General features: G+C 47.3%; 1 pseudogene; it reads right to left on the bottom strand.

The window, feature by feature from the left end:
* Window positions 1–23,532: 23,532 nt before the first annotated feature.
* LOC138563346 (zinc finger protein 84-like) lies at window positions 23,533–142,634 on the bottom strand (annotated as a pseudogene).
* Window positions 142,635–144,179: the final 1,545 nt, after the last annotated feature.

Raw genomic sequence — 144,179 nt, 5'->3', positions numbered from 1 at the left:
GACACAGATCCACAGATGTCGACCAGCAGGCAATGTGTGTGAAGGTGCAGGCATCTGGTAGCAGGTTCAGAAGCAGAATGTTCATATAGGAGGATGGCCCAGGATAAATCAAGCGTAAGGTAGAAGTAAGGAGATGAGTAGCAAAGAATAGGGGGCAGAGGGACACGGAAGTGCTGTTTCCCACCCCTCTCGCAGTAAAAGTAAAGGGGCTTCGAATTTGTATTTACCTCTCTGATGTTCGTAAGACACCCCCAAATACCTCGCAGTACCCTAAATGAAAATACTAGTATACCTCAAAGTAACTACCTCCGAAGTAATACCATGACTACATGTTTCAGATAATAAACATGCATTGCTGCTAAAAGCATAAGCACTTTTAAATAAAAGAAAAACTCTCTCTCTCTCTACTATATCGCTATCTCTCCAAGCTCTCTCTCCCTCTCTGACTCTCTCTCTCTTCCCCACCCCTATTTTTGTTTCCTATACAGGTGTGCTCGAAATGGAACCTTCAACGTTACACAATTCATTGTATATTAATAAAGAACATAAATATACTGTTAATTCAAGATGGTTGTATTCCTACAAAGGTGGCCTACACTTTACTGTTCTCTTATTTACTATAGTCATGTTTATGCTAGGAATGTATTGGGTACATCTTTTATCTGGGCAAGTCATCTAAAAGAGGGGAGAGTGGGAACATAAAGGGAAGTGCACTGGCACTGCTAAACACAACTAGCAACCGTACTGTACATATGTATAATACTTCCCAGACAAGCAATAATAAGGTCAACACACACACGCAAACACACATGGCCGAATGAGTGAGAGCATGAGCAAAATGTTAGAAATCATATTTCCTACCATTTTTAGAAACATTTTTTGTAACACAAATATTAGTAGCAATGTTTGCAGTAGTACAGTAATGAAAAGATATATATCACAGCATGACAGGATAAGCAGGCAAGCGTGTAGGCCCACATTTGATGCATACCACGGCCAAGGCCTGGAGCCTATTGAAGATATTAAATATTCGGAGCACTCAAATAGCTGGTACACCCACATGACTGTGGTGGGCAGACAAACAGCAAACGGTAGCTGCTACATATTGTAAGGAACTCATGGTGGCTACCGGTCAGAGGCTGTATAAGGGATTTGACGTAACCCTTCTAGGACCACTCTGACGCCTCATGCCACCCCTTCCTAAGGTTTCTAATTCTTGTAGTTTCAAAGAATAGGTCCCTGTCAGAGTCTTTCGAATGAGCACCCACGTGGCACCGGAACCCTCTGCACCTGGACCTCAACTGTACTTTCTCTAAGGTTCAAACACATACACAAACTCTTTGTCTTTTGGATTACTTGCATTCAAAAATGGGGCATTTGCAACCTTGGGCTCAGTTCGGTTTACTATCAGCTTCCTCTGACTCACTAGCTTTGCTTTCTTTATTCTCTGGAGTCAAGAATAGTACTATGGTAGCCAGCTTGCCTCTTTGTCTGCGTTATCAAAGTGGGAGGCCCCCCATGTACCATTGACATCTGCTGCTTCGCACGCCAGCTGTAGCTCCCGGTCTTATGTTTTTCTGTTCAGAGGTTTTGCAGGTCTGAGTTGAAAACGACAAGGGAAATTCCCCCTTCATCATCCTTCCAGGTCTCACCACCTGCTAGGCAGAATTATATGCAGTACCCTTTGGGCACACCACACACAATTAAGACTACAAGTGACAGTACAATTTCACCTTTGGTACAAGCCTGTACTACACAGTTAAAGTGGTAGCAGTAGCACAGCAGCCAAACTTATCTCAAGAATAAGTGAGCAGTATCAAATAGTTACACTGTTAGTCCGAAAACAAATCCCTATCATGATCTTGCCCCTCTGGGCAACCATGCACCGGTCTTGGAATATCTTAGACAATCTCCTAGGGGGGTGTGGATCACTATACCCCCCTGCTTTCGTATATCAGGGCCTATGTGCACTGTGTTACTCCTATCTTACGCCTAACAACATACACCTATCTTACTCCTATGGACACAAAACACAAGACACAAAGACAACACATGAATCGATTCAATTATAACAATAGAATACATTTATTTATGCACAGCAAAGCAGGATGATGATGCAAGCATTCCATTAAACTATGCAAATCTCAACTTTTCACCTTTTATGCTTCTGGTGCAAATCTACCATGCAATAACTGTAAGTCTTACAGGCTTCTAATGCAAGCCTCTGATGCAAGCCTGTGATGCAAGCCTGTGATTCTAATGCAGTCTAATGCAAGCGTCACCATCCAGCAATCCTCTCCATCATGCAGGATCAATCCTCTCCAATCCACACCATACTTCACACACACTCTCTAAGACAATACCTGTCTGATCTCCCCTTCTCCCAAACCCAATGGTCTTTGTGTGAGTGTCTGTTCTAATCAATCAGTCAGTCTAGGCCATAAACCATACTTCCCATTTGCTTCCCTTGGTCTCCAGCTCTGTTTGCCAGGGCTAGGTCTCTCCTCTCCCGCTACTCTGCAACCAGTCAGTCAGTGGCAGGCCCCTCAAAATCTGATCACTCGAACTGCCTCTGCCAAGCTCTCCGATCTCTCCCGAAGCCTTCGGATTCTGCTGCACCAAGACACCTCTCCCTCATTCTCAGAACTGCATCCAAACGTCTCTCGAACTATCTCTCAGAGAGCATCTCCATCCAAAACTCCATCTATCACCATCTCCAGCAGCAACTAGCTCAAACGAACTCCATCAGTATCTAACTCCATCTCTAACAGCAACTCCCAAACTCCCTTCTCTTCACCTCTGTTTATACTATTTCATGACGCACTCAAATCCCTATGGTGACATTCGTTCTCTAAGCTAAGAATGTCTCTTTCTCTGTCAGCATTTAGCAATGCCTGAAAGTCTGTGTTTGCAATGTACTTTCACTTGCAATCACTCTATGTTCTGGTCGTGTTCTGTCAGCGTGACATTTCAAAGCATATCTACTAGTGTCATGATGCCTACCCCCGGGCAGCTGGACCAAGCCCATCTGCCCCGGAAGCAGGCATCCGAACATTTGTTTAAACCTCAGAAGCCCCGGCTAGGGGCTAACTGGGTTCAGTCCTGGCACCTTAGGCACCAGGCTCATAGTAGAAATCAGTCCTGGCGCCTAAGCCGCCAGGCTCATAGTCATCACTTACCTCTGGCAGACCATGCTGCACATGCATCCAGGCCAACGTGAGACCTGGAGGGACTATTTTTCCACAAGGACTACTTTTCACTCTGGTGTGACTTAAATCTGATTCCTCACCTGATTTCGGATCCTGCATCACTCCGAGCCTGAAGGGACATTCTTCCGGCACTCGTCACATCCCAGCTGCAGCGCCACTCCATTTTCACCAGCCCACAGCATCTCTGACTCGGCGATGCCTCCGTCACTTTTCCGGTGATTTTCAACACCTGGGGAAAAGACAAGAAAAAGCAAGGTGAGCCTAAAGAGACTAAAAAGATAATCACTTATATTACAAGACTTACCTGATTATCACCTGAGGCTTTATCCTTCAATATGCCGCAACTAGGAAAAAAGGAAAAGACAGTGAGCTAATCTCACGCACCTTTACAGGATAGTTTGGGTAATACAGACTCTTACCTGAACACCGCCAGCAACCTCCAGACAGAATTTGCCGCCGCAAATCAACAGGGAAGTGCAAGAGTGAACTTTGGACATTTTGAACTCTTTAAAAACTTGGCAAACTCCGGACTCAATAATCGTCCAGAACCCCAACACCTAAAACCAGTGAAGTAACTGGTATCTACACGCCCCTGCATGCCACGCAGGATGGAGAGCTCACCAATCAAAAACATAAGGTGAGGACCCTGACTGAGAATATCGGAGGTGGCAAGTGGGGAGAATGGGAGCAGGGAGGGTGGTCTGCATTCACACCCACGGGGCTAAATACCTTCTCCATCTACAGGAGAATATTTGTACGAGTCATGCTTACAAGTCTGAAGGGGTCCGTCCAGACAGGTCATCTTTGCCCTACGCTTCACGCTGGTGGAGGCCGCAGCTGTCCGGGATCGATCTACGCCCCTGTGGGAACCAGGAGAGCGTAACAACTAGTGTGCCGAGAGGAGAGTTATGAACTATGCTTCTACAGTGAAGGAACTGTCTTTATCAGCAACAACGAGCGATGCAACAGGACATTGTTGATTCCAGACTTGAAAAGGGGCACAGCGGCAGTGATGGACTTTTACTGGGCCTGTCGTCAACAAGAATACTCGCACCTGCCATCATCACGGAGGGGCTACTGTTTGCTGGCCACGCTGCACTCAGTGCTACTAGTAGTCACAGAAGAATATTTGAAAGAAGGGCCAATACCTGACACAATCCCAAGGGTTTCCCTGGCGTTTGAAGAACAGAACCCAATGCCGCTACCAGAATTTTGCATCCTACCCGGGAAGAGCTAATATGATAAACTACGAAGAAAGAAGAGAGCATCAAACTATCAATCAAAAGACTCAACCGCACTGCCAATAGTATGCTGGGAACTGGTCCAGTTGGCAAATTACATCGATCATGGGTTTAATGTCATAAAGGTCTAGCTGCGTGCCCTAAGGGTGATGACGATGCAGAGCCGCTATGTCCTCGATATGCTGATGGCAATGGAAGGCGGCGTGTGCCAAGAAATCTGGGATTCATGTTGACCATTTGTGCTCCCAGAAGACGCAGAGAATGGGTCACTAGCTCATATTATCGAAGCAGTACATGGCTTAGGAGTTAGCATGAAAAAAGAAGGAGGAATACAAGGGTGGACTGGTTCGACCTCGTCCTTCGACTGGGCCCTATCCTGGTTAGACGCAATCATGAAGATGCTGGTACCCGTTATAGTGTTCATTCTGGTCATCTTCTGCATCTTCTGCATGTGCCAAGTGGGACTTCAATGTTGTGATGTTGTGCCAAAGCAGTGTTGAATAGCGCAATGATGATGGTTTCAATTGGTGTTTCAAAAGTACCTCGTAATACAAGAGAAACTGAAGTACAAACTGATCATTCCATTCCCCAAATACTCCCTATCTACTATGGAGATGAAGTAGATCGCCTATACCATACCATTATTGTCCCACCCCAGAAAATTATAATGAAGATTGGGTAGATCTAGCTAGGGATGGGGGATGCATTTATATGACATGCACACCCAAAGAAAATGCACAGGCAGGAGAAAGTTTGCCCCCTATGCACTTTAGAGTAAGGCAAATCCCATAACTACACTTGCGATGTACCAGGAGAGAGGGGAGCATGCTAAGAAACTCTGCACAAACACAATATTACATCAAATACAAATGCATAGACTTTGTGCACACATATAAGGAAGCACCATTTTTGTAGTTTTGGTAGAAACATTCGGCCCTGCATGGCTGCGCAGTAAACACAGACCCAATGAAGAAACCTGAACAGGGCCAAGCATTGATGATAGAGAGACCCACGCTGTTAGCTCCCATAGAAACTTTCCTTTGTTCTATAACTGTTGCTAATACTTGTTATCCGAAGAAGGAATGTGCCCTGCAAGGCCATGAGACAGTACCAGGCGCCTCACAAAGCATGTTTAAGGCAGCATGGCTGAAAGCAGACCTCCAACCCCCACCCAGCTCACCATGAATGATGGCACCCACAACTGTCCCAGACCGAGATCCTTGAATTTGATTGTAGGTGACCACAGACCACCACAGTTCATGATCCGGCGACCACATTCAGTTATTACATTTCATGCTTCTAACTCATTGAGGTTTGTCTGTACAAAGCTTAGGATACGTACCAAGGACAGAATTTAGGCATTGCTACATCCCCACATACATAAGAGCCACATCTCCCGGGAAAGTAACGATGGAAATGACAAATTTGATCACAACATTAACATTCTCTGATTTTCAAAGAAATTGCAAAATTGAATCAAATGCTTTAATGTTTTTAGCTCAGCAGTACTATGGCAAAAACGACACAAGCCATCGACTGTGGTGCCCTTGTTATGTTTCCAGTGTTTTATACGTACGTTGGTGTGAAACAAATCTAATATGAATCTCACATATAGATTTCTAAATTTGTTGCATGGAAAGCAAGTGAAATAGGACATACGCGGATGTTGCTTATGTCTAAATTTGGCATATTCTACCTAGGATTGGTATGTCCCGATAAGATCAGAAATGAGAGACCAATCGTATACAGGTTTATCAAAGCAATTCAGCTTATTAAATGCCAACAAAAATCGTGGCATTAGATGGTCAAAACACTCATCTGTCACTCATCTGGATTATATAACTTCTAAAAAAAATCACTGCCTCCTATAAAACGGAGTTGAAAAAGATTCAATTAGAACGCCAAATGATTACAGCTCAACTGCAGGGTAGACAAGGGTTTAAACTCTTCTGGGAAGATAAACTTGGGAGGATGATAGAGTACTCCACCTGGTCTAGAATTTATGAGGCACTGTTCTCGGGCTCCCTCTACAATGCAGCTATGGAGCATAACTTTAAGACACTCCATGCTTGGCATCTTTCCCCAGATAGGCTGTCAAAGATGTTTTGGGGTCTCTCCCCCTTGTGCCCTAGGGATTGTGGCCAGCGGGGCACGTGGTTTCACCTGTGGTGGGAGTGCCCGTCTGCTCAAATTTACTGGTCGGAGCTTTTGAGTTGATCAAAGACATAGTGAGTTTTGCCGTGCCTAAAGGTCCCCTTGAAATACTTTTCGGTGTTTCAGTTTCGGAGGTAGACACGGGAGGCTTTCCGCAGGTAGTCAGGAGTATGTTGAGGGCGGGGAGGTTGGCTCTGGCGCAGAAGTGGAAAGGGACCATAACACCATCTAAATCAGATTGGTTGTCCAAATTGTGGGTAATTTTTACCTATGAGAAACTGTCTGCTCTGACACACGATAAAATGGAAGCCTTTCTGCGGGACTGGACTCCAGTACTCCTGCATGAAGATTGTGAGGCACTGCGACTTTGAGACTTTGCTGGAGGCATGGTTTTCCATCTGGTTTTATGTACTTTTTGCAAGCAGACCTTTGGCTATCTTATGTCCTTGTAGGTTGGTGGATTGGAACCGATTTGGGTTATCTATTGGTGGTGTCATGATCTCGTGCTTTAGTTCTTTTTTTTTGTTCCTCAGGTTTGCAGGTCCCAGTCAGTACTCGGCAACTATTTGGTAGGGGGGGAAGGGAGAAGGGGTGTTGGGATTTTCTAGATCTTCTTGAGTTTGCTTTTCTACTGTGTAAAAGTGTTTGGTTTCTTGGTTATCATAAAATGTTCAATAAAAGCTTAATGGAAAAAACAATTATTGCTCATATATGTAACAACAACACCAGGGATTTATGGGCAACACTGAAAAATCCAATCGGCATCACACCTCTGCCTTTAAATTCGTAATTCTAGGTGATACCTGGACACAATTCTATAAAGGCAAATACCGACTACCACAGGGATTCTTTCCTTTCGATGTTCATATCTTAAGTAGATCAATTCCTCTCGAATGCCCCTGGAAATTTGAAGACGATGGACCCAGAGATAGGCGAACACGCCTGCCTAGGTCCGCCATTACCCCTGGGGACATCATCGAGGTATCGGATATGGGCATAAGACACTCTTCATGGGATGTACACAATATGGAGTTATCATTAATAGGTATGTTTCCAGGTTTTTTACAGCAGGTGCAATTGTGCAATTGTGTCATTTGTATTTCTAGGCAAACATATTCTTTTCAACTGTGAGCGTGCACCTTTCATCTGGAGGGACTTTCGCTGATGTAAGATCAGGGAGAGAGGGTACTGGGAGACTAGTAGTCGTCTGAACTTTCCCATCATGGTGAACAATGGTGGTTGCAAGCAAAACCTCATTTGGTATATATTAGTCATGGGCAATGGGGGAAGGGGACAGCTCACTATTTTAGAAGTTGTGCCTTGGAGGCGTTTGCCGCTCCTGAGGCTTTTTCCCATTGTGGCTATAGGTGGACAAGAGGAGCTGTACAACTATTGATGTAAATGTCTTGAGATGCAAAAGAATAAGCCCCATGGGTAAAAGCATGCAGGACACTAGAGAATTTGCCTGGTGTCGTATCTTTAATCCTATGAAACACCCACTCGTACTTCACGATGCACACAAATGTCCCCATGTTTTTCAAGGTTCCCCCCAGAAAGACACTTACATTGCAAATACACTTTTTCTTTGGATAACAAAGCGGGTGACGCCAATGTAAGACTTACTCTACTGTGCTTTCTCATGAAAATAGTAGGGGCTGACAGACACTTGTTACTCCTTGCTGCCCAGTCTGGTGGAGCTGCCCCAACAATTTTCAGCACATTTCCTACTTGTCCAACCTGAGCTATGTCAAAAAAGTTAGAATTGCGAGCCGCGAGCCACCCAGGCTCTAACTAGGCTCTAACAAGCACTTTCTGGGCACTTCTGGGGCACGCACACAGGGGCACGTGCCTGTGCCCTTTGTAGAGAGTTTGCTGAACTCAAAAGGGGGCGTGACCACAAGATCACTAAAATAGCAAAGAAAAAAGTGTGAATACCAGATAACACAGTAACTAGAGTCCGAGTCCAAGATTTCAAAAACAGCAGCCTGGTGGCTTGTGGAGTGGACGCACCGTGCAGGGATGTCAATTTCGAATGAAACACGATGGGAGTGGAGCTCCTCCTCGGCAAGGCTTCAGCAAGGCTCCAGCAAGGCTCTTACAGGCACTTTCTGGCCACTTCCGGGGCGTGTGCACAGTGGTGTGTGCCTGTGCCCTTTGTAGAGGGTTTGCTGAGCCAAAAGGGGGTGTGGACACAAGCTCGTCAATTTCGAGTAAAATACAACAGGCACTTTCCTGGCACTTGCGGGACTTACCACAGTCATAATGGGATATTATCGCCCAAAACCAGTTCACCCACAACAATACATCTGCCCCCTTTACCCTGACAATTTTATTCCCCCTTAAACCTTAAGAAAAACTACAACTCCCCCTCCCCATTTTCGAACAAGACTATGAAGAAGAGGCAAAAGGAAGATATGAAGATTACCCATTGGAACCAATGCACTAGGGATTCCTATGGGCAGTTGCCATTTTGTTCCCATAATGAGGCCAGGCAAGGTCAGGCTTCCCTCTACAATCATTTCTATCTGAAACCTGTCAAGCCTCCCAGTCAATATAAAAGGCAGAGCACACAGGCACACTCTGAGCGAGCTGGGGATGGTGGAGGGTGTACAGAGGGAGGAAGGAACAGTATCTGGATAAACCCCAGAGAACCTGGAAGGAGAAAGACTGGCTCAACACTGAGCCTGTGAGTACAGGGGAGGCTAGAGTGTGGCGAGAGAGCTGCGACTCCAGGAAGCCAAATCAGGGGCTGGTGGGGCTACCTGGCAGCACCCAAGCCAGAGAACGTCCCCTGGGTCAGATAGAGGCTCAGGACTTTGAGGGGCAGCTGGTGAGACCTTGGGAGCTGGCAAAGTAGGAGCAAAAGAGGAGTGATGCATTGTGGGACATGGAGTCTGAAATATAAAAAGTAGTGACATTTTCTTTGAAAAGTTGAACAAGGTGGAACACGAGAAGGAGCAGATCTTCCAGGTCGAATGCGAACCCAGTGGAGCAGGAACACTGAACGACGGACTGGAGCAATGGGTAGGAAACCCCTGAAGATCCCTGCAGGAAGTCATTGTCTCCGGGAAACCATAAAGGATATGCAGAGAAGGTCAAATCCCAGACTAGAAGAAACGTTGTGTTTCAAGGATGCCAGCAACCCTCCCGGGTGAACGACAGAGGTAGGGAGTCGAGACCAAGCCTGTGGTATTGACCTTTATCCATGAATCAAAGCCGCAGAGACAAGAAAGTAATGCACCAGTGTATTTCATCAATTGAAGGTTGTGTGCGTGCTGACGAGACGCGAATGAAAGTGAACCAATAGTGAACTTTAAGTTATCAATAACTGTAAAGCCAGTGATACAGAGTAGCAGATTGGTCCGGCGAAAGTAAGTACCCCACTCAAAAGTCTCCACGAATTGTGTCATGTCTTGTTGTAAAGCAGCAAAGTGAATGAACTCTGAAATGTGTAATGGTCAAGATTAACCCTGGCGAAAGGGGAAGTGAAAAGGCAATTTCTTTAAGAGAAAGATTTCTTTGAATGCTTGTGGTATGGAACTACCAAGACTAAGACACATTGGGGTAAATAACACAAAGGGAGAGTGGAAGTGAAAGTGGAAGTGGTCCTGTGGAGGTCTATAATAAAAGCATTGCACATTCTAAAGTCTTAGACGTCAGAGAAAGGTCCGAGCCTGACTGAGGGAGATCTGGAATATTGTGAGGAAAAAGGGGCTTGTCAGAGCTCGGCAGGGCTGTTGGCGGGTCACGGGACTCATAGAAACTACATTACCCATGATCACATGGGGTTTGGAGTATACGCATGCGCACACGGGACTCATGTAATTACCGGCCCGTGCTGGTTGTTGGTGATTTTCGGCGTGCAAGCGGGGTCGGAGGAGAGCACGACAATGTATTTATGGACTAGGGCTGAGGCGGTGAAAAAAAGGGAGTAAGGAGGAGACACTTCCCACCCTTCACTTTTCCGGTGACTCAGCAGGCATTCCAGAGACTGCGGCTCATCCGCTCAACACTGGTGTTACATCACCTTTCATGGTGACATTCATCCACCCCAGGCCTCAGTTATGTACTTGCTGAGAGTGATTAGTCAGGGGTGGAGAACGGGGAAAGGATGGGCACGGTGCGAAAGCGCTGAGTGTGTGCAGATTGTCACAGCGATACTATGAATGCTAATTAGTTGAAGATGTGGGTAGTTTGTAATGTTTCCAGGAGCACCCTGGGCAGGAACATGCGCTCCGAGGGCACGGCATGTTGTCTGTTTCTGCTTGCTTGTGTGTGGGCCCTGGAGATGCATGCAGACTATTATTATTAACCCAAGAACATAACTGTGGTAGCAAGATCCGGGTGACGTCATTAAGGAGACCGGGGGAGGAGGGAGCACACTGTCAGAGAACACCGCAGCCAACGTCATGACTTGTGTTTTCTGTCTTATATGTGTACTATTACCATGTGCTTATGTTTGTCGCTTTTCTGGTGAATGAATGTCCAAGGGTGTAGGATCTAGGAGAATATCTTCTGAATTAAGAAGGAGGATGTTATGTTGATCAGGAGAAAGGTCTGGATACAGAAGAGTCCTATACAAGAAGGGCTATTGTCATTACTCATGTTTCATGCTGTATGAGTGTGTGTTTTTTACTTTGCATCCCCCGTTCCATCCATCTTCACGAGCCCTAACCCTCTTTACGGTTACCCTAAAACCCCTCCCTATGCACAACTTCTCCCTAACCCTCTTCGCCCAATTGGCTGCCTCGAGGTTACATCTGATACTGATCAGGTGCCCACACCAACCAAGGTGGGAGGGGTCAACTACATTTGGCTTCTGTGGTCAGGAAGGAGTTGCGTGATACCACATGGGTGTGACAATTCTGAAATAAGTTAGGGTAAGGGAACCCCTAAAGAATGTGAATAAAGCTTGTGGAAGGGAATCCCTGCAAGTGCTGTGATTGCAAGATCCGAGCCCGGCTGAGGGAGATCTATGTGAACTATTGATGCCTTGATAAATCCGAACCCGATAGAGGGAGACCTACCTGAACGTTTGTTGAACTGTGAAATGCGCAATGAAAAGCTGGAATAAGTGACTTTAATGTGGAAGGCCGAGTCGGCCTCGACCCACGTTTTGAGCTGCCTTTTTTTGATAACCTGAGCCAGAGTGTGTCATCCTGTTTACGGTGTCGCCTTACCGCGTGATGTCCAATGTGGGGAGGAGAGTCACAACACTGATTTTCCTATCCACACATATTCCCCCTTTACACACCTTTTGTACTTTCACTATATATGAACCTAACCCTATATCTACCAGTGTTAATGTAGCCACAGTAAAGCATTCCAAAAAATGTATTTTACAATAAATGCTCCACCATAGAATTCTTCACAATCTTATAAAGACAGCTAAAAAGTCACAATCTACCCTTAAAAAACGACTGCAGAATACTAATCTTCGAAGCAATTATTGACAGCGCATTTCTACTAAAGAGAAAGTTGTTTATATTGATTTTAAACAGAATGAAACCAGTAACTAAATTAATCAATAAATTACAAAAAGTACTTCTAAACATGCGCAATGTCAATATAGATACCTTTGCAAACTTCTGTGAAGGTGAATGAATTCACACAAGAAGCACAGAACCATATTTCAATGAAGAGGCTTATGAACAAGAATAACAAAAAAACAATTGCCATAGACAGTAATAGCCGAGGGTACTAAGTGGTAGGAGACACCAAAAAAACCCTTATAGAAAATACTTCCTCAACAAACTTTCAACCAAATATTCCTTTCAACCAAACAAACCGTCCAGTGTACAAACAGACATGCAGCCCAATATATAACACACAAAACAACCCTTTAAATCTTTAAGACAATTCCTCAATCGCTATGTGAAACTAAAAGACAAAATGAGAATGAAAACTGTACAAACCATAGACTCCTGCCCAGTGCGCCGCCACACTGGACTGCAAGGACATTCATTGGCTTGCATTTCAGGAACAGCTTGCAAAAACACCTTCCACCACATCAAAATGTTCGCAATACACCATTTCCGGTATACAAAATCTTGTGTATAGACTGTACTATGCAAAAAGTACTGCTCTAGAACTCCAACATTTAAATAACATTCTCCTACATGGAACAGCCAAAGAATTCCTTTGAGAAATAGAGCACATCCCATATGTTGGAACTGAAGTTGACTTACAAAATTCAGTAACTTAAGAAAACAGCAAAAGCCTCACAAACTCCAACCTCCTAACAAGCACATACAAAAAAGAAATAGCAGAGTTTCAAAATAAATCTGCTGAAATACCAGGCCAAGTATATGTCTGTTGTCGCTGAACATTTTTTCAAAAGAAAACAAAAATAGTAGATATGGCCTACAAAATAGAGGACAATGAGGAATCCCAATGGTTCCAATTAGCTTTATATCTAACAACAGAAAACGAATACAAAATAACTGACTCCCCAAATGTGTTTTCACGTACTGTATTACAAAGCTTGACAATAACTAAATGCCATCACATGCTATTACTAACAACTTAGAAACTTCCAAAAGCTCCTCAACAATTTAACGTGTATAAGGTCATTATAATCCAAACAGTACACCCATTTCATGCTATAATACACCTTCAACCGAAAACGACCAAACTGCCTCCATCTGAGTTACTAAAAGGCATTTGTGGCAAAATAGCATATTTGCCATTAGATCTAAAAGAAAACGTAGAAACTCTAGGAGTACAACGGACAATACATCAATCATTGATTGTACTAGTTAATGGTGTACCAACAAAAGACAAAATAATTTGGCAACAACTAGTCAACTTAAACAAAGTTAGACAAACCCTACAATATCTCAATGAAAACAATGAATACTGCAACGATACAAACTTAGAGGAAAACTGAAGAATCCCCCAAAATAGTTCATAATTCACCATCAACTGGCCAATTTGAATGTGTAGATCCTGTTACTGCAGCCAACATTTTAGATAAGTATACAATTCACCCACTACACTCCAAAGACACCATAGACACCTTAGAAACATATCAAATGCATCAAGCTAACGGGTCCCCAATGAGCACATGCGAGAAAAGTGTAGAAACACGTTCCTTTCCTCTACTCTTGTCCTACAGGAAAAGGAGGAAGATATGATGAAAGATCTCTACCAATAATCAGAATATCACTCTTTACAAATGTATTCTGAAGACCCCAGATTCACACAAAATGTAGAATACACGCTGATGTACATTGTATGCTAAGGAACTTAGGTCCACCCACATAGTTTGTTACTTTAAGTGGTGCAGAATATGCATGTGATAACTTGCATGATATTTTACACACTGAAAACCAAAATAAAGAGGGAATAGATATAAAACACCAGGAGAACTCTGTTCTTTTGACCCTGTCAATGTTTTAAGGTACTTTCACCATAGCTTCATTGCCATGCTGCACTTCAACTGCAATAAAACTACCCTGCCACTCTGGGAAGTGGAACACCTCTTTTGGAGAAAAGAATATCAATCTAGAGGAGCACCACACAACTACATGCTTTTGTGGATAAAAGATGCTCCCAAATGTGCCTATGACAGTGATGCAACAGTTTTACAGTTTACTGAAAAATACACTACCTGCGACATCTCTTCAGAAAAAACTCATAGCGACCTACGTACACAAATCTTACGCTTCCAAAAACATAAGTGTGGCAAATACTGCTGATGTAGATATAAAAATCAAAGGTAAATACTATACCAAGAGCTGGTTACGCTTCCCTACACCTTTTTTTAAAAAAAAAGGACAAGAAAATAGCTAGATGTCTTCTGTTAGATACTGTAAAAGGCGACTTCCCTAAAAACACGTACAACACTAAAAGGGACGAAGCATCCACATACATCAATGATTACAATGCAATCATTGCCCTCTTGTGAAATGCAAATATAGACATATAATAAATTGCAGCCAATTTCACTGCAGTTGCAAGACATGGCACACCAAAGCTGAGAAAACAGAGATAAAAGATCTCTGGGATGACATAGAAAACACTGTCCCAAAAATAGTACAGCTTTGGTATAAAAATGCTCTCCCATAGAGAATGCAGGTGCTACGAAGCTGCAGACCATTTAAAAGGTAAAGCCTTATATGGCAAACCTGTAAACATTGGGCCTCATCAGTAGTCTGGCGGTATCCCAGCGGTAATACCACCGGGATACTGCCAGTACAAACAGCGTTACTGCTACTCAGTCCGGCGCTATGAGCGCCGAATCACGAGTAGCGGTACAGTGGTAAATTCCCATTCCCCATTGAGTCCTTTGGACTCAATGGGGTTGGGGCACTATTACCGCTGGCAGTAATTGCGCCATCGGTGATAACACTGAAAATGGCTGTAAGGGGACATTTTTACCTCGAGCAAAAATCTGGAGGTAAAACTCCCACTTATTGCCCAACTCATGATTTGGCCAACCCTTAAATGCAGCAGTAATAGCATTACCGGCACATTTAAGGGCTAAGGCCCAACTCATGGTGAGGCCCTTTGTCTGGCTAAACCTTGGCCCAGCTTCATCCAGAAAAAGAGTACTAAAATCCTACCAAGAGAGAAAAACAATAGCCACAAATGATCCCAACAGCCAGGGCATTTAAAAAAAAGAATTTAATTGAAACATACTACGCAAACAGAAGTACTGATTTTGGAGAAAAAAAAAACAACTGGCAAATATTCAGTCTCAACTTGTGAAGGAAGCTTAGTGAAACTTACCAAACACGGCCTAATTAATCATATAACGTTATCATTTAAATCTCTGCAGCATAAAGAACTTTATTACATGGCCGTGCTGCAAATTTTTAAACCCTGGAGAAAAGAAGAACAATTATTAGGTGACCGTGAATCATTTGAAGCTGCATTCAAAGTAAATGAAAGCAGTACAACAAATGTCAATTTCAAACAATACAAAGAAATATTGGACAATGAGCACCAACAAGAGGAAGACATTGTAGCTCTATTAGATAAAGACACCCATGAGGGCAGTCAACCTTCCCTTACAGGAAGCCATGAATCACTTGGAGAACCACTCATTTTAAATGAAGCAGAAATAGCCATGACTGAGGTAGAAAATAGCATGTATCAATCTAAACAAGCTGAAGAAGACTTCTCAGTGCTCAAATCACAGCTAAATGATGAACAACCACCCATGTATCTAGAAGTCAGAACGTAAACATTATACACCTCTGCTCCTGTGTGTAAGTGGTTAAGCTTGTTCTGGTAAAATGTTCTTAATAAAAATAATCAGCAAATTTCTACAATACTTAACAACCTTTTATCTGTTGTAATAGCCCCCACAGGTTTAGCTGCCTATAACATAGGAGGTGTAACCTTACACCGACTACTACTTCTCCCAATAGAACACCAAACGAAATTAGAAAACTACAAATTATCAGCAGAAGCTGCTACCGAACGTGCTCCTGATAGATGAAGTAAGCATGGTTTGCAACCTCATGTTGGCCCTAATTCAACTCAGAATGCAATAAGTCCTAAAAATCGACTACAAAGAATTGTTTTGAGGAAAACATGTTATTGTTTTCGGAGACCTCCTTCAGTTAACACCAGTAAAAGGTCAAACTATTTTCAAAACATTAGGACACAAACAATTCCATAACACACTCAGCAGCATTGGAAATGTAAATCTCTGGCAACATGTTTGCTACATAGAACTAACTCAAAACACACATCAGTCTGCAGATCCCACATCTGCTAACATTTTAAAAGGCATTAGAACTGGTCTGCTTACTAAAGATGCAAAATCCATCTTAAATACTAGACTAATCCATGAGCTATATCGGCAAAACACATCTGCTCCTGATGTCATTGAACAATTAACTCAACAAAATAAATGCCAACCCTTGCAAGCTGTAGTCAATTCAACAAGACAATGTTAAAAACATAAATGCACCCCATACTGCTTATCAGCTCCACAGATAAACTAGAAGTGCACAACATGGCACTCCCTATGTGTCAACAAGCAACAGTACGACCAAATAGCTTAGAAAAATGTAGCTCCAACACAGCCGAATTAGAAAAAGTATTAACTTTGTGTCTAAACTGTGAGAAAATGAGAAAAACATTCAGTTTGTCAACATCCACTTTGACAAACTTGCAGAAGTTAAAGACATAGGCTGCACAATAGCACATTTTCTTCTTTTCAAAGACATGCACGTATGCAGTTAACAATTCTCTCTATCTCTTGCATATGCTGTCACTATTCACAGATCACAAGGTCTAACCCTAAATCACGTATTGATTGACATTGACAGCACAGTCTTTAATTAAGGTATGAGTTATGTATCACTTTCGCGTCTGGGTACTCTCAATGGTCTATTCCTAGTTACCTTTGATGCACACAAAGTCAACTCTAACATTCCTTGCATCCTAGAATACAACAGGTTATATGCACTGTATACCCCATTTAGATATGTACGCTGTACCTCAAAAAACAACACCTTTAAAAAGAAAACGAATACAAACAGAACCTATAACTGATCTCCCAACAATACCGCTAAAGATCCAACCAACTGCTTCTCCATCAAACAATACAACCAAAAAATGTCTACTACAAACTCAACTACACATCCATCAGATGACAATCAGACAAATATCTCTTGTCAAAAAATATCTGCAGGCCCAACAAACAATGGAAAGGCATGACTCTCTGGTCCATATAAATTCAGCAACACAACTGGAGTAAATTGCTATGCAAATGTAGCAATCAATGTTCTCTTCCAATTGCCACCAAATGTTCACAACATTTACTTAAACGGCTCAGACCAGTTGTGTTTTCAAATGCGTGTCATAAAAATGCCACAAATAATCCTGACAGCACTTAAACTGTCTCATGTATAAGGCAAGCATTGGAATACTGTACATGAATGGTAACATTCTCCATAAACACACAGGAAGATCCACATGAATTACAAATGTACTTACTACAAATACTGGAAACCAACAACATCCCTATAAATGAAATATTCCAGATTTCATACTTGTGGAAACATACATGCACTATCTGCAACCATGTTTCACAAGAGCACATCCCTAATGAACGATTTGTGTATGTACCATTCCATTTCAGTAGCTTCTGCAGAATGCAAATCATAGCATAGTATATGCCCTTTTCATAATTCAGACACTCATTCCAACATACAAATAAACTCACATGGCCTATATCTTTTATTAATGCTTCTATGGTCCAATGAAGATGGTACCAAAAACAATTGCAAGCTTAAGAGCTTCACACATGGCCAAGTATCTTTTGGCAAGAACACCTTCACAACAGTGGGCATAATTTACCACACTGGTGCTACAACAACTTCAGGCCACTATACTGCATATTTCAAAAATAGAAGTGGATGGTTTGAATGTAACAACACCTCTGTTAATTCATAACATAGCTTACCAGCAAATCTAACAAATACCCATGTAGTATTCCTTCAAACAAAATGTAGTCACTAAACTGTAGCACAATACACAGTTAGAATAGACGAACGGGTATCTAACTACATCCGTAATACTACTATAGTACTTTTAAAAGCCAAGATAGTTAGAAAACTCCAACAGGTATCTAACAACTTCAAAAACACCCTTCATTGCAATAAACTTCAAATATGCCATAACAATTCTTGTTACTGCAATACTTCTTGTAAAATACAATATAATTACAATACGGCAACATTACCACCAAATACTTACCTAATATTTCTTCACCCCAAATTTAGTCACTAAACTAAAGAACAATAAAAAGTTACAATAAGCCAATTGGTATCTAATGACTTCTAAAATACTACAATAGTACCTTTAAAACTCAAGGCAGTTAGAATACGTCAAAAGGTATCTAATTACTTCTAAAATACCCTTCATTGCAATAAACTTCAAATAGCCCATCACAGTTATTATTACTGTAAACCCTCTTGTAAATTCCAATATAGTTAGAATACACTCTTCAAACAAACACACTCGCACTCACATAATTATAATAGAGTTTTTATAATCCTCTATGGATTTATTTTGCTAAAGATAATTTCATGGCAATACAACAACAGTGTAGCACACTAATGTTGTACCAAACACAGTACATAGAATGTACTGTTTACGAGGGTCAAAAAAGTAGATGTATATGTAAAATTGTTTGCAATTAAAGCTTTTAAACTTTCCTGATTAACAAATTATACTGTTTCCCCCCCAAAACAAAAAAATAACCGGAGATTCCATCTCTATTACAATAGGCAACTAAGTAACTATACCAAGTATTATCCTATTTGTTATCTTCACAACAAAACAAACACATATTCCATAAGCACTACCCTCAATTGTACTACAATCATAAATACCATATACACTTCAATTATATAATTACACCATATTACAAATACTGTATACCCACCCTAGAGTACCTATACTTACTATATACATATTGCTATAGTATGTGTGGCTAGTGCCCAGATTCTTGGGGCACAAACACCACAATAGAATTCAATATTCTATTCCCCCCCTAGCGACGCCACTGACCCTGTCCAACTGCTCTTTCAGCCACCAAATATCCCCAAATGTGTTTTCCACTTTTTTTCTCAACGCGCTGTCCACGGATCCAACATGGCAACCGTTCCTCAAAATATGACGCAGCTCACATTTTTCACCATCCAATCAATGGGTGTGTAAGATGTCTGCGGACATCACGCTGATACCTGATTGGCCCAGGAGCATCCCCAGACTCCGAATTAGGAAATGAGTCCACGGACAGGACACAGATATCACACATTCAATTTCTTAAAAATCTTCTGGATGGATTCACCCAAATATATATGAAAGCACGCTTCCAGGACCAAGCCCCTGCTCCTAGCGCTTATTTGGTGAAAATCTGTCCAGAGGTTTGGGCTGTATACGCGAGCAAATTCTTTTTTCAATTGCTTCTATGAAGTTTTCCACACATTTTGGGATCCCCCGTATAACTTTACGCCCCCACCCCCAGGACGAAACCACACCAAAATTCAAAAAATCATTCTGAGGGGGCCATATACTTTTTGTGCAATGTTTGGTGTGGATTCGTCTAGGGGAGGCAAAGGTATAAGCTTCCCAAAAAGTGTTCTTTCTATGAGTTGAGCAACCTAACCATAACTACAGGGCCGCAGCCGCAGACAATGTAAAATATATATATGGGATGGTGGGAGGCCACATCATTGTCTGATTTGATTTCTGTTTTTTTTCCCACACAGATTATTTCTTGGTGGAGGTATATAGATGATGTTTTTGTTATTTGGAAGGGCACTGAAAAGGATTGGTTATCATTTGTTAAGGTTATCAACACCAGTCACGTGAATTTGATTTTTACAGAAGCACACAGTGTCACTGAGACTGTGTACCTGGATGTCAATGTTCACATTGGCATCTCGGATATACATACTTCTCTTTACAAAAAACCTTCAAACACTGGTCTACCTTTGTAGGCTAGCAGCAGCCATCCACCGAGCTGCAAAAAAAGTATTCCGTATGGGGAGTTCATTGGGTATCGTCGTAATTGCAGTGATGAAGCACAATTCAATTATTTTTGTGCCTTAGCAGCTACAGATTTTTTAAGACAAGGGTATGCCAAAATAGTTATTGAGACTGCCTATAACAAGGCACGTGCCCTATCAAGGGATGAATTGTTGCATGGTAACAGACTCATTAAGTCTGTCTCTAATGATGATTCACATCTTATTATCACTTATGACGGTTCCTCTGGTCAAGTAAGAAAAATTATCCAAAAACATTGGCACGTTTTAAGATTGGACAAGGATCTTCTTCCTTTATTGTCTGAGAGTCCTACTCTCACATACAAAAGAGTTTCATCTCTAAAGGACAAACTTGTATCCAGTTTCTTATCACCCTTACCGAGTACTTCTAAGACTCCTAGTTGGTTTGCTGCTCCCCTGATGGGGTTTACAAAATGTTCTAAATGCAAAGTTTGTGCGTATGCTACTATACAGAAATTCTTTATTCACCCAGTGACTTCCATTCCTCATGACATTAAGCCTCTTATGACCTGTGATACATCATTTGTGGTATATGTTCTATGCTGCCCCTGCCAGAAATGGTATGTGGGCAGCACCACCTGTAAATTAAAGCTGAGAGTATTGCAACATTTAAGGGCCATAAATAATTCAGATCCGGCCTTCCCAATGGCCAAGCACTTTAAAGAGAAACATGATAATGACTTTTGGCTGCTCACTTTCTTTGCAGTGACACTGTGGCCAAGAACCCCAGAGGTGGCGACCGTGTCTTAAAACTTGAAACTAAATATATACTGGATTTTGACTCCAAGAAACCAAATGGTCATAATGTTGACGAGGAGTTATATACCTTTTTGGGACTTTAAATTGGTTTTCATAGAGGATTTTTCTGTGTGTCAGGGCTTTTTTCCTTTTCAGCATTATTTTCTGTGTGGTATCACACATGTTTTTTTCGGAATTTACACACTGGTCACTGGCACTTGTATAAGATCCCTAATTGTCAGCATGAGGTTAATTTCTTCTCTTATTTATAATCTATAATCTTTGTCTTTATACATTGATTTGCTGTTTTGGTTTCTGTGTCAATGGGGAGTTTGAGGATGGTCCATGGTCATTACTTATAGGTTTCTTTTGGCACATGGAGTGTTTTTTCCTTTTGGTCTGAATATTTTGTTTATTTATCTTGTTTTGACCTAACATCTTTTTTGATGCTCAGTAACATCTGTAATCTTATGACAGTATTACATTTTTGCTTGCTGTTGAATAGTTATCCATTTTTTACCTTGGACACTCGCGTCAATTCATTTTGCATATTTTGTCCGGTTGCTGCAGTACATTTGCAATTTCGCTTGTCAAGGTCTTAAATTTTGTATTGACATTTGCAATTTTTGAGCCTAGTGATCTTTTTATCATCCATCAATGTTATTGATTACTGTTTTGTATTTAGGCACTTGCACTTTAACTGTTGTTTCATGCTTCTATCTTGACTGATGAATTCTTCTGTCACTCATATGCACTTGCACTTTATTGCTTTCTTTATGCTGCTATCAAAGCTTAGCACTTTGCTAAATATTATGCTGCTATTAAGCACTCGCACTTTGCTGACAACATGCGGCTATTAAGCACCTGCACTTTGCTTTTATCCTGTGCTGTTTATACTGTGATCGACACAATAGGTTTACAATTTTAGCTTATTCTAACATTTGTAATCATGTCATATTGAAGCTGTTGCATTCTGCCATTATTTCATTGCTATTCAGCATTCACACTGTTTGGTTTGATTCTGTACTGTATGTCTTCTAACCTATGCAACTGTATGAAAATGATGCCTCTTTTACAAATTTTAGCTCGGGTACATTTACTTATTTTGTTCCCCCTGTCTTTTGTGATCGGGTTGTGTTCTAATGTCATGTATTTGTTTTTAGTCACAAGCACTTTGCCATTACGTTACAAGATGTCTGCCATTGTTTTACATCTACATGCATCCACTTGTCGAGGTGTAGAAACCATGAAGGGACTTGCCCTGCTATTTATACAATGCTGAGCCTCTCCCCCCCATTGGCGAACAAGCGCTGTGTATAACACGAAACACGTCCATACAGGAGTGCTCTCTAGGTGTCCTGCCTCTGTTTTGGGGTCTATGGCGGTTTTTGTAAACATGATACACTTTTGTATCTTCAATAAACTTGAAAGTAAATTGTTTCAAGTTTCTAGCTCATTTTTTGCATGAACTGGACCTTGCGGTTTCTTTCCATGACTTGGAGTGTAGGTTAACTGTCCATCTTCATGGTGGTTCTTTTCTCTCTTTTTCTTTGTTATATATATGTATGTATTTATTTTAGAATGTTTAATTTGAGGCAAGCCACACATGCCACACTGTCACCATTACTGGATATTCACCTCCAGTTCAGAGCCACATCAGTAAGGCATTGGGGGGTGTGTAAATTAGCTCAGGTGTAAGTCTTTTGCTCCATAAAATTGCCTTTGTCTTACAGGTCAGTCCTACTTTAGCTTAAGCAAAATAATATTCATTTATTAAGTTAGAGGATGGTCACAAATAGGTTTAGTGTGCCACCCCATGTGCTAACTCCTTTATTGACCTCTTACAACAGATGTACCAGGCACTCGGAGAAGACGTATGCCACTTGTTAGCATTGTGGCTAATATAGTCTTTATGGCTGCAATTCTGGTGATTCTCAATAAACGGTTTGAAGCTTATAGAATGTATACATTGAACAAAGGTCTATTGTGTATATCAACAAGTTCAACATAAGTACTGTGTCTAAGAAGCATATTGAGATAAAGCTATTGGATGCAAATGATCAGAAGCCAGGCACATGCACAACAGTTTGTTACTGCAGTACGTGCCTAACATAACTATTTATTGTGAGGATCATATTAGCACTCACGCTTTGCAAAAATATCAACCAATAACTGATCAACTTACAGATGGAAATATGTAACGGGAATTCCGTTTCTAGTGGGACAATGTTACAATTTGGTCCTATGCAGACACAACCAAGATGCAAAGTGTCCAAAACTACATTGTCATGCAATTTTGGGAATCCCATATTCTGTAACAATATACAATATACACTTAAATTGGGGGATGCATTACTTAATGGATCCTGGGCCTCATTACGACCCAGGCGGTAAGTTACCGCCTGGGCCGTGACTTTACCACCATGGCGTAAACTACGTTTACGCCATGGTGGTTGGCGGACTTACCGCCCCATTCCGACCTTGGCGGGGCGGTAAGTCCCCAATCCCCATTTACCCTTCCCCATTCCCATTTTTGCCCCATAGGGCATAATGGGAGTGGGGAAGGCGTTAATTACGCCACCGTAAATTACGGTGGCGTAATTAACTCCATGGTCCCTTAGCGCCATGGATTTTAACATCTGCCAAAAGCAGGTGTTAAATCAGCCATGGCGCTAAGGGACCTTGTACTCAGGCGGTAAGGGTCGGCCCTGTTTACGCTGCCGGTAAACCCATTACCGCATGGGTCATAATGAGGTCCACTGTCTCTATGCAACTGCTCACATGTTGGGCTACTGTACGGAAAAATGCAGAAGCCAAACTTTTCAAGGCCACCATTAGAGATTTTTGTGACTGTGCATTTTCACACACGATTCTATGGCTACATTTTGTTGAACACAGTCTTAAATGAATCGGTCTAGAAGATTTATATAAGGAATCCAAAGAAGATTGCATAAGTCACCAAAGAATATATATATTTCTTTCAATACTGAAGAATATATATTTAACATGTCATCCCCATTGAACAAACCTAAAGAGAGGAGATATAAAACACAGCTACTGTTGATGCATATTTTCCGGGGTTCCTTTCCTCATCCCGGTGGAATTACTGATAAAGTTAATACGGTCACGCCACAGGCTTATGCTCTTCGGAATAGGCCTCCCACCGATTCACACTGGGTCTGCTTATTGGTGCTGCCACTAACTTGGTAACTGAAAGTTTCCTGACTTTTATCAACTGTCTCCTGATTTACATTGTGGCTTTTATTTCTTTATATATTCCTACTCCCTCCCCTTTTCCTCTTCCACTGCACATAACTGTTTCAAATATTCTCCCTGGCATGCGAATATCAGACACCTGTACCGTCACCCTTTGGCTTGAATGCACTATGAAGCCACTGTGTTTGCATATTGTGCCTTGTAAAACCCCACTACATTAATAAAATGCATTATTTTTTTATAGAGCCGGCCTTAAGGGGGCATTGGAGTATGTTGAAATATAATGAATGGTGACATAGCAGGCCATACATCGTTGCAAAAAGATATTATAATATTTGCAGAATTAAAACATTCACAGTATGATTTCTCAATTTGTACAGCACAACAAAATGTTGTAACATTAAAGATAAAAACATAACAGCAATATTTTACAGCAATGAAAGCAGATTGTAAAATGTACAAGTTTTGTTTCCTCTTAGTTTCCCAAAACAGTTGTTCTTACTGTTTACATACATCCTTTGCATGAGCCCACTGCATCAACGAGGGCCGGTTATGTCCCATCTTCCATGGGGCATGCTTCTTCTCTCTGGGTGATGCTTTATGTTATGGAGTGAAGCACAATTTACTTAGTCCACCTCTAGTACAAATAACACAAAGTGTGATTAATGCATTTGCTCAGTTCTTATCACCAGTGCAACGTTCACTGATCTGCACCCGGGACTTTTGTCACCGTAGACCTCGCCTTATTTCATACCAATTGTTTTCAACAAAACTTCTTGGGATAAGTGATGTGCAACAAAATATCCTACTACTTTTAAGAAGCAGTACATAATGATTTAAATTGCAAAGAAACAATGCATTCACTATTACAGACGTCCCTCCTGTAATACAAGATTATTTAGAACACAAACCAGGGCGAGCAACCTCAAGTTTGGCATGCTGTATAGTTTATGAACAGTAATATCGCCTATTTCATTGCATCTAAATGAATACCCTAGACACATAATTTACACTAGACAGAACCCACAGTTACAATATTTACACAGAGAACAATAGTACAAATTCATTCATCAATTAACACTAAAAAATACTGTTACATAATGGAAGATAATAACATCATCTATATTGATGTTTTCCCATCTTCCGTTCCATAAACTGCCAATCACATTGATGCGGAGCTCTGGTATATCGCCCAGTATTTAAGTCCTGGTTCCATTAGGTGCCTCTGCATCCATGTCATCATACCAGTTTTCCAGATTCATCCTGTGTTTGATTGGCGTGGAGCGATGTACATCATGCTCACTGTTCGTCTTGCAACTGAGGTGATGAACAAGGGCAAAGTCACTCGGTCTGGATGGATTTCCATGTGAATGTAGCAAGAGCCTCCAGTCAACCTTGACTTTGCTACTAAAGAATACATAATGAGAATCGGCACAATGCAGATTCAGCTTCAGAGATGAAAGAACTGAAAATAATGAGGATTACAAAGCCTGGAAGGGACCATCAGCCTTTTGAAAATACCACCCAATGACACTGGTAAATGTTTATGCTAAGCTGCAGACAATTATATTGGCCACCAAGCTGAACGCCATCATACATGTCTTTGCTGCCAGGTGGGATTTATCAGGGCAAAGCATGAACATAACACAAGAAGTATACCAAAGGAATGAGGAGGCGGTATTGGTGTTGGGTGAAACTGGAAACGGAATTGAGGCAAACACAGCAACCATTTCTTTGTGACTCTAGGCTAATGAAATGTTCAGTACATGTTTTCTCCCGTGATACACAGCACTATATAAATCCAACTGCATTGGAAGAGCAGTGAGGATGTGGTGTGTATAGTGTTCACTAGTGCTATTGGGAATAAACACGACTCCTAATTGTAGCTTGTAACGTGTTTAGTGAGAAGTTGTTGCACACTGGTATGCGCTCTCTGTTGGATACGAAGATGACCTTTCCGACTGAAGCATTTGCCACATTCAGTGCACCGATGTGGTTTACCCCGTATGTATTCTCTGATGGTGAATAAGATCTCCCTTCCAGCAAAAACATTTACCACATTCAGAACACTGATGTGCTTTCTCACCTGTGTGTGTTCTCTCATGAGAAATAAGGTTACACTTCTGACTAAAGCCTTTCCCGCATTCTGTGCACTGATGAGGTGGTCCACCTGTATGTTGTCTCTGATGAGAAATAAGTAGCCCCTTCCTACTGAAGCGTTTCCAGCATTCTGTGCACTGATGCGGTTTCTCACCTGTATGTGTTCTTTGGTGACTTATTAGGCTTTCCTTCCGACTGAAGCATTTCTCACATTCACTGCACTGATGAGGTTTAACACCTGTATGTGTTCTTTGGTGGTTAAAAAGACTACTCTGCCAACTGAAACATTTCTCGCATTCAGTGCACTGATGTTGTTTCTCACCTGTGTGCGTTTTCTGGTGGGAAATAAGTTGACCCTTTCGAATGAAACTTTTCTCACATTCTGTGCACTGATTAGGTTTCTCACCTGTATGGGTTCTCTGATGGTGAATAAAATCCCCCTTAAAACGATAACTTTTTCCGCATTCTGTGCACTGATGAGGTTTCTCACCTGTATGTATTCTCTGGTGAGTAATAAGTCGTTCTTTCCGACTGAAGCTTTTCCTGCATTCAGTGCACTGGTGAGGTCTCTCACCTGTATGTATTTTCTGGTGATGAAAAAGACTACCTTTCGAACTGAAACATTTCTCGCATTCAGTGCACTGATGCTTTTTCTCACCTGTGTGTGTTCTCTCATGAGAAATAAGAGTACCCTTCTGACTGAAGCTTTTCCCACATTCTGTGCACTGATGAGGTTTCTCACCTGTATGTCGCCTCTGGTGGTAAATAAATTGCGCCTTGTGACTGAAGTGTTTCCAGCATTCTGTGCACTGATGCGGTTTCTCACCTGTATGTGTTCTTTGGTGACTAATCAGACTTTCCTTCCGATTAAAGTTTTTCCCGCATTCTGTACACGGATGAGGTTTCTCACCTGTATGTATTCTCTGGTGTCGAATAAGATATACCTTCCGACTGAAGCTTTTCCCGCATTGAGAACACGGATGAGGTTTCTCCTCTGTATGTGTTCTTTCGTGGTGGATAAGACTGCTCTTCCAACTGAAACTTTTCCTGCATTCAGTGCACTGAAGAGGTTTCTCCCCTGTATGGGCCCTTTGGTGGTTAATAAGTTGACTCCTACAACCAAAGCTTTTCTCACATTCAGTGCACTGATGAGGTTTCTCACATGGATGTGTTCTTTGATGGTCCCGAAGGGATGTTTTACCAATTAAGGTTTTCTTGCATTTAATAGACTGATGCAGTAGTACACATGTGTGTGTCCTCTGCTGGAAAAAAGGGCTTTCTTCCTTACTAAAGCTTTTAGCAAATTCATTGCATTGATAAAGAGAGAACTCCATCTTGTATTAAGCAGGCTTCAGAAAATCTCAGTTCCAGATTACTTTACAATGACAATTTGTTTAAAGAGTCAATTCCAAATAGCTGTAGAACTCTTTTATTCCAACAATCAAACGTTGTATGGAGTGAGTCTACGATAGCCTGGTTTGTAATCAATAAATGCCCAAAATACATCATACACTTTAACTGAGTCGCGGTTTTGGCTTTTTATCTTGGACATCAATCACCTGTTGAATTAAAAGGAGAGACACATTGTTAGTTTCTATCAATACATTAAAAAATACATAATGTGTAACAGACAGACAGGCGATTTTCTAGTAAAAATGCTGTGTGGTATCTAATCATTTAGAGGTATTAATCAATAGGGCTGTGAAATTCCCTGTTAGGAACTAGCATCCGCAAAACAAAAGGTGTGATGTTTGGAAGGTTTAGAATGAATCTCAACCTCCGTCATTGCTCTGGGCAACCCCCAGACCATTGCTCTTTGCCTGCCAAGCCATTACAAAAGGGAAAGACCAAATGCAACATGTGGCTCTCCAGATGTTTTGGACTACAATTTGCATGACCCATAACTATAGCTCTGCTGGCTAAGGCTGAGGGGAATTGTAATCCAGAACATCTGGAGAGCCAGTGGCTGCCCACCCCTGCTCTATACTTTGATTTCTGATCCTAAAAGCAAGGAATCAACATACATGAAGCACACATACATGATGCACACTATTCCTACTATCATCTCTGCTCTGTCATTTCATTAAGTGAACCCAACCGTTACTATTTGTTTAGTACAGTTTAGTATATCCCCCTGTACCTACTAGCTTTTTGATTTACAAAGTACGTGAGTGTCTATAGGAACCAGAGATCTTTCACTGCTTTCTCCTATGGTTATGTTCAATGTTTGTTGTTTTTTGTCACTACGCATAAAAAGGGAAAACTATGACTCTCGAAAGTGAGAGAAGAAAATATATTGAATAAAGAAAATGAAAGACGTGGGCAAATAACAAAAACAACTCTCTTCAAAAAGTATAAATGAATGTTGAGAATTTGGGAACTAACAGACATTCATTGTGAAATTTGGCAGCAAATGAATGCACACCCTGTGCACAAAGAATTTGCTTATTAGGACGCCTCATGTTACGAAATATTTTGCGACCCCAGGTCTAAATACAAAGGGGTTCTCGCGAGTCTGCTTATCAAATCTTAATTTCGAACCCTGGATATGTGTCTCAGACAAAAGGATCAGAGAACACAACTCCCTGAAGGGCCTGCTCCTGCAGCTGTATGGCAACATGACTACCTTCAACCTGCTGACACACACAGCTACACAGCTGGTGCTGCCGAGCCCCTCTACAGGACCTCACCTATGGCCCACTCCATCTCTAGATGTTCAAATCTTGGTCTCTAGGTCCAAGCCGCCTCTGCCAACCGCCTCTGGCTCACGAAATGAAGGTAAACGTATGTTTGTTGGTGTGAGCTGTGAGAAACCTGAGGGTATTCTCACTCCTATTACCCATTGATCCTCTGTGCAGTGGACCATTGAAGGGCCATCGCTTTTTTGATACCCGGCCCAGGGGGTGGACAAGTGAGGGAGGATCACCTGGGTGGAGGGTGTTAAGGATTGGAAATGGGGAGCCCATGGGTGAAACATGGTATCCCCCTTTCCCTAATAACAACCTGCCCCATCCTTCTCCAACCTTTATGGATTATTGTAAACCAGCTTCCCTTATTTTGTCTCAGTCGTGCCACTCTAGTACTGGGACATATGCCATTCCAGTACTGAGACGAGAGGCGACTGGGAGTCATACACACCAACATACAACCACACCACTCTGGCAGTAGAATGAGGAAGAGGGCCTCAGAGGAATACCACTACAAAGATCACACATGTCACACTAACAAGCCTAATTATAGTCAGGCAATTGAAAGAGAGGGCTCACACCTGCAGCTCATTCACACACCACAGGTGTATAAAAGCTGGGAATCCAAAATAGCACAGAGAGGAGGGAGAGAAAGGCGAGACACTGCTGTGTGACGAGGGTCGGAATACCAGGGACTGCCGAGGCTGACAGCCAGAACTGTGACGGCGTGAGAACAGGAGGTCTCTGGCATAACTGCAAGGCAAGAGAAGGCAGCATGCTGAGGCGCTGGCCTTCTGATGAAGAGACAGAGTGCTTGTTCTCCCGTGGCACTGTGAGAGCACAGGAGTGTCTCAGAGGCAAAGGAGGGAACCCTGTAGACAACCGAATTGAAGCGAGTTCAGCCCGGTATGCGAGAAGCCTGCCAAGGAAGCTGGTGAGTTCCAGAGACCAGGAAACCCGGTATGAAACTGACCGCGAGCGCTGTGAAGGAACCAGTGATTGTGCAAGTATACAATGTAGCAGAGTGGTCACTGTTAGAGAGAATTCTCTGTTTAGGCTGAATTTCCTAACCTAGTGAGTCCCCCAGCAGCTTTGCTGGATTTCTGGAGTTTGTTGTTTCCATCCTGCCAAGAGTGAGACTCTTTTCCTCCCACTCTTGGACATGAATGTGTGTAATTCCTTTGAATGTCAATGTGTTCTATGGGCTATGGGGTCTTTTACTCCATAGGGTCTCATATGTTTTTCTATGTGTGTTACACCGCACCCTACGTGCTGTAACACTGGGGCGTCCTAGCGGACCCCCACCATAGACTCCATACCCGGGGACTGACTACTGTCTCCCCGGGCATGTAAAGTCACCATTGGCTTTACTAGACCTAAATTTACTAACAGAACAAGTACCAACCATCTTATTATGGACGTGCTAGTAGGGGTAATTCGATTACTCCTGGGTCTGTTACTCGAGGGGGCACTGTCCCGTCCCCCCTCGTCGAGTTTTGGCTGGTGGCAGTGGAAACTACTTGTTATGTTCGACCCCGGACATAACCCTATGGGATTCGTCCCATTGTTGGAGATTGATACTTTTCCTCGTTAATTTCTAACGTACCACCGGTCTACTTATCTTAAATAAGTTTATCGGATGGTATTTTCTGCCAGAACTCGGTTTTTAAAATGTCATCTGTGTTCGTCTCTGTGACTCCTAAACCAAAGGTTGAGCCCTTTGTTCCACTTTTGGCGGGTTCTGTACAGAGACCCTCCAAAGTGGTGCCATTCTGTCTGGGTTACCACAGGGTTGTGGGAGGGGGTTTAGGCACCCTGGACCGAGTTGCCTTGCCAACTCCGGTCGCACTCTGGAGTGATTGGCCCAAGTGGTGAGCCTCCCCGCTCACCACATAGCGAGTGTTGATTGACAGCTAGGCTGAATGAATGGGGGTTTTCTGCATAAAAGCAGGGCTTTTGGGACTGGATCTTCAGAAGTCGCCACAGGACCCAAGAATCCAACGAGGGTAACGCTGAGCTGACCTGCAACGATGACACCTCCGGTGGAGCCCTGCTGAACCGACTCACCACTTCCCGAAGACAGAGGAGATCTCCCTGCCGGAGAGTCTCTTCCCCTAACTGGTGGGAACAACCAGTCCCCTTTGCTTTTTCTTCGCCTCAGGACGCGGTGGTCGAATTGCCCGTGCAGAGCACCCCGGCAACCGGATAGCCACTAAACCTGTACCACGACCAAAAGATGGTGCCTTGTGACGGAGCACTCCACGGCTGGTCTCTTCCCTGGTGGTACACCGGACTTCACTTTACTTCGACGACAAGATCATCTGTACTCTTTTGCAAAGACCTGACGTGCATCCACCAACAGGAACAACTGCCCCCGCCGGAGCTGTCTCTCCACAACAAGGTACCGTGTCCGCCTGGCTTCCCTTTCGATCGGTTCGAGTGAGGTGTCTTAATCCTCGCCTTTCCGTTGGGTCGCCTCCAAGCTTTTTCTAGCGTGTTGTTCTGAACTGGTTCAATCGGCCGATAACAATTTGCTACAAAGACTCGAACGCATTTCCACTAGAGACTTTTTGGGACATATTGCCTTGCCTCTCTCCGAGTGGGCCTGGCCTCTGAACTTTATGATCTATTGTGGTTATTGCCTTCTTGCCTTGCTATTGAACTGTGTTGATTTCGTAACCTGCATATTTTTCTCTCCCGTCCTAACTAATATTAGAGTGCCATCTAGGTTGAGGTATACACCTCTGTCTGAAAATAAGTGATACAGGTAGAACCTAGACTTGGCAAAATATTGTTAGGGAGATTGATCGTTTTCTTCTGCGTAGAGTAATTGTAATTGAAGTGTTTGCCGTGATAGTGCCATAGTGTTTTCTATAGATGTTCCGTTATAAATAAATACCTTAATGTCTTTACACTGAAGCCTTGTTGCGTGTTTGCTTGTCTTACTGTGAAGAATTTTCCTATATTGTATACTCCACATACTGCTTAACTCTTCTTGAGAGAAGTCTGACTGCTCAGCCACAGCTACCAAGTGAATCTGTGTGGTACAGACTGCTACCAAGTGGGTTCACCGCCAAACACCTGTAGTCCTAAATCTTTTGCAGTGGTCCCAGAGGGAACTGCACAGGTTTCCGCTTAACAGTCACGTGGGTCTGAAAGAAGTGGAACACTTTCTCGAAAGTCTCCGTCTGAGCTGCTCAATGAATTAACAATCACGTGAAGTGTTAAAGGGGCAGCACACCTTGAGAAAAAGAAGGGGGTAGTCCTGAAAGGTTCCAACTTGCGAAATAGACATTTCAGTGGTGTAAATAAAAATAAATCTTTATCACTCAACCTTATAAAATCTACAAACCTATTTTGAATATTGAACTGAATTAAAATCAAGCAGATGGTTCTTTTTTCCAAATACTGGATTGAAAAAAGGTCAACCACCAGAAAGTGAAAACCAGAAATTGGGAATCTTTTGAGTCTCTTAAAACTGTGAACCATTTTAAACTAGGAGAAGGGAACCCCAGCATTTCTACTTAAGCAATAGAACCCGAGCGTCGGGGGCATTACCGTCTCAGGTAATACCCCGGGGCCCATAAGTAAGGTAGGAGTCTCTCTCTGGTTAATTGGCGGGCGCTTCTGGTGCGAGTAGGAGGGAGAGGGATAGTAGGTTGGTGGGCTGTATTAGATGTGGTGATATCGAAGAGGATGGCGTGGTATCCAATCAAGGGTGCATCCTTTGATATGTGTGGGGTCTGAGGTGACTTGTTTGAACCCTAGTGTTTTGAGTGCCTTGTTCAGATTTTTGGCTAGCTGATCTTTTCGGTCATTCAGTCCAAGGTTGAGATCGCCTAGGAGGATGGTCTGGGTGGATTTATTTAGGTTTTCTGAGAGAAGGTGGGTCAGGGAGGCTTGGAAGTCAGATATGAGTCCAGGGGTGGGGGGGGCGTAAACTATGTGTAAGGAGATGGTGCAGTTTGGTGATGGGTTAATCTTGATGAAGAAGTGGTCACTGTAGTTTTCTCTACCTTTATGATGGGAATCAAGTCTTTGGCAATCAGGGCGACTCCCCTGCCTCTGCTCATAGGGCGATCTTGTCTAAAGATGATGTAGCCCGTGGGGAGGGCAAGTGAAAGGGCAGGGCCAGATACTTTGTGGAGCCAAGTCACACTGATGGCTGGTAGGTCGAGTTTGTTGGAGGTGATGAGGTCTTGAATGTTGAGGGCGTGGGCTGGGAGGGAGCGTACATTGATGAGGGTGCAGTTAAATGGTTGGGGTAATTTATTGTGCGCCGTGAGGATGTGAGAATCATGCTTGGTGGTGTTGATTGATGGTGTTGCGTGTTTCCAGTTGTACAAGAGCGGTTTGGTGGTATGTATAGTGGGTTTTATCTGGTCTATCAAGGATTCAATGCTATCAGCTGTGACTGGGGAAAAGGTACATTTGGGTACATTCTCTTGATTGCCAGAGGCTATATTCTCCGTGGCAATCTCCATAAGGGATGTAGTTGTTTGGGTATCAAAGCCATTTCGAATTAGATTTTTTCTGTGAAGAATATATTAAAATCATTTGCCATCTTTTGAGATGCTGGAGGACTAGCTTGTGAACAGATGTGGTGTCAGAAATTTCTAATAGCTGTAAATAGAGCTTTAGGATGATTATTTGCAAGGTCAATCTCTTTCTTTCGACATTGGGCCTTGTCTAGTAATACCTCCTCCTTATATAGGCCTAAAGCAACATTGGACATGGCACGATTGACTTTGTTTCCGGTCCTGAGCCATTTCTTCTCAGCATTCCATTATTGTCCTTTCAGCATTTTCAGCTTTCCATTAAACCAACGATTATTCTTCCTACAAGTTGGGGTACACTTTTTTCTCAGAGCTATCTTTTCAAAATTAGCCTGCATTGGTTGCATCCGTTTTGTATATGAGGCTGCACAAGTGTTATCTATTTGTACCGAGATGTTGTTCAGAAGTTTATCGCCTGCAATAAGATCCAGCTCTTTTTTTCGCTGATGCTGTTCTGGGTTCATATGTGGCTGATGGTTAGATACCATAGTGAAAAATACCATTAAATGATCTGACCAGCTAACTGGCATATTCTCTACATGGCTTACCGTGAGACCCCTTGACAAGATCGGGTCCAAGCAGTGCCCCATTCTGTGGGTTGGTAAGATAGAGAGCATGCTGAGGTCAGGCGATTCAAGAATAGCATTCAAATGTTTACAATCCGCTTCCTCAGGCAGGTTACACAAGATGTTTAGGTCGCCAAGGATAATCATCTGGGAATAACAGAGTGCCTCTGTCCCAAGATAAACATCCAGTGCTTCCAAAAAAAGAACAGCTGACCCAGCGGGTCAATAGCACAGGACAAGATGGCACGAGTCATTGGCACAGAGTGAGCAAAACCATCAAGGACAACATTGACTCTCTAGCTCCTGCCTTGGCAGACCACTGCAACCTCTTCTTTGCCACTGGAGTCTTCCCCACTTCTCTCAAGCACTCTCTTGTGCACCTTCTGCTCAAGAATCCCTTGGCCAACCCTTCCATTCCGGCTAACTATTGCCCGATCTCCATCACTCCTTTCTTCGGCACACTCCCGGAGAAGCTGGCTTTCTCTCAGCTTACCCCCACACTGAATCTATTGATTGTCTCCATGACCATCAGTCTGGTTTTAGGTCATCCAAAGGCACGGAAACTGCTCTTCTGAACACCCATGAAGACCTGCTGTAAAACCTTGACTCTAACTCTCCCTCTGTCCTCATTCTCCTTGACCTCTCCTCTGGGTTTGATACAGTAAACCACAACATCCTGATCTCCCATCTCTGTGATACCCTGGGCATCACAGATCAGTCCCTGGCCTGACTTGCATCCTTTCTCTCTGACCGTCTCTCCCAGGTGGAACTTGGGTCCTTTCTCTCTGCTATTACCCTCTCTACTTGTGGTGTCCCCCAGGGATCTAATCTATTCCCCCCTGGTTCTTCAATGTCTATGCAGATGACGCACAGCTCTCTTTCAGGCTTCCTCCTCCTCGCACATTCCTGACTGTCTGTCAGCAATTCAGTTATGGGGTGCTGATAACAACTTCTGCCTTAATGCCAACAAGACAGAGATCGTCCCTGATTGGGACCCCTGCTCCCACTTTCCCACTCTCATCTGGCTGGCCTCCCTTGGTCCTGCGCACTCTTCCACCAGTGAGGCAAACAATGTGGGGTCATCTTCGACTCTACTCTCTCCTTCTCTTCTCACATCTCAGACATATCCAAAAAGTCCCACTACCAGCTGTACCTCCTCAGAGGTATTCTGCCTTTTCTCACCTTCCCCTAGAGGCTCACTGTCTCCAGAGCCCTGGTCCTCACCAGACTGGACTACTGTAACAGTCTCTTTCTCTATCTTCCTACTTCTACTCTTCAACTTATCCAGAACATAACCGTGAGACTTATCCTTGGCCTCAAGCACAGGGACCACATCTCTCTGGTGCTGACATCATTCCACTGGCTCCCAGTGGCTGCAAGGATTAAGTTCAAGACCCTATGCATAGTCCACAAGGCTTTCCGGGGCCTGGGCCTTACTCTCTACAACGCTCTCTTCCCAAATAGTCTCCTTCTAGAGCCCTTTGCTCAGCCTCCTTCAACTCTCTGCGTGTGAGCCGTTTCTCCAAACAGAGATTTGGGGGTAGATCTTTATCCTCTGCAGGTGCCTCCCTGTGGAACAGCCTCCCAGCCTCTCTCTGCCTTGAGCTGGACCTTTTCAAGTTCCGGAAACTCCTCAAGACCTTCCTCTTCTCTTCTTCTTTCTTGCTCCCTCTTCCCTGCTAACCTCCCTCTTTCCGCTTGTTTCCTTCCCTTCTTTCTCTTCCACACCTGCTGAGTTAGCTGACTGTTCGCCTGGTGCACCTCCAGAACCTCACAGGTCGCAGGCTCCCCTGCCAGTCCTGCACTTGCCTCCGGGCCTCTGCACTGTGCACTACTGCAATATGCCCCATGATAGTGGCAACCCCTGTGCACCTAACCCTGGCCCCTGCTGAACTGGGCACACTTCTCCCCCTCCCCTTCCACACACTTCCTGTTCTGTCCACTTACTCGACCTTGAATGTCTAGACCTAGTAGGTCTGTCTGCCCAGTCCTCCCTCTGTCTCCTCCCCACCCACTAGCTCGGTTGTGCTTGATATACTCATGCGTAGGCGTATTGGATGACCAACCACAAAGCAATCTGAAATGTTTGCCAGGCCAGTACTGCCGTTTATTGATCTGTATGTTCCCTTCCCTCCCCCCGCACTCCCTTCTTTTCTCCCCTCACCATTTGTCAAGCACTTCACTAGCAGATATGCCTCTGGCCTAGGATGCTTGTTATTGTTGTTAGTTCATTTGGAATCTTCAAGGCCTAAGAATGACAACTGTATTCCCTTGTTCCCTTCCCGCCTTGGAGCGCTTTAAAGCACTTCACTTGTGTATCAGCGCTTTACAAATAAACAATTACAATTACAATTGCCCTATCACCTAACTATGCTATCCTTCGTAACGACAGATGCACACAGAAAGGTGGCAGAGTCCCCCTTATTTACAAAGACTCCCTCTCAATCCACAGCCTGCCCTCCTCACCCATCCCAAATTGCAAATCTCTCAAAGCTAAGCTATCCCTGACGCCCACTTCCACCATCACGATTCATGTCATTTAAAACCCACGTGGATCCACTATCACCTTCAAGGACGGCCTCACCCAGCTCCTCCTGGGCAACCTGAAGCCCAATTAAAAAATTGTTGCCATTGGGTGATTTCAACCTTGGCTACGCCAACCCTCTTGACAAAGATGCTGCTACCCTCGCTTGCTACACCATTGTCTTAGACTTCGTCCATACAATTCTCAACCCCACACATACTCAAGGATGCACACCCAACGATTGGCTACTTGACCACAATTGTAACACCTCAATTATATCCAATTCCCCCCTGTACATGGTCTGACCACCATATAATCACTTCCGCCATTCCCCCAAAAAATGAACCGCTATCCACCTCCCCTTACACTTCCACCATCAACTCAAGGGGTCAATCTTACTAGTGAATCCCTTCCGTCCATTATTGACCAGCCACCCCCCCCCCCCACTCAACTGCACCGAGGTGGAACTCCTTGTTAATCACTACAATGCATCCTTAGCATCTGTCACCGACACCCTGGACCGCCTGACTACACACTCGCCTAAACAATCAAAAAGCAACAGCACATAGTTTACCTCTGATCTACAAACCATGCATTCCGAGAAATGCACCCCTGAAGCCTTTTGGCGCAAGCACCCTACAGCTGAAACCAAAGCTCATGATCATGAATGCAGAGACAAACTGCTGCCAACTCTTCGCTATTCTATGCAAATTGAAGTCACCAGTGTCTCCCCCATCCTTTGTGACCAAAAATGACACCTGGTGCACTGACATCCAAAACACTCTTCTAAGCAAAATCACACTTCTACAAAACAAAATCCAACTCAATCTATCAACCATCAGCGCCACATCACTCCCTACCACCCTTCCACCCGCCCCAAGCGGGTCACCCCTCTTCAACTTCCACCCTGTCTCCAAATCGGATGTCGTCCACATCGTAAATGGTTTTAAACCTTCTCGATGTAGAGGAGACACCTGACCTGCGACTCTCGTCAAGGACTGCGCTGACCTCGTAGTACCACTCATCCCTGCCATTATAAACGCCTCCTGCACAGTCCCAATCTTGCTAAAAGAATCATGGATCTCACCCCTTCTCAAGAAACCACCACTAGACCCCACCATCCCCACCAACTACTGGTTCATCACCACTGTCCCTTTCCTCCTAAAAATCATTGACCAAGCCGCCTACACCCAAATCCAGCAGCACCTCGAGCAAAACATAAGTCACAGCACTCGCCAATCGAGTTTCTGCCCGAGACACAGACAGGCGCAGCATGACTTGACCTCAAGAACAAGCTTGACGATGCTAGAGATAGCGGTAACCTCTCCCTCCTCATGCTTCTTGACTTTTCAGCTGCATTTGACCTTGTGGATCACTCCACCCTCTGCCACCACCTCATCATGGCTGCCTAACTTTCACCCGATGCCACCAATTTCCTCACCAACCGCACTTCTTGGGTCTTCTCCGCCAACAACCCTCCATCCCCACTACAACCTCATGTGGTGTTCCCCAAGGCTCCTGTGTCTGCCCCCACCAAACCACTCTTTGACCACCTTGGCTCACTGGACATTGAGTATACAAATTACACCGACAATACCCAGATCCACATCTCACTTACCAGCAGCCACCACATAGACTCCTAAACTGTCCATTCCATCTATGAAACTATCAAATCGTGGATGGCTTCTCACCTCCTTTGCCTTAACGATTAGAAAACTGAACTCCTTCTTGTAGGTAACCCAGCACACCTTGCTAAATTGAGCCCAGTTTACCAACCGTTCCCAATTGACAACCACACAATTCACATCGCTCCTGCTCCACTTTAAGCATGTTGCGCCACATCAACGCCATTGCCTCATCTGCTGCATAGGCCTCCAAACACATAAGTGCCAGCAGACCCTTCCTATCCACCAACAACTGCCTCAACATTGCGTCCTCCAGCATAGGTTCTAAGCTGGACTACTGTAACGTACCCCTGGATGGCACCTCAGAGGGAAACCTAAATAAACTGCAAACTATTCAAAACAACGCCCTCCGAACAGCCCTTGGCCTTAACAAACATGACCAAGTCTGAACCGCAAGGAAGCACGATGGCTCCCTGTCAGAGAATCGATAAAATTCAAAATTCTCACCATCACCTACCGCTGCCTTACCAACACTGCCCTCAGCTACCTGGCCTAAAGACTTTCCAGACCATCTTCTAGCAGACCCACACGCACTGCCTATTGCAACCGCCTAACCGCACCCAGGGTCAAGCGCTCCAGAGCTGGGGGATCCAACTTCCCTGTTACGGACACCACTCTCTGGAACACACCGACTCCCTCCTTGAGAGCGGCGTCACCGTACGGCCTATTCTGAAGAACGCTAAAGACTTATCCGGTCAACTAATGCCCGTACCCTCACAAACAATCTGGTGCTCTTTGCACTATCTCTAACGGTCTGTAACTAGCGGTCAGACGCCCGTGGACTAAGTGCGCTACTATAAATGTTAAAATAAATAAATAAGCCTCTGCCAGGCCACAGGCAGAGTTCTGCGGTCTTCACAGTTGATACACAAACAAGAAGAGGGCTAGAAGGCTCAGCATTATGCCTCTATGATCTCACATAACGATGAGGAAAGGTGCATGTTAAGAGCAGAATGCATTGGATATCTGATAAAGTGGGAGAATGTACAAAGGCTGAGGTCAGCAAAATGCTGGGACATAGGGTGATGGGACCATTCACTAAACCCCGGCCAAGTCCTGTTGACCTAGTCCCCAAGTCATGGACCAATCACCACAGTTTCTGCAGTGACTTGGGAGGTTTGAAGGCTGTCACAAAGGCAAATGTTTACTCACTGCCCTGTGATGGTGAGCAGTTATTGGTCACCTTTTATCTCATGTCAGCTCTTGACCAATGGAGGGAGAGTATGAATGTATACATCTCATCATTCTTTTACCAACTCTGTGGCAGGAGGCTGATGGACCATGGCCTCACTGGACTACAGATTCCCGTCTTGCCCTCACTGGACTGCAGATTCCCTGTCTTGCCCTCACTGGACTGCAGATTCCCTGTCTTGCCCTCACTGGACTGCAGATTCCCTGTCTTGCCCTCACTGGACTACAGATTCCCTGTCTTGCCTATCTTGCTTATGTAGGTGTGTTTAGCTCTCGCCAGGCAGAGCATATCAGCCACCTCTATGGCCCAGCTCTCCACCACTCCCTGCACCATCCTCTTCCATGTTGATAACGTTCCGGTGCAGCCTTTTTTCTACCGACCACGCATGGTGCTTTTTACCATGCACAACGGACTGGATTTCTTCTAGCACATGGTCCTTGTTTTCTCCTACTCTAACTTCCTGTGCCTCCACATTGCAGTAACTCCTGTCTCCAGTGGACCTCTGAATTCTGGTCAGGGCATAAACCGTTCCTTTGGGGAATAAGGGATCTGAGGAGGAGATTATTCAATGAGAGGATGATTTACTGACCGAGTCTTAGATATTATTTTTCCAGAAATTCAGACGCCCTCCTGATTGTGATGAATAAAACATCTCTGGAAAGAGCTGGCCGACATTAAAGAGTTACTCCCAGTAAACAATCAAGAATAACTTAAAACTGACTTGGCTGCAGCATGTCTTGAGGTTACGGCAGCCCTAGATACGATGACGGGAATGGATATTGGATGCCAGGCTTGGATGCACGCTACAAACTATAGGTAGGAGGAGCAAGAGGAACACTTTGGAGTTGATTTGTCGCACAGTTCCAAAGATGTGTTTACGCACAGGAAAACATGTACACAGATTGCCAGATCCCGACAGCGCCTTCTAAAGCCCCATCTAAAATATTTCAGGGACCAACACTGTTGCTGAGGTTTCTGGGCGTCTAGGAGAGGTGTGGCAGATGGTCGGCTAGAACCACAGAAAGAATCAAAAAGCGCCACAAAAGGTTTCTTCGCACAATCTCCCTCCGCTTTCCCACCACTGAAAAATCAAAGCAGTGAATTGAGGTTAAGCGACGATATTATCACTCTGTTGGGTGAAGGATCTCAGTTCACCAATAGGCGAGGAGACACATATCAAAGGATCCGTGGGCTCGGTCAATGCTGCTGCCATCTTCCCATTCCTCCTCGGCTCCGTATTCTGAAAGTTGGTTGTACTCCCAAACAATTCTTTTCTGGGTGCTATCCATACAGAAGGAGACTGGCTGGAGCACCATTCTGGAAATCTCACAATCCAACCTTTACCAAAACCAAAGGAAGGCTTGAAATGATAAACCCTCCTAGATTGACCCTTTTGCCGTGTATCTAACGGGTACCCAACTCCTTATTTAGATCTGGAGACAGCACAATTGCACCCGCCACTTCTCCTCTTGGTAGTAACCAGGTTCAGTGCAGGTGCTAACCAGCTGGGGAACCCACGTGCAGACACAGGTGATTGGGTCGGTCACTTTTCCCCTACGTTTAAAGCGGGTGCAGGTCTACTCTTACATGGATGACTGGCTGGTCCACATGAGCCCCCATTCCGCATCCAGCATCCTTTGCTTCTTCTATTCATCTGGGTCTCTCTGTGACCCTCAAACCGTCTTCCTTGAAGGCCTCACAAGACCTGAATTTTATTAGATTTAACTGTAATATAGCCTTCCAATTCTGAAGGCTGATAGTGAGCAAAACGGAAAATTCTTCTATGGCACAAGAATGTCAAGTCTGGTGGCGTCTTCAGAGGCTTCTTGATCTTACGGTTTCATGCATGCTAGCAGTCCCGCATGTGTGCTTACAAATGCAAAGACTTCAGTTAGAGGAAAAAAAAATGCAAAGACTTCAGCTGCGCCTTGCGGGCTCTGGTCGCAAGCTCTGCACCTCCAATCTGCAGTGCGTCCTGTGAAATCCTCATGAGTCAGATACAGACACCAGGTTCACGTTTCTTGAACAAAGTTGTATTAACTCAAAAAGGCAGTATAGAGTGAGGCCTAACTTGCCCTATCCTAAGGTGGGATTTCCCTACCGAAATAAAACTAAGGATAGTGTGAGTCAGGAAGTCCAAAGTAACTGTGTCCAACACCTATACTTGTCCTCACAACTAACTGAGTAAGGTAGTCACTACTTTGTTATTTTGCTACATCACATCTGTACTTGAGCTATACTTCATGCAACCTCATGTCAGAAACAATCTGACCTACCTCGATGTGCGGAGGACCATGGGTACAGTAAACGTCACACTAAGAATAGTATCACTAACACGCATTGATGTCAGTTTTACTCTGCGACTACCACTAGATGTCGGACTATGCAAAGCATGTGAATATAAGCAGAAAAAAGCATCAGAAATGCGATTACTTTGAGCAATGTATCCCACGCACGTTGCTAATTTCCATTTATCGATAATTCCAAGGTTCTTTGGTGGTTTGTTTTCCCTTGATGACGTTTTGACGGCAGTTGACACCTGGTCCTGTCTGCTGTTCCATCCTGGGCTGGTCGGTGACTTTTTACCATGTGGCCTTAGCCCTCCTGCCTGGCCCTCTCAGAAGGGAAGAGTGGGGTCCGGTTTGTATGAACTCCTCTGAGAATGCTTTTCTTTTTCCCCTTTTGGTCTGGCTGCCATTTCCCTTTGCTATGGAGGGGACTCGCTTTAAAATTTGCCTGTCTTGCAACAGCAAATTCCCATGGAAGGACACCCATCACCGATGCAATCAGTGTCTCCCTCATGACCAAGACGAGCGCTCGTGTAAAGCTTGTAAACTCTTTCGACCTAAGAACCTGAAAGACAGGCATACGAAATGGTGGGCGGCCTATGCCATGCAGGCCGAGAGCCACTCCCCCACCGTCGCCAATTCAGAGACTGTTGACCTTACTGTGGAGCCCCTGTGTTCCCACGTGACCGTACCCGGTCCTAACCGACATGCCACCGGCAGTGCTATGGGGAAGTGGCATCCAGGCGACAGACACTTACGCACCACATGCTTCTAACCACACATCCCCTAAACTATCCTTGGTGGACTCGCATGACACCGCTACAGGAAGTAATCCCACTACTAAAGCAAGGGGACTACATTGCGACCTTGGATATGAAAGATGTCTATTTTCATATTGCAATGTTCACAAGGCACAGAAAATGTTTGCGTTTCAAAATAGCAAATCAGCACTACCAATTCAAGGTGCTACCCTTCGGAATAGCATCTGCTCCAAGGGTATTCACCAAGGTACTGGTGGTGGTGGCAGTGCACCTGCGCAGGGAGTTAATCCCAATGTACCCTTACCTGGATGACTGGTTGATCACGGGGGGAAACACCCCAAATGTACACACAAAATAACCAAAGAACAATCAAATTTCTTTTCCAATTGGGCTTCTCGGTAAACGAGAACAAGTCAAACCTCCTTGTACCAAACAAGACCAAACAGTTCTTAGGAGCTATCATAAAAACAGAGGAAGGGCTAGTCTTTCCATCAAAGGAAAGAATCCAAAACATACTAGTGCAAATACCTCAGTATCAAGCCGGGTCACCTGATAAGGGTACGCAAAGCTATGCGTTTGCTGGGCATGATGGCATCTTGCATTTAACTGGTCCCACACACACGATTGCGCAAGCGCCCAATGCAGGAGTGGTTGGTGAAACAGCGATCTCAGGCAAGCGGTCAGTGGGATGATCTAGTGGTCATTTTACCAACACTAGTACAAGCTTTAGGTTGGTGGACAAAAGATAATCTGTTGAAGGGAAAACACTTGCACGACCCGGCGGTGCAAGCGGTAGTTACAACAGATGCTTCACTCTCCGGGTGGGGGCCCACCACCTTCATCTCACAGCATGGTCTGTGGACTCAAATCACAGAACAAAACCACATCAACTTGTTGGAACTTTTAGCAGTATTCAAAGCGCTCCAAGGCTTCAAAGCGCACCTGACAAATCAGTCGGTACAAATTCTCACAGGCAGCACCAATGCAATGTTGTAGATCAACAAGCAGTGGGCCCACATTCTCCAAATTTGTCCATGCTTGCAGGGAAAATATGGCAATAAGCATTCAAACGGGGTATGTTCCTGACTTCCCAACAAGTTCCAGTGGAACTCAAAACACTAACGGACTCACTTAGTAGAGATCCTCTACCAGAAGATCACGAGTGGCGACTGGACAGAATTCTCGTAGATCACATTTTCTCACAGTGGGTTTACCCCACGCTAGACTTATTCGCTACAAAAGAAAACAAGCAATGGCCAGACTTTACGTCCGGGTTTACCCCAACCAGACTCCAAGAGGAGCTCCCTATGGAGGAGTTGGTTAGGGAAATTTGCCTACGCTTTTCCCCCCCAACTCCACTAACGAACAGTGTGGTTAACAAGATTCACAGGGAACAGATGACGGTAGTCCTAGTTGCTCCAATGAGGGCGAGGCAAACTTGGTATCCACATCTGTGCAAACTGGCGATGTGGGATCCGATCAAGCTCCAGTGCCAGACCAACTGCTTTTCCCGGCGGGGGGAGTGGCAACATTACACCCTCATTACTCAATATGTGCCGAAAGTAGTCAGTACATTATCTATTGTTTTGTGACACTGTAACCCTGTAATTACTATTATGTAAAAATTGTAAATATGTCTATTGTATGTATCCTGTTATGTAACCTACTGTGTAAACCACTATGTAACCTACTATGTTTTCAAATACAAGCTACCAGTTACCCTTGGGTTAGGTGCGCTATACAAGTAATAAACTAAACTAAACTAAACTACAATGTGTAGGGATGTCAGCAACCAAAAGAAAACCGTGTTTAACACAAAGTTCCGAGCTTCTTCCAGCTCTTGGCTTGCAACCAGTTTCCCTTGCCCGAGTTCAAAATAGTTCATAAAGCACAGGGGTTTCCTAACCCCAAGAGTTCAAATCTTTCCACTTTCAAAACAGCACTTGACTTTACAATCACCGAAACGGTGATTGCAAAGCACAAACTTCATTACAGGTGTTTTCAGTCACTTTTCCACTCAGGTGTATCCGGTCAAGGCGCAGTTATTGGACCACACGGTCCACCCATTACAGGTCATGCAACCGGTTCTCTGACTGCTTTTCCATCAACACCAGTTCACTGCTTGAATGGCGTGTGCCACACCCTCCTGACAGCGTCCCGTGGCTTGGCTGGCCACCATGCACTTGTTACAATTTCTTAGGTTTCCTTGGCTCTGGCCAATGCTTGTTTCCTTATAATATAAGGTTCCTTGCACTCTTTTGGCTCTGGACAATGCTGCACTTCCCATACAGTACAACTCGTTGTGTTCTCTTGGCTTTGAGAGCACTTGTTTCTCCAGTAATACAGTTCCTTGTAGTTTGGCTATTGCCAATGCTTGATTTTTCATATAATGCGGTTCTTGTTTCAATAAAGTTCACAAACTTCCCTTCTGTATGAGTCATAATCTTCCTTTCACTCCTCTCAAGGATCAATAATGTTCACAACTTGGTTTGGTTTCGTTGGGTATTCAAAATGCCTTATTTTTGCTTTCATTCCAATAGCAATGCGTGCTTTCATTTTAATATATATCCATTACTTGCTTTCTACAAGTGTCTGCGAGCCTGGGGTTCACCCTTCTAGTTACACTCCCCGGTCGGTCTTACAGCTTCTTGTGAGGTCCTCCGCCGCCACGTGTTTCATTCCTCCCGCAAGTTCCTTGTGTCTTCTCCCAACGATCTTCTGTGTGTCGCGCTTACCCAGCAGGGCTTCCTCTGCTACTCAGGACTCGCACGACCTCTTCCTTTGGTCCCCCCATTAGGCTTGACACTGGCCTCCAATGTCCTGTACCTTTGCTTTTCTCTGCATAAGCTATGCACTTTCCCACAGGTCTGCTGCCACAACGCTACACCGCAGAGGTCTGCCGGTACCCAGCAGTTGGTGGGCGTTCTCCCACAGCTGACCGTGCACCAGTAAAGCGATCGTCGTGGTTTAATATTGGCATCCTCCTCCTTGTTCCAGTACCTGACTGTGGTCGATTGGTGTCTGCATTAACAAAATGAGGATGTGCTGTTATAGTTATCCTCTTCTTCGTCCCAGTATCATACTGGTGTGCTTTGGGGAATGCTTTAGGGGAAGAACAGGTAAAGGGCTGGCAAAAGCCTTTAAAGGCTTGAGGGAAAAGGGAAATGGGGGATACCATGTCTCCCCTAAGGACGTTCTCTCCCCAACCCCCAAGTCTCCTCCACCCAGGTGATCCTCCCTTGCATATCCACACCCAGGGTCGGGTCCAAAAGTGATGGCCTTTCTCTGGCCACCCGAGAGGAGGTTGCCAGGAGAAAAGAATTGAGGACGCCCGCAGGTTCCTCACAGCCCTGACTTGCTCTGATGGCACAAGGATGCAAAATGATGATGGGTCCCCTTTCCTGAGAGTGGCCCTCCGGAATGCATCACCACTGATCCACCCCGATCCACGCTCCCCCTTCCCCTTAGTTGTGTGATGTATGATCAGGTCGTGGCAGGCAGAAAGCCATAAACATGCAGCAAGTAGGATTTCTAGATCTAAGGGGGTGCTTGGTATGAGAGGCATGGCACATTTGTGGAGACTCATCCCGTGAGATCTCGGTCCAGCGAGATCTCGCAAGACTTGTGGGAGAAGCGCGCAACAGGAGGAAAAGGGCAAGAGAGTCGGAGTGAGGCTTGAGATGACAGTAGGGCCTTGGCACTCCTCTTGAGTGAGGGAAATTAGCCCCCCTATACAAGACTGCCTCCCCAGCAGATCCCTGGCCTATGCTGAGCATAATACCATGGCTGGGGACAGCCTCATGGGAGCTCCAGCTGGCAGGGGATATTAATACCCCCTCACATGCTGTGCAGTGGAACCAACTGCATGGGAAGGCCATGCTACTTAACGACATGGGAGTCGAAGGACAACACATTTTCACAGGTTTGAAGGATGTGCTCACCGCAGACGAAGGCGATGATGTCTACAAAGGAGCATTAAGAGGTTTACCAACAATGAAAATGTGGTCCTCCACAGGCTCAAGTTTTATATGAGGAAACAAGAAGGCAACGAACCAGTCGATGACTACATCACCAGGATGAGAGAACTGGTGGCTCTGTGCGGATTCTGAGACAATGGGTCTCATTCCGAGTTTGGAGGTAAATTCCGTTCATTACCGGCATGGTGCAAATTGCATTTCTGAGCAGGCAATAGACTGCTAAAAGTGCCCTAGTAAGAGTTCACGGGCACAAGCTTTGCGCAATGCCGGTAATGAACCTAGCGCCATGCTGCAAAAATGGCTGAAAAACCCTCTACAGGCATGAACTGCACCGTAGCGAACACTACCGCCTTAGCGTAACGTGGCATTAGCGGTGACTGTAAATAGCGGTCACCGTTATTTACGGTCACCGTTAAATTGCGGAACTGGAAACAGCGTCATCGCACAGGAACTGGAAGGAGCACAACGGCCATCTTTAAAAACACAATCCATTTCCATCCTCACCAGACAGGACCCCTGGCAAACTTTCAACACAGTGGAAACATCCCATCATTAAGGAGGAATGGCCAAAGCACCAAAAAAGGGAGCTGCCCGCCTCAGGAAGGGGTGCTTCAGCCCTGATGAGTTCCAAATGATGGTGGATACCCTCCACGAGCATGCTGACACCGTTTTCAGCAGTGACATGCAGAGGGTGGCGGTAATAAAAAAAAAGTGATCTGGGCTATGGTAGCGCAGAAGGGGAGCGCCGTGGGCAACACCCCCCGCACCACTAAGGACTGCAGAAAAAGGTGGGACGACCTGCGGCTGAGGGTGCGGAGCATCCTCACGGCTAATAGAAGCCAGGCCCTGGAGACAGGAGGAGGGCCAGTTTCGCCCATGAAATTAATGCCGTGGGAGGAGACATGTGCGGCCATGATAGGCCCCGAAGCCATCGAAGGGGTTGGAGATATGGAGTGCGGGGCAACGTCATCTGTTGATGGAGGTGAGTGTCCAAAGTCAATACTGCCAACGCAAATGTTATGAAAGTCACTACTAAGGGCTGGGCAAGGTGTCACTGCATGGTCGGCCACACCCCCTCCCTTTAAATCATGCCGAAACAAGTGAGACCCAGGCTAGTGCCAGGTGCAAGGCCGTAACCTATATGAAACATACCACACAAAGAGGCACATAGGGCAGTTGATGTAAACAGTGTGCATGTGAGCCAGTACACCACCCGGCCAACATGAGTGACACAGACATATGCATGCATTTACCACCCAAGCATAGAATAATGTGCCGTTCACCACCCAAATACTTATAACTCACTAGTATCTGATTGTGATATTGTAGGCATGTCCAAATCATCACTCATGCCGTCCCTCTCTTTCACCCCCACAGGCAGCGAGCATGACAGCGAGGACCAGGCAAGCAACCGGCCCAGCACCTCCAGGGGCCAAGTCAGGGCCTGCCGTCTACCTGTGAGCAGGAAAACATCTGCAGGCACACCACCGGCTCCAGAAAGGCCCGTGGAGGGTGCACAACCCCAACCCCCACCCCCACCCCTACCCCACCATGCACTGGCAGCAGACATATGCCCTACGCCGCACTCTGAGGAGTCTAGTGTGGCTGGGGAGATTGCAGCCACGTCCCCCCTCGATGTTGCCGACAGCCCCTTATCCATATGCAGAGCAACTGAGGAGGACACATGAGATTGTCCACACCCCTGATGCCCAAAGCAACCCCAAGGTCTCATATAGTGACTCTGGTGAGAGTAATGCACCTGGGCTTACAGGGCAAGGAGCAACAATGGAACATGCCAGTCCTGTGGCCAGTTCCCTTAGTGACGCACCGGAAAGACATGTGAGCCTGATTCCCAGCGGGCCAACCACATAAACCACATCAGCCATTGCTGCAGAGCGGGCTCAGCAGCTCACGGGCCTCATAAATGACTTCATCCAAGACAATCGGCAGGCCAGGGAGGAGTGGCGGAATGAGCTAAGGGCACTGGGCGAGGTCATTACAGACAGCACAAACCGGCTCTGCGAGGTCCTTGGCCGGATAGCAGATGCCCTGGAGGCTGCACCTCCTGCACGAAAGCCCCAGCAGAAGGACACACCTTCTCAATGCTCCTCCACCCAGACCAGCCCGCTCTGTAGCTCCCAACGTACATTGCACCGCCAGGACATGGCTCCCCCTGGCTCTGGGAGCGCACAGTGACAATGCTGACATACACATGTGGCCTATGTGGTCCTTATGGGACTAGTGTGGGGTTGTTGTGGTGGGAGGAGGAGGGGGGTGAGGGTGTGTTTGGGAGTTGTGGTGGGAGGGGGAGGGGGTGAGGGTGTGTTTGGGAGTTGTGGTGGGAGGGGGAGGGGGTGAAAGGTGTGTTCGGGAGTTGTGGTGGAAGGTCATCAGGTGGTAGCAGTTCCGTGTCAGGGGGCAGGGGCACGTTCCGACGGTTACGCATATTGTGCAGAATTACACATTCCATGGTGATCTTGGACACCTTCTTATGGCTGTAAATGAGTGCCCCAACCGACCGGCTGAGGCAACAAAATCGTGCCTTCAACAGACCAAAGGTCTGCTTAATCACCACACGTGTACGGGTATGGGAACGATTGTAGTCCTCCTCGTGCCTGTTCCGTGGGTTTCAGACATGAGTCATGAGCCACGGTGTCAAGGGATAGCCACCATCACCTGCATGAGAGGGGAATGAAGGTAAGTGTTTGTACATTCATGGGGGACAACTGAACTAGTCTTACATGGCAGCAGGTGATTTCTGCCCATACACACATGTCCCTGGATGCATTGACCTCATTCCTGGCCCCGCTATGTGTCCTGTTCAATGGGATGATGGAGGGGATAGCATCTTCAAGATGGTTTATGGTGTGCACTCACATCTTGTAGCATGTGCATCTTATATGCATGCAGCAGTCTTGGGGTAAAATCATTGATGTGCTGTGTTCTGTGAGATTTGGTAGTAGGGAGTGTTGGCTGTAGTCAGTAGCATATTCGTCATTCTGCACTGATCAGTACCATGGTGACTTGATGCACTCCTATGGGTGTGCGGAACCAGTGACACGCTGTGGTATCCCTGTTAGGCTCACCTCAATGCACTCCCAGGGAGGACTGTCCTGTGTGGTGATATGCTGGAGGCAGCGACATAGCGCATATGCAGTGCATAGTGCAGGAAGCACTTATGATGTGTGCGGGCCGCCGATGAGTGGTGCAGCATGTGTTGTTGAATGCGGCCAGGTTACCGGTTAGTCATGTAGTGTTAGGTGTCGGCCTTACTTCATCACTGTGGGATTTGGTAGTCATGTGCCGTTTCACTTGCTTTGGGGCACAGTGTTCGGTGAGGTGCACATCGTGCACTGGCTTCAACATTTCCATCCAGGTGGAGTATGCATTCCCCCCCTTCCCACCCAGGAGGAGTATGCATCACCCCCCCTTCCCACCCAGGTGGAGTATGCATTTTCCCCCCCTGGCGTGATCCCCCCCTTCCCACCCAGGTGGAGTATGCATCCCCCCCCTTCCCACCCAGTTGGAGTATGCATCTCCCCCCCCCTTCCCACCCAGGTGGAGTATGCATCGCCCCCCCATTCCCACCCAGGTGGAGTATGCAGCCACCCCCTTCCCACCCAGTTGGAGTATGCATCTCCCCCCCCTTCCCACCCAGGTGGAGTATGCACCCCCCCTTCCCACCCAGGTGGAGTATGCATCTCCCACCCCTTCCCACCCAGGTGGATTATGCATCTCCCACCCCTTTCCACCCAGGTGGAGTATGCATCCCCCCCCCATTCCCACCCAGGTGGAGTATGCATCTCCCACCCCATTCCCACCCAGGTGGAGTATGCATCTCCCCCCCCCATTCCCACCCAGGTGGAGTATGCAGCCACCCACCTCACAACCCCGATGCACTGCCATGGCCCGGTAAGGCAACTCACCAAGCGGCCAGGCACATCGTCCAACATGTCGCTCCATATAGCGTGGTAGCGTGGAGTCCCGCAGTACCAAAGAGTCATGAGTTGATCCTGGAAATCGGGTACAGCAATGTGTGATGATCTTTCTGGTGTTACATACCATCTGCACGTTGATTGAGTGGTATTGCTTGCGGTTGCGATCCGCCACCTCCATGGCATGCGGGACCTCCAACTCCACATGGGTGCAGTCGAGTGCACCTACACAATTTGGCATGCCTGCCAGTGCATGGAAGACAACTTTTGTATCGAATATCTCCTGGGGAGTCCGTGGTAGGGATATGTAGTCCCTTGTGTGATTGAGGAGGGCATCCAGCACTTGGGTCAGTATCTGTGAAAATAAGGGTTGTGATATGCCATGCATGTGCCCCACTGTGTGCTGGTAGGTGCCTGTGGCAAGGAAGTGCAGGACAGACACTACCTTCAGTAGAGGGGGAATGGCGGTGCGTATTTCTATGAGGCTCACTATGTCGTTGTGTAGCAGGTCCACTACGGTGGTGATGGTGTCACAGTCAAGCCGGTACAGGGTGTGGATCTGCTCAGGTGTTAGGTTGAAGGGGGTGGCTCTGATGCGAGGGATTGGGGGCTGCCGGCGTGGTAACGGTGGCTGCACTGGTAGGGCATGCTGGGCCTGTCTCACCCTCCTTCTCCTCCTGTGTCTCCTCTGTGGTGGGGCCTGTTGTTGTTGTTGAGGCCTTGCAAGCAGGGCCTCCTGCTCCAGTAATGCTACCACTATTGGTATCATCTTGGTGTGGGAGGGGGTGTGATGTGTGGGTGTGCTCCTTTTGTACCGGCCCTGACTCCATTGCCTCCACCTGTGCTGATTGTGTGCACCTGTGGCACTTGTAAACACTGCTCAAGGTTCTTAACACCTTCGCAGAGATGCCGGTATTTTCTCCATGCCGGCAAGGTCTTTTTCGGCCTTCAGGAGGCCGTTATTTGCATGTCCGCATTACTGTTACGCTCACCTGGCTCCCACAGGGGTGTCAGTCGGACCCGGACTGCTGCGGCATCCACCAACGTGATGCGTAGTGCAGAGATGACAGACTGGACTGGCCCTCCTAATCTCGTCTGCTTGACCCGTAGAAGGATTCTCCTGCAAGTGGAGAGAGGAATTTGCCCACCCGTGGATTCTAGTGATGGCACCTCCCTGCGTTCGCCACTAATCACCTGCGAAATCCCCTTCCAGTACTCTCACCTTATATTCTTGAAAGATGAGCTCTCCATCCTGTGTGGATTGCAGGGGCGCATAGATACCAGTTGCTTCACTGGTTAGAAGGCGTTGGTGAGTTCCGGACGAGAGTTGACTCAGAGGTTCCTGGCGAAGACCAGTAAGTATAGAGTTCATAGAGTCCAATATGTCCGATGTTCACTCTTGTCCCATTCCTTTCGTATCTTGCAGTGGAGTTCGAGAAAAGATGGTCTTGTGGCAGTAGATGGCGTTCAGGTAAGAGTCTGTATTACCCGATGCTGTCCGGTAAATGATGCATGTATTTAACGTGTTGTTTTCTGTCTGTTTTCAGATGCGGCGTTTGAAGATGTGGAGAGTTAAAGAATAATGCCTCTGGTGGTAAATCAGGTATGTCTATGGTGGTAAGAGAGATTGTATTTGTTGGCTCTTTCGGCTCACCTGGTTATTTCTTTTGTCCCTGGATGCTGGAGGCCGGCGAAGAAATGATGGAGGCAGTGCCAGATCGAAAGGTGCTATGAGGACTGGTGAGTATGGCACGGCACTGCAGCTGGCAATGCGACGCGTGTAGAAAGAATGTCCTTTCCAGGTGCTGAGACGTGATGGTTCCGGAATCAGGTGAGAAACTGGAGTTCGTTTTCTAACCTTGCCTCTACTTTCCTTCTTCTCTAGGAGCTCAGGATTCAGGACGGGCGTGGCAGAGGTCTGGATGCTGACTTGCAGGCACGGTGAGCATTACGCTGCTGGATGCAGAATAACGTGAAGCGTGTGTTGCTGGTCGGGCGTGGTTTAAATAGCCTCAAAAGTAGTCCCAGGTAAGAAGTCCCTAGAACCACACCCGAGTAAAAAATAGTCCCTGTAGTAAAATAGTCCCTTACAGGCTTCACGTTGGATTGGAGTCATTTGCAGCATGGTCTGCCTGAGTTAAATAAATACTATGAGCCTGGCGCCTAAGGCGCCAGGACTGAACCCAGATAGCCCCTAGCCGGGGCTGCTGAGGTTTTAATAAATGTCTAGATGCCTGCTCCCGGGGCTGATGGGCTTGGTCCAGATGCCTGGGGGTAGGCTCATGACAATTACTTGCATTCAGATCTGGGTTACGGCATGCCGCTAATGTCTGCTTGGTGTGTCGCGCATGCGCGCCCTGACCGCTATTTACGGCATCGTACTTTACGGTGCCGTAAATAGCGGTCTGGTTGGTCAGAATAGCCCGTAGCGGTAAGCGATGCTGGTTATGCTTTACCGGCATAGTTTTTCCATTACCTCCAACCTCAGAATGACCCCCAATGTAGAGCAAGTTATATGTGACATGCTATTGGTCCACACCAATTCCTGCAAAGTCCAGGACAAGTTCATCCAAGAGAAAGAACTGGATCTAGATAAGGCTATACAAAAAGCAAGGGCCGAAGAGGAGACCTCGAGCAGACGCAGAGAAGTGGACCGTCGCCCTTATCCGATATGTGCAATGGAAGGGGTGCAGAGACAGACAGCCGCAAGAAACTGCCACAGAAAAAGGACCAAAGTCGAGAGCGTCTCCAAACTGTTACAGATGTGCCAGCAAAAAGCATTGATGACCGATCGAGAATTCCCTTCAAGGAACAAAGAGTGCTCTATGTGCAGGTGAAATGGGCACGTTGCTCTAGCCTGCATGTGGTGGGAAAAGAACGTCACCCACATTGACGGAGACAGATGATTGAGCGATGAGGAAGAACCTGATGATAAGCCAATGGTAATCATGGTTAACTCATCTCGAGCGAGAAGAGAGAAACCCCACTGCGTAGTGATAGTGGATGGAATGGAAACACGCGTCATGGCCGATTTGGGGTCCGACCTGACCATTCTCCCCATCCAGACATACAAAAACATGATGGGACGCGACTTGGTCGAGATTAGAAGCACCAAGCAAAGGCCCACAGTCTTCGGGGGAGCCTAGATAGACCTATTTGGCTTCATCGAAGCCTAACTCGAATTCATAGATAAGTGCACCACTTCTAAAGTCTACTTCTCGACTGAGGGTCCTGCAGTACTGGGATGGGATGACCAACATAAACTGAGCATCGGTTAGACCCCAGCACTGACGAGCAAGTGCTGCTCATTTCCTATGGATGAGCATCAGATCTGAGACATGCATTCCCCATGCTGTTCTCCAAACACCTGGCGAAAAAAACTACATGCACAAAATCAGCCTAAAACCCAATGCAGTGCCAGTGAAACACAGGGTCAGGCCCGTTCCCGTAGCAGCAAGGCTGGCACTCAAATCCCAGCTTAAGAAAATGGTCAATGAAGGTACGATTGAGCCCGTCGAGTCCTCCGAATGGCTAAACCTGTGTGGTCCTCATAAAGAAGAAATCCTCCAACGATTGGAGAGTGTGCACAGATCTACGCAGCCTGAACCTGGAGGTGATCAAGGACAGATTTCCCTTGCCCAGCATCAAAGCAATCATACTGACGAGGAAGGAAGCAAAAACATTTTCAAAGCTTGATATGCAAGATGCCTACAATCAGATAGATCTTCTCAAGGCCTCACACCCTCTCCTCACGCCATTCGACACATTTCAATACACACGTATGTCATTCGGGTTGTAATCTGCTCCATCAGCATTTCAAAGAATGATGAACTTACTGCTGCACAACCTCGACAATGAGTCATACTTACAAAACGACATCCTTGTGCATGCCAGAGATGCAGAAACCCATGACAGGGTGCTAACAGAAGTCCTTGGCAAACTACAGAGCGCAGGTGTTAACCTTTGCCATGAGAAATGCATAATTGGAGCTCCTGGAGTAGAATATGTCTACACCAGTGATGGGAGAAGGTGGAACCTGGAAAAGGTGGCTATGTACAAGAAAAGGGCGTCCACAATCCACCCCTCCGTGGCAGTAGGAGATGGCCATGACCCATGGGAGTTACCCAACAGCCCGCAACAACAAGAGATGGAGGTCAGGAAAGAAGAAAACCAAAATGAACATGTACCCATGAGCTCCACACCCCAGTCTAGAGAACCACACCGGGAACAAACCTCAGCAGAACAAACCCCATGCGACACATCCCGCATATCCACCCAATCCCCCAATCCAGCGACTGATCAGAACCGGCCCCAACGGGAAAGAAGGAAGCCAACCAGATTACAGACTTCGTCATGGACTAGGAACAAGTCTTTTCCAGGAAAGGAGGTGCGTGGAGAATCATCATGTGAGATCTCGGTCCAGCGAGATCTTGCAAGACTTTGCAGAAGATCGCGCTAGAATCGCACAACAGGAGGAAAAAGGCAAGTGAGTCGGGCGAGGCACGAGATGACAGCAGGGCCTCGGCACTCCTCCTGTGTGAGGGAAATTAGCCCTCCTATACAAGACTGCCGTCTCAGCAGATCCCTGGCCAACGCTGAGCATATATCATGGCTGAAGGCAGCCTCATGGGAGCTCCAGCTGGCAGGGGGTATGAATACCCCCTCACATGCTGTGCAGTGGAACCAAGTGCATGGGACAGCAACTGAACACTAAGTACCGCCTTCCCAGCCCCGTACACTTAGGATTTACCCAGTTTGTTGTTAGGTGTCAAAATAAAATACCTCATTTGTACCACGAAAATATCCTGTATTCCTTGAGGGCACTACAATGTTTTATATGAACAGGCAAAAGCTCCTGCTCCCCCCTCATCCTTTCCTTTATGCTCACTTGGGTCTAGTATCAGTGCCGCGGTCCTCCAGATCGGCTCACATCACAAGACAAACATCATGAACTTGGCAGAGGGGATGCAGCCCACCCGGCGCTGTCTTCCCAACAATGTTACATCAAGAATCGTACTTCTCCTGACTGCTTCTGTTTGTCCCCGGATGTATTTGCACAACTAATGCAGTTCACATCCACCTGCATGGAAGGACTTGGGTAATACATGCCTGAAGTGCGTGATACTGTGATTGTGCCTGGCGTGCTCTAGTACCTGGGTTCATAGGTGGGTCAGGAAGGACGCTGGAGCCATAGGTATATCAAAAGGAAAGCTTCTTTATTGTTACAGGGTCAGGATATGAAAGGGCGGTATGGAGCTGATATGGTAACATCCTTTCATGTTCTTCTCCCATCCTGTGTGTCCCTAAATGCCACAGCTGGAACCTTGAGTCAACATCAGGTTCCAGCCCAGGCAACATTCCGTGGCTTGCATTGCTATGCCAATACAAGCCCAATACTACACATCCCCTTCCGTTACCAAAAGACACACCATTACCATGACACAGCCAACCATAACCAAACAGTCTCACCATAAACATATCTACATATGAAGCATCACCATCAAACCCATCATAAATATCCAACATCACCATCAAACCTATCCACATTTCACACCTCACCATCCATCTATCCTCACAACAAAAGACCTGCCAAATGCGCCGTCACACTCACACTCCAATAACGTCAAGAGAACATATAAAAGTAGGAAAGTGAAAGTAAAGAAACACACAACACAAAGATCACATTGAAACAAACGACTGCACAGGCAACACCGCGACAGGAGGTTGATCAGACCACCCGTCCAAGTGAATAGATCACAATAAGCATGCTAACAATAATCAATACATGTGCACCAAACATAGGCCTTAACTCATCACGGGTTACTATCCTCAAAGTGCACCCTTTACTTATCACGGGTCACTACACCATAAGTGCAACCCTTTACTCATCAATACTCATAAAAGTGCACCCTTTTACATACATGGGTCAGTAATCACATATCACATATATATATCCCTCTCACCTAAAAGCACCGAAAGCCAGACAACGGGTGCGCTACTACCCTACCTGCCATAACTGCTAATGGAGGAGGCGATATCTCATAAACTTCACGTCATATACATATCACTCTCACCACAATACAGCACCTCGCATTTCATTACCACTAATGGACATACAGTGCATCCTCAACTATAACCACAATAGAGCCGCACTTCCTTTCATGGTATCCCACACTTGAACATACAGTAGCACAATCCATGGAGTCTAATATTTCCTCCTAAACATGCATATAACCTCTGCGCACACACTCACATGGTAAACCAGTAGTGCATTGTTAGGGAGAATTCTGTTTAGGCTGAATTTCCTACCCTAGTGAGTCCCCCAGCAGCTTTGCTGGATTTCTGGAGTTTGTTTTTTTCTCCTGCCAAGAATGAGACTCTTTTTCTCTCACTCTTGGACATGATTTATGGTGTTCCTTTGAATGTTAATGTGTTTCATGGGCTATGGGGTCTTTTACTCCATAGGGTCTCATATGTTTTTCTTATGTGTGTTACACAGCAGCCTCAGTGCAGTAACACAGGGGTGTCATAGTGACCCCCCACATAGACTCCATACCCTGGGACCGACTACTGTCTCCCAGGGCATATAAAGTCACCATTGGCTTTGCTAGTCCCAAATTATGAACAGAAACCAGTACAAACCATCATATTGTGGACGTACTGGTCGGGGCAATTCGATTGCCCCGGGGTCTGTTGTTCGAGGGGGCACGTCTCCGTTCCCCCTGATCGAGTTTTGGCTGGTGGCAGTGGAAACTGCTTTTTATATTCGACCGCAAATATATCCCTATGGGATTTTCCCATTGTTCGAGGCTACCAACTTTAATTATTTAATTCTTATAGCCTCGAACATACCGCCGGTTTATTTAATTAATTTTAATTCACTGGTTGGTATTTTCTGCCAGAACTCGGTTTTAAAAGGGCATTTGTGTTCGCCTCTGTAACTCCAAACCAAAGGTCGAGCCCTTTGTTCCACTTTTGGTGGGCTTCTCCACAGAGGCCTCCAAAAGTGGTGCCACTCTGTCTGGGTACCACAGGGGGTGTGGGAGTGGGTTTAGGCACCCTGGACTGAGTTACCTTGGTAACTCAAGTCGCACTCTGGTGTGATTGGCCCAAGTGGTGAGCCGGCCGGCTCACCACTTAGCATGTTTGATTGACAGCTAGGCTGAGTGAATGGGGGTGTGCTGCATAAAAGCAGGGCTTTTGGGACTGGAACTTCGGAAGTCGCCACAGGACCTGAAAATCCGACGAGGGAGAAGCTGAGCCGACCTGCTACGACGACACCACCGGGGGAGCCCTGCTGAACCGACTCACCACTTCCCAACGACAGAGAAGATCTCCTGGCTGGAGAGTCTTCTTCCCCTGACTGGTGGGCCCAACCAGTTTACCTTCTTTTTCTAGCATCCCAGGATGTCTTGTGGTCGAATTGCCAGTGCCAAGCACGCCGGCAACCGGATAGCCACTTACCACTGGACCGCGAATAAAAGGACTGCTCCTTCTAACTGAGAACTCCGCGGCTGGTTTCTTCCCTGGCAGTGTAACGGGCTCCCGCTTTCCTCCCTGACGAGATCCCCTCTTCCCCCGGACGAAGCACTGACTTGCACCCGCTGCCAGGAACAATTGCCCCCGCTGGAGTATTCTCCCCATTTCAAGGTACCGTGTCCGCCAGGCCTCCCTTTCTAAAGATTGCTACAAGGTAATAATAATCCCTTAACCTTCTGGACTGGGTGGGCCGCCTTGACCATCTAACTGGTCCCTTTCTTTTTGGTCCAACTCTTTCTGAACTTATTGCGAGACTTTTGGGCACTTTGAACCGTGTGACCTTAGACAGATTTCGACCCGAGCCTCTTAAAGTGGGTCCGGCCTGCTTAACTTTGACTTTACGGTTTTAACCTGCCTTCTTCTCCTACGGTGTTCTTCTGAAAGTGTTGGGATCTGTTTCTATCTTTGCTCTGCCTTTCTCTCCCTTTTAAACCGATTGATTAGAGTGCCATCTTCGTTAAGCGCTCACCGCTGTCTGAAAATAAGTGTTGCTTTACTTAAGACTTGTCTAACTAATCGTTGAAGGGAGTGTATATCTTTTAGTGACCGTGTTTTTGAACTGCTTGATATTAGTGCCAGTGTGTTTTATTAGATGTGTTTTTAAATAAATAATTATATCTCTTTTACACCAAGCTCTGGTCAGTGTTTGCTTGTTCTACTGTGTTCTTTTGACCTATTGTGAATACTCTGCATACTGCCTAACTCTTCTTGAGGGAAGTCTGACTGCTCAGCCACAGCTACCAAGTGAATCTGTGTGGTGCAGACTGCTACCAAGTGGGTTTACTGCCAAACACCTGTAGTCTTAAATCTTTTGCAGTGGTCACGGAGGGAACTGCACAGGTTTCTGCCTAACATGCATAATTTCCTAAACATGCATACAACCTCTGCGCGCACACTCACATGCTAAACCAGTAGTGCATACTTTCCTAAACATGCAAATAGCGTCTGCGCGCACACTCACATGGTAAACCAGTAGTGCATACTTTCCTAAACATGCACATAGCCTCTGCGCGCACTCACATGGTAAACCAGTAGTGCATACTTTCATAAACATGCACATAGCCTCTGCGCGCACACTCACATGGTAAACCAGTAGTGCATACTTTCCTAAACATGCACATAGCCTCTGCGCGCACACTCACATGGTAAACCAGTACTGCATACTTTCCTAAACATGCACATAACCTCTGCGTGCACACTCACATGGTAAACCAGTAGTGCATACTTTCCTAAACATGCACATAACCTCTGCGCGCACACTCACATGGTAAACCAGTAGTGCATACTTTCCTAAACATGCACATAACCTCTGCGCGCACACTCACATGGTAAACCAGTAGTGATTACTTTCCTTAGCATGCACATAACCTCTGCGCGCACACTCACATGGTAAACCAGTACTGCATACTTTCCTACACATGCACATAACCTCTGCGCGCACACTCACCAGTACTGCATACTTTCCTAAACATGCACATAACCTCTGCACGCACACTCACCAGTACTGCATACTTTCCTAAACATGCAAATAACCTCTGCGCACACACTCACATGGTAAACCAGTACTGTATACTTTCCTAAACATGCACGTAACCTCTGCGCACACACTCGCACGGTAAACCAGTAGTGCATACTTTCCTAAACATGCACGTAACCTCTGCGCACGCACTCGCACGGTAAACCAGTAGTGCATACTTTCCTAAACATGCGCGTAACCTCTGCGCACGCACTCGCACGGTAAACCAGTACTGCAAACTTTCCTAAACATGCACGTAACCTCTGCGCACGCACTCGCACGGTAAACCAGTAGTGCAAACTTTCCTAAACATGCACATAACCTCTGCGCACGCACTCGCACGGTCAACCAGCAGTGCATACTTTCCTAAACATGCATATAACCTCTGCGCACGCACTCGCACGGTCAACCAGCAGCGCATACTTTCCTAAACATGCATATAACCTCTGCGCACGCACTCGCACGGTCAACTAGCAGCGCATACTTTCCTAAACATGCATATAACCTCTGCGCACGCACTCGCACGGTCAACCAGCAGCGCATACTTTCCTAAACATGCATATAACCTCTGCGCACGCACTCGCACGGTCAACCAGCAGCGCATACTTTCCTAAACATGCATATAACCTCTGCGCACGCACTCGCACGGTCAACCAGCAGCGCATACTTTCCTAAACATGCAAATAACCTCTGCGCACGCACTCGCACGGTCAACCAGCAGCGCATACTTTCCTAAACATGCATATAACCTCTGCGCACGCACTCGCACGGTCAACCAGCAGCGCATACTTTCCTAAACATGCACATAAACTCTGCGCACGCACTCGCACGGTCAACCAGCAGCGCATACTTTCCTAAACATGCACATAACCTCTGCGCACACACTCGCACGGTCGACCAGCAGCGCATAATTTCCTAAACATGCACATAACCTCTGCGCACACACTCACACGGTCGACCAGCAGCGCAGACTTTCCTAAACATGCACATAACCTCTGCGCACACACTCACATGGTCGACCAGCAGTGCAGACTTTCCTAAACATGCACATAACCTCTGCGCGCACACTCACATGGTCGACCAGCAGTGCAGACTTTCCTAAACATGCATATAACCTCTGCGCGCACACTCCCATGGTAGACCAGCAGTGCATACTTTCCTAAACATGCATATAACCTCTGCGCGCACACTCCCATGGTCGACCAGCAGTGCATACTTTCCTAAACATGCATATAACCTCTGCGCGCACACTCCCATGGTAGACCAGCAGTGCATACTTTCCTAAACATGCATATAACCTCTGCGCGCACACTCCCATGGTAAACCAGCAGTGCATACTTTCCTAAACATGCACATAACCTCTGCCCGCACACTCACATGGTAAACCAGTACTGCATACTTTCCTACACATGCACATAACCTCTGCGCGCACACTCACCAGTACTGCATACTTTCCTAAACATGCACATAACCTCTGCACGCACACTCACCAGTACTGCATACTTTCCTAAACATGCAAATAACCTCTGCGCACACACTCACATGGTAAACCAGTACTGTATACTTTCCTAAACATGCACGTAACCTCTGCGCACACACTCGCACGGTAAACCAGTAGTGCATACTTTCCTAAACATGCACGTAACCTCTGCGCACGCACTCGCACGGTAAACCAGTAGTGCATACTTTCCTAAACATGCGCGTAACCTCTGCGCACGCACTCGCACGGTAAACCAGTACTGCAAACTTTCCTAAACATGCACGTAACCTCTGCGCACGCACTCGCACGGTAAACCAGTAGTGCAAACTTTCCTAAACATGCACATAACCTCTGCGCACGCACTCGCACGGTCAACCAGCAGTGCATACTTTCCTAAACATGCATATAACCTCTGCGCACGCACTCGCACGGTCAACCAGCAGCGCATACTTTCCTAAACATGCATATAACCTCTGCGCACGCACTCGCACGGTCAACTAGCAGCGCATACTTTCCTAAACATGCATATAACCTCTGCGCACGCACTCGCACGGTCAACCAGCAGCGCATACTTTCCTAAACATGCATATAACCTCTGCGCACGCACTCGCACGGTCAACCAGCAGCGCATACTTTCCTAAACATGCATATAACCTCTGCGCACGCACTCGCACGGTCAACCAGCAGCGCATACTTTCCTAAACATGCAAATAACCTCTGCGCACGCACTCGCACGGTCAACCAGCAGCGCATACTTTCCTAAACATGCATATAACCTCTGCGCACGCACTCGCACGGTCAACCAGCAGCGCATACTTTCCTAAACATGCACATAAACTCTGCGCACGCACTCGCACGGTCAACCAGCAGCGCATACTTTCCTAAACATGCACATAACCTCTGCGCACACACTCGCACGGTCGACCAGCAGCGCATAATTTCCTAAACATGCACATAACCTCTGCGCACACACTCCCATGGTAAACCAGTAGTGCAGACTTTCCTAAACATGCACATAACCTCTGCGCGCACACTCACATGGTAAACCAGTAGTGCAGACTTTCCTAAACATGCACATAACCTCTGCGCACAGACTCCCATGGTAAACCAGCAGTGCATACTTTCCTAAACATGCATATAACCTCTGAGCACACACTCCCATGGTAAACCAGTAATGCATACTTTCCTAAACATGCACATAACCTCTGCGCACACACTCCCATGGTAAACCAGTAGTGCATACTTTCCGAAACATGCACATAACCTCTGCGCACACACTCACATGGTCAACCAGCAGTGCAGACTTTCCTAAACATGCACATAACCTCGGCGCACACACTCCCATGGTAAACCAGCAGTGCATACTTTCCTAAACATGCACATAACCTCTGCGCACACACTCCCATGGTAAACCAGCAGTGCATACTTTCCTAAACATGCACATAACCTCTGCACCCACACTCCCATGGTAAACCAGCAGTGCATACTTTCCTAAACATGCACATAACCTCTGCGCACACACTCCCATGGTAAACCAGTAGTGCATACTTTCCTAAACATGCACATAACCTCTGCGCACACACTCACATGGTAAACCAGTAGTGAATACTTTCCTAAACATGCACATAACCTCTGAGCGCACACTCCCATGGTATACCAGTACTGCAGACTTTCCTAAACATGCACATAACCTCTGCGCGCACACTCACATGGTAAACCAGTAGTGCATACTTTCCTAAACATGCATATAACCTCTGCGCGCACACTCACATGGTAAACCAGTAGTGCATACTTTCCTAAACATGCATATAACCTCTGCGCGCACACTCCCATGGTAAACCAGTAGTGCAGACTTTCCTGAACATGCACATAACCTCTGCGCACAGACTCCCATGGTAAACCAGTAGTGCATACTTACCTAAACATGCACATAACCTCTGCGCACACACTCACATGGTAAACCAGTAGTGCATACTTTGCTAAACATGCACATAACCTCTGAGCACACACTCCCATGGTATACCAGTACTGCATACTTTCCTAAACATGCACATAACCTCTGCGCACACACTCACATGGTAAACCAGTAGTGCATACTTTGCTAAACATGCATATAACCTCTGCGCACACACTCCCATGGTAAACCAGTAGTGCATACTTTCCTAAACATGCATATAACCTCTGCGCACACACTCACATGGTAAACCAGTAGTGCATACTTTCCTAAACATGCATATAATCTCTGAGCACACACTCCCATGGTAAACCAGTAGTGCATACTTTCCTAAACATGCATATAACCTCTGCGCGCACACTCACATGGTAAACCAGTCGTGCATACTTTCCTAAACATGCATATAATCTCTGAGCACACACTCCCATGGTAAACCAGTAGTGCATACTTTCCTAAACATGCATATAACCTCTGCGCGCACACTCACATGGTAAACCAGTCGTGCATACTTTCCTAAACATGCATATAACCTCTGCGCACACACTCACATGGTAAACCAGTAGTGCATACTTTCCTAAACATGCATATAATCTCTGAGCACACACTCCCATGGTAAACCAGTAGTGCATACTTTCCTAAACATGCATATAACCTCTGCGCGCACACTCACATGGTAAACCAGTCGTGCATACTTTCCTAAACATGCATATCACCTCTGAGCACACACTCCCATGGTAAACCAGTAGTGCAGACTTTCCTAAACATGCATATAACCTCTGCGCACACACTCACATGGTAAACCAGTAGTGCATACTTTCCTAAACATGCATATAATCTCTGAGCACACACTCCCATGGTAAACCAGTAGTGCATACTTTCCTAAACATGCATATAACCTCTGCGCGCACACTCACATGGTAAACCAGTAATGCATACTTTCCTAAACATGCACATAACCTCTGCGCACACACTCACATGGTAAACCAGTAGTGCATACTTTCCTAAACATGCACATAGCCTCTGCGCACACACTCAACACACAAACCATTCACTGGAAGACTTTATATAACCCAATGCAGCATAATTTACATATCGCCATAATCCATCAATTACACATTTCCTGTGACTGCCGACCAAAAAAAAAACACAGCACCTTTTTCGTTCATTGATAAATGAACAGGCACATCCGTCAGCAATTGCTGCAAATCCTTGGAAATCCATCTGGCAGACGCCGTCCATCACAGCTTCCTAATAGTCCAACCCACTCGCCAGCACTTCCTAGAAACAGTAGCTCGCGCATAGCCAGGCCAGGACCCCAAAGGCTGCACGTGCAACATACATCACTTTCAAGCAAATTCCCGTATTTCTTCAACGTGCGCTACATCCTTCTTCCATGTTCTCATCTGGAACGTTGCTGCCTATCCATTATTCTCCCGCAGCTGCCTTAGCACCTGCGGAGGCTTTACTCTGCACGAGACTCACTCCTTTGTAAACACGGCCACGACACTTGCGTTATTCCCCGCTTCCGGGAAACGTCGGCACGCACATCGTGGAGGGGCCCCATTTCCTGTGTTTCCCATAGAAGCTCACAAGAGGAGCCCCATTTGCTGTGTTTCCCATAGGAGCTCACAGGAGGGGCACCATTTTCTGTGTTTTTCATAGAAGCTCACAGGAAGGAGGGACCCCATTTGCTGTGTTTCCTATAGAAGTTCACAGGAGGGGCCCCATTTGATGTGTTTCCCATAGAAGCTCACAGGAGGGACCAGATTTGCTGTTTTTCTGATTGAACCTCACAGGAAGGAGGGACCCCCATTTGCTGTGTTTCCCATAGAAGCTTACAGGAGGGTACCGATTTTCTGTGATTCCGATAGAACCTCACAGGAGGGACCCAATTTGCTGTGTTTCCCATAGAAGCTCACAGGAGGGACCCAATTTGCTGTGTTTCCCATAGAAGCTCACAGGAGGGGTCCCATTTGCTGTGTTTCTCATAGAAGCTCACAGGAGGGACCCAATTTGCTGTGTTTCCCATAGAAGCTCACAGGAGGGGTCCCATTTGCTATGTTTCCCATAGAAGCTCACAGGCAGGAGGGACCCCATTTGCTGTGTTTCCCATAGAAGCTCACAGGAAGGAGGGACCCCATTTGCTGTGTTTTCAAGAGAAGCTCACAGCAGGGACCCAATTTGCTGTGTTTCCGATAGAACCTCACAGGAAGGAGGGACCTAATTTGCTGTGTTTCCCATAGAAGCTAACAGGAGGGGCCCAAATTGCTGTGTTTCCCATAGAAGCTCACAGGAAGGGCCCCATTTCCTGTGTTTCCCATAGAAGCTCACAGGAGAGGACCCGTTTGCTGTGTTTCCCACAGAATCTCACAGGAGGGGACCCATTTGCTGTGTTTCCCTTAGAATCTCACAGGAAGGGCCCCATTTGCTGTGTTTCCCATAGAACCTCACAGGAAGGACGGACCCCATTTGCTGTGTTTCCCATACAAGCTCACAAGAAGAAGGGACCGCATTTGCTGTGTTTCCCATAGAACCTCACAGGAGGGGCTCCATTTGCTGTGTTTTCCATAGAAGCTTACAGGAGGGGCCCCATTTGCTGTGTTTCCCATAGAAGCTCACAGGAGGGACCCAAATTGCTGTTTTTCCCATAGAAGCTCACAGGAGGGGCCCCCATTTCCTGTGTTTCCCATAGAAGCTCACAGGAGAGGACCCATTTGCTGTGTTTCCCACAGAATCTCACAGGAGGGGACCCATTTGCTGTGTTTCCCTTAGAAGCTCACAGTAAGGGCCCCATTTGCTGTGTTTCCCATAGAAGCTCACAGGAAGGAGGGACCCCATTTGCTGTGTTTCCAATAGAACCTCACAGGAAGGAGGGACCCCATTTGCTGTGTTTCCCATACAAGCTCACAGGAATAAGAGACCCCATTTGCTTTCCCATAGAGCATAGGAATAAGAGACCCCATTTGCTTTCCCATAGAGCCTCACAGGAAGGAGGGACCCCATTTGCTGTGTTTCCCATAGAAGCTCACAGGAGGGGCCCCATTTGCTGTGTTTCCCATAGAATCTCACTGGAAGGAGGGACCCCATTTTCTGTGTTTCCCATAAAAGCTCACAGGAGGGGCCTCATGTGCTATGTTTCCCATAGAAGCTCACAGGAGGGACCCCATTTTCTGTGTTTCCCATAGAACCTCACAGGAAGGAGGGCCCCCATTTGCTGTGTTTCCCATAAAAGCTCACAAGAAGGAGGGACCCCATTTGCTGTGTTTCCCATAGAAGCTCAAAGGAAGGAGGGACCCCATTTGCTGTGTTTCCCATAGAAGCTCACAAGAAGAAGGGACCCCATTTGCTGTGTTTCCCATAGAACCTCACAGGATGGGCTCCATTTGCTGTGTTTTCCATAGAAGCTCACAGGAATAAGCTACCCCATTTGCTGTGTTTCCCATAGAGCCTCACAGGAAGGAAGGACCCCATTTGCTGTGTTTCCCATAGAAGCTCACAGGAGGGGTCCCATTTGCTGTGTTTCTCATAGAAGCTCACAGGAAGGAGGGACCCCATTTGCTGTGTTTCCCATAGAAGCTCACAGGAGGGGCCCTTTGCTGTGTTTCCCATAGAAGCTCACAGGAGGGGCTCATTTGCTGTGTTTCTCATAGACGCTCACAGGAAGGAGGGACCCCATTTGCTGTGTTTCCCATAGAAGCTCACAGGAATGAAGGAGCCCGTGTGCTGTGTTTCCCATAGAAGCTCACAGGAGGGGCTCCATTTGCTGTGTTTCCCATAAAGGCTCACAGGAAGGAAGGACCCCATTTGCTGTGTTTCCCATAGAAGCTCACAGGAAGGAAGGAGCCCATGTGCTGTGTTTGCCATAGAAGCTCACAGGAGGGGCCCCATTTTCTGTGTTTCCCATAGAACCTCACAGGAAGGAGGGACCCCATTTGCTGTGTTTCGCATAGAAGCAAACATGAGGGGGCCCATTTGATTTGTTTCCCATAGAAGCTCACAGGAAGAAGGGACCTCGTTTGCTGTGTTTTCCATACAACCTCATAGGAAGGAGGGACCCCATTTGTTGTGTTTCCCATAGAAGCTCACATGAGGGGCCCCATTTGCTGTGTTTCCCATAGGAGCTCACAGGAGGGGCCCCATTTCTGTGTTTTCCATAGAAGCTCACAGGAAGGAGGGACCCCATTTGCTGTGTTTCCAATAGAAGCTCACAAAAGTGGCCCCATTTGCTGGGTTTCCCACAAAAGGGGCATCATTTTCTGTTTCCCATAGAAGCTCACAGGAGGGGCACCATTTGCTGTGTTTCCCATAGAAGCTCACAGGAAGGAGGGACCACATTTGCTGTGTTTCCTATAGAAGCTCACAGTAGGGGCCTCATGTGCTGTGTTTCTCACAGAAGCTCACAGGAGGGGCCCCATTTGCTGTGTTTCCCACAGAAGCTCACAGGAAGGAGGGACCACATTTGCTGTGTGTCCCATAGAACCTCACAGTAGGGGGGCTCCATTTGCTGTGTTTCCCATAGAAGCTCAAAAGAAGGAAGCGCCCCATTTGCTGTGTTTTCCATAGAAGCTCACAGGAAGGAGGGACCCCATGTGCTGTGTTTCACATAGAATCTCACAGGAGGGGCCCAATTTGCTGTGTTTCCCATAGAAGCTCACAGGAAGGAGGGACCCCATTTGCTGTGTTTCCCATAGAAGCTCACAAAAGGGGCCCCATTTGCTGTGTTTCCCAAAGAAGCTCACAGGAGGGGCCCCATTTTCTGTGTTTTCCATAGAAGCTCACAGAAAGGAGGGACCCCATTTGCTGTGTTTTCCGGTAGAAGCTCACAGGAAGGAGGGACCCCATTTGCTGTGTTTCCCATAAAAGCTCACAGGAGGGGCCCTTTGCTGTGTTTCCCATAGAAGCTCACAGGAGGGGCTCCATTTGCTGTGTTTTCCGGTAGAAGCTCACAGGAAGGAGGGACCCCATTTGCAGTGTTTCCCATAGAGGCTCACAGGAATGGTGGAGCCCATGTGCTGTGTTTCCCATAGAAGCTCACAGGAGGGGCTCCATTTGCTGTGTTTCCCATAGGAGCTCACAGGAACGAGGGACCCCATTTGCTGTGTTTTCCCGTCTAAGCTCACAGGAAGGAGGGACCCCATTTGCTGTGTTTCCCATAGAAGCTCACAAAAGGGGCCCCATTTGCTGTGTTTCCCAAAGAAGCTCACAGGAGGGGCCCCATTTTCTGTGTTTTCCATAGAAGCTCACAGAAAGGAGGGACCCCATTTGCTGTGTTTTCCGGTAGAAGCTCACAGGAAGGAGGGACCCCATTTGCTTTGTTTCCCATAAAAGCTCACAGGAGGGGCCCTTTGCTGTGTTTCCCATAGAAGCTCACAGGAGGGGCTCCATTTGCTGTGTTTCCCATAGAAGCTCACAGGAAGGAGGGACCCCATTTGCAGTGTTTCCCATAGAGCCTCACAGGAATGGAGGAGCCCATGTGCTGTGTTTCCCATAGAAGCTCACAGGAGGGGCTCCATTTGCTGTGTTTCCCATAGAAGCTCACAGGAAGGAAGGAGCCCATGTGCTGTGTTTCGTATAGAAGCAAACATGAGGGGCCCCATTTGATTTGTTTCCCATAGAAGCTCACAGGAAGGAGGGGCCCCATTTGATTTGTTTCCCATAGAAGCTCACAGGAAGGAGGGGCCCCATTTGCTTTGTTTCCCATAGAAGCTCACAGGAGAGGCCCCATTTGCTGTGTTTCCCATAGAAGCTCACAAAAGGGGCCCCGTTTGCTGTGTTTCCCACAAAAGCGGCACCATTTTCTGTGTTTCCCATAGAAGCTCACAGGAGGGGCACCATTTGCTGTGTTTCCCATAGAAGCTCACAGGAAGGAGGGACTACATTTGCTGTGTTTCCTATAGAAGCTCACAGGAGGGGCCCAATGTGCTGTGTTTCTCACAGAAGCTCACAGGAGGGGCTCCATTTGCTGTGTTTCCCATAAAAGCTCACAGGACGCAGGGACCCCATTTGCTGTGTTTCCCATAGAACCTCACAGGAAGGGCTCCATTTTCTGTGTTTCCCATAGGAGCTCACAGGAAGGAGGGACCCCATTTGCTGTGTTTTCCCGTAGAAGCTCACAGGAAGGAGGGACCCCATTTGCTGCGTTTCCCATAGAAACTCACATGTGGGACCCCATTTGCTGTGTTTCCTATAGAAGCTCACAGGAAGGAGGGACCACATTTGCTGGGTTTCCTATAGAAACTCACAGGAGGGGCCCCATGTGCTGTGTTTCTCACAGAAGCTCACAAGAGGGGCCCCATTTGCTGTGTTTCCTATAGAAGCTCACAGGAAGGAGGGACCACATTTGCTGTGTTTCCCACAAAAGGGGCACCATTTTCTGTGTTTCCCATAGAAGCTCACAGGAGGGGCACCATTTGCTGTGTTTCCCATAGAAGCTCAAAGGAAGGAGGGACCACATTTGCTGTGTTTCCTATAGAAACTCACAGGAGGGGCCCCATGTGCTGTGTTTCTCACAGAAGCTCACAGAAGGGGCCCCATTTGCTGTGTTTCCCATAGAAGCTCACAGGAAGGAGGGACCACATTTGCTGTGTTTTCCATAGAACCTCACAGGGGGGCTCCATTTGCTGTGTTTCCCATAAAAGCTCACATGAAGGAGGGACCCCATGTGCTGTGTTTCACATAGAAGATCACAGGAGGGGACCCATTTGCTGTGTTTCCCATAGAAGCTCACAGGAAGGAGGGACCCCATTTGCTGTGTTTTCCAGAGAAGTTCACAGGAGATGCCCCATTTGTTGTGTTTCCCATAGGACGGGCCCCATTTGCTTTGTTTCACATAGGAGCACACAGGAGGGACCCAATTTGCTGTGTTTCCCATAGAAGCTCACGGGAGGGGTCCCATTTTCTGTGTTTCCCATAGAAGCTCACAGGAAGAAGGGCTCCCATTTGCTGTGTTTCCCATAGAAGCTCACAGGAAGGAGGGACCCCATTTGCTGTGTTTTCCAAAGAAGCTCACAGGAGGTACCCCATTTGCTGTGTTTCCGATAGAACCTCACAGGAGGGACCCAATTTGCTGTGTTTCCCATAGAAGCTCACAGGATGGACCCAATTTGCTGTGTTTCCCATAGAAGCTCACAGGAGGGGTCCCATTTCCTGTGTTTTCCATAGAAGCTCACAGGAAGGAGGGACCCCATTTGCTGTGTTTCCCATAGAAGCTCACAGGAGGGACCCAATTTGCTGTGTTTCCCATAGAAGCTCACAGGCAGGAGGGACCCCATTTGCTGTGTTTCCCATAGATGCTCACAGGAAGGAGGGACCCCATTTTCTGTGTTTCCCATAGAAGCTCACAGGAGGGGACCCATTTGCTGTGTTTCCCTTAGAAGCTCACAGGAGGGGCCCCATTTGCTGTGTTTCCCATAGAGGCTCAAAGGAGGGGCCCCATTTTTTGTGTTTCCCATAGAAGCTCTCAGGAAGGAGGGACCCCACAGGAGGGGCAGTGAGCTTTGCTGTGCTTCCCATAGAAGCTCACAGGGCCATCCCCGTAGCCATCTTGAGGACGGTGCCATCCACTGAGGTGGACTTTGCACAAGGCAAACAATGGGTACACCCTTGGTGCCCATTGAGGGAACAGACCAATTATGTCAAATAAACAGCAGCGAGCGTTCTATGCGCCAGTTTACCCAAGGCAATGGGCACTGTACACAACATTGATAAAATAATGAAATAGAAAGCAAATAGGAACAAGCACTGCCAATGCCAACAGTTTGGGCTTTTGTGTAGACATGGGACAGGTACTGGCCAGGCACAGCCGTAGTAGTATTAACTGGCCATTGATGGTAGCGGATGCAAAATGGTGCGAGTACCTGGGCATCGAATAGCAGTGCCTGGCAAATGCTTAATATTTATACACAAGCCAAAACGGTTGTCTTTGCCAATGCTTGTTTTGAACAGGACTTTGCATAGTCCAAGGCATTGCTGGTTAAGGGATTGATATTACACCAGTTGCAGGTTTACAGCTGCAATAAAGTCATGAACCCTCAGAAAACACTGGCTGGCACTTCCAGTGCAAAGTTTGATGATAAGGCTTGATTAAAGCGAGCTCATAGAGTTCCCATGAGGAGGTGGTTTGGGTGGGTGTGGGGGTAGGAGCATAGAGAGTAGCATGGCCATGGGCAGTCAATGGATGGGAAAATACCTAAGTAACACCTAGCAGCTGTGTGACCCTCCTCATATGCCATTTCTCCCTATCGCTACTCTAATACAATAGTTTCGGTTTATAGGTGGCGCACAGCACAAACTAAAAAGAATATTTAAAAAATACACTGGGATACTTGTGATAATAGAAATGAGTAGACAGAGCGGTGCTGAAAAGCTATATGGTCACTGCCCTAATTGGGCCTCAAAGGAACAAGACTTCTCAATATGTTATGCACTTAAATACCAAATGTAGCGGCTTACGGTGACTAACCAAGCACTACATCCCTCTAGGTCTTCATGGTTCCATCATATCGCAGGAGTACCTTGCAGCACATCTAGTACACGCTGGAACACTGCACTGGTACATTCCTAGTACTCAAGTGGGGTATTCTGAATTATGAACAGCTGTGTTGCTCTGCCATGAGGAGTGGCTAAGGTAAGTGCAATGCACCTCTGGATGTGTCACTGTTGGTTATTATGATTAGGAGGTGTGCACAACACTACATGCTGTGTTAGACAAGGGCTGCTAGCATCTGATCCCAGCATGCATTTCTTTTCACTGTTTCAGTGTTTAGAGTAGTTGTAAAACCCAGAGGTGTTTTAGCACTCACATTACTTGGCAATTTTAGTGAGTCACGGTGGGGAAAAAGAAAGCCACAAACATACTTACCTCCCAATAACATAGACTGGCATAATATTAGCATGTCCACACTTAAATTGAATTGTGAATATTAGCCTGCGTCGCATCTACATAGGACTTTGAATGTTAGCATGCCCGCACTTAGACAGAATTGTGAATATTAGCCTGAGTCGCATCTAGATAGGACTTTGAATGTTAGCATGCCTGCACTTAGATAGAATTGTGAAAATTAGCCTGCGTCGCATCTAGATAGGACTTTGAATGTTAGCATGCCCGGACTTAGATAGAATTGTGAATATTAGCATGTACACACTTAGATAGAATTGTGAATATTAGCCTGAGTCGCATCTAGATAGGACTTTGAATGTTAGCATGCCCGCACTTAGACAGAATTGTGAATATTAGCCTGAGTCGCATCTAGATAGGACTTTGAATGTTAGCATGCCTGCACTTAGATAGAATTGTGAAAATTAGCCTGCGTCGCATCTAGATAGGACTTTGAATGTTAGCATGCCCGGACTTAGATAGAATTGTGAATATTAGCATGTACACACTTAGATAGAATTGTGAATATTAGCCTGAGTCGCATCTAGATAGGACTTTGAATATTAGCATGCCCGCACTTAGATAGAATTGTGAATATTAGCCTGCGTCGCATCTGGATAGGACTTTGAATATTAGCATGCCCGCACTTAGATAGAATTGTGAATATTAGCCTGCGTCGCATCTAGATAGGACTTTGAATGTTAGCATGCCCGCAATTAGATAGAATTGTGAATATTATCCTGCGTCGCATCTAGATAGGACTTTCAATATTAGCATGCCCGCACTTAGATAGAATTGTGAATATTAGCCTGCGTCGCATCTAGATAGGACTTTGAATATTAGCATGCCCGCACTTAGATAGAATTGTGAATATTAGCCTGAGTCGCATCTAGATAGGACTTTGAATGTTAGCATGCCCGCACTTAGATAGAATTGTGAATATTAGCCTGCGTCGCATCTAGATAGGACTTTGAATATTAGCATGCCCGCACTTAGATAGAATTGTGATTATTAGCCTGCGTCGCATCTAGATAGGACTTTGAATATTAGCATGCCCGCACTTAGATAGAATTGTGAATATTAGCCTGCGTCGCATCTAGATAGGACTTTGAATGTTAGCATGCCCGCACTTAGATAGAATTGTGAATATTAGCATGTACACACTTAGATAGAATTGTGAATATTAGCCTGAGTCGCATCTAGATAGGACTTTGAATGTTAGCATGCCTGCACTTAGATAGAATTGTGAATATTAGCATGCCCGCACTTAGATAGAATTGTGAATATTAGCCTGCATCGCATCTAGATAGGACTTTGAATGTTAGCATGCCCACACTTAGATAGAATTGTGAATATTAGCATGTACACACTTAGATAGAATTGTGAATATTAGCCTGAGTCGCATCTAGATAGGACTTTGAATGTTAGCATGCCTGCACTTAGATAGAATTGTGAATGTTAGCCTGCGTCGCATCTAGATAGGACTTTGAATGTTAGAATGCCCGCACTTAGATAGAATTGTGAATATTAGCCTGCGTCGCATCTAGATAGGACTATGAATATTAGCATGCCCGCACTTAGATAGAATTGTGAATATTAGCCTGCGTCGCATCTAGATAGGACTTTGAATGTTAGCATGCCTGCACTTAGATAGAATTGTGAATATTAGCCTGCGTCGCATCTAGATAGGACTTTGAATATTAGCATGCCCGCACTTAGATAGAATTGTGAATATTAGCCTGCATCGCATCTAGATAGGACTTTGGCCCTCATTACGACCCTGGCGGAAAGCGACTGACCGGAGCGCCACAGCGTAAATAGCGTTTCCGCCATTGCACGAAGGAGCAAAGTGCGGCCCATTCCGACCCATCGGGCACGAGCACCACGGCATGGCGGAAGTGCAAAGTCCGCGATGGTGGAAATGACCCCAAAACGGCCCACACCGCCGCCGTACGGCGCCCTAGGTGCAATACCGCCACCCCTCTTAGCGGTCACCGCAGTGTGCGCCTACCGGAAAGTACGGTGGCCGGAAATATACGGAAACGGAAGTTAAAACATGGGCCCGGAACGGGAAACATCCCGGCGTACACCTATAAATACACTAAAACCACACAACCACTAAAATCACTACCCTGAAACACACCCCAACCCGTCAACCACCCTAGCGAAACCAAGAAAAATGGGAAAAGTAGCGAAGAAAGCGTGCGACCGCAAGCGGCAGGTCCACTTCTCCCGTGAGGAACTCACCGTGCTAACAGAGACCCTCCAGGAGAATGCTGCCGTCGTCTTCTCCACGCAAATGACCAGAACGGCACTTGCAAACAAGAAGGCCATATGGGCTCTGGTGGCACAGCGGGTAAGTGCGGTGGGGACCGCACCCCGCACCCCACAGCAATGCCGCAAGCGATGGGACGACCTGCGGATACGCGTCCGCAGCATACTCTCTGCCAACCGCAACATTGCCACAGCCACCGGGAGAGGTCCTGAATCACCCATCAAGTTGACCCCCTGGGAAGAAATCTGTGCCTCCACCATCGGAATGGAGAGTATAGAGGGAGTCGGAGGGATGGAGAAAGGAGTGCAGACATCCGAAGATTCAGGTAGGTGGGCCAGATAAAACAATGCCAAATCCACACAGTCCATCCATGTGAAGTACCATGCGTCCACATAGTGCAACAGAAACACATGTCCAGGAGAACGTCCACACACATCGGCCTGCAAGCGCACGTTAAAACCCACAATAAATACATAAATAATTAAAAACCCCTAATACACGCACTACACGTGCAGCAGGCACACCCTAACTGCAGGCTGCCAGACAACTGCACCCTCACTCCACACACAAATCACAGCACCTCCAAGGCCCCGACCCAAATCACCCTCAGGTACCACCCCAATGCATGTGATACAATGCCATTCCAATTCCCACAGACCCATCAATAACCCTCGCCCTCCTTTACTCCACCACAGGGTCCGATCCAAACGACGAGCTACAGGACACCCCTACCAGCACACCTGCAAAGAGGGCCAAGACCAACGGCCAGAGACCCTCCACCTCAGCTGCACGCATCAAGACACGGCAGCAGCACAAATCAGGTGGCAGCACAGAGGAGGGAACATCAACAGGCACCCCAGCAGCCAGCATGCCCACAACACCACCACCACAGGTCCCCCCAATGGATGCCACAGAAGGCACTGCCTCTGGTGGCAGCAGCACCATAGGTGACACCCCATTGATGGCAGCATGCTCGGACACAGAAAACGGGGATGCCGAAGTCAGATCCATCCATGACCTGTCCCAATCCCCCTGTCTGTTCCATCCCGTACAACATGAGGATACCACGCAGGGGCACCCACCAGACGACGACTGGCCATCCCCCACAAGCCCTGTGGCAAGGCAACATGAGGACAACAGCCCCTCTGTGACACCCCCGCAAATGGCCATGGCCCAGCAGAGGCAACAGTCCCTCGACCAGTTGATCGAACAACAGCAGCAACTGGCCACACTCCTCAAGGACCATGCCGATGAATGTGGGGGCACTAAGGCAGACATAGAAACATCAACTGAGACACTTAGGGCAGAAATGGAGAGAGGTACAGAGACGCTAAGGGCACAAATGGAGAGAAGCACCGAGAGCCTGAGGGGGGAACTGCATGCGACGTCCAAAGACGTATGTGCCGAACTTGCCGCAGTGCGCCGTGTGCTCACTGAGCTCTCGCAAACCCTTAGGGACATGCATGGACGTGAGCAGGCAGACACATCATCCGTTGCAAGTTCCGTCCAGGGCAGCCCCCAACGTAGATCTGGGAGGAACCTGCGCTCCACAGGCAGGGGTGCCCCTGATACCCGCAGAGGGGGCATGCAATAGCGACAGCCCACTTACAATGAGCATCTTTGGACACTGGTGTTCGGGGGGGAGGTAGGAGGGTGGAGGGGGTGTGTTGGGCTCACTTGGGTGGCGGGTCGATAGGGTGTTCAACATGATATCACATATGCCATAAAAAGTGCACGATCAACCAATGAGAAGTGTGGACATTGATCTTTGTGTACTAGGCCATCATAGGCGTACAGTCCATATTGTGCATGTCCCAGACACACGCAGTGCCACGAGTCCCGTGTCCATGTATCAGCCACCAGGCGTGAGTGCTAGAAGCATACATCAATGAGATGCTGACGAATGTCACGGGCCTCCGGTGCCTCGCAGACTCCATGAGGTGCTGCCACATCCCCACCCTCATCATGACCATCATCAGGTGCTTGCAGTTCTGCGTCAGGGGGCATGGGCACATTTCTACGTACGCACATGTTGTGGAGCATGACACATGCCATCACCATCTTTGCAACCTTCTCATGGCGGTACAGGAGTGCCCCGCCAGACCTGCTGAGGCAGCGGAAACGGGTCTTCAGTAGGCCGAATGCCTGTTCAATGACTACACGGGTATGTGAGTGGGCATGGTTGTAGTCCTCCTCATGCTGGTCCCGTGGGTTCCGGACTGGTGTGAGGAGCCATCTCTTCAGTGGATATCCAGCATCACCTGTATGTGGAGGAGAAACGTATGATGTGGAATGCCATTGATACGTACGCACACCCCCCCCCACTTCCTGGCAGGTCAATGCCAATTCACATACCCCACATCATCATGCATGTAATGAGACTCACCGAGTAGCCAGGATCTGTTCCCTGCGTGTCGCTCCATGTAGCGTGGTATTGTAGAGTTCCTCAAGACCATCGAATCATGGGTTGATCCAGGGAATCGGGCACAACAATGTGTAATGATCCTGTTGGAGTCACACACCATCTGTACATTCAGGGAATGAAATTGTTTTCGGTTGCGGTACTGGGCCTCCATGGCATGTGGGACGACCAATTCAACATGGGTGCAGTCGATGGCACCAATGCAACCTGGTATGCCGGCAAGTGCATGGAATCCCACTTTTGTGTTGGTTATTTCCTGCTCCGAGCGTGGTAGAGAGATGTAGTCGTCTGCGTGCTTCAGGAGGGCATCGAGCACTTGCAATAGTGTCCGTGAGAACAGTGGCTGAGAAATGCCATGCAACTGTCCGACTGTGTGCTGGTAGGTGCCTGTGGCCAGGAAGTGGAGTACAGACACCACCTTCAGTAGGGGTGGGATGGCGGTTGGGCTATCTATCATGCTGACAAGGTCAGCCTGTGTCATGTCCACAATGGCGGTTATGGTGTTCCGGTCCAGACGGTAGAGGGTGTGGATCTGCTCATCAGTGAGGTTGAACGGATGTGCTCGGAGGCGTGGGATTGCGGGCTGCCTGCGTGGTGGTAGTGGCTGTGCTGGCAGCCCTTGCTGGCCCTGCCTTGGCCTCCTCCTCCTCCTGCGTCTCCTCCGTGCGGCTGGTTGTAGTTGGTGTTCGTCTTCTTCTTGGAGTCGGAGCGCTTGCAGTGCTATCAGGTCCCCCAGGGCCAACATCGCGAGTCCTGCCGGTAGCATTTCGGTGTGGTTGTGGGAGGAGACTGGATGTGCAATTTATGTGTTTTCAGGCTGTATGGCCTCCACCTGTGGTGATTGATTCCACCTGTGCAAACTGCTCTCCCCTTTGGCCGAGCACGTCCCGCGCACAACGCTGCAATTTGGGGAATTGTATCTTGCTATTGCAATCATGTATTTGTACCCGATGGCCGTGTAAGATTGGTTGATATGTTCATTCTGCTGTGGTCCCATTGTTTCACATACTATCTGTGCAGTCGCGAACTGACTTGTGAGGGGTCAGTGGAACGTAGTACTCGAGTAACGGTGGACCCTCATGCATCACTGCACCGAGGTTCAACGACGGGCGGGGCGTCCCATTCGTGGGTGAAGGCAGTTGCCATTTTCACACACAGCCGCACTCGATGGAATAATTAGTGATTTCAAACGGCCACAGATGCCTTTTCGACGTGATGTTGCAAATGAGGAATTCGAGGGGCGGCGCTTTCGGTTTCCAGCTAGCGGCGAGGAGATGCCCACAGGTCTGACTGCAAATGTAACGTTCTATTGTTCTATGTCCTTGAGACAGGGCCCATGGCGAGGGAGCAATGATTGATATGAATAGTTTGGGATGCGCAATAGCTACGTGGGCGATGAGGCCGTCCGTTCCCAAAAACATGTTACTTCACAACACTGGAATTACGGGCTGGGGCACTGTGGATTTAGCAGGCTGCATAACGCACGGACTCAATGGATGTTTCTAATGTTATGTGAGTAATTATTCAGGCATTTTGATCCCGGGATGAGGGAATGATGGATGGATGCATGGGCAGGTGATTTGATACAGAGTTTGCCATGTACAGGGCTTCTTGGGATCTATCCGCCTCCCCTACGCTATGTGATGCAGGGCTGCCATTGTGGGACCATCGTCCATCTGGCCTTGTTGAGCCCTCCCTGTCTCGAGGCGCCCTCAGACACTTGTGTCCATGCACGTTAACATTCCCATCTGATGGAATCTGTTTTGACAGACGCATGCACAGGTACACTCGTTTGTGATGGTGTTTGCACCTCGATATAGATGGTTATGAGTCGCAAGTGGTTTTGGGGTGGTGATGATCCTTTTGGTTGGGCTAGCATGCATATGGCTGTGGATTTCGTGTGATCATTGAAGTGAGTAGTTGGAATGTAGTTCTGATGGCCATTCTGTTCTTTTTCTTTTCTTTTGGTTGACAGGTATCTCCTCCCCTTTTGCCACTGCCATCTGTATGCCACTCCTGCAGATTGATTTTACTCCCGACACCTGCTGCTTCGTGTTAATCAGTGGAGCAGCATTATGATCTTATGGGACGATCGCCAATGGGCCACATGCCCTTACGCAGTACTGGTGGCTCGGAGCAACATTTCGGCCTTTCAGCTGGACTAGTGCCTCCCCATTGGGACGGGCCTGCGGTTCTGTGCGCTTCCATGTTGCCTTTTCGTACGTGATTGTGGCTCTGTGTACCATGGGGGAACAGGGCGACACACAGGTAGTGGCTGGTCATTTCTTGCGGAAGCAGCCCACAATGGTGATTGGTGTTTTGGAGTTCATGGCCTGATGGCTGTATGGGCTTGGTGATTTTGATGTGCATTAAATTTCTATTCGGATTTGGCCCGTGTAGCGTTTTTCTTTGCAAGTGATGTGGCATATGCCAATTTGGGGGGCGATGTATTGTGAGGAAATCTGCATCGGGTTCCGGCTTCGGGGTTTAGTTGCGTGGTACTGTACTGGCCGCGTTTGCCTACGAAGCCCAGTGAGGTCAGGGATGGGGGCTGCCAATATGACAGTTTGAATGTTGTCATGCTCAGGGGCGGGGGATTGGGTTTTGTGTGACAGATGCCGGTCAGCCAGGTGGACTGGTGGAATGATGTGATTTTCGGAATATTGCTGGTCACAGGTGCCTGTGTTTGGGTGCGTTTCTTGGTGGGGGACTGTGGTCATGTCCATTGGGATGGCTTCTGTATTCGTGCCATCTGTGCCCTGCAGCTCCCATTGGCCCCTGTTGTGTTTCTTTTGTTCGTTGGCATGCATGGGTGACTTGTACATTTCAATGGTTGCATTGTGGCTTCATTGCACCTACGGGGAGTTGTACTTTGTGGGCAGGGAGCGGTGTACAGGCACTCAGTGGGGCCGTTTACGGTTGATTCGCGATGCCGTACTTCTCGCCATGGCGGAATGGTACATTACGCCATGCCTGATGGCGTTAGGTGCATGTCCGCTAGGGTCGGAATTGGCGTACCGTTGCACCATGGTGGTGTTTGCGGTTTGGCATGGCGCGCGCGCGCGTGCTTGGTGCAGTTAGCGTTGGCGTTCACTACGGTGTCGCTAATGGCTTCGTACTTTGCGGTGACGGGTCATAGTCGCACCGAGCGCTATTCGATGGCGGTATTGCATTTCCGCCATCGTTTTTCAATTTCCGCCAGGGTCGTAATGAGGGCCTTTGAATGTTAGCATGCCCGCACTTAGATAGAATTGTGAATATTAGCTTGCGTCGCATCTAGATAGGACTTTGAATGTTAGCATGCCTGCACTTAGATAGAATTGTGAATATTAGCCTGCGTCGCATCTAGATAGGACTTTGAATATTAGCATGCCGCACTTAGATAGAATTGTGAATATTAGCCTGCGTCGCATCTAGATAGGACTTTGAATGTTAGAATGCCCGCACTTAGATAGAATTGTGAATATTAGCCTGCGTCGCATCTAGATAGGATTTTGAATATTAGCATGCCCGCACTTAGATAGAATTGTGAATATTAGCCTGCGTCGCATCTAGATAGGACTTTGAATGTTAGCATGCCCGCACTTAGATAGAATTGTGATTATTAGCCTGCGTCGCATCTAGATAGGACTTTGAATGTTAGCATGCCCGCACTTAGATAGAATTGTGGACATTGGCCTGCGTCGCATCTAGATAGGATTGATTGAAGGATAGCATGCCCGCGCCTAGATGAAACTTGAATGTTAGCATGTGCCACACTTAGAATTGTGAACACCAGCCTGCGCCGCATCTAGATAAGATTGTGAATGTTAGCATGCCCACACCTATATAGAGTTCTGGACATTAGCCAGCGCCGCCTCTAGATAGGATTGTGAAGGCCAACAAGTGCCACACTTAGACAAAACTGTGAATGTTAGCATGCTAAAGGTCATGTAACCCACTAACCAATATAACCTCAAACTCTGCATACTTATCTCACTCAAAAACTCACACAACGATCTCTCGCACAACAAGCCGCACGCACTTCACAACACTGCAACAACACATAAGCCGGAGCAACAGCACCCGCGGACTGACACCGATCCAATACCCGCACCAAAGCTCGGCACCCGGTGTATACCGAGTTGAAGCTGCCAACAGAACACCACTCCTCTCACCATTCTACTCCCTCTTCACCTTACTAACCCATCCCACCGTATTGTTTACAGATCCGCCAGAGCGCCTAGGGACCAATCCCGTTGGTGACGGTGTGCGGTACAAATACCTTTAACATTTAACACACACTGTTTGACCCATCTATTACTACAGCCATTTACATTGTGTCAAGTCAGTCTATTATGTGATTTGTGCAGGTTGCAAGTCATCTTTATGGAAACCTTGTTATTTTACTGCTCTGCCTGTTGCTCCTTTACGAGTCTGTCCCTTGCTTGCCATGATTCCAACCCTAACCCCGCCCCATCATTCTAGCCACTCCTCCCTAGCCCTTTAAGGAGGTCAGATCCCATAGTAAATGACTTAAACTCAAGGTCTGCCTACAGGTTGGGGGGGGGGCTGTGTCTGTAAAATTCGGATTATTTGAGCTCGGCAAATCTAATACTCCCGCAAACTCCAGGTCAGTCAGCAAGTTGCAGTGGGTCATTTTCACCCATTGCAGGAGGTTTGCAGGCCAGAAAGTTAGCAATTGGGTGAGAATTACAATTCCCCCAGGCCCAAGCGATAAAAACAAAGCCACATGGTGCATGTTAAACCACAAATTAACAAGGGGGGGTCCTGGGAGTCCCTCTGCCAGACATTAGTCCTGGTTACGAGAGACTTGCCCAGAGTCTTTAGCTCACTATCTTTCACAGAGAAGAAATATCCCAAACATATCAGTCTTTGTCCTGCCCAAGGGCAGTCCAGCACCGAAATGCTAGGCAATTCTCCTCTGAACAAGAGTACCAACAGAAACCCCAGACACGTGTTTCGGTCTGGTTGGACCTCATCAGTAGGGTGGATCTGTGCCTCTCTAAGAATAGTTAGCAAGGGGTCCACGTCTGGATTCCCCTAGTAACCAAGGGTGAGACCCAAAGTTACTTAAATATGCAAATTGACAAGGGGGGCCCTGGGAGTCTCTAAAGACTCTGGGTAAGGCTCTTGTAACCAGGACTCATGTCTGGCAGAGAGTCTCCCAGGACCCCCCTTGTTATCTGTTAAACCGCATGCACCATGCTTTGCACTAGTGGCAGCAGCAGGAATCCGTGCCCTCTTATCGCAGTCTGAGAAGTCAGACAGTCTCTCTGAGGCCACCATTACCTGTGGCAGGTACTCAGCAGATCCCTCTGCAGAGGAGGGCACACCGAGGCCTGGGTGCAGCTAAGCTACCCTCCTTCAATGTGCGAGCGTGAGTGCGCATGTGCCAGTAAAACAGCCTGCTCCAATGGCAGGCATGCACTCTTGCAGGGCCAGTAGAACAGCTCGAGTGCAAATAGATCAGTCATTACAACCTATTACTAAAGTGCGTGGAAGAGTAGAAAGCTGGCATGAAGCACTATACACACGAGAAGCACTTGGCGCCGCCCCAAAGGGGCTTGGAGTGCCAAGGCATAACAGGGCAGAGGGGCCGAGTGCCTCAGTAGGGAGACGCAGGCAGGGAAAGGAAGTGGGGCCATACAATGTGGCCCCTCTATATGTCAGCTCCCACTGCAGCAGATCAGCGTTGTCCCAGCCACCCTAACATGTAGTTTTCTTTGCAGTGTCGAATGAATGTGTTTTTTGTCGCAGGCGGTGAAGCGGCGCCTACACTAACCTCCTGAGGGAGGTGTAAAGGGACCACGGGTAGCTGGCCCTCCGGTAGCCTAACGCAGCGGGAGGCCTGTAAGCCATAAAGAGCAGGGGCACCTCTCGTGGTCGTCCACTTCCAGCTGGGGCTGGTGGAAAAGAAAAGCATAACGGCACTCCCTACAGCCCATCAGCAGCGCTGGCCAATGTGTTTCGCCCAGACCGAGAGGCTCGGGAGGCTCGGGGAGGCTCGGGAGTGGTGACCTAAGTATGGCGGAGAGGAATGGATAAGTAAAAGAGAGCTGACGGGAAATAAATGAAGGCACAGAGAAAGGTGAAAAGGGGGGTGCCAAGGAAGGTGTGAACGGAAAGGTGCTGCCGCTCGTCTGGGGTTGTAGTAATGTGTTCAAGATGTTATTGTTTGCTTTGAACTGATAGTGTGAAATGTTTAAAATAAACTGCGGAAAAACTGGTCTGGCCTGAGTTATTTAGCCACGGTGGGCTATGACGGGGTGTTATGTATCTTGCCAGGTGGGGGGCGAGCAGTACTTGACTGCCCATGTTAGGGATCTTGTGAGATGGGAGTGACTGGAAGACTGCAGGTAATAAATTGTACCCGCCTCTGTCCTTTATATAAAAGACTTTTGAAACATCTTATGAAAGAATTGCTCGTGCAGCGCCCATTATCAAATGTTCACGGTTAAGCACAGACAAGAAAGCGGAGTTCCTCAAGCCAGGGTTGTGCAGCGCCCATTATCAAATGTTCACGGTTAAGCACAGACAAGAAAGCGGAGTTCCTCAAGCCAGGGTTGTGCAGCGCCCATTATCAAATGTTCAGGGTTAAGCACAGACAAGAAAGCGGAGTTCCTCAACCGGGGTCGCGCAGCGCCCATTATCAAATGTTCAGGGTTAAGCACAGACAAGAAAGCAGAGTTCCTGAAGCCAGGGTTGTGCAGCGCCCATTATCAAATGTTCAGGGTTAAGCACAGACAAGAAAGCGGAGTTCCTCAACCGGGGTCGCGCAGCGCCCATTATCAAATGTTCAGGGTTAAGCACAGACAAGAAAGCAGAGTTCCTCAAGCCGGGGTTGTGCCGCGGCCATTATCATATGTTCAGGGTTAAGCACAGACAAGAAAGTTGAGTTCCTCAAGCCGGGGTTGCGCAGCGGCCATTATCAAATGTTCGGGGTTAAGCACAGACAAGAAAGCTGAGTTCCTCAAGCCGGGGTCATGCAGTGCCCATTATCAAATGTTTGGAGTTAAGCCCAGACAGGAAAGTTGAGTTCCTCAAGCCGGGGTCGCGCAGTACCCTTTATCAAATGTTCGGGGTTAAGCACAGACAGGGAAGTTGAGTTCCCCAAGCCGGGGTCGCGCAGTACCCTTTATCAAATGTTCGGGGTTAAGCACAGGCAGGAAAGTTGAGTTCCTCAAGCCGGGGTCACGCAGTGCCCATTATCAAATGTTTTGGGTTAAGCACAGACAAGAAAGTTGAGTTCTTCAAGCCGGGGTCAAGCAGCGCTCATTATCAAATGTTCTGGGTTAAGCACAGACAAGAAAGTTGAGTTCTTCAAGCCGGGGTCGTGCAGCGCCCATTATCAAATGTTCGGGGTTAAGCACAGGCAAGAAAGTTGAGTTCCTCAAGCTGGGGTCGCGCAGCGCCCATTATCAAATGTTCGGGGTTAAGCACAGACAAGAAAGTTTAGTTCCTCAAGCCAGGGTGGCGCAGTGCCCATTATCAAATGTTTGGGGTTAAGCAAAGACAAGAAAGCTGAGTTCCTCAAGCCAGGGTCGCACAGCGCCCAATATCAAGTGTTCGGGGTTAAGCACAGACAATAAAGTTGTGTTCCTCAAGCCAGGGTGGCGCAGTGCCCATTATCAAATGTTCGGGGTTAAGCAAAGACAAGAAAGCTGAGTTCCTCAAGCAAGGGTGGCGCAGTGCCCAGTATCAAATGTTAGGGGTTAAGCACAGACAAAAAAGCTGAGTTCCTCAAGCCAGGGTCGCGCAGCGCCCATTATCAAATGTTCAGAGTTAAGCACAGACAAGAAAGTTGAGTTCCTCAAGCCGGGGTGGCGCAGCGCCCATTATCAAATGTTCGGGGTTAAGCACAGACAAGAAAGCTGAGTTCCTCAGCCAGGGTCGCACAGCGCCCATTATCAAATGTTCGGGGTTAAGCACAGACAAGAAAACGGAGTTCCTCAAGCCAGGGTCGCGCAGCACCCATTATCAATGTTCAGGGTTAAGCACAGACAAGAAAGCTGAGTTCCTCAGCCAGGGTCGCACAGCGCCCATTATCAAATGTTCGGGGTTAAGCACAGACAAGAAAGTTCAGTTCCTGAAGCCGGGGTCGCCCAGTGCCCATTGATATGATATGATATAATATGATATGGCATTTGTAACGCACCTATACACAAGTGTTTCAAGGCGCAACGAGGCAGGGAGGGGGGAAACAAGGGGAAGACAGACAACGATCCTACTAGGCCAGGTGTCATTCAGATCGCGCAAGTGCAGGGGTAGGGGGAAGGGAAAAGTGCAAGGGGGAGGGGGGAAGTGCAGTACAAGTAAGTAGAATAAAATAAATAAATAAATAGGGCCAGCTGGTGGCAAGTGCAAAGTAAGTGCAGACAAGTGCTTGGAAGGGGGGCTGTAGGGATACAGAGACAGTCCCGCAGTGCAGAGGTTGTGAGGGAGGCAGTGAAAGTGGAGAGTGGCTGGGCCCAGGACCGAGGTCGGTGAGAGTGGCCCAGTTGCAGATTCAGTGCAGTTTCAGTGAAGGATTTAGCAGGGGGGAGGGAGAGAGAAAGCAGAAGCAAAGAGGAAGGTTTTGAGGTGCTTCTGGAATCGGAGATGGTTCTCCTCAAGTTTCAGGGAGGCAGGAAGGCTGTTCCAGAGGGAGGCCCCTGCCGCGGAGAGAGATCTACCCCCAGCTTGTTGCTTCGAGAAACGGCTAACCCTGAGGGAGTTGGAGACGGATGAGTGAAGGGCTCGGGAAGGAAGATATTTAGGAAGAGAGAGTTGAAGTTATTTAGGCCCCAGGCCCCAGAAGGCCTTGTGGACAATGCAGAGGGTTTTGAACTTAATCCTCGCAGCCACTGGGAGCCAGTGTAGAGATTTCAGTCCTGGAGAGATACGGTCCCTCGCAGTTCTGTTCTGGATGAGTTGCAGAGGGCGGAGAGTGGAAGCAGGCAGATTAAGATAGAGGCTGTTACAGTAGTCCAGCTTCGAGAGAACCAGGGCTCGGGAGACAGCGAATTCCTGGGGGAAGGAGAGGAATGGAAGAATACCTCTGAGGAGGTGCAGCTGGTAGTGTGACTTCTTAGAGACGTCAGATATATGAGGAGAGAAGGAGAGTGTGGAGTCGAAGATGACCCCGAGGTTTTTTGCCTTGCAGGTAGGAGCAGGAAGAGGGCTAAGAGAGGCCGGCCAGAGAGCTGCAGGGAAGGAGGGAGTGGGTGTGCCGATGAGTAGAATCTCAGTCTTACTGGCATTAAGGCAGATGTCATTGGCGGCACACCATTCCTGGATAGCAGACAGACAGTCAGAGATGAGGGAAGGAGAGGAGGAGGCCGAGGGTAGCCTGAAAATGAGCTGGGTATCGTCCGCATAGCACTGAAAGTTGGGGCAGAGAGCAGCGATGCGGTGGGCAAGGAGTGCCAGATACTGGTTGAACAGCCAGGGAGAGAGGTTAGATCCCTGGGGGACACCACAGGTGGGGAAAAAGATGTCAGAGAGGAAGGATCCCAGTTGGAACTGGGAGGGTCGATTGGAAAGGAAAGAGGTCAGCCACGCCAGAGCCTGACCAGTGATACCCAGGTTATCACGGAGACGGTTGAGCAGGATGGCATGGTTGACAGTGTCAAAGGCAGAAGAGAGATCGAGCAGAATGAGAACACACGGAGTGTTGGAGTCGAGGTTCAAGAGCAGGTCCTCACGGATGTTCAGGAGAGCAGTTTCTGTGCTTCTGGCAGCTCTGAAGCTAGATTGATGGTCATGAAGACTACGAACAGATTCAGCATGGAGGTTAAGCTGGGAGATGGTCAGTTTCTCCAGGAGCTTGCCCAGGAAGGGAGTGATGGAGATTGGGCGATAGTTGGCCAAGCAGGAGGGGTCAGAAGAGGGTTTCTTAAGAAGAGGGTGCACAAGGGAGTGCTTGAGGGGGGATGGGAAGACTCCAGAGGCGAAGGAGTGATTGCAGAAGTCAGCTAGGGCAGGAGCCAAGGAGTCGATGTGGTCCTTGATAGTTTTGGAGGAACAGGGGTGGACCTGTTTAGACAAGACTTTCATAGATCGGACTTGTCTGGAAACCTCGTCAGCAGAAAAAAGGGGAAAGGCAGAGAAGGAGGGAGGAGGGGTGGCTGCAGAAGGGCCAGAGGAAGAGCCAGGAAGAGAGGGAGGGAGGTGATAGGAGGAGAGTGAGGACAGGATGTCCTGAGTTTTAGAGATGAAGTGAGAGGCCAGTGCAGTGCAGAGGGCCTGGGAGGGGACAGGAGAGGTAGAGACTGCAGCAGGGTTGGCAAGCTCCAGAGTTCGGCTGAGTTGTTAGATGCCGCAGAGATGCAGGCTTGGATAAGGGTTCTCTTCTTGGTGAGAACGGAGAGACGGTATTGCCTTTGGAGCAGGCGGCAAGCCAGTTTGTCAGAGGATGAACACGAAGCACGCCATTTCCTCTCAGCCACCCTGCACTTGCGTTTTAGGGTGACGAGATCCGAGTCAAACCAGGAGTTACATTTGGCTTTGGGCTTCAGGCAGATTCTCATGACGGGGGCAAGGACATCAAGAGTGTCAGATATAGCAGAGTGGAGCATGGAGAGGGCTGTGTCAGGGTGGGAGTCAGCCGAAGGGGGAGGTGGGTGAGAAGGTGGCAGCGAAGGCCTCAACTGACACGCGCTTCATGGGTCGGATGACTGAGAAGGTGGGTGGCAGTGATGAGGGTGGCTTTGCCTGTGGGGTAGGGAGGGTGAGGTGGGAGGATAGGAGAAAGTGATCACTCCGGGAGAGAGGAGTGGAGAGAGGGACGGAGAGGGGAAGGTCAGAAGAGATCAGAGCATCAAGAGTGTGCCCTGCGGAATGAGTAGGCCCAGAAGGGAAAATAGAGAGTGAGAGAGAGTCGCATAGGTCACGAAAGAGTCCAGTGGGGGGACAGGAGGCATCCAGGTGGATGTTGAAGTCACCAAGAATAAGGAGTTGAGTGGTTGAGGACAGGAGTGAGGAGGAGAGGTCAGCCCACTCAGAGAGGCAGGAGGAAATTTGACCAGGTGGCCGATAGATAGTAGCCACGGTAAGGGAATGGCAAGGAGAGAGAGAGAGTCGGCAGACAAGACATTCAAAAGAGGATTAGGTCTGCGTAAGAGTGACAGTGGCAGGAATCCACTCAGGGAAGATAAGGGCAACACCCCCCCTCTGCACGGTTGAGCCTGGGCACGGAGAGAATCTTGTAACCGTCAGGTAGGAGTGTGTCAAAGGTGGTGACAGAGCTGGCCGTGAACCATGTCTCAGTGAGACCGAGGACGTCAAGGTCCAGTTCCTCAAGAAGGTGACAGATATCAGAGAAATGCATGATGGCAGAGCGAGAGTTAAGAGTGGCAATGTGGAGAAGGTTGCCATCCTTGAAGGACTTCCGGGGAGGGGTACAGATCAGAGGTACGCCCTGCAGAGGTGTAGAAGAAGGAGGTGAAGAAGGAGCATGAGAGGGGGAAGGAGGGAGGGTAGAGGCAAGGTAGCCGAGGACAGAGGAGGGGGGACAGCAGGAGAGGAAAGGAAGTTGATGAGGCGTGGGAAGCGTCTATCAAAGAGGTGGAGGTTGGCCTGAGGGCCTTGGACCAAGACGGTCCCATTAGCATAGACATTAATGATGGCTTTAGAGGAGTGGAAGGAGGCCAAGAGGACATCCCAATGGGTGCCACCATTAATGGGAGAAGAGGAGAAAGGAGAGAGCACAGAGACTATATGAAGGGTCCATAGGTCAGGCGAAGGTACGAAAAAGAGGATGTCAGTGAGAGTTTCCTTGGAGCAGGCACTAGTGTAGGTGTCAGCGATAGGGAGGCCTGGGTTGGAGACCAGGATGTCCTTTTTAAACTTTTTCCTACCAGATTTAGTGAGGAGAGCAGGATAGTCAATAGAGAAGCAGTTAGAGAAGATAGGCGAGATAGAGAGCACCATGGAGTAGGAGGGAGTGAGGGGGGAAGACAGACGATACAAGAACACGCAGACAGGAAGTGGGCGGCAAGCCCAAGTTTACCACATTTCAGAAAAACAACAGTAAATGCGTGTTAGGTACACAGTGGAGAGGCCACCTAAGTTTGAGAATCCTGCGAGGGGAGAAAAACCCTAGTTTACCACATTTCAGAAGAAACAACAGTAAATGCGTGTTAGGTACACAGTGGAGAGCCCACCTAAGTTTGAGAATCCTGCGAGGGGAGAAAAACCCTAGTTTACCCCAACTGTGGAACACAGTGAGGTGAAGACACCATGCGAAAGAAGTGACCAGGTGTAGGTGGGGTGGGCCGGGAGAAGGTGGAGAAAGCAAGTGAAACTGGCGCCAAGCGTCCCCTGCGGGCACCTGCAGACACAGTGGGAGCCGCAGCTGTAGGAGCCTCCCTTTGCCTGAGGGGCCCTTAGCCGTGGGGGCTGCTGGGCAGTGGGGCTGCCCAGGAGGGTCAGAAGATAAGGGGGGGGTGGGCGGGCAGGGAGGCGGGCTGGAGGAGGGCACCAGGAAGAGGCTGCAAGGGTAGGGGGGAGGGAGAACACACCAACCACACGCTCGGAGTGCAACAAAGTTACAAAAACAAAAGGAAACAACATTATCAAATGTTCGGGGTTAAGCACAGACAAGAAACCTGAGTTCCTCAAGCCAGGGTCGCGCAGCACCCATTACCAAATGTTCGGGGTTAAGCACAGACAGGAAAGTTGAGTTCCTCAAGCTGAGGTCACGCAGTGCCCATTATCAAATGTTCTGGGTTAAGCAAAGACAAGAAAGTTGAGTTCTTCAAGCCGGGGTCGTGCAGCGCCCATTATCAAATGTTCGGGGTTAAGCACGACAAGAAAGTTGAGTTCCTCAAGCCAGGGTCGTGCAGTGCCCATTATCAAATGTTTGTGGTTAAGCAAAGATAAGAAAGCTGAGTTCCTCAACCCAGGGTCGCGCAGCGCCCATTATCAAATGTTCGGGCTTAAGCACAGACAAGAAAGTTGAGTTCCTCAAGCCGGGGTCGCGCAGCGCCCATTATCAAATGTTCGGGGTTAAGCACAGACAAGAAAGCTGAGTTCCTCAAGCCAGGGTCGCGCAGCGCCCAATATCAAGTGTTCGGGGTTAAGCAAAGACAAGAAAGTGGAGTTCCTCAAGCCAGGGTCACGCAGCGCCCATTATCAAATGTTCGGGTTAAGCACAGACAAGAAAGCTGAGTTCCTCAAGCCAGGGTCGTGCAGCGCCCATTATCAAATTTTTGGGGTTAAGCACAGACAAGAAAGCTGTGTTCCTCAAGCCAGGCTCGCGCAGCGCCCATTATCAAATGTTTGGGGTTAAGCACAGACAAGAAAGCTGAGTTCCTCAAGCCAGGGTCGCGCAGTGCCCATTATCAAATGCTTGGGGTTAAGCACAGACAAGAAACCTGAGTTCCTCAAGCCAGGGTCGCACAGCGCCCATTATAAAATGTTTGGGGTTTAGCGCAGACAAGAAACCTGAGTTCCTCAAGCCAGGGTCGCACAGCGCCCATTATCAGATGTTCGGGGTTAAGCACAGAGAAGAAAGTTGAGTTCCTCAAGCCGGGGTCGCGCAGTGCCCATTATCAAATGTTTGGGGTTAAGCACAGACAAGAAAGCTGAGTTCCTCAAGCCAGGGCCGCGCAGCGCCCATTATCAAATGTTCGGGGTTAAGCACAGACAAGAAAGTTGAGTTCATCAAGCCGGGGTTGCGCAGTGCCCACTATCAAATGTTCGGGGTTAAGCAAAGACAAGAAAGCTGAGTTCCTCAAGCCAGGCTCGCGCAGCGCCCCTTATCAAATGTTCGGGGTTAAGCACAGACAAGAAAGCTGAGTTCCTCAAGCCAGGGTCGCACAGCGCCCATTATCAAATGTTTGGGGTTAAGCACAGACAAGAAACCTGAGTTCCTCAAGGAAGGGTCGCACAGCGCCCATTATCAGGTGTTCGGGGTTAAGCACAGAGAAGAAAGTTGAGTTCCTCAAGCTAGGGTTGCGCAGTGCCCATTATCAAATGTTCGGGGTTAAGCACAGACAATAAAGTTGAGTTCTTGAAGCCGGGTTTGCGCAGCGCCCATTATCAAATGTTCGGGGTTAAGCACAGACAAGAAAGTTGAGTTCCTCAAGCCGGGGACGTGCAGTGCCCATTATCAAATGTTTGAGGTTAAGCAAAGACAAGTAAGCTGAGTTCCTCAAGCCAGTGTCGCGCAGTGCCCATTATCAAATGTTCGGGGTTAAGCACAGACAAGAAAGCTGAGTTCCTCAAGACAGTGTCGCGCAGCGCCCATTATCATATGTTTGGGGTTAAGCACAGACAAGAAAGTTGAGTTGCTCAAGCCAGGGTCGCGCAGCACCCATTATCAAATGTTCAGGGTTAAGCACGGACAAGAAAGCTGAGTTCCTCAACCGGGCTTTCACAGTGCCCATTATGAAATGTTCAGGGTTAAGCACAGACAAGAAAGTTCAGTTCCTCAAGCCAGGGTCACGCAGCGCCCATTATGAAATGTTCGGGGTTAAGCAGAGACAAGAAAGTTGAGTTCCTCAAGCCGGGGTCGCGCAGCGCCCATTATCAGATGTTCGGGGTTAAGCACAGAGAAAAAAGTTGAGTTCCTCAAGCTGGGGTCGCGCAGTGCCCATTATCAAATGTTCGGGGTTAAGCACAGACAATAAAGTTGAGTTCTTCAAGCCGGGTTCGCGCAGCGCCCATTATCAAATGTTCGGGGTTAAGCACAGACAAGAAAGTTGAGTTCCTCAAGCCGGGGACGTGCAGTGCCCATTAAATATTGTTTGAGGTTCAGCAAAGACAAGTAAGCTGAGTTCCTCAAGCCAGTGTCGCTCAGTGCCCATTATCAAATGTTCGGGGTTAAGCACAGACAAGAAAGCTGAGTTCCTCAAGACAGGGTCGCGCAGCGCCCATTATCATATATTTGGGGTTAAGCACAGACAAGAAAGTTGAGTTGCTCAAGCCAGGGTCGCGCAGCACCCATTATCAAATGTTCAGGGTTAAGCACGGACAAGAAAGCTGAGTTCCTCAACCGGGCTTTCACAGTGCCCATTATCAAATGTTCAGGGGTAAGCACAGACAAGAAAGTTCAGTTCCTCAAGCCAGGGTCACGCAGCGCCCATTATGAAATGTTCGGGGTTAAGCACAGACAAGAATGTTGAGTTCCTCAAGCCGGGATCGCGCAGCGCCCAATATCAAGTGTTCGGGGTTAAGCAAAGACAAGAAAGTGGAGTTCCTCAAGCCAGGGTCGCGCAGCGCCCATTATCAAATGTTCGGGGTTAAGCACAGACAAGAAAGCTGAGTTCCTCAAGCCAGGGTCGCGCAGCGCCCATTATCAAATGTTTGGGGTTAAGCACAGACAAGAAAGCTGAGTTCCTCAAGCCAGGGTCGCGCAGCGCCCATTATCAAATGTTTGGGGTTAAGCACAGACAAGAAAGCTGAGTTCCTCAAGCCAGGGCCGCGCAGCGCCCATTATCAAATGTTCGGGGTTAAGCACAGACAAGAAAGTTGAGTTCCTCAAGCCGGGGTTGCGCAGTGCCCATTATCAAATGTTCGTGGTTAAGCAAAGACAAGAAAGATGAGTTCCTCAAGCCAGGCTCGCGCAGCGCACCTTATCAAATGTTCGGGGTTAAGCACAGACAAGAAAGCTGAGTTCCTCAAGCCAGGGTCGCGCAGCGCCCATTATCAAATGTTTGGGGTTAAGCACAGACAAGAAACCTGAGTTCCTCAAGCCAGGGTCACGCAGCGCCCATTATCAGATGTTCGGGGTTAAGCACAGACAATAAAGTTGAGTTCTTCAAGCCGGGGTCGCGCAGCGCCCATTATCAAATGTTCGGGGCTAAGCACAGACAAGAAAGTTGAGTTCCTCAAGCCGGGGACGTGCAGTGCCCATTATCAAATGTTTGAGGTTAAGCAAAGACAAGAAAGCTGAGTTCCTCAAGCCAGTGTCGCGCAGTGCCCATTATCAAATGTTCGGGGTTAAGCACAGACAAGAAAGCTGAGTTCCTCAAGACAGGGTCGCGTAGCGCCCATTATCAAATGTTCGGGGCTAAGCACAGACAAGAAAGCTGAGTTCCTCAAGCCAGGGTCGCGCAGTGCCCATTATCAAATGCTCGGGGTTAAGCACAGACAAGAAAGCTGAGTTCCTCAAGCCTATTAACCTGAATGCTTTTTACAGTGGCAACAAAAGGACATTTTCATCAAGCAGCAGATGACAACATTGAGCAACAAAGCCATGTCTTCTTCTCAAAACCACAAGGAGCAGATTCACGTGAAGGGCACGGCTCTGAATGATGTGCCATCTCGGGGACACTGTTCAAACCAGTAAATAAATACATTGTAGATTTGTTGCCAAGCAACATAAACTTTTCCCAAGGCGTACTCCCATTGGACCTCAGGCCCTGAGCGGAAGTGGCTGTGACAAGTGACTGTGAGAATGCAAAGTAAGCTACTTTAGGCAGAGACGCCGGCTTGCATTGCTGTTTTAAAAAAGAAGCATGGGAAACATGAAACGTGTGCTGCAACCTCGTAAAAGTACACAAATGAATGAGAGACTTAGCAAAACAAGCAGGTGGAATTGGTTTTAACAATTTAACACATTCTAAATGTTCAATACACATGATCTTTGCAATTATAAAAATAATTTTGATAAATATATACTTTTTATTAAAATAGGTGTAATGTATTGTTTTTTTTTACAAACCAAATCAAAATGATGCTAAGAAAACGGTGCAATTGTATAAATTACTGTTATCAAAATGCAACATTCTAAGTTGGATGCGATATACCAACATAAAACTGTAAACAACTCCATTTCAAGATGGCGGCTCTGTAGAATAAACAAGATGGCTGTCTTCACGGAGCAGCACACTCAAAATCAAAGAGTTCCGTGATGGGCAGGAATGGGTGAGATAAACCAATGGGATTACATTGCTTAGTGGCAGGGAATGGACCTGCATATAACAGTGTATCCCTCCCCAAATGTCATGACAATAGTTCCGGCTTTTAAGGTAGCACTTTCTGCGCCACCTAATAGCCCAAACTAAAAATGGTAGCCAGTTGAGGAAAAACCGCAATTCACGGCATGGAACAATGTGCCTAAACTACTTTAAATAGATTAGTTTTCAACTATTTTCGCAAACTTCAGCAGAAAAAGATTGTCTTGAAAGTTTCATATAAGAGCTTAACTTGAATACGTAAATCCAAAGCAAACTGGTGAAGTTATAATACATTGCCATCATGTGATGAAAGTGTCTATCAGCCACACCAGCGTCAGATTAATCACAGGAGGCTAACAATATTATGAATTTGCTGAAACAGTGGGCACACAGGCTCCCCTGTTCTTCCTGGATCCCAAGAAGTCTTCTGGCCAGTTGATTCTATGGCAAGACAGGAGGCTCCTATTATGCATTAGCTTTCTTTACTCTGACATACACAGCAGCAAAGAAATAAAACATTTTTATAAAACTTCTGAACATTTTTTGTAACACAACTTCAACAAATACATTTATAAATGTCCCATTCCAAAATGGCAGACAGGTCATGCCCCTTTGGTAGCCAATGGGCGTGCAGCCCAGTCCATAAATGTCCCTTTCTCCAATAACAAATCCTCTTTCTTTGCTGCTGACTGACACAGCTAAGTTACTCTCTCTAGCTCATGCCTTACTGTGCATTCTATAGACTTTAGAGTGTTAATTGGTGTTACTTCATTTCATATTGAGTTGTTTTGTATCATTGGTGAAATTGTCATTTCATTTTTCTTTCTTTATAAGTTGCGTTCATTCGAACGCTGTCCTCGGGTCAGAAGTGTTACATTGTGATGCCGCTCCGTGTGGAGCGGGCACCTGCTAATTGATTTATTTCATTGCCTTTACTTTGAACTGGGCGTTCGCGCCGTTCTACTTGTTACAATTGGTTAGCTGCTTGCCTTCCAGGAAACCAGGCAGCGGCGCGTGTGAGAATTTCTCCTCATGAGTGGGGTTTTGTTTGCATAGCCGGGCCTTCCAGAGCTTCGCGCTCTTTCTGGCAGCCGGGCCGTGAAGCTTGCTGTTTGTTTACTGAAGCATTGTTTCTTCCTGACACAGGTCACAGCATTTACATTTGCAATTACGGGCATTTCTTTCACACGAAGTGTATGTTTGTTTCTATGCGCTGCTCGCGTATCATTGGAGGCCCTCAGGCTAGGCCTGCCTGTTTGTGCCTTGGTGTGTGAAGGTGCAGGAGCATTCCATTATTTTCTTTGCACCTAAAAGGAGTGGGTTAAGTTTCATTTTATTCTGTTTCCCTTTATTTCCTTTTGCGCTCCTTTTGTGCTCAGCCTGCTCGGCTGTACCCACTCCTTCACCCTGCTCGGGTGTATTTAGCCTGCTCGGCTGTCACCAGTTTCTCACCCTGTGTGGTGTACGCTTTTATTGTTTAAGCCTGCTCGGCTAAATTGGGTGCTTGTGGCACACAGCCTGCTCGGCTGCCTTGATTGGAAGTTTTTTACACTTCTGTGGTGACCAATGATGGATAAGTCTGGCATGGGAAGTAATAATGTTACCCCTAATTTAACGGATGCCAATACACAGGTGCGCCCTTCCAAGAAAACAGTTAATGGGGGCTGGGGGGTCAGGCGTATTTACAGCCTACAGTGGAGCAGGCTATCCAGTCATCCATTGATTCAGCCTTGTCTGGCCTTAATAACACACTGGTGTCAGCATTTGACAGGCTAATTCACCGCATAGCGGAGTTTCACCCTCCTCAAGGTGCTGGTCCCTCTGAAGAGCCCCAAGCCCCGAAAAAGTGTACTAGAAAAGTGAAGCATATTTCAGGACAACTCAGTCCTCGCCCAGTCACTTCCCCTGAGTCTTCCCCTAGTAGAGCCCAAAAGCGCCAGCGGGATGAGTCTCAGCCCCTTTCCTCGACCCCTTGGCCTTCTTATGCACAGCTCCCCGCACAGATATCCCCTATTCCCGTCTCTTCCTCGGACTCTTCCTCAGACTCTGATTCGCCCCCTAAGAGGCGTAAGAGGAAAGCTGCTCCCGTTCTCACACAGGAAGGTCCTGTATTGGACATTAATGGGGTCCCCTTTTTTAACTCGCCCCTCATTTCACATCCCAGATCGACAGAGTGGCAACCCTCTCCAGAGATTGCCTCGTTCCTAGAGTACTGGATCAGGCGCCCACTGCCTAGAGGGGACAGGAGCAAGTTGAGATCGGAATGCCCTAGGCCAGTCCTGCAGGACAAGGTAGCGTGTACTCCTGAGATTGATCAGCCCATGGCAGTGTTCTTGTCTCAGAAAGGCAAAGATCCCAGGAAAGGGGGTGGATAAGGCCTGGCGCGGCTACCAGGACAAGCTCTTAGATGTTCTGGGTCCTGTGACTCAGATTTTTTAAATGGCTCAGGAGGCGGCAGCCTCCAATTCCCCTGTCGATGTACATATGTTACGAGGTTGGATTCAGAGAACTGTCTGCCTGCTCGGCAATGCCAATGCGGCTATGTCAAAGGAGAGGCGCAAGTCTCTGCTAATGAGGCTGGACTCCAAGCTGGCGGATATGTCAGAGAGGGAAGCGGGCTCTTCCGCTCAGGGAACTTTGTTTGGTGAGAGTTTCCTCAAAGATCTGTCTGCGTATGTCCATACGTTTACGGCCTTGGATAAGGCCCAGGCCAATATAAAGAAAGTTTTCACCCAAAAGGTTTTCCCCAGGGCCAGACGAGGCAGAGCCCGCTCTTCCGGCCGTTTTTCCCAGGGCCATACCCGCCCCCGTTAGTTTGCCTCACGAGGCGCCCAGAATTCATCCTCTGCTCGAGGTGCATATACCCAATTCTTCAGAATTCGGTTTGGAGAGGATGTGGTGGCAGAGGTACCAGGAGGTCCAGAGGTGCATCAGGTATTTTCTCGAGTGTTAAACATTTCTTCCCCCAAAGGTATAGGGGGCAGGCTGGCCAAGTTTCTGAGTGGAAATCCCTCACATCGGACCCCTGGGTGTTGCAGACAGTCCAAGGTTATCACATAGAGTTCTATTCCCCTCCTTGGCATTTGTCAATACCTGCCCCTTTGGTTCTGGACAGTGTGAAGCAGTCACTGATAGATGTGGAGGTCAAGGACCTCATCTCCAAGGGAGCGGTGGTACCAGCCTCTTACAGGGCATCCCAGTTTCTGAGTACCATATTTCTAGTCCCAAAACCGGATCAAGGGTTCCAGCCAGTGATAAATCTAAAAGCCCTCAATTCCTTTGTGGTTTACCACCACTTCAAGATGGAAGGAATTCACCTTCTCAGGGACACCCTCCTTCCGGCGGATTGGATGGTGAAGCTGGACCTCAAGGACGCTTATTTGGTGGTTCCCGTGTTCCCTCCACACCAAGAGTTCCTCCAGTTCCAATGGGGGGGTCGGATTTGGCAATTTGCATCCCTCCCGTTCGGCCTGTCCTCAGCCCCATGGTGCTTCACCAAGCTGATGAGGCCTGTGATGGCTCTTCTCAGGTCCAAGGGGATAAGGATAATTGTTTATCTGGACGACATGCTCCTGTTGGCCCAGAACTCTCAGGTTTTGCTATCTCATCTGGAGTTTTCGGCAACTCTTCTTCAGAGTTTGGGGTTTGTGATAAATGCCAAAAAATCCATAATGCAGCCTACGAAATGTATCCAGTTTCTAGGCTTTGATATAGATTCAAAAGATTGCATCCTTCTCCTCCCAGACAGCAGGCTGTCCAAGATAAAGAAAGAGATCCGGGGTATCCTCAGAAGGGACAAAATCTCTCTCAGGTTATTAGCCAGGATAGTGGGGATGTTGTCTGCGTCCATCCAAGCAATTTTCCCAACCCCTCTTCATTACAGAGCCTTGCAGCGTCTGAAGGCTCGTCATCTGCGCAGATGTCTCTCTTACTCTCAGATGGTGGCGCTGTCCCCGGAGGCCAGGTTGGAACTCCTTTGGTGGCTCAAACACATGGAGGCCTGGAATGGGAAAGCGATTTTTGGTCCCTCCCCGGATGTAGTTCTGGAGTCCGATGCCAGCAGAGCAGGTTGGGGAGCCAGGCTAGGTCAGGTCTCCACGGGGGGAAAATGGTCAGAGGAAGAGAGGGATCTCCATATCAGTTGCCTTGAATTGTTAGAGGGTTCCTTTGCAGTCCGCAGTTTCCTCAAAGATCAGGGGAATTGTTGTGTGCTCCTACGCATGGACAATGTCTCAGCAGTGAGATATGTCAATCGTCTGGGAGGAACCAGGTCCAAGGTCCTAGCTGATCTGGCGAAGCAGTTCTGGCATTTCTGTCTGGACCGCAATATTGTGTTGAGGGCAGAGTACCTTCCGGGCATCAACAACGAGGTAGCGGATTGGAACTCCAGACACCTCCAAGACAAGAGGGACTGGATGTTACACAGGGACCTCTTTGCCAAGATAGAATGCCTTTGGGGTCCGTTTACAGTAGATCTGTTTGCCTCGAGGCTAAACTGTTAGGTGCCCAGGTTCTTCATTTGGAGACCAGATCCTGGCACTCTAGCTACCGATGCTTTTCTTCAGGATTGGTCAGGTCAGAGGCTGTATGCCTTCCCTCCCTTTGCAATGATAGCCAGAGTATTGGTACAAGTACGCAGGCAGGAGGTCATGTTAGTGATTCTAACCCCCTTTTGGCCTTCCCATATATGGTTTCCGGCGCTCCTAGAGCTCTCAGTAGACATTCCCCGTCTTCTTCCCTGTCATCCTCAGTTACTAACAAACCCGGGGGGTTTTCCTCACGAGTTGGTGCTCTCCCTTATGGCGTGGAAGATTTCAGTGCTTCCTGGTGCTTCCGAGGCCTTTCGCAGGACTCTATGTCAGTCATCAGAGACTCTTGGGCCCCCTCTACCAAAGTGGGATACTCTTCAGCGTGGAACCGCTGGTCTAGCTGGTGTGTGGTTAGGCACCTCAATCCCATTTCTGCCCCTCCTGTAGAAGTAGTTAATTTCTTAGTAGGTTTATTTAAAGAAGGTAAAGCTTACAGGACCATTAATGGCTTCAGGTCCGCTATCTCTGCAGGTCATCTGTTGGTTAAAGGGGAACCAGTGGGTAGACACTTCTTGGTACGTAGAGCTCGCAAGTCTATTCGTATTAAAATTCCTCCAAAGCCTAAATATTCAGTTCTTTGGGATGTTAATTTAGTATTGGATCTCTTTGGAGCCTGGCCCCCCAACGAAGATCTGTCTTTGCAACAACTTTTTTCCAAATTAGCAATGCTGCTGTGCCTGGTGTCTATTAAAAGAGTGCCCGATATCAGAGCTTTAGATGTGGATAACAAAATGTTTACCCCGCAGGGAGTTACCTTTTTCATTTCAAGAAGAACAAAGTGTATGACTTTCTCTATTTCTTATCCCACCTTCCCTGAAAACAATAAATTGTGTGTTATAGCATGTTTAAAATGTTTTGAGTTAAAAACTGAAAATCTGCCACCTCCCAATACCTCTCAGCTGCTGATTTCCTATAGGAAACCACATAAACCGGTGTCCCCTTCCACTTTAGCCAGATGGATTAAGTGGGTTATGTGGGAGGCGGGTGTTGACACTTCCTCTTTTGGTCCCCATTCTGTTAGGGGTGCTAAGACCTCTAAGGCCGCCTTTTTGGGCGGCAGCCTAGAACAGATCCTTAAAGCAGCTGATTGGTCAAGAGAGTCAACTTTCAAAACGTTTTATCATAAACGCATTGCTCACGTAGCGGTTAATGTTCTGCAAGCGCTTTGAACTTGCATAATAGGAGCCTCCTGTCTTGCCATAGACTACCTAATCCCCCACACTAGCGTGAGATGGGGGTTTAGATTCTATTTAAGACAAGGAGGCGAATATTAGCCCTCCCACCCGCCCTAATTGTGTTCTGGTTGTTTCGGGTGAGAAGCCCTGCTTTAAAGAGATCGGCTCTGGTTCTATGGAGAAGGTTCAAGTTCGCCTGGTACATGGATTCTTCATTCTGGGAATCGTGTGAAGGATGGCTGCAGTGAATTATCTTAAAGGACAGCATCAGAAAGAGGTTTTGTTATTGGAGAAAGGGACATTTATGGACTGGGCTGCATGCCCATTGGCTACCAAAGGAGCATGACCTGTCCGCCATTTTGGAATGGGACATTTATAAATTTATTTGTTGAAGTTGTATTACAAACATTTTTCAGAGGTTTTATAAAAATGTTTTATTTCTTTGCTGCTGTGTATGTCAGAGTAAAGAAAGCTAATGCATAATATTCGCCTCCTTGTCTTTAATAGAACCTAAACCCCCATCTCACGCTAGTGTGGGGGATTAGGTATTGGTCGTAACTATCAGAAGAAACGGGGGATTTCGATGGAGGAAATAGATCCCTGGATGGCCTTAAAGGCTTACGATGTGCTAATGAACATATTTGTCCCATGTCTTCTCTAAAGCCGGTTGTGTGGAAATTAGAATGATTTGGTGCAGTCCTGGTACATGCTCCTTTAGTGTGTTCTTTTGGGGGCAGAATATGACCCTTACTGGCCCTGTGACAAGAGTGAATACTTAGGGATTGTTATTGCCTCAAATCATCTCTCTCTTCTTATATCAGACTATTTTCTGGCCAATGTATATCCCAAGCAGTCTAAGGCCCTGCTGGCCCACGGGCAGGACTTGATACACCATAACTCTGACAAGGTTTGCGTGATTTGAGACTGTTCTGGTGGTGAGCTGACACAGTAGAAAACAACTAAATAATAACAGTAGTAATTGTTAGTCCCTCCAATTCCAAACCTTCTATGATCTAAACTACAACTCACTCCTTCAGAGAGTCAGCCCGGATCTAAGGTTCTGGGTGGTGTGGCCTCACTTGGGTCCGGTGCACGCCATCAAATATAACTAATGTCCACTTGTGCTTGAGTGCAGCAAACAGAAACACTCACAGATGCAACTTCATCTCCCCAAATCACCCAGGATATTAGGAGATGGGAAGGGGCTACAGACTACCAGGGTCTTTCATCCCAACCACCCGTAAACCTACACCAGCAAGGCCATCATTTACGAGCACATCATACAGCACGTGAAAACACTATTAGCACCACAAGGCAGTGTGCATGACACAAATGCACTTCACAAATCGCATGTGCAATGCTCCGGATCCCTCACTTCCTGTTATGCAGCTTCCCAATTCCAAATCCAGCACATGATCCTGAAAATATATGTTAAAGCCACGATCACTCATTACCAATGCTGGGAAGGAGGCCCAATCGTCCCAGACCCCCAAGCGGTTTCAAATGAGGCAAAGTCCTGGAAGTGTATGATAGGGGCTCTGGGAGGGTGCAGGGAAGATGGGGGTGGCAGCAGGGGCTAACATGCTGGGAGGGTGGTGTATGTTGTGGGTTTAAAACGCGCTGGGAATCAGACGCCATATTAGGTAATAGCAGCCATATTGAAATCGAGGCCTAGCATTGCAGTGCAGCTGGGACTGAAGGCCTAAGCACATACATGGAAATAAGTGTATGCGAGCGAGAGTGGGTTGTACCGTGTGCATCGGTGAGAAACGCCAGACCTGCAAAGATTCATAGACCTTTCATTGTCTCATGTTGCCAGCATTTTGTATCCTAGGAAGAACGCGCGCTGCCAGGCCACAAAGAGGTTGAGAGCTGCCTGCAAAAAGCGATCCCAAGAGAAGGAGAGCACGAGCCTCCGACCTTCCCCTGTCCCAGCTCTAAGTAATAGCTCCTAGAGGCCCCTGTCCCAAGACCCCAGCATTCCAAGGTACCAGTCGGTCCCAGACCACCCACCATAAAACTGTTAGACCCCGCCCCCAAATCGATCAGAAAAGATCAGAAAGCAGGGAAAGCCTGCCTTCACCAAGAATCATGTGATTAGTGCTGCGAGTTCCCAGGAGGGGCAAAACAACTAACCTAAAATGAGGGTGGGAAGCTTTGGCAGGGCGCTGACGTGTCGGGAATCGAGTTAGGGTGACCTCGAAGTATCCTCTTAGCCCTTATCTGCAATACCAGGTGCAGACTAGGTTAGAGACGATCAAGTAGCCTCCTTCCTGATGACATAAAAGAAGCCCATGTGGAAAAAGATGGACAGCAGGGCTGGGACCAATGGCCTGGTATCCCTTATGGAGCAGGTAGCCTATGCATAGGGTCGCACCAACCAGTCACTCGGATTTGTGCTGTATGTAACTACGTCATTGATGACACTGTATGCCTTTTTAAAGTATTGCTCATGCTGATTTTGGTAGAACGTTCCTTGGCAGCAGAGTGCTTTGCTGGTGCATTTCAGTTTTCCCGTGAGGAGAAGACACTTTCTTGCTGCTGCTGCTGTATTTTGTCAACGTGCGCTGGGAGTTCTAAGAACTCGCGCATTTCGCATTTCCATCTCGCCTGCTCGCTCGCTTCCAGGAGGAGGCGGAGCGCTGTGCCGTCACGTGACTGATCACCTGACCTATCCAGGCACGTAAAACAGAGCTCAGCACAGCCGAGCGGCGTGTGCAATTCCCGTGAGGAGAAGACACTTTCTTGCTGCTGCTGCTGTATTTTGTCAACGTGCGCTGGGAGTTCTAAGAACTCGCGCATTTCGCATTTCCATCTCGCCTGCTCGCTCGCTTCCAGGAGGAGGCGGAGCGCTGTGCCGTCACGTGACTGATCACCTGACCTATCCAGGCACATAAAACAGAGCTCAGCACAGCCGAGCGGCGTGTGCAATTCCCGTGAGGAGAAGACACTTTCTTGCTTCTGCTGCTGTATTTTGTCAACGTGCGCTGGGAGTTCTAAGAACTCGCGCATTTCGCATTTCCATCTCGCCTGCTCGCTCGCTTCCAGGAGGAGGCGGAGCGCTGTGCCGTCACGTGACTGATCACCTGACCTATCCAGGCACATAAAACAGAGCTCAGCACACCCTTGCGGCGTTAAGCCCGACAGGCGTAAAGGCCAACGGCTGTTGAGCGGCTGTTTGGCGCTGGTGGCGCGATAATCAGGGAGACTGCGGAGGAACTCCCTCTTTGATCCCTTCTGAGCGCCCACTCCCTCTGTGCAGTGCACACAGGCCACATATTGAGTACTGTAGGTGGTTCCAGCTAGTCTGCCTACGGCTAGCATTATTGTACTCTCTGCAATGACTGCCCAATCAGGCCAGGGAGGCCCCCAAACAAGGAGGAAAATGATTCAACAACGACGGATGCAGAATCCGTGGACAGCCTTGAAGGCAGACGCGGCTTCAGACACTTCAAAGGTAAGCACTGCTTCACGAAAACACGCGTCTAAAGCGCAACCTGAAACAGTTGATTTAACAGGAACAAAGCAATCACTGTTAATTGCTGTGTCTCCTTCCGACCCCTCTATGACTTCTCCCTCGCACGATAAATCCTTTGATGCCCCAACAACGAACACAACGTGCGCAGCAGGCAGCAAAGAGGTGTCAGAACGAGTAACAAATGACTGTCGGTTGTCACCAGGAAATTCCGAAAATCCTCTTACCCTGACAAGTTTTGCTCAAGCTAATCCTACTGCTCCTGTGCCACCTCCTGCGCTGCCCATATCGCCACTACAAACCATTGGTAATCAGATAGTTGACGGAGGCGCACACACTACGTCAGATGCCATCCTAAAGGGGGCAGTGGGAGCTGCGGGGTCTGAGGGATCTGTGCCGGCACTCACGCCTGGGGACGCCGAAACAAATGATTCATTAGAGAAGGCTGTTCCACACATAAATGTACCTCAACAAAGGCCACTACTAACTCTTGACAACTTACTTCCGATTGGCCTAAACTTGTCAAGAACATTTTCATTCAACAATACATCTCAAGCCACGCCTAACCAGATCACCTCAGAAACAGCTGATGAATTGTTTTCCCCTTTTGAACTTACGGATGCAGAACTAATGGAAGCCTCACAAGATGAGGAGGGAAATGGGCGCCTACTTGAATCTGATGAAATAATATTAACTACACAGACCTTAGACACAGACCACGCAACTGTAAGAACCATTCCGGCAACTGTTGACACACCGCGGAGAGCTCCTCGGTTTCTACAATCCAAGGAATATACGACGTCTAACACCATTCAGTCTCTCCATGGCTACACAACTGCAAAAGGCAGTCAGCAACATACATTCCAACGATACAGTCGCAATCACATCGACCATGCTGATCTCCTTCATAGATTGTGTGACAACATGGGACACATGCAGATGGGGAACTTCAATAAAATTTGTTCGCCAATACGTGACAAACAAAATGGCGGTGGTACAGGAGAAAGTACCTCAAGTACACCTCACGTCAAGCCAAGAGGTCCAACATTTAACATGGACCCCTCCAGTAAATCGAGAAATGAGAATTTAAAGTCTACAACATTACAATCTTCTCAGGAATTACCTATTACCACGGCCGCTACCTCGACGCTGGCAAAAGATCCCAATTTGGAGAATTCAAACAGTTCACATTTAAGTCTGTCAGACAAAACCAGCACTGAGTCAAAACCAAGTTTGTCCTCAGCAGCTGCAATGCAGATCTGCAATAATGTTCTAGCAGCCTCGTCTGCGGCACTCCTTCCGTTTTTGAAAATGTATGAGTCACTCCACGAGGCCTACAAAGACCAGACGTCACTCATAATAACTCTAAAAGAAAAAATGGATAAATTCGACTCTGTGACACACTTCCTGCAACTACGGTCGACACAAGAAGCAGAACAAACATTAAGATGGCAAGAGCGCCTAAGTGACCTGCCAGAATGACTCTTTAGCCGACGGTTTGCTTGAAGCCGTAAAATGGATGAGACATTCAGCCATGATGAACCCAAGCATCGAAACTACAAAGCTTCAAGTGCCCTCACGATCGATCAAAGATCCTCACAACCAGCAAGTTCAAACACAGAATACAAATGCAAATGTTTTAATTTCGAACAACACTGATGCAGCTAGTGAATCTTCAACTACGACCGGCCAGCAAGAAGTTAGAGTCCAGGTCGTGCAACCCCCCGAGTGTGGTTCTGTGTCTTTCCCGAACGAACAAGCAATCTGTTTCAATCCAAAACTGACTTCCATACAGCCTCATTTGGAATCTTCGAAGGTCCGGCAAAATCACTAAAGGTTTCCACGAGGCAAGTTCAAACAACCCAGAAACCGAAAGGCAGGCAGTCAGAGCCTGGGAAAAAATTGCCAGACCCTGAAAAACATGTACAGCATTCAAAGTCACAGAAATTCATCAGAAACGTAACACACGACTGTAGAGTTGGCTTATTCGAAAGAGCTGATCAGCCAAAAATTGATGACCAAAAAATTGTTCAGGAAGTCACAAACCACAGTAGAGGAGGCCGTCATGTCTCATGTCTCTCCGACAAGCAAGAGACAAAGAGTTGACGCAGACCGTGAAAGTCCCATGAGCAAGTCACCGGGATCAGCAATCGATATATCCAACTTTTCTACTTACTCTGATGAAGGCACAGCCGATCGCTTAATCGTCCCTTCCAATATGGCCACCGATGACATCCAACATGAATCCTCGCATAGGCTAAATCCAAGAGCGGGACAGGAGGCAACCTATGATAATAGGTGGACAAAGCCTGAGGACTGTCTAAATCTGCCTATATGCCTTAACCCAAAAAATCCCCGACAGCATGAAAAAAAGCAGGTCCGATACTCATTAAAAGCATCCACATCTTCGAGATCTGGAGCTAACTCGCTAATCTGCAAATTGAAACTACAAAATCTACATCGAGAAGACCATGATTTGAACCTGAACCGCAAAAACGTACTGAAACTATTTTCTTGCATTCCATCCCTCAGAACGATTTTGTCGGAGGACATTCAAATAGTTGAGTATGCTTCTGAAAAGTGTTGTGACCAGGTACTGCTACACATTTCCTCAGGATCAGTTCGAAATACAATTCTGAATGCACTAGAGGAATTGTTAACATTTGGGTTCGACATATCGGTGGAACCGACGAGCTTCAGGTCCGACATCGAAATGTCCAATACAAAAGACACCTTTCAAGGGACCCAAGAACAACGACGTGCTGAGCTTCGTAGAGAAATGGCAATCTCAGTAACCTCATGTACAAATCTTAATCATCCAGTGAAAAATGGCAGCCACACTAATATCTCTGATCGACGTTAGCCATCAATCAGCAGTAAAAAGTGTACTCGTGAATTTATTTCATGGAATACTAGAGGATTCACTCACCTATTCAACAAATTTGAGGCTGACCTGGAAAGGGTCTTTGTCATTTGTCTTCAGGAGACATGGCTGTGCGAGCCACCATCGAGGGACGGATTCCAGACTCTATTAAATCCTGCAATAAAAAATGTAAAGGGGCGACCCTCTTCTGGTTTGGTCATTATGATCAAAATAAACACCAGGTGGCGCCTTGTTGATTCCTCCAGTCCTAATCCGTTCGTACAAAGTGCACTGCTCCAAACTACAGACGAAGACCAAGAAACAAGGAAACACCTGCTTATTATAAATAGTTACTGGAATCCGGCAAAAATAAGCACCAAAAAATTCATAGACTCAATAACAACCTGCATTGATCAGACATTGCTAAACTACAAGAATCTATCAATAATCTGTGCAGGCGACTTAAACTGCTCCTGGTTCAAATTCGATCATGCAACCAAGCAGTTCAAATTATCATCATACGATGAAGTAAAAAGTCGGGAGTCCAAATGGAGGCAGGCGCTATGCAATAGAAATTGCAATATGGTAAATGGACAAGTTCCGGGCGACAAACCACCCCAAAAAACCTGGTCATCCCCATACGCCCAATCAATAATTGATTACTTTTGGGTATCAAAAAGTTTCTTTGAAAGTGACATAAGACTATCAATAAGCTCAATGTCAAGTAGTGATCACAATCTGCTTCGGTTGGCCTGTATGGTAGAATGGACGATTGAGCAAAGAAAATACGATCTCGTAATTTCCGTAAACAGTGGCGGAAACCGGCTGAAGATGGATAGACCAACGATAGAGAAAATAAGCCAGAAATTACAGCGGACCTCTGAACAGTCTGTAAACTACGCACCGTTACTATTTGATTTCATCACAGTCAAATCCGCTGATCGTACAATGGGCTCCAAACATAAACACCTCTCATCTTCAATCCTGACACAAGCAAAACAAGTTATGAGACGAGATATAAGAACCCTAAAGAAGTCCCACAAATCGGACAGCGACACATATGCAATCAACAACGCCATACGCATACGTCGACAAAAATACCGTAACTGGCTAAAATCGCAAAAATCGATAATTGAGCAAGATCAAGCTGAGTACCTGATGAGGCATTTAGTCCAAAAGAATTCCCGAGAAATCTGGGCAATTTTGAACGCAGGAAACTCGAAGCACCAGACACTACCATCGAACGAGATTGATGCCGACTCATGGAAACAGCATTATGGCAACATCTTTTGTAAAACAGCTAATGAGGACGCTAGAAAACCTGCACAAGAGACAATATCTTGGGAACCTCGAATAACAGGACCAGACATAAGACTCGCCATACGATCCTTGAAAAATTCCCACGCAGCAGGCCCAGATTTAATATCAAACATGATGTTGAAAAAGAACGAGGAGCAATGGGCAATCTTCATCGAACTATTATTCGCCCGTGTGCTTACATCAGCAACGATACCTGACTCCTGGCGGGACGCAATCATAGTGCCAATCTACAAAAAGGGCAATCGGGCAGATCCAATCAACTATCGCCCGATTGCCCTGCTGGACACTATAGGTAAAATCTTTGCATCTTTTTTACGTCAAAGGCTGGCTGCGTGGTCTATGTCAGAACAAATCCCTGATATCCGGCAAACAGGTTTTACCAAAGGCGTGGGGGTGGAGGTGAACCTGTTGCTCCTAAACATTCTCAAATTAGAAAGCCAAAAGGCAAAGACGAGACTATTTCTCGCCTTCATAGATCTGAGGGGTGCTTTCGACAGTGTAAACCGAAACAAACTGTGGCAAAAACTGGCAAATTGGAACTGTCCAAGAAACCTCATCGAGCCAATTAGAGCACTATATACGCAAACCACCGTCAGCATAAGACTAAACAACGAAGGCACCCTATCCAAGCGGATACCAACCAGCATAGGTGTGAAACAGGGATGCCCATTAGCTACTGAACTCTTTAAATTGTTTATTTCTGACATCCCTGCTCATCGCAAAGATGTGCGATGTTTTCCACCAAAACTGAATAACATCGAAGTAGGATGCATAATATATGCTGATGATGTGGTTTTACTGGACAGAACCGAGATAGGCTTGCAATGCCAATTAACAAACCTTCATGACTACCTGCACAAAAATGACCTGGAGCTAAATATTGAAAAAACTAAGATCATTATTATTAGCCAAAATCGTCCGAAAAGACAAAAAATCTTCAAGTGGAAAATCGATGACATCTGTCTTGAAACAGTCAATTCAATCAGATATTTGGGAATCATCTTTAACAACTCAGTCCATGAACATCACTGGAAAGTTGACATGGTCAATCGTATGACTCAATTTGGCATTCAGGGACAGTCGCTGAACAAAACGTTTGGCAAGTTCACTTTAACACCGGTCTTGATTTTCTATACCCAAAAGGTAGTTCCAGCAATCACCTTTGGATCAGAATCCGGTTGGAACATAGATGTCTCGTTTTGGCAAAAATTGGAAGGAATCTTCTGGCGGCGTGTTCTGAAGCTTCCAACCTACATATCAATGACCCAAATCAGATACGAACTTTCACTGAATTCTCTACATTCGCATGTAATGTGGAAGTCCTTATCAGTAATGCGAAAGATGAATTTGTCTCCGACAGCCCCTGCATTCCAAATTTTCTCTGCGACAAGTAACACAGGGAATTCGAAACTTCTCGATGAGTGGAAGCAAATCATGCTGAGAATCTTAGCCACTGCTGATCTCAACCTGAACGATCTACTAGAGAGACCACAACTAGCAAAAAAAAAGTTCGAACAATGGTGCTGGATTTCGAACAATGATTCACGTCTCTTGAAACCGACCACCTTAGACGCTGGAGTTGGGGCACTTAAGCTAAATGTTACAAGCAACTACCTAAAACACTGCCCGTCTCGACATCATCGTGAGCAGTACCTAAGGTTTCGTTTAAATGCCATAAAAACGAAAGAAATGATGTGGAGTCGTCCCTTTAAAGAAGTGAGTAACAATATATGTCGTTTCTGTCACTGTGAAACCGAAACTTCTGAACATCTCCTCACTAGATGCAAAGATACCACCGCCAAACGGATGACGCATCTGGGAGACTTCATTCCTGTGGACTGTATTAGTCGGGATTGGTGGTCATATGCGGCAGCCGGACACTGTATAAAATTAAGCTGTGCCGTAGTTGACTACTTGGACTCTCTACGTCTCGACACAAACTTTATTTGAAACAACGTTTCATCCAGGATTTTCAGAAGTGGCTCGAGCGGACGGTAATAGTCTGATGGACCTTTGCTTGTTTTGGAGAAGTCCTCTTCTCTTTTTCTTCTTCTTCCTTCTTTTTGGATACATAGGACCACATTGTAATAAAAGTCTGATGTCACAATGCTTGCATTGAGACATGTCAGACTGGTGTTTCAATAAAAAAAAAGAAAAAAAAAAAATTCTGTTTTTATGGAAATAAACCTTGTTTTTCTTGCAAGAGGTGTGCTTGGCCTTGTTCCCTAGTGGGTTGCATTTTTTCTGGTGTGAGCGTTGTGGCTTTTCTCCACACCAATCGTTAGGATGTCATTTCACAGGTCACATTTAACACATCTTTCAAACAATAGGACAAGGAAGGCAGCTTAGAAACACACCAAATTACAGCTTTGTTGGACATTTCAGATTCTTGAAACTTTCCTGATTGTGATATATAAAATTAGCCAAGTTACAGTATTGCCCCACCCCATAACCATTACTGGACGTTCACCTCCACTTCAGTGCCAAATATGAAATGCATTGTGGATATGCAAATTAGCTCAAATGTCAAGTCTTTGTTTCAGGGAAATGTCCAAGTCCTTTTCTTCCGCTTCCTAGTCCTATTCCATATGTGAAGTGTCAACCCTAGACAGAGCTGGTTTACCAAGCTTAACGAAAAACTGTTGAATTTCTGTGGTCCTCTATATACCTAATCTGACCTGTCTCATATTGTATGCCCCAAGCCTGACCTTAGTTCAAGGCATGAGTACCAGGAAGGCAGAGAGGGAGGGAAGCGGACTGTGATGAGGAAGACTTGGAGTCATGAATATTACAGCAAAGTAACCGGGGCATTACCTCCTCGTCCCAGCCCTAAACCATATGAGGATGTGCCTGATCCACATGTACAAAGATGACCAATCGCTGCAACAATATCGACACATAACTACGCCAATACAATTGAACAGCAATCCTCCAAAACCCGGCCGGTCTCAAGAAACGGCGAACCAAAATAACCTCCCACCAACCTTCAGCAAGAAAACAAACTTAGTAACGACAAAAGAAAAACATGTCAATTGTTTGTCAGACGGAACACCAAAAAATGTCAACCATCTACTTCCCGCACCTTGTAGAGCATAAATTCCAAAATCATACAAATGCCCAGGCAGTGCCGGGCTATTTGGCAAACCATGCATGTGCCTGATGTGTCATTCCATATCCTCAGAGATCATGACCAGATCCGATGAGAACAGAGGGCGACAGGAAACCCCCAACAGGTAGAACCTGAAACCAAAACAGTAGGAAGAAAATAGAACCTGGGAACCAACTGCTTATGGATACAAAGGAAACTGTGATGAACCAGGAATGAGACACAGATGCAGAGGGCTCATGGTGTTTGCCATAAACCTTCCTTAAATGGAAACGGGTTGGAAAATGCCTCATCGTCCCTAACCTTGGAGGTATTTCCCTACTTCAACCAAAAACAAAGGGCCTGTCTAGTTTCAAGGTGTCCAAAGCAAAGATGTCCTGTGTCCAAAATCCTATCCTAGCCCTCATACTCTAAAAGTAACTCTAAGGTACTAAGGGAAATGTCTCTGACTTGCAAAGTGCACAAATGTTCAAATTCAACAAGGTGCAAATCCAACAAATGTTCCAAATTAACAATGTTCACAGTTCCAGGCAATCACTCCCTTCCCCGGGTTTCTTTTCACCAAAACAAAAAGGTTCAAAAGAATAACCGAGTTCTTTGGAGCTCAAGATGATTACTCTCTTCCTCTTCTTGTTGCAACTTATTTTAGGGGAAATGTCATCTTTCCCCAAGTCCTTCTCACTTTCAACGTAATCCAAAACTCCTAAGGGCATAAATCTACCTTGGTATTCTCTGTCTCACACAATAACAACACCTGGTATACTCCCCTGACATGTTCTTCCATATAGTTCCTTGATTCAATATGGGTGTGGATCCCAGACTTGCAAAACACTTTGTATACTCTCCTGCCAGGATCCTTTTCACATTCACCGTAGTTCACTTCAGCCACTTGGCTTTGCCAGGTATACTCTCCTGCTAGGACTCTCCTTATGTAGTTCACTTCAGCCACTTGGCGTAGTTCACTTCACCCAGTTGGCTTTTCCTGATGTACTCTCCTGCCAGGACTTTTCTTCAACATTTATTTCATTGCAGTCTTTTCTGCCACACTGCTTTGTTTTCCACTTTCTCTCCTTACTTCCAGTGTTTCTCTCATTACTTCCAGTGTTATGCAGAAGACACACAACTCTTCTTCAAACTTCCCTCTGATCCTCTCCTTACTTCCTCTACTATTACTGACTGCCTATCTGCCATCCAGCACTGGTGCGCCTCCAACGATCTCTGCCTCAATGCCAGCAAGACTGAGATCCTTCCCATGGGAATCCTGCTCCCTCTTTCTTCCCTTCGCTCTGGCCATACTCTATGGGCTCTCCCCCTTCTCCTTCATCTGAAGCCATGAACCTTGGAGTCACCCTGGAGTCATCCTTGGAGTCAGCTTCAACTCCTCTCTTTCCTTCCTACCTCACATTCAGCACCTTCCCAAGAAGGCACACTTTCAACTCCACCTCCTCAAAGGAATCTTTCCTTTCCTCGCTTTCTCCATGAAGCTCAATGTCTCTAGAGCTCTGATACTCTCTAGGCTGGAATACTGCAACAGCCTTTTCCTTAATCTACCATCTACCTCTCTAGAGTGCCGCCAGCCGACCTACTCCCGGTGTCCTTCCTCAGCTGTTCTTATCACAGCTGGATAAGAAGACACACTCTCTGCTTCTTTTTCTGGCTTGGTTTTAAACCATGTGGGGCCAAACGCCTTCTTCAAGCTGCTAGACTGCTGGTGTTGGTTCACATTAGAATGAATCATCATTGCTCCTGGCCTCTTCCTCGTCTCAGTTCTTGTTACTTTATTGATTTTCTGTAATTGAGGAATAGTGTCAGTTAGATTGTCAAGTTGTTGAAGGGGATGATAGCAGTATTCCATTTGGATGTGAGGGATGGAGGGAATATCCCTAAAAGGGAAAGGGGGATATTGTGCCTCACCTGATGATGTCATGTCATTCCCCCAAAGGCCACCTCCCCCTGTGAATGGTAATTGCCATTATGCATTTTAATGCTATCATGAAGCTGATTAAGTTCCGGTGAACAATTGGCCATTGGATGTCCCCTTTGTGATGCACAGAAGGATTGTTTGCAGCAAGATGTCCACCTTGCAGTATGGGAGGAACCCATTTGTTACTTGTTACAAAAGTTCTTGGGACCAAAGGGTCTGTCTGAGGGCTGCTTCTGGCAACTAATGATGGGGCTGAACGATGTGTTGTGCTATGTTGGGGATGTATGGGGGAATTCCTTCACTCAGTACAGGACAGCAATTAGTTAAGTTAATAGCTGATCCTAGACCCACACTCTCAGTCCCTGATATAACGTCCCTACCAGCTATATTATTTGGAGAAGATTTCGGGGGACAGGAGTTCCCAGGGAGCTTCACATTAAAAGATAGAACGGAAATGCTTTCTTTTGTTAGTTTGATTTCTCTAAGACGTTCTGCTAAGGTTTTCTTAGTTTTACTCAAGATTAAATTCTTGATGTCATTAAAATGCTTGCTTAGGTCGAGCCCTGGCCCTTCTGTGGCATCTAAAGATGAAAACCCAAGTGCCAGAGGTTTTCATGTCGGTTCCTTAGCCATTTTCAGTGGGAAGGTGCAACCTTTGCTATGGGCACTCTTAATAGGCGTGGTGCTATGTTTTTTTGCCTGACTTCAGTTCCTTGTGGACATTTTGGTTTGGCGTACACACTTTATCTAACGGGCCACACCTGCTGTGCAGGGTCAGTGAGGGCTCTATTATGATGATTTCTCCTGCATTTTCATTTTGCTCCTCCATCTCAATTGGCTCTGTGTGACGGTATGTAAAGATTGGAGAGTTGTGTCTGTACTCATGCTCTCTATATGGCAGAGTGGAAGCACAGAGTAGCCCAGCCAACATTCTCTGTAGGGTAGCTATGGGCGAGCAATCAAGGCTTAAGCTCTCAGGAGGTGATGCAGGCTGGTTCTTAAGTACAGTGCAGACCCAAGCCCCCACAAAGGAATGTCCACACACTATGTTAGTGAAAACACAGTCTTTATATAAATAAGGATCACGTTAGATACACAATCACAATAACACTTTGTACTCTGGCAATACTATAATGGCAAATATATACAGGTCTACATGGTACCACTCTTAACTACCGATTCATTTGAAATGTACCCAAAGCTAACAGCCCCAAATAGCATACGAATCAGATTATAAGATGTATCAACGATAGACACCAAAAAAAGTTAAATCAAGAAATGGCAGAATACTGGGTCCCTACCAACTGGACACAGTTCTGTGTGCGGATCCCCACACCTCGGCCCCCTGTAAATAAAATGCGTTGACAAGCCCAGTCCAATTATGCTTAATATAGTCTTGATTCCTTCTAAAAGGTTCCACAACCCCAAAGTACCAGGTTTCGTAGAGGTCTTCGATGAGTCGTCGACGGGCCCTTCTTGAGTGCACTCCCTTTAAGGCAGGAGCCACGGGTTGTCGAGATTCGGTGAAGAAAAGGGTGAACACGGTCGTTGCGGCAACAGCTTCGGTTCTTGCAGTGCTCGTTGACGATCGGTCGAAAACGTCCAGTAAGCTGAGCCGTGCGGTGCACCTCGACGACAAGTGTTTGTTGCTGCAAAGAGTCGATGAAGAACTTTGGCCCAGGAAGGGCGTTGGGTCGTCGGCGTCTCTGTGGTCTTCGGGTGGTGGGAAACCCACCGGCGGATTCTCCTCGGTCATCGGCAGCCTAGACTTTCTCCGGCAGTCAAATCAGTTGACGGTGATGAGCAAGAGAGACCTTGGATCAAAGGTCTTAGGCAAAGGAGCACTGCGGCTCCGGTCGACGACGGCGGTCGTCGACGAGGATGGACTTCAATGTCCGGGCACTACACTTCATGATTCCGCAGCAGTCCCCATCTCCGGTCGGCTGCCTTTCAAGGGTCTGACGTCCAGGGAGCTCTGGCAAAGATCAGCTGGTGCACGATGATCCCTCGTAGCTCAGGAAGAGCTCTCCTAGCCATGACCTCTCTTGGATCAGTTCCTTGACAGTCACGCAGCTTTCAGATTAGCGAAGGACAGCAGCAGCAATTCTTATTCTTCCAGTGGGCTTCAAAGTTAAGCATCAAGTATCAACTTAATCTTCTGAACGAATTCCATCAGTGAGAGGTCCCCAGATATACTGTTTGTTCTCTCTCTGCTGGGTCACACTCAGGCAACCAATCATTCAGAAGGGCATTCATGCAGGCAGGCAGGCAGCCAATCAGGCTTACAGTGCATTCAGGCCATTCTCCTCCTGTCATGGGTGCTACTCCCGAGGAGCCAGGACTGGCCCAGCGCCCTCGGAAGCAGACCCGTCTTCCACTACTCCAGACCCAGCAGACCCCTACAGGGGCCCTTTGGACCGTGTCCTGGCGCCTTTGGCGCCAGGCTCATGAAGGGTTTCAGTCCCGGCGCCATAGGCGCCGGGCTCATATTGATAAACAGTGTAATAATGCTTGGGTGGACTTACCTGAGGCAGACCATGCTGCATATTTACCCAGAACAATCCAGTCTGGTTGAAGTCCCCAGCCATCAGGGCTGGGAGGAACTATTCCCTCCATTCAGGAACTCTTTTCTTACCTGGGTGGAACCGGTGGAAGAACACACACTGGAAGCACTTCTCTGCTATTTAAACCACGCCCGATGGAAAACACGTGCTTCGCGTTATTCTGCAGCAGCAGCAGCAGGACGCTCACCGAGTCGGCTCCTGCATTCCAGGTCCAGAGTCATCTTCAGCTTCCGCGCAGCAACCTGTGGATGAAGAAAGACACAGAACAATACTTACCAGATCCCGGAATCCAGTCACCGGCAAAACCTGCAAAGAATAAACATAAGGTTAGAAAAGTGCAACTCGCTCGCAGCCGCGCCCGCTTACCTGATCCATCCGTGATTGCAACGGAGCTAACCGCGGCCTTCTCTTAGGCAGCTTCTCTGCACCTGAAAGGCAAAGGACATAATTAAAAAGGGGTTCGGGTGAAGGCAGTCGCATTCATCTTAACTTACCAGTTTTTGCACGCGCAGAAGCGGCCGCATCAACCGCAGCATCCCGGCACCTGAAAACTAGAAAAAGGACATTATTAGAGGTGCCATTAAAAGCGGCCAACGATCATTATACTTACGTTCATCGGCACGTGCAGTGGCAATGGATATAAAGCCTGCAGCATCCGGCACCTGAAAACTAGAAAAAGGACATTATTAGAGGTGCCATTAAAAGCGGCCAACGAACATTATACTTACGTGCATCGGCATGTGCAGCGGCAACGGAAAACTACGCCCACAGCATCCCGAGGCCTGAAACAAAGGAAAAGGGACATTATTGAGGTGCCCATCTTTTAAAGCCTAAAGACTACAGTATACTTACAGGCATCCGCTCGTGCAGTAACGGCGGCATCGCTCTTCGGCATCCCAGCACCAGTGCCACAACTAAGGCCGCAAAAGACTTGAGCCTCAACACTGAACTCATCCAGTGACGTAACTGGAATCCACGCACCCCTGCACCAGACGCAGGATGGAGAGCTCAGCATTTATACGCCTAAGGTGAGAGCTCGCCGAGACAAGTAGAAAGCTAGGCTGTGGGAGAAACTGGCGATTGGTGGGAGAAGGAATCCCATCAAACGGTGATTAACCCTTTTTCTTCCACCTGCAGAAAACTTACCCTGCAAGTCAGACATTCGATAAGAGGAAGCCCAGTCCTGAGAGTCGTCCGAGCTCTACGCTTCTCAATTGAAGAAACGATAGCAGCCAAGCCGGGATCAGCGCCTCCGTGGGAATCAGGTGAGCGTTACACCTCCATCCAGACACTAGTTTAGTTTATTTATTCATAGAGCGCACCGAGCCCTTAGGCAACTGGGCGCTAAGCTTGCATGTTGCGAATAATACAAACATGTATAACCATGTGCATCAATGACAGCATTTATAAATATACCTAATGTGAGCAGCAAATAGAACACATTTAAGTATATACATCAAATTTACACAGTACCCAGTTATTTGCAGGAGATGTATGCTGGGATATTAAGCGTTAGATATAGATTCTTGCTCGTGGAGCCAAGCTTTGGTCTTTTCCCGGAATAAGTGGTAGTATGGTTCCTCTCTTAAGGAAAGAGGGAGGACGTTCCATTTTCTGGACGTGAGGACGGGCAAGCTAACCCCGCCTGCATGTTGTTGCCTAAATCGAGGTATGTTGACATAGTGCCTCATGGCAGTTCTGATAGGCCGTGAAGCTGTGTGGCAAGTGATAGCGTTGACTAGGTAAATGGGAGCTTGGTTGGAGAGGCACTTATGAGTAAGGGACAGGGTTTTGTACGCTATTATTTTGTTGATGTTGAGCCATTTTAGCGATAGTCTAGTTTCCGAAATGTGATGATTCCTTGGGAAATTTAGAGCTGCTCGGATAGCGTGGTTTTGCAGGACTTGCATTTTGTTGAGGTTTTGTTGAGATGTGCCAAGGTAGAGTGCGTTGCAATAATCTAGCTTAGTGACTAAGGCTCTAGCTATTGTGATGCGGTTGGCTGGGAATAGGTAGGGTCGGCAGGCTGTGATAAGTTTACAGGTGTAGGAGGATGAAGAGGCCAAGGCGTTAGTTTGTCTAGTTAGTGTTAGTGCAGAGTCTATATAGATTCCTAATGTTTTTACCACATTGGCGACTTTGATAATGTGGTTGACAATGTTGAAGGAAGAGAATGACACATCCAAGTTGTTCAAATTGGCAGGTGAGCCCAGGAGGAGCAACTTATCGTCATTAAGACAGAGTCCGTGCTTAGCCATCCAGGCTTGTATGATGAGATAAATGTTGTTGAGAGTCCCAATGTCCACAGTGTAATCACCAGTGATGGGGATGAGTATCTGAGTGTCGTCCGCGTAGTTGGTGTAGGTGACACCCTGATAGTCAAGCTCATCAAAAAGTGGCTTGGGAAATACATTGTAGAGAGTAGGGGACACACAAAAACCTTGGGTCAACCCACAGGTGACGGGGGTCGGTGTGGCAGAGGGTGCAATGACCCTCATGGATCTGTTATTGAGGAAGGACTCAATCCAGGCATTGGCTTGGTCTGAGAAGTGTGCAGCTGATGAAAGGTTTTTACATAAGATTTTATGGTTCACCAGATCAAAAGCTGCTGATAGATCGAGTAAGAGCAGCAGAGCCAGTTTGCCTTTGTTTTTCAGTGTCTGGATTTGGGTCTTGAGGTTCATAAGGGCGGTCTCCGTTCCATGTCTGGGTCTAACTCCTGATTGCCTCAGTCCTAATGAGTTATTGGATTCAAGGTATTGTTGTATCTGCAGGTATGCAGCTCGGTAAAGTATTTTTAGCAAAAATGGGACCATCGTAATGGGTCTATAGTTGGCTGGGTTGTTTGGGTCTAGGGAAGGTTTTTTTAAAAGCGGGAGTACCTAAGCATCTTTCAGGTTATTGGGTACTATGCTAGATTTGAAGGAGGTGTTAATAAATGATGTAATGAAAGGGTCTAGTTCCTTTGCAGCTTCCTTGACAAGAGGAGCAGGACATGCATCTCCCTGACAATTAGATGATTTAAGTTTCAGGATAATGGTTTCAACCTCTTTGATAGAAAGTGGTGAGAAATTGAATTGGGGCTGTGTGTTACTGGTCAAGGAGTGTGAGTTCGAAGTGGGGTCTGTACTGGAGATAATAGATTTCTTCATTACTATTTTGTTTTGGAGCATAATAATTTTGTCTTGGAGTGCTTTCTGTATATTGGTACACCCATTGGATGTCTTTAATTCACGTGTCCGGGGGAGTAGCAGGAGATTGTAGTTCCTTCAGGATGCTGAAGAGTTCCTTGGTGTTGGACTCAGCGTTGGATATGCAGTCATTGTAGTTGTCTTTTTTAGCTTGGATTATGGCTACTTTGTAGTTGAAGGAGGCTGCGGCAAAGTTAGCTTTATTTACTGAAAAGGGTGTGTTTTTCCATAGTGACTCGGATGATCTTTTGATTTTCCTAAGAGACTTGAGATGTGGAGTGTACCAGGTATTGAGGTGGTTTAGAATTGCGTAATTTCATGGGCGCTAATGTATTGATTGCCTTGAGAATGGTGTGATTGTATAAATGAACTAGAGCTGTAGGATCAGCGGTGGTCGTGGTGGGGTTGGTGATTGGCAGCAGTAATGGGATGAGTTTATCTAAGGTAAGATTACATGTGTTCCTGGTCATCGTGGTTGGTGCTAGGGTAGTTGTAGGGCTGGATGAGGTAGTTTCTTTGATATTGAACCGGATGAGATGAGGGTCAGTCCAGGTGCAAGGAGTGTTGGAAAGGGTGTCAATATTGCAGTTAAGGTCAGCTATCCAGTCTAGCATTCTGCCTTTATTATGGGTGGGTGCAGAAATGGAGTCAGAAAACCCTAGTTCAGTCATAGTGTCCTTAAGGGCGCATGCTTTCTGGTCATTGGAGGCATGTAGGCCGAGGTTGAAACCACCGAGGATAATGACTTGTGACTTGTTCTTAGTGTTGGAGGATAGCAGGTGTGCAATGTCGTTTTCAAAGGTGGTGGTTGGACCTGGTGGGCGATAAACAAGATGCAAAGTGATGGTGGAGGTGGGTGACGTGGATAATTTGACAGATAAAAGTTATGCTGAGGGCAAGGGAAGATTAATGATCTTTCTCAGACCTAATGAGGTCTTGTGTATAAATGCAGTGCCTCCACCTTTGGAGATATTGGCATCTCTATCTACACGGATAATCCAATAGTTATCTGGAATGGCGAGGGCAAGTGAGGGGCCTGAGGCTATGTGCAGCCAGGTCTCCGTAATCACAAGGAAGTCGAGGTCATGTGTTGTGATGAAAAATGCATGTGCCTGTAGGTTTCTGACATTGATGAGGGCAGCTTTTATAGGCGGTTTCAGAAGCATGCGGGGCCGAAGGAATGACTGTGGTGGTGTCAGTCCAGGAAAACTGGACACCCCTTGAGTGGAAGGAGATGTAGGATAATTGGTTGGCCGAAGACCAATCGCCTCATTTAAAGTGTTAAGAATACATGCTCATTAGTTATTACGTAGCTATTGGCCCAGCTAGAGTGCGGCCATTTTAAGATGACTAGAATCGCCATTTTGTTTCCTCTCTGTTCTCTTTAATGTTGCCTCTTTGCCTCATGTAAAACTGCTTTGCTGTAGATATTATTTCGCTTCAATGGTCCAAGGCTACGAAAACATGTTGAAACATTACACTGGAGAGCCAGACAGAAATGCCCGATTCCCTCCCTCATATATCCTTGAAGACAGGGAGCAAGCATTTAATCAGTACATAAATGCCAGCGAGTCTCTTGAAAGAATAGCAATGTACGAAACTAGCATTTAAAGAGTTGAATTATGTTCTTCTTTACGGCCCCCCTTCCTGAGCCCAGTGAGGCCCGCGGAGAGCGGGCTGACCTCAAGAGTGAGAAACGAAACTAAGAGATAGTGAGGCCTGGTATGTGCCAGTCTCCTACGCACAGCTTGCCAATGAAAACAGAAACGCTGTGTTCTCGCAAATAAAGAATGGTGTCTGTAAAACTGGAGATATATGGTGATCTAAGGTGTCATATTTGTCACACTGCTCAATCATCGCCTCCAATTCAAAGGGAAATTAATTGGGGGCAGTATCAAATGTGTCATACTGTGTCATTGCTGATTATAAGGTGCTCTTTTTTTATATATGTAACTGATGTACATCGTTTGTTGGGATGCGTCCCCTGAGGTCTGTTTAGACACACGTTGCGGGGCGTGAGACCACTTGGCCAATTGGGACTATTTTGTTTTGCAATAAACCCTAGATTTTGGGAACGGAACCTCATGTTTGGCGTATCTATTCGTGTGTGGTGACTTTGCCTTATTTCCACATTCGAGGGTCCCTCAGGGGCCCTTTCAAGATGGCGCCCGAATAGGGACCCTCCCCCACTTGTTCCATCGTGTACATTGTGACATAAGGAAGGCAAAAGAACGGCGAGGACGGGAGCGATCGAGCCGGATCGAGAGGTGCACCGGGGCCCCTGTGAAAGCGATGAGAGACTCCTTTTGCAGATCTGCGCACTGCTGATCCCTGATCGACGTCCCTGGCCAGCGGACAAGGGGGCGAGGGTCCCGAAAACGAGGCAGAGCCGAGATACACAGACACAACGTCATTGGTTGCGTCAGTATACGGACGAAATTGTGTCTTGAAGAAGACAAATTGATTGATCAGGTGAGTCGTGCCCCGATTCGTAAGTAATCCTGATATAGGTCGAGAGTTGATTTTGCAAAATCAAACACTCAGAGTAAGTTTGATTAGCCAAGGGTAAGGTTAAAACATGCCTGGGGTATTGTCTACCTTAGCAGGATTTTTCTGCTGCGGTGAACAATCTTTGGAAACTGGCCAGGAAGCACCTCTGGGAGGAACGCCGGCTTATGAGATGTACATAAAATATAGTATGGGAGCGATAATGTTGTGTGAGACTTGGCATAAGCAAACCAGAAAACAGGCAGACCTTCAGTGGCCGGGCCATGGGAGTTTTGAGATGGGACGTATAGATAACCTGGAAAAGGTGTTGATAAGTAAAAGAGCACGCCCTGAGGCACTAGACATCCTTAGGGACTGGAGGAGGGAAGCAATGCTCAGATTTAGAAGTGGAGAGGAATATGCGCGCAGGCGTGAGTCAAAAACAGACCAGGCTGAGGAAAAGGAGGAGGAGGAGTGGAGACATAGCTTGCGAAAGGCAAAACGACGCGATGAATTAAGCAGAGAGAAAATAGATTCGAAAAGAGAGATACACACATCAGACGAATTAACAAACAAAATTTTGACTGAAACAAAACAGGGTCCGATAGGTGGAACCAAACAGATTACGTCAGTAGCCTTCGCTCAACCCCCTCCCATTGCTCAGCCCCTCCCAACACCAGCACAGCCACAGGTTGTATCAGACACTGCACTACCCACTAGCCAGCAAGCTCCGAGTGTTTCGCGGTTATCACAGCCTCAGCGGGCGTATCCCTTCGCACCTCCTGATCCAGAGAGTGTCACTGTTCCAACTGCCCCTCCCATGAGTGGAATTAAACAAGATGAATGTAAGAGAATAACTTGCAGCGCGATTAGCAAGGAAAGAAAGCATCGGCTACAAATGCAGGCGGAAATGTATATAGACGACAATGATGAGGCGTCTATGCTAGCATCGCTGCACAACTTCAGAGGGAACAATGAAGGACAGGTATTGTTGGAATACATGGGGGAATATTTATTGGGAGAATGGAAAAAGTTGATTGGAAAGCTACCACCGCAACGATTGTTGGATTTAAATGCATTAGCCCGTGGTAGAGGGAGAGATGAGGAAATAAAAGAACATGTAGATAGACTGTTTGAAATAAAGAATGAGCTTAATGAAGAATATTCTGAAGTATTTGTCAGACCGGAGAATAAGAGAAGGAATATTGAGGGAGAAAGAAAGCGGCAGGACGATATATGCAGAGATTGTTGCCGCCCCGGGACACATAGGAGATAGACAAAGATTTCAGAGTTGTGTGCAGGAAACAATGAGATGGATGTCAAGCCCTAACACTTCGGTAGGGGAAATAAATGAGATATGTAATGAGTATCCTTTGCAAACGAGAATAGAAGCCCTGCGAACGATAGTAGGGGTGTTACTTCAGCAGGTAGCAGGACAAGACAGGCACAGGGGAAATTCAAGTACGTATAGAGGGCCTTTGGGATTAAACCAATGTGCATATTGCAGGGAGGAAGGACATTGGGAGCACAATGTCCACACAAAATAGAGGCGGAGATAGTCAGAGAAGGTCTCGCTGAGGGCACGGGGGAACAAATGGTCATAACAGAAATTGTATGCAGCAGCATCAGAATGATCAAGGGAATGGAGCACAAAATGGAGGCCAGGCATTCAATGTAACTACTTGGAGTGAAAATGAGCAGGGTACACAAATGGGAAACAGAGAAGGAAGGGGGAACATTGTTGATACTCAGACAGGTGCATACTGCAGTAACAGTCGTGATTACACATTGGGTGATGGGTTGTTACCACTGTAGTTGTAACCCCATTAGAGCAGCCCAGAATAGGGGTCGGAACGAGGGGTTTATTTCACTAAAGCAGAATAGGGTATTTTACTGAACATTGTCTATTTCCGTTAACAGAGTATTGTAGAGGGAATATTTTAGGATTAAAAACATGTGAAAAGAAAAGTAGAATTGAGTACAATGCCAACTTATATTTGGGCCGTGAATATCAATGATGGAAAATGCTTGAAAACAAATACAAAAGAAGAGGAATAATGCTACCGCGAATTGAGCAGTACAAAATGTGGGCAGACCAAAGGTATTATTTTATTATTAACTCATCTAGCTGCTGCCGAGGGCCATAAAGTAAGTGTAAAGAAATCACTTGTTTGTCAAAATAAAAAGCATTTCTGCTATGCCTATTCCAGTGATACAGAAAGATGTGAGAGCTATGATAGGAATGGCTTTATATTGTTGAAAGTGAATTGTGACTTCGGTTTCAGCTATGGAAGCGATGGTGAGATTAACGAAGAAGGATGCAGTGGTGATTTAGTAGTGGAATGAAGAATGTCAGAAAGCATTTAATTCGCTAAAAACCATTTTGAGTTCTGCTCTAGTTTTGAGCGCACCGAATGATGGAAGGATTTTTAGGCTATTAATGCATGAGAAATTAAGGATGCGCTTTATCTGTTTTAACACAGGAACAAGGTGGAAGAAATAGGCCGTGCGGCTATTTTTCTTCTGCGCTGGACGCTGTAGCGCGCGCACTACCCCGATGTTTGCGAGCTGTTGCAGCGGCTGCTGCGTCAGTGAAACAAATAGAAGGAATGGTATTGGGGCACACCTTAATTTTGATGGTGCCACATGCCATAGATGTTCTACTCAATAGAACATAAACGCAACACCTCACCTCTGCTAGATTGACTAGATATGAAATTGTTTTATTCGCGTCCCACATCCAAATAATGAGGTGTAGCGCTTTTGAATTCAGCAGAACTAATGCCCATACCCGGAGAAAACATTTATGGGACTGAATTGCCTCCCCACGATTGTTTAATGGTTACAGAGGAAGAAACGAAGGGGAGAATTGATTTAAGTAATACACCCCTAAAAGAATCAGAAGGGGAACTGTTTTGCGACGGCTCCTGTTTTAAATTACCTGACGGCACATCAACTGCTGCATACGCTGTCACCACATTAAAAAGCGTTGTGGAGAGTAATAGAATTCCTTACAACTCCGCCCAAGCAGCAGAGATAATTGCCTTAACAAGAGACTGTGAAATTTCAGAGAACTTAAGTGTAAATATTTATACTGATAGCCAGTACGCCTTTAGCGTAGTCCATAACTTTGGCCGATTATGGGCTGATAGAGGGTTCTTAACCTCATATGGGGCTAGAATACAACATGGCCCTTTGATTGTGCGATTACTGTCTGCACTTACGTGTCCAAAACACGTGGCAATAATGATATGCGAGGCACATAAAAAAGTGACATGTAACGTGGGTAAAGGAAACGCATTTGCAGACAGAATTGCGAAACAGACTGCCACTGATCTGAATACAAAAATGTTGACAGTACAATCGGAGGAAGTGCCCTGTATGATAGAGAATGGAATTGTGACGGTTAAAGAAATGCAGGCGGAAGCTACCGCCGACGAAATACAGGGATGGGCCAAGGGCTCTGCAGAATTGGATTTGGAGGGATGTTGGGTGGACAAGAAAAGCGGGAATTGGATGTTGCCAAATGCGTATGTTTACGGAATGGTTACAATGGCTCACAGTCCCACACGCATCTGTGCGAAGAAAATAGTCCAACATTTAGCCACAGTTTGTGAAAACCCCCTGATAAAAAAGAATGCAGAGAGGCTGGTACAAAACTGCATTACATGCCTACAGCACAATGTGGGAAAGGGAACGGTGACTCCAACAGGAAGTTTCGGACCTCCCTCTATGCCATTCGAAGTGATTCACTTTGACTTTATAGAAATGGAAAGGTGCCAAAATTTGAAGTACGTTCTAGTGATCATATGTGCATTTAGCAAATGGGTGGAAGCGTATCCTTTGAAAGATTGCACAGCCATGATCACAGCGAAAGTAATGCTGAAAGAGTATTTCTCTCGCTTTGGTCTGCCCTGTGTCATATGGTCGGACAATGGTCCGCACTTTGTGGCTGCAGTGATATTACAGATTTGTGCAGGATTGCAAATCGATAAGAGGTTCCACAGTTCAAGACATCCGAGTTCGGCCAGTCTTATTGAACGCCATAACGGAATTCTGAAGTCCAAGATCAGTAAGATCTGTGCGGGCAGCAAATTGAGTTGGGTAGATGCATTGACAATAGCGTTACTATGCATGCGAACGTCAGTGCAGGCCAGAACTGGGCTCTCCCCTTATGAGATCATAATGGGGAGACCGACGAATGTTTGGTGTGCACCTCAGCCGAGGAAAATGAATGAGGTTGAATACTCTGTACTCAGCATTTATTGTAATTTGTTAGTAAAAAAACTACGTTTGATTCATCAGCAGGTGCAGGAGGCATTACGGGTACGATATACTGGCCCAGGACATGCATTGGAGCCAGGAACCTGGGTGCTAATAAAGAACTTCGAACGGAAAACATCATTAGCACCAAGGTGGCGTGGGCCATATCAAGTATTGTTAACCATGCAGACAGCACTACGAGTGGATGGACGGAAGCCGTGGATTCATGCTACGCACGCCAAGAAAGTGCCATCACCATTCGACACGTCAACTGATCGAGACAAAGACAAGAAAGAGACAGCAATGGTTCTGGAAACGAAAAATGCCATTGCCAGTCCTCCACCACGAAAGCTGCCTAATCCTGAAACAAAGCCTGTTGAGACTGCCATAAAAGTGGAAGGGCAAAGAGCGCTCCAACGTTGTCCAGCAGACTCTGCATCTCTGCTGGCCGACACCAAACGCATACATCTGTGGCGCCCACCATCTACTGTTGTGCCACAGCCTGCATTGTCGCCCGGGCACCCATCATCATCTGCCACTGTGCCCCAGGCTGACTCCAAGCTCGAGACCGGAAGTGCACCCGCACTATTTCATTGATCACACGGTACCAGGAGCAAATCGGTACAACCTGCGGAGCAGAAAGAAGGAGTGATCACATTTTCATCTCTTTGTTGCCTCTGTTTCCTATTTTCGGATGAAGTGGGAACCGGAGGCCTAGAGGAGGGTGGCATAAGAGTTGTGCAAGTTAGACAGCTCACGAAACACAACTCCTCAGTGTTAAATCCATGTGTCAGGAACCCGAGCGAACAAGCGGGGTGCTCGTGGCACAAAGGTTGCTGCTCTGAAACTATAGAGCAATGTGAAAAATGCACGGAGGCTTTGCCAAATGAAAAAGTAATCAAGGCAGATAGCAACTGGCATAAAAAACTGTAGACATTAATTGAACTGTTTCAATGTCCGGAGAAACACAGGAGAAAAAAAGATATATATATATATATATATATATATTCACAACGACCACAGCGGAAGAAGAAGGACGAGAGAAGAATGTCGAAATCAGCAAATGCCCCCTCCTGCACCGATACCGATGGAGAGTTAAACGTAGTGTATAAGAAAGTGAAAAAATGACATGGTAAAACAAATTGTATGCTCGGTCTAACTATAGTAATGTGTGTAATGAGTATAATAGCCCCAGTGTTGAGCATATCAGTGTTATGGTACCTAGAGGAAATACACCCTCTTGAAGTACTTTTGCCAATTATGAACATTTCGACAACAGAAAGCCCAGTCCATGTGATTTCCTATACATTGTCCCCAATGGAAGAGAAACATAGGGAAGGATATGGGAACAACACATTGCTGTTAATAATGAATATGACACACTCAATCCTAAGAAAAAATAATTGTTGGGTTTGTGCACACCTGCCGCAGCATGGTGGTCAGGGAATAGGATGGTATCTACAGCCCCTGATATGATATGGTATGGCATTTGTAACGTGCCTATACACAAGTGTTTCAAGGCGTGACGAGGCGGGGTGGGTACAAGGGGAGACAGACAACAATCCTACTAGGCCAGGTGTCATTCAGATCGCGCAAGGGTAAGGGGACTGGGAAAAGTACAAGGGGAAGGGGAGAGGGGGGAAAGGTGCTGTAATACTTGGTTAGTAGAATACAAGATAAATAATAGGGCCAGGTGGTGGCAAGTGCAAGGTAAGTGCCGGGAGAAGGGGCTGAAGGATACAGAGACAGTCCCGTAGTGCAGGTAGGCAGTGCAGGGAAGAGTGGCTGGGCCAAGGACCGAGATCGGATAGTGGCCCAGTAGCAGATTCAGTGCAGGTTCAGTGAATTTAGCAGGGGAGAGAGGGAGAGAAAGCGGAGGCAAAGAGGAAGGTTTTGAGGTGCTTCTGGAACCAGAGATGGTTCTCAAGAAAGCGGAGGCAAAGAGGAAGGTTTTGAGGTGCTTCCGGAATCCCTGCCCTTAACTTCTGCATGTTATGCTTCTCTGAGTGCCCTATATTACGGGAAATGGAACGAAAGTGAAACTGGTCAACTAGATAAAACAAATATGAATGAATTCAAGGAAGTAATTATGAAACCGGTGGGTTGCTCCGTGTTCCAAAAAAGACGATTAATTACACCAGCAATAATGCCACAGGATAGATTGTCTGTACCTTATAAAACTTCTGCGATCACGTTCCACATGAACCCATAGGGAAATAAGGATGCAGAACCCCCTTCATATACAGTGAATTATAACCCTCATTCTGTCCCATTCTATCTAAAGAAAAGGGGTTCTTTCCAGGTAGGAACATTTACCAGATGCAGGAACATAGCATTCCTTGATAAGGAAGTGGAAGCAATATATGTGGGGGATCCTGTGTATTTCATATGTGGAAAAAAAGCATATCCTTGGTTACCTAGGAACTGGGGAGGTACGTGTTATTTGGGATTTCTGTTCCCTGGGGTGTTTCTTTTAAAAACATCAGACATAACCAAATTGACTAGGTCACGGCCTCGCCGTAATATTGAAGACGGGTTGATTGTAGCGGACATAGCAAAATCATTCATACCGTTTTGGGGCTAGGCGATAAAGTCTTATAACATAAGACGACTGTCAAGAATATTAGAAGAAACAATAAATGGAACTACTGATATATCATATAATATGACTCTTGAAGAAAAAGGAATTAGATTAATGACACTAGAAAATAGAATGGCCCTTGATATAATCTTAGTTGATCGCGGCGGTGTTTGCAAAATTGTGGGATCAGCGTGTTGCGTATTCATAAGTGATTCCTCCCCCACGATTTTCGAGGCGATAAGAAAATTGCATGTGTTAAGATCAGATCTCCACCCCCTGAAGGAGGCTGGGAATTGAACATAAGCTCCTGGTTCTGGGGAGTGTTGCGGTCCTGGGGATGGAAACTGTTTGCAATCTTAGTAGCAATATTGGGAATATTTGTGACATGCTGTTGTTGCATATACTGTCTTCCCATAGTGTGCGCTGCAATCAGTGAAGAATGTGTGCCGATGGTAACATACAAGAATATAATCAGGCCAGACACCCACACAGGTGATGAATCTAGAACGATCAAAGAGTTCATGGCAATCGACATTGATAATAATAAGGAGGAGACAACAAGCATATATGAGTCGGAATTCAAATCAGATTCCGAATCTGATTTAGGTACTTGGTAGGAGGAGGATGCAATGTATGGAGGAGGCATTTGGCATACGGCCAAGAGGAGGGTTTGTCAGTCCAGGAAAACTTGACACCCCTTGAGTGGAAGGAGATGTAGGATAATTGGTTGGCCGAAGACCAATCGCCTCATTTAAGGTGTTAAGAATACATGCTCATTAGTTATTACGTCGCTATTGGCCCAGCTAGAGTGCGGACATTTTAAGATGACTAGAATTGCCATTTTGTTTTCTCTCTGTTCTCTTTAACGTTGCCTCTTTGCCTCATGTAAAACTGCTTTGTTGTAGATATTATTTCACTTCAATGGCCCAAGGCTACGAAAACATGTTGAAACATTACACTGGAGAGCCAGACAGAAATGCCCGATTCCCTACCTCACATATCCTTGAAGACAGGGAGCAAGGCATTTAATCAGTACATGAATGCCAGTGAGTCGCCTGAAAGAATAGCAATGTACGAAACTAGCATTTAAAGAGTTGAATTATGTTCTTCTTTACGCCCCCACCCCCTAAGCCCAGTGAGGCCCTGGAGAGCGGGCTGACCTCTAGAGCGAGAATCGAAACTTAGAGATTGGGAGACCTAGTATGTGCCAGTCTCCTACGCACAGCTTGCCCATGAAAAACAGAAATGCTGTGTTCTCGCAAACAAAGAATGGTGTCTGTAAAAATGGAGATTGCAACCTGTTACTAAATATGGTGATCTAAGGTGTCATATTTGTCATGATGGTCAATCATCGCCTCTAATTCAAAGGGAATTTAATTGGGGCGGTATCAAATGTGTCATACTGTGTCATTGCTGATTATAAGGTGCTCCTTTTGTATATATGTAACTAATGTACGTCGTTTGTTGGCTTGCGTCCCCTGAGGTCTGTTTAGACACACGTCGCGGGGCGTGAGACCAGTTGGCCAATTGGGACTATTTTGTATTGCAATAAACCCTAGATTTTGGGAACAGAACCTCGTGTCTGGCGTATCTATTCGTGTGTGGTGTCTGTGCCTTGTTTCCACATTCGAGGGTCCCTCAGGGGCCCCTTCAGTGGTTGCTGTAGCAGTGTCCAGGGTGGTTGGGGTAGGGTGTTGTCGCATGAATCTAGAGCGGAGTCTATGGTTTCTGTAGAGTGTAGAGCAAGGCTGGGTGCAGGATGCAGTTGGTGTACGTGCTTGGTGTGGTGGGCCATTGGTGGTAACAGGGTGGTCGATGGTGTATGTAGTTGTTATGTTGTTAGAAGGAGAGGCCTTAGGTAGATACAAGACTTTAGGTTTAGTATTTGAACCTAATAACGTTATCTTTTGAGTCAGAGCAGATGCAAAGGTGAGACAAGGTGCTAAAAAGCTGGATGGTGGTGTAAGGGCTGAGGGTGGTAGGTTAGGTGACAGTGACAGGCGAATGGTAGGTGCACTAGGATAGGTAGGGGGGTTCATGGATATCTGGAGGTGGATTGATGTGAGTGCTGATAGTAGAAGATTCAGATAGGCAAGGCAGCTAAATAGGCTGGTTAGCGCTTGGCGATGTTCCTTCATGGCTGTGATGGCTAATGGTTGACATGGTTTTAGGGGCAGCACAGTAAGGTAGCACAGGTCCGCTCTAAACATCAGTGGAAATCAATGCGGTGCAGTAGGTAGCAATAGGCCACTGCGTGGTATCACAGTAAATCACAAAACAAAAAGAAAAAAAGAAAATCACCGAAAGAGAGCATCACAGTAGGTCAGGCATTATATGTACTGCATTAGGGTAAGAGCTCTGGGTTCCCTAGGACCATCGATAAAACTGGGCAGAAGTAAATATGGAACGGGGGTTTGGCTCATAGGTTATGAAAGTGTGTTATGCGCTTCACAGTAAAGCAAGACAAAGCACGTGAATGGCTCGCAGCAACAGGATATTCAGTATAGCGCAGTGATCATCTATGCTCCAGTACGTAGCGTAGCTGCACAATAAACAGGCATTGCGTGTAAGGCATTAAGGCGGCATAACAGTTCAGTATATTATTAGTCAAGGCAATGTTGGTATGAACGATCCCTATAGACAGTAGCAACCAGTTGTGCCAGTTCACGCACAACAAGGAATGTGTATTGGGAGAAGTACCCGGCCATTCAGCACTCCACACCGCATTCATACCAGTTTCGGGCAGGAATGTCTCATTCATGGTGTTACATACCAGAAAACAGACACCCATAACAAGAAGTGCATATTCGTCACACACTCCATTCACCCAGGTCCCACCACAAGGGTGTACCCACAACATACAGTTATTGGGAAGGCTCCAGCCAGTCTGGCCTGGACTTCGCCACAATACCATATATGGAACTTCCACCCAACAGCCAGTCAGGGGAAGGGACAGAGTCAGGGCTTCCAGGACTGTGGAAAAACAAGGTAAAAGGCACTAGAAAGCAAGAGGCCACAGGAGCCATCTTGTCTCCTATCAGGAATCAACTGATTCCAATGGCAGGGCCTGGGTATCCCAAAATGGAGGATACTCAGAGCACCTGACAAATTCAGCACAGAGCTGCCACCAGCCCATACCCTGCTCTGTGGGCCACACACAGGTGCCCAGAAACATACACTGTGGGTACAGGGTTGTACCCCCACCCATGGGTACCATAAGGGTATCCCAAGGGTCTGTTCACCAAACCAAAAAGAGGAAGAGCTGCACTGCCAGGAGTCCCACATGGACTCCTGTGCATAACATAACACAGAACACACATGATAAAAGAACTACAGGACAAGGACATGGAGGCCCTGTTCCTCCAATGCATTTCCAGCATCACAGGATACTACTCATAAACAAAGCCCATGTAATTCCACTATATTTGCTGTGTGGGTTGTCTGTGCTTCCTCCCCCCTTCCACAATTTATTTGCAAAAGATAATTTGTGCCCCCATCCTGCCCTGGTCTTTTATGAACTTCAAAGGGAGAGAGAGGATCCCTACAAATCCTTCAATCAACTCGGGAGGAGTGAGCGACCATACATCTAGGAGGCTTCTCTGCTGACACAGGAAAAAAGGAGATAAAAATCATCCTCCAAATTATTAGCCAAAATATTTACTTAATTTATTGGTTCAAACATATAAATGTTCTTTCCCCTGTCAAACAGAAAGATAAAGGTGACAGCCTTCCTTTTAGACATTCTTCACAGTGATAGTATAAAAAGAAACAGATAGAAATTCTTGGAGAAAGATGGTGAGGAATGAGATTGCGGACACTTTTGAAATTGCGAACACAGATTGCGCCTGTTAAAGTGAGGCTGGGGACTGCATGGAAATAATAGCTAGAGGACCCATGGCCTTGGGGGAGGGCGGGCCGTAGATCCAAATACACCAGAGATACAACCACTGATGGATATGATATAGCAGGGCAATAACGTAGATGCCACGGATTCCATTACTAATTCTATGAAACATAAAGGAAAAAAATGTTAAGATGGGGGAGGTGGTGGAGATCTAAGGGGGTGCAAACATAGGACGGCAGAGTGACCTTGCAAGAGGAGGGGGGAGTCCCCCGGAGTGGGGAAATCAGGACAGTGGCTTGGGGAGGGACAAGTTTGTACTAAATTGATGATGGAAAAAATGGTAAAGTCAACAGTGAGGAATATGATGGATCGGTGGGCAGGAACAGGGCCCTCTATCCTAGGAGAGGTACTGGGGGGGGGGGTGTTAGGGAAAATTCTCAAAATGTGCTAATTTCCCTTACCTTTTGAGACCCCAGCAACTTTGCCGGATTTCTAGGATTTGATTTCTTTACCTGGAAAGTGTTTGAGCCTTTTTCCCCACACTTTCATGTATTTTGATGTGCGTTTTCCTTTTGGTTGTGGTGTTTTAAACAACTCCATAGGTATCATATTTTTCTGTGTGTCACACAGCACCTTTAGTGCAGTGGCACAGGGATGTCTTTCAGACTCCCCAAGGTTTAAACACCTTCTCTGGGGCTGACTAATGTCTCCCAGAGCATGTAAAGTTAAATTGACTTTACTAGTCTTTTTAAATTTACAGACCCAGCACACACTATCTTACTATAGAGTGCTGGAGGGATTGCTTAGCTTCCCCTGAGTCAAAACACTCATGTAACAGTCAAATGTTACCCTTTCCTACTTTAAATGGCTGGTGGCAGTGGTTTAGATCAAACTACCATGAATTTTCCCGACCGCTAACAACGATAGCTAAAAATCGGGTCAGCCATGTTTTTCAAAATGTCGCTCAAGACCTATCTGTAAAAACAGACTCCGGTCAACTTTTTTCACCATTTATTTTGGGAAAGGTCCTCCTTGTGTTTGTCTCTGCACACCAAACCAGGTTTGGTCCCTTTGTTCATTGGCCTTTGGCGGGCTTCAGTGTTGAAGTCCTCCTCTGGCGCTAGGGTTTCTGGGGTGGACAGGATGTGAGGGAGGTGCCAGAAACTCCCTGTGCTTAGTCTCCCAGGAGACCTGAATGCACTCTGGGGAGACTGGCTAGCTGCCCGGCAAGGACAGACACCCTGTTGTGTGAGTGACAGCCAGGCTGGAATTAATGGGGGAAAACTGTTTAAAAGCAGGTCTTTGGGACTTGGAAAGCAGAGTCGACCACTGGAACGAAATAACCGAAGAGGAGAGGAAGGAAGAGGACTGCTGCAACTCCTGGTCCACCGGTGAAGCCCTGCTGCAGGTCTGAATTGCCTGAAACTCTGACGACAGAGAAGCCCTTCAAGGTTAACTTCTTCCCTTGAGTTTGGTGGGAACAACCAACTCGCAAGCCACCTGGACACGGTCCCCATCTGGTCGAATTTTCATCAGAGTGTTGTTGAAAACCAGATAGCCAGAGAGAAGGAAACCAGCTTGTGGACTTTATGGCACTCACACCTTAAACCGACATCTTGCTACAGCTTTTGGCCTCTTCCTGGGCAGAGCAGGACCCTCCCGACGTCCTCCTTCTTGTCCACACGCCTGAAGCTCAGGAACAGCGAGATCTGCTCGAACTGCCAAGAAAAACTGCCTCTGCTACAGCTTTCTTCATTAACAAGTTACTGTGCAAACGCTGTCCGGAAATCTTTTCGGCCATCGAGAAAGTGCATGAAACTTTACTCAACTACGAAGGCTTGTCCTTCCCTAAACATTTGTCAAACTTTTCACCTAAGCAAATTCTTCTAATCTCTGTGGCAAAGACTTAACCGTTATATACCAGACCTGTGCTATCTTATACAAAAGACTCTGAACCATTGACTTTAGCCCAGGCCTATTGAGAAGAATAGCTGGTTGTATTTAACTGAAATCCTTTGCCCTGCCTAAGAATGTATTTGGGCTGCCTATTCTTATAGCCTTGTCTTTTCCCTCCTTTATTAAGTATCTGAAGTGCCATTTTGCTCCCACTTAATTTTGGAGCTAAACTTGTTCATTTACTTACCGGTTGGATTTTTGTGGTGTATTAGTGTTTGATATTGAGATGCTTTTTATGTTTTCTAACTGTCTGAGTATATAAATGTATATTCTTTTATTAAGAAACCTTGAGTAAGTGTTTACTTGAATCACTGTATTGGTTGGTACTTTGTGTAACGTGTCCTACGGCTCACTCAACTCTTGAGATAAGTCTGGCTGCTCAGCCATCACTACCACTTTACTGTGTAGTACAGGCTTGTACCAAAGGTGAAATTGTGATAACACTTGTAATCCTAATTACGTGTAGTGTTCCCAAAGGGTACTGCAGGTGATTCTGCCTAACAGGGGGCAAATCAGCCCATCTAAGAAAGGCAGTAGGGGTACAATCGAACCCAAAAATGTTGAATAAAGCACTAGATGCAAAAACATTATAGTGGCTAAAAGTAATCAGGGACCCCCCTCCCCAGTCGGGTGTACAAGCTGATGGGGGTTTGACTATTATCTCTCCCCAAGAGAGTCGAGGCAGCCAAAGTCTGTCTTCAATAGCTTACTCAGCACTGTCCAATGGGGACAACCAGGTTTTCCAGACGACCCAAGCCTGATGCTGCATTATATGTTTGGCTACGGTGCACCCGATTCATTAAACAGGTGGAGAGTATTAGCCTTATTAAATGAAATTCCGAGTCAAAGACTTATAACGTCTGCGGACATAACATTGGTTGACTTTATCCATCCCGACAGGTATGACCATGTTCGGCTGGTCCTTCACTCCCGCTTAGTGTATGAAGCATTACTAGCTCAGGTAAGTCACTTTAACAAATTAGGATATGACCTCCTAACCTTTAGTACTGGGTTTATTAATGCGCAATATGACAAACAAAATGAACTCATTAAGCAAGGGCAGCAGGACCGCGAGGCGGAGGAGAGGGAAGGTGGCTTGACCCATCGTTTAGAGGAGGATCATAACTGGAGATGGCTTTCCCTCTCTCTGAGAGACTCTATTTCCCAACTTCAAGGCCTGAAAACCCAACTTTACCCATACTCAAAACTTTTTGAGAATATCATGGAACTCCAGAGGCTTTACGAAATTATGTGCCTCCACGAAATTATGTCACCGGTTAAGCCAATTTACCTGAAGTATGACCTTCCGCACACAGCAAGACATGAGGCAGTCCTCGCGTCGGTCACGTCCTCGGCTCCCTCTTCTTCCAAAAAAGGTTCTCCATCAGACTCAACAATGCACAAGTCAACTCAGACCACCCAGCTGAAACACCTTAACGAATTTGCTACAATATTTGCAAACAAACCACAACCATCTCCAAGTGTAAACATGACTACACGCAAGAAAGTCTTAAAACTAGCTACGAACGACCAACCACCCGACTCAGCTTGCCAATCAACCCAACGCAAGCTTGAATCTGTGGTACTGATGCCTAATCATCACACAGCTCCCGGAACTGCAGCTCATGGTCTCACTCAAGCGGGTTCCGTAACGGACCTGAGCAAGTCCCCCATCTTAACAGAAGAATGCCTAAACTCAAGTCTCCTATTGTCTGCGTCGCCTCACAACGCTCAAGTATCGCCGGAGAAAAGACCTACTAAATGCAACATTCCATCAACATCTCCCCCTGCCCCCAACTCCAAACCTATAGCAGACCCTCTACTCCAGTCATCGGTGGCTTCCAGTCCTCACAAACCCACCCAGGGCCTTCGTAATAACGATTCTCCAAAACTTGCGCCTGACCTACAAAGTAGATCTAGACCAAGAACCAAATCAACGAGATCTCCTACGCCAGGGGAACGCACAGCCCAAAACCAAACAGAAAAACACGCTGACCATACGAGGGACAATTCCACCCGTCTCTTCAAAATAGAGAAAATCTCCAGCAAAGACAAGTATGTCATCTTGAACAGAAGAACTGTGTTAAAGATAACATTGTCTGTACCTTCCCTAAAGAAACTAAACTCGGAACACTTTAAGAGGGTCTAGCCTTACCATAGAGATAACAAGGCAAAAGCCTACCTTCACATCTATTCCTCTGCAATCCAAGACATATGCCGCCAAGCCGGTGAAGATTTAAAAGCGCAAGGCTTGTTGCTCTCTGAACTAACAACTCTGGATCTTAAGAACCTCACCAAGGGAACATATCCTAAAAAAGGAAGACTCAGCGACCACAGTCCATCCCAACGACACGTTGACCGAAGAAACGAACTGAAGTCTCACTTTACAGTTCCATCCAGGACTCCGAAGACGTGCCAAGACTCACCTGGCCGTCCACCACGCCTATCACGTGACTACCCTGATCTGAATCGAACATCACTGAAAACTCAGCATTCTATTAATGGCAGACAAGAAACATCTACGAATCGCCCGCCCCATTCCCAAAATCACAGATCCCGTTCGGATCAAAGAAAGCAAAGCTGAAGAGATCAGTCTCCGCGAAGAGACCCGTCCAACTACAGATCCCGTGCGCAATTCAAATCATCTCCGCCGATCGCCATCAAAAACTCGACAACACCATCCGGCCCATGGGAATGGATAAAGGGTGCCTTATCCTCAAATCGCCTTAGATAGCAACTACCAAAAGAAGCGGACATTCAATCTCTTCAAAAGTCCTTATCGTTGGCCTCTTGGAACACTAGAGGACATACCCATCTAACTGATCACAACACTGTCGACGTGGGTCCATTTGACATATTTTGCTTACAGGAAACATGGCTCCAGGAAAAACCGTCAATGGACGGATACGACATTGTGATCTCGCCAGCTGTCAAAGGTCTGCTAGGCCGCCCCTCAGCAGGTCTTCTTATTGGAATTCGGTCAGACCAAAACTTAAAACTCATCAAAACAACGGCAAGATCCTATGAGGTGTTGGCAGTCTTAATCGAATGGAACCCTGCGCCTGAATTCCCGAAACAATGTGCAAAGCAACGTTCATCACTGCCACTCGCCTTGATTACTACTTATTGGAATCCTCAAAGGACATCGACACTACTCTTTTGTCAAACTATGGCTGAGGCAATCGACGAGATCCTTACTGAATGGAATACTCCTTTTCTACTTATCTGTGGAGATCTCAACGCGAAGTGCACACAACCGCAAGATATCCCTTCAAATTCCACCGACACCACAGCAGCGGAGCTTAGGGGTCAAGCTCGGATGACCCTTATGGCATCCAGGAACCTGCACAATGCCACCTGGATTCTGGAAGGGCAGTCCCACTTACCAACCTGGGAGAGAGGCCGGTCATCAGCTACTCTAGACTACATCTTTGCCTCTCCAGCACTGTGCGCAGTAATCCAAGATTTTCAAGTAGTCAAAACTCTACCAAGCGACCACAACATGTTAACTGTATCATGGCCATCTACCGGCCGTACCCCATCTCGCTACCTATCATCGGTCGAAACGAATCCCCAACAAACGCGCCTTCGTCTGACATCGGCCAACATCAGATTGATCACCCAACAGTACGTCTCGGAAATTGAGACGGAACTGTTCCTTGACCCATCCCCAAGGCCGAACTACCTGCCTATGCTTCTCAAGTACAAGCATCACGCGTCATCTAGTCTGTCGATCCCAAAAGCTTACAATTACCAGTATGACAAACAAACAGCACTGAAAAAAAACGCATTGAGAAAGCTCAGAAGACGCGCTAAGGCAGACAACACCATTGCTGCATGGGACTGCTGGAAAGACGAAAACAAAATCTACAAATCATGGATCAGAGCACGCCGAGCCATTTTATACCAACATGACGCTGAATCAATGCTGAGAGTCTTAACGGCAAAGAAAACAGCGGATTTCTGGTCCCTGATAAACGCCTCTCAAGGAACCACAGCCTCAAGCATGATTAACTCAGTCCCGAAACAAGCCTGGGTCACTTTCTTTACCGATCTCTTCGCCAGTCCGATTCCTGCAATGAATATGTCTTTCGACACCACCGCAGCCCCTTAGATTGACTTGTCAGCCCCAGCGGACATAAGTGCAGCTATTCAAAAATTAAAAGCGTCAAGAGCCCCAGGCCCGGACGGCCTGACGAACATAGACCTAAAGAAACATCTCACTGAATGGGCCACCTTCATTGGCATTCTGTTTGAGCATTGCAGATCCACCAGAAAGATCCCAACGTCGTGGTGCAAAGCAACCATCATTCCAATTTTCAAACAAGGAAGTAGGGAAGCGCCCGCAAACTATCGTCCAATTGCCCTATTGGACATCATGGGCAAACTCTTTGCAACTCTTCTTTTGGACCACTTCAACCGATGGGCGAAAACGGTTCCCTGCAGCGAGCCTCTCCAACTAGGCTTCAAGAAAAATGGTGGTACTGCACTGAACATCCTCATACTTACCATCTTGAAAGCAAAAATAAAACAAGGTTTCCCCACAGTCTACGTGGCGTTTATCGACCTCTCACAGGCCTTCGACAAAGTCGAGAGGCCAAGACTGTGGAGAAAGCTGGAAAATTGGAATTGCCCGAACGATGTCCTACAACAAATAATAGCCCTTCACACCAACACTACACTCAACGTCTGGCTGAATAGACAAGGAGCACTGTCTAAAGAAATCCATGCACACAGAGGAGTAAAGCAAGGCTGGCCCCGGCGCTCTTCGTGGCTTTTTTGGGGGACTACAAAGACTCGGAAGCCCGGGTCCGCAGCTTTCCGCCGAAGTTTGGTAATTGCACCCTCTCCCGTCTTCTCTACGCTGACGACATGATCTTGTTTGATTAAACTCCGATCGGCCTCCAGCGGCAGCTGGATAACCTGGCAGTCTATATGAGCACCAACAATCTCCAGATCAATCAGACAAAAACCAAAATCATGATCCTCTCTAGATCTGGCCACTCCCAGAAAAAAACCCGGTCCTGGTCAGTGTGTAAAACCAACATCGAAGTGGTCCCTCACTTCAAATATCTAGGAGTGATCATCGACGGGACTTCGCAGGAACTTAAAATGCAACAACATCTGTGGGCCAAAACCAAACAACTGACTTCCCAACTAAGAGCGATTGATAGAAAGTACGGCAAATTCTCGCTAGCGCCGGCCATTCATTTCTATAAGGGAAAAATGGTTCCGGCTCTGACCTACGGCATGGACGCCATGTTTACTGTACCGTCCCAACTATGGAGGACACTGGAGGGCTACATCTGGAAATCCCTCCTAGGCCTACCCACCGCCATTCCAATCCAAGCCATCAGAAGAGAGCTGGGCCTTCTATCGCTAAGCGCCACCGTCAGAGGGGCCTCACTTGCCCTCTTCAGGAAGACCCTTATCAAAGACGGCTTGCCAATTCTCAACATCATTGGACAGAAACTCGAATAAACGAACTGCAAGGCTGCTCAAAAATGGGTACACCTCCAAAAAACCAAACTGGAGGATCTGCAATGCACACTAAACGACCTGATCACGAACCCGCAAAGAGTCAGCGAAAAACTGAAACTTCAAGACTGGATTAGCACTATCGACAAAGCGGTAGCAACCAAGTTCCTAAACCATCTTCCACCGACTTACAATAAATTGAAACTCCCCATGGCGTACTGTCTGAGATTTCCGGATAAAAAACTACGTTCAACATTTCTAAGAGCGCGGCTAAACTTGCTCCATACTCGAGAAATCTTAGTGATGAGAAGGCTGTCCACCGTCACCACGTGCAGACTGTGCAAAACTCCGGACTCTATTGAGACCATTCGCCACCTTCTCCTAAACTGCCTCGCCTTAACTCAAGTTCGCACAGCTTTTCTCACTCCACTATGGCTCGACTCGGTTCTGATCAATGAGCAAACATGGTGGTATCGCTTGATATCTGGCAAAAAATCTGGCTGGGCTGCCGTCACGGCCAAAATAATGGAAGCAGCCTTTATCAAAATCAACGTTGCAACCTAGACGCCTCTCTGGCCATCGAACTTCAATGTTCATGCATCTAACAATAGATGATTTCGCCACAGATAAACTTTGAGATAACTATTGCGTTCGACACGCCCTGACTCAGGCTCTACAAACTTTAATCTGTACTCTCTTCAAATGATGCCTTCTTGTAAAAATCATTCGCTGTGATTATACACAAGTAAATAAAAATTAAAAAAATTATAATCTCCGTCAAGGCTGTATATTTACCCCGGCTCTATTTAATTTATATATGTCAGACGAGGGGCACTATATTGGATGCAGTAGCCTTCGTACCTCCTAAGATTGAGTGGAAAAAAATCTGCTGGTCGGCCTATGCAGACGATTTCATATTATTGGATCACACCCCTACAGGGCTCCAAAGTTTAATAATTGCTTTCAATTAATATATTGGGACAAAGGGCCTCATTCCGAGGCTGGAGGTAGCTATGTCGCTATTAGCGCCATGGCTACCCCCTTACTGCATACCGGGTCCGGGTTCCCTGAATCGGGAATTACTGGGCCATTCCAACCTTGGAGGACCCGGTATTTCCCCATTCAGGGAACCCATCCCTATTCCCATCCCCATAGAGCTCAATGGGAATGGGGACCATCCTAACAACGGGCCCATTAATAACAGCCCGTTGTTAGCATGCTGGTCCTTTAGCGGCTCCCACTAAGGGCGCCTGGTAAAATCAGCCGCCCTTAGCGGGACCCGCTAAAGGACCTCGGAATGCAGCAGTAAGGGGTTAACGGCACCAGCACCCTTAACAGCGCCGCTAAAGGACCTCGTAATGCTGCGGTAAGGGGTTAACGGCACCAGCACCCTTACCAGCGCTGCTAAAGGACCTCGTAATGCGGCGGTAAGGGGTTAACGGCACCAGCACCCTTACCAGCGCCACTAAAGGACCTCGTAATGCGGCGGTAAGGGGTTAACGGCACCAGCACCCTTACCAGCGCCGTTAACCCGTTACCGCCCACCTCGGAATGAGGCGCAAAGTTTAAAAACTTTACTTTAAAAGTAAATCCACAAAAGACTGTAGTAATGAGACTAAGCAAACGCACTACTCCAATTGGCTTTACGTGGTTTCTTAATAATGTAAGACTTGTTGTGAAGTCACCTATGACTAATCTGGGTTTTCCTATCTTCGTGGTGCCTAAAAATCGCAATTATCTCCCAGGTATATAAACAAATTGCGCAAATAAAGAAATATGGTACATTCTCCATGCCCCCATTTTAGGTGTTTACCTTTCTAAGACCATTCCGTAGCTGTGTATGGGTTTTGAGTGAGATGTATACACACGAAGGCATGCTTTGGCGGCCTGTCTTACACTCCGTACCTAAGGGTGTCCCACTACCAGCAATTCCATAGGAGGTAGGATTACAATCCAGTGAAACACGGTGGAATGGCGGAGGCCGTCCCTGTGCAGGAAACTCTATAGGACTCGGGGTGAATCTTTACATTCATTACTGGGGAAAGGGCTACAGGGGGAACTGGCCCAGGCAGCTTTGTATCAGTGCACCTTGAAGAATCTCACTTGTCCCTAAAGAAATCGGGGTCAACGTTAGGAACTTTGCTCCAGCACCCAATGAAGGTAAAAAGACTTCTTCAGCATAATGACTGGGCCGGAACCATTGATGCAGGGCTGGGCCGGAACCGTTGATGCAGTGCTGGGCCGGAACCGTTGATGCAGTGCTGGGCTGGAACCATTGATGCAGTGCTGGGCCGGAACCATTGATGCAGGGCTGGGTCGGAACCGTTGATGCAGTGCTGGGCTGGAACCATTGATGCAGTGCTGGGCCGGAACCATTGATGCAGTGCTGGGCCGGAACCATTGATGCAGGGCTGGGCCGGAACCGTTGATGCAGTGCTGGGCTGGAACCGTTGATGCAGTGCTGGGCCGGAACCATTGATGCAGTGCTGGGCCGGAACCATTGATGCAGGGCTGGCCCGGAACCATTGATGCAGGGCTGGGCCGGAACCATTGATGCAGGGCTGGGCCTGAACCGTCGATGCAGGGCTGGGCCGGAACCATTGATGCAGGGCTGGGCCGGAACCATTGATGCAGGGCTGGCCCGGAACCATTGATGCAGGGCTGGCCCGGAACCATTGATGCAGGGCTGGGCCGGAACCGTCGATGCAGGGCTGGGCCGGAACCATTGATGCAGTGCTGGCCCGGAACCGTCGATGCAAGGCTGGGTCGGAACCTTTAATGCAGTGCTGGGCCGGAACCATTGATGCAGTGCTGGGCCGGAACCGTCGATGCAGGGCTGGGCCGGAACCATTGATGCAGTGCTGGGCCGGAACCATTGATGCAGGGCTGGGCCGGAACCGTCGATGCAGGGCTGGGCCGGAACCATTGATGCAGTGCTGGCCCGGAACCATTGATGCAGGGCTGGCCCGGAACCGTCGATGCAGGGCTGGCCCGGAACCGTCGATGCAGGGCTGGGCCGGAACCATTGATGCAGTGCTGGGCTGGAACCATTGATGCACTGCTGGGTCGGAACCTTTAATGCAGTGCTGGGCCGGAACCATTGATGCAGGGCTGGGCCGGAACCATTGATGCAGTGCTGGGCCGGAACCATTGATGCAGGGCTGGGCCGGAACCATTTATGCAGTGCTGGGCCGGAACCGTCGATGCAGTGCTGGGCCGGAACCATTGATGCAGGGCTGGGCCGGAACCATTGATGCAGGGCTGGGCCGGAACCATTGATGCAGGGCTGGGCCGGAACCGTCGATGCAGTGCTGGGCCGGAACCATTGATGCACTGCTGGGTCGGAACCTTTAATGCAGTGCTGGGCCGGAACCATTGATGCAGGGCTGGGCCGGAACCGTCGATGCAGGGCTGGGCCGGAACCATTGATGCAGGGCTGGGCCGGAACCGTCGATGCAGTGCTGGGCCGGACCCATTGATGCACTGCTGGGTCGGAACCTTTAATGCAGTGCTGGGCCGGAACCATTGATGCAGGGCTGGGCCGGAACCGTCGATGCAGGGCTGGGCCGGAACCATTGATGCAGTGCTGGGCCGGAACCGTCGATGCAGTGCTGGGCCGGAACCATTGATGCAGGGCTGGGCCGGAACCATTGATGCAGTGCTGGGCCGGAACCGTCGATGCAGTGCTGGGCCGGAACCATTGATGCAGGGCTGGGCCGGAACCATTGATGCAGGGCTGGGCCGGAACCGTCGATGCAGTGCTGGGCCGGAACCATTGATGCACTGCTGGGCTGGAACCATTGATGCAGTGCTGGGCCGGAACCATTGATGCAGGGCTGGGCCGGAACCATTGATGCACTGCTGGGTCGGAACCTTTAATGCAGTGCTGGGCCGGAACCATTGATGCAGGGCTGGGCCGGAACCGTCGATGCAGGGCTGGGCCGGAACCATTGATGCAGTGCTGGGTCGGAACCATTGATGCAGTGCTGGGCTGGAACCATTGATGCAGTGCTGGGCCGGAACCATTGATGCAGTGCTGGGCTGGAACCATTGATGCAGTGCAGGCCGGAACCATTGATGCAGTGCTGGGCTGGAACTGTCAATGCAGTGCTGGCAGAACTATATATTAAAGAAGTGCGCTGCACTGCCTGGCATAAACCCCATCCCACAATCCCTAGCCCGGAAATGCCCTTGGTATGCCATGACTGGCATGTAACTCTCGTTGCTAGTTCAAGGCGCTGTGCCAGGGGTGCGGTGAGGGCCATGTAATAAAGCCACTTCCTGGGGAACTGCCCCATCCTCTCATCACACACAGCACACGCCTGCGCATCCCATCACTCACCTGATCAGAAGCTGCTGGCACTGCCCTTGCCACTGCAAATGAGCCCAAGGTGGGGTGGGGGGGTCAGTCATCAGACTCTCCAGAGGCAGTCTCCCGCACCCAGGACCTAGCGGAATAATGACCGGTGTTGTATGCTATCCTGCATCCCCATGGTAGCTTGTGGAGGGCAGTGCCGCAATCTCCGGAGCCACGCCCACTTGGCTGTCCCGCCCACCCACAGATGGCTACAGCCATACAAACAGCGTAAAAATAAGAATATGGAAATACAGCCTAATAGCCCCGCCCTCCAACAGCTCTCTTCCTGGGATTGGCCAGTGATGTCATTGTAGCTCCGCCCCTCAGTTGTGGGGGATGCAGAATAGAATGGAAGGCTGGGGAGCGAGGCGGGCTCGGGCTTCCATGCCCCTGAACTCCGTGTCACAGCCCCCTGGGACACACAGGCTGCAATGCCCCGTGTCACAGCCCCCTGGGATACACAGGCCGCAATGCCCCGTGTCACAGCCCCCTGGGACACACAGGCTGCAATGCCCCGTGTCACAGCCCCCTGGGACAGACAGGCTGCAATGCCCCCGTCTCACAGCCCCCTGGGACACGCAGGCTGCAATGCCCCGTGTCACAGCCCCCTGGGGCACGCAGGCCGCAATGCCCCGTGTCACAGCCCCCTGGGACACACAGGCTGCAATGCCCCGTGTCACAGCCCCCTGGAACACACAGGCTGCAATGCCCCGTGTCACAGGCCCCTGGGACACGCAGGCTGCAATGCCCTGTGTCACAGCCCCCTGGGGCACGCAGGCTGCAATGCCCCGTGTCCCAGCCCCCTGGGACACGCAGGCTGCAATGCCCCGTGTCACAGGCCCCTGGGACACGCAGGCTGAAATGCCCCCTGTCACAGCCCCCTGGGACACGCAGGCTGCAATGCCCCCGTCTCACAGCCCCCTGGGACACGCAGGCTGCAATGCCCCGTGTCACAGCCCCCTGGGATACACAGGCCGCAATGCCCCGTGTCACAGCCCCCTGGGACACACAGGCTGCAATGCCCCGTGTCACAGCCCCCTGGGACAGACAGGCTGCAATGCCCCCGTCTCACAGCCCCCTGGGACACGCAGGCTGCAATGCCCCGTGTCACAGCCCCCTGGGGCACGCAGGCTGCAATGCCCCGTGTCCCAGCCCCCTGGGACACGCAGGCTGCAATGCCCCGTGTCACAGGCCCCTGGGACACGCAGGCTGCAATGCCCTGTGTCACAGCCCCCTGGGGCACGCAGGCTGCAATGCCCCGTGTCCCAGCCCCCTGGGACACGCAGGCTGCAATGCCCCGTGTCACAGGCCCCTGGGACACGCAGGCTGAAATGCCCCCTGTCACAGCCCCCTGGGACACGCAGGCTGCAATGCCCCCGTCTCACAGCCCCCTGGGACACGCAGGCTGCAATGCCCCCTGTCACAGCCCCCTGGGACACACAGGCTGCAATGCCCTGTGTCACAGCCCCCTGGGGCACACAGGCTGCAATGCCCCGTGTCCCAGCCCCCTGGGACACACAGGCTGCAATGCCCCGTGTCCCAGCCCCCTGGGACACACAGGCTGAAATGCCCCGTGTCACAGCCCCCTGGGACACACAGGCTGCAATGCCCCGTGTAACAGCCCCCTGGGACACACAGGCTGCAATGCCCCGTGTAACAGCCCCCTGGGACACACAGGCTGCAATGCCCCCT

Source organism: Ambystoma mexicanum, unplaced genomic scaffold (genome assembly GCF_040938575.1).
Source record: "Ambystoma mexicanum isolate Mex_15411 unplaced genomic scaffold, UKY_AmexF1_1 Mex_scaf92, whole genome shotgun sequence".
NCBI lineage: Eukaryota > Metazoa > Chordata > Amphibia > Caudata > Ambystomatidae > Ambystoma > Ambystoma mexicanum.
The sequence above is the reverse complement of the archived record's forward strand: the minus strand, read 5'-3'. Positions and strand labels throughout refer to the sequence as shown.